The sequence below is a fragment of the Lygodium microphyllum genome, chromosome 1 (assembly GCF_053477565.2).
Source record: "Lygodium microphyllum isolate KBCC chromosome 1, Lygodium_microphyllum_v1.1.10, whole genome shotgun sequence".
Lineage (NCBI taxonomy): Eukaryota > Viridiplantae > Streptophyta > Polypodiopsida > Schizaeales > Lygodiaceae > Lygodium > Lygodium microphyllum.
The window spans coordinates 24,011,852-24,156,030 of record NC_141135.1 but is presented as its reverse complement, the minus strand read 5'-3'; the positions used below and the strand labels follow the sequence as shown (position 1 = coordinate 24,156,030).

The following is a 144,179-nucleotide window of genomic DNA, read 5'->3' as shown; positions in this document are numbered from 1 at the left end:
CTTCATGCAAAGGCATCATCAAGCACTAAAAGACCTGTTTTAGATGGCAATCCTAGTGCCCATGTTTTGCTGACCTGCTAAGCAGCCATTCCAGGAGTTCCTGTTAGTGTGGGGCAGTTAGAGAAGCCTACTACAAATAACCCAAAGGACTATAACCTAAATATCCAATAGAAAATATATGAATATACAAAGGTGTGTAAAAAGGGGTTCTAACCCCTATAAAAATAGAGAAGAAAGAAAAATCTTTAAGCAGTCATTCATTGCCTTGCGAAGGCTTGATAGCTTCCTAGGGACAAGTCTGACGCAGGGCTGATGCCTTGTCTTCCTGGGGGGGGGGGGGGGGCAGTTAGCTATAAAAATAAGAATAAGAATACAAGACGATTGGAGCGAAAATAAAAGTAAGCGTTAGAAAAGGATTAAGTGTCGCCTTGCGAAGGCCTGGTAGGTTCCTAGGGACAAGACAAGACTCAGTGCCAATGCCTTGTCTTCCTGGGGGTGGCAACTAGCTAAAAAAACAACGTAAATAAAAGAAGGTTGGAGTGAAAATAAAAGTGAGCGTTAAAAAAGGATTAAGTGTCACCTTGCAAGGGCTTGGTAGGTTCTTGGGTACCAAGTCAGGACCTGAGGCTGATGCCGTGTTCTCCTTGGGTCACTATGCTCAGCTCCCTCCTTTTTACACCCTCGAGTATGGAAAATGAATGTTTAAAAGGAAAAAAATGAAGGTCTAAAAGAAAAAAAATGTGCTGACAGGAAATATTTCTTGATCAGGCTATAGGAGTCCTCGCCTGTAGGAGTTCCTAGTTGAGTTGCCTTTAGTTAGGTAGGTAGTTGAGACCACCACTTAGGATGACCTCTTTGATAGTTCTTTATTGCTTGGTTGTGTTGGAGCAGTTGGTTAGTGACTAGCTTTGGGTTTTCTGTTAGATTATGCTAGGCCTACTCCTCGTGGATTTCATGCCTTAGTTTTGTCAAGGGGTAGGATGAGAGCTATGATGTGTTTTGTTGTGTATCTATTTTGTATCAGCTTGATGCTCTTTGTGGTTGTGTGTATGTGCAGATTTGTTCGTGGGGTTCAACGAGTTGAGTCACCTTATCCCATGGTCGCCAATAAAAGCTACATTTAAGGAGCCGACTTTGTGCCCTCCTTGAAGCATTCGAAGTTGTTTTTGAAGCAGCAAAGTGGTCGGGAGGCATCAAATAGCAATTTTTTCATGGAAAATTCAACGGTGTCTGATGGCCGAGCAGGAGTTTTTCTGGATGCATTTTGACGTCAGGAATGCAATGCAAATCTCGGCTCGTCAATCCGAGCCCATTTGACCCCCCATTAAATCCCCGTAAGGTTTGGGGTTATGAAGCAGCTACTGGATTTGGAGGCCGAGAAGAGCATAATGGAGGCCAAGTTGATGAAGTTTGATGCCCCGAAGACGCCTGTCAAGATGGATTTTGATTCCGAGACCATTTGCCCCCTCAAAACTGAAAAATCCACTTGCTGAAAGTCTCAAAGCACAAGCCATGAACTAGATAATTTGGGGGGGGGGGGGGGGGGGGGGGGGGGGGGGGGGGGATGATTGGCCATCTTGGATCTGACATAGAGAGAGAGAATCCTCCTTCGGGCCTGCACTACATCTAATCTTCACCATCCATTGCCAAAATCTCATCGAGAAATGATGTGTATGTTGAAAGAATGAAATTCAGTCTTTCTCTCTCCTCCCTCTCTCTCCCCTTAAGGGGCAGTTCATGCACATGGAGAAGAAGGAAGAACGGTTGAAGGATGCTTGCCTGGCATGAGTCGGATTGCTCCAAGATCAAGAGGAGGCTGAGAGGAGATGTTCAGCATTGAAGATTTGCTACTAGTCGATCCATTGGCAACCCAAAAAAATTAATTACAAAACCCGCAACATGCAAATAAGCAGTATGCCTCATTTTTACAAAGGCAATTTGCTTTTTTTTTAATGTTTGATGGTTGAAATGGAATTCATATGGAACAAAAATTTATTTGGAGATTTTTTGTATTATGATTGAGGGTTGTGGATAAAAAAATTGTAGACCCGTAATGATAAATATTCGTAATAATTAAATTATGGCCCGAAAAGCACCTTTTTAGTGTAAAAATGAAGGTTTTATTGGTTTCGGGTGGAAAAAAGAGATGCACATGGGATAAAATTTTGAGAAAAAACATATTTCAGCTATCATAATCAGTCACTAATCATAAATCAAAAAATAATCTATTTTTATGCTCAAATAAATAGAGAAAATTTGCTAAAAATGAAAAAAAAAAGATTTTTGCATTATAAAAATCTAAAAATTTATGATTCATGGTTGTGGTTGTATAACAAAGCTGAGGCATAAAGTTTGGCTTTAGTTCAACTTTGTTTATATGTTATAGTTCATGTTTTTTTCTGTTTCATGCAAAAAATACATACAAAATAATATCCTACACCTATGCAACGCAGCATAAGCTAAACGTTAGAGGAAAAGGGTGAGGTTAAGAGATAAAAAGAGTTGAGAGGGCTTGAATCTTTGAAATATTTGACTGTGTATTCCATGTAGAATTGCGATAATTTAGTTTAAGCGGCTAGTAGCACGAGAAATCGGTGCTAGTCTCCATGCATCGAAGCATACGTTTAGTGGAAATCATGAAAGGGTTGTTTTGTCCACATCACAAAATGTTGATTTGATAAATATTGTTTGTGCACTAGGATCATATGTGCTATGCATGATGCATGGCATGGTATCAGTCCTGGATTTCATAGCAATTGTCTTCCTAGGACATGACTTATATGTTGAGTGGAAAGGAGCCTTTGATGTAGGTCAGTTGTACGCTTTCCTTGGGACTGTTTGGTGAGGATTTATATATTTGTGGATCGTATAAAACAAGAAAAGACAGGAGTTTGTGCATTATGTTTTATGTGTTGGAGCGACGCATCTTAGGGCCAGTCCCCGAGGTGTAGGAGAGTCACAGTGGAGCCGCAACAATCAGCCGAAGGGAGCTTCTTGATGGTTGTGTGACAAGGCACTATGCCTACATGTTATGGGATCTCCCCTTCGGAGAAGAGAAGGTAAACGTTGGACTACATATCAACTACAAACACATAATTAAGTATATCCAATGTACATCATTGTATTACAGATGCTCCTGACCCGTGAGGCCATGTGGTGGGGTTGTTTGTTGTGTGCATGAGGTCTAGCTAGTGCCATAGCCAATGCGGGCCCGTGAGGCCATGTGGTGGGGTTGTTCGTTGTGTGCATGAGGTCCAGCTAGTGCCATAGCCAATGCGGGCCCATTTGAGGTCCCATCATATTGCCATCATGCTCCACGGCTCCAATAATTTTAGCTACATTGCCTCTTTCTTTTAAAAACTTGTTCTTCTTCTTCTGAGCATCAAATTTCTTCCTTCTCTTCAGACTGCAAGATTATTCCCTCTCTCTCTAACATGCTAATTGTCTTGTGTAGAACCCTTCTCCCCCTCTCTTCTTTAACCAAAAAAAAAAAACTCCTCTCATTTTTTCTTTTTTTCCTATTCTACCAAGCTGCCCCCTACTTCTCCTAAGTTACTAGATGGCAAACATGCCCCTTACCACATAAAATGTCACTCAGGGACTCAAAATTGCAAGCAAGAACGCATTCCCTATATGAGGATATCTCTTCCTACATGAGGCATGTGTCTCAAAATTGAAATATCACAACCACATGTCAAACATGCATGGCACCACTTGGGATTTCCACCTATCAACCCGTCTCCCGCTACGGGTAGGTGTTAGAATGACAAAAAATGATATTTTCATGTGTTATCCCACTTGACCCCACACAGCATCATATCCCTGGTTTCTCATTTTCACCCGCCAACAACTAGAACTTCCAATGCATGGTAGAGTCAAGTGAGCCTAGTTAGCAAACTTCAAGGGTTTTCATCAAGATCTCGAACAGCGCTTTCTAGGACATCTCGTGATGGGCTACTAAGAATGTACCGCCACCAAGGAAAGCTCGAGCGGGCACGTTACACAATTGTTCCTTAATTCATGAGAAAAAGATTTTGGGACAACCAAAAGGGCCACTTAATGGCCAAAATTCAAAGAGATGTGACCAAATGTGAAGGGGACCTTGGATAGGAGGGGGCATATGTCTCATCAAATTGTAGAGAGAGAACGAGGGAGAATCATGCAATTTTGGTTGTCAACATGTTGACGCTTTCTCGATCATTTCTCTCACAATTCAAATTGAATGGAGCAAGAAAATGCATAAATAAATCCTAGGATTTGTGATCTTTGAGGTCATACTCCTGTCATGGGTTGACTTATATTCATAAGGGAGGAGGTGGGAGATGGTGTTGAGATATCGAGCTCCACTCGTGATACGCCAGGGTGACCGTTGTGCATTTATGTCACCGACTTGTCAGTTGTAGATGCGGTTGGTACACCGCCCATGAATAATAGCTAGATGACAGCTATCCTTATCTACTCTAGTTCGTGGCTCAGTTAGTATGCCACCTTAGTTAGTTGAGTTTGGTTTGAGACCCATATTTAGGGTTCTTCTATCTCTTTGTACTTGAGTTCATTTTGGCTTACACAACTAAGAAGAGGAAAACTGTTTTCAGCCTCCACCCTTGTGTGTATTCCCCCATTGTGCAAGCAAGAAAGCTACAAGTGAGACTCCTTCCTTCTCTCCCACAATCTTGACATGGTATCAGAGCCTTGTTCGTGGTAAGGAGCTTAAGAAAGCAAGCCAAGCTCGCGGTGTTCTGGTAAGAGGAGCAGTGTTGCTTTCATTTTCTGTTTTGGGAGCAGATCTCTGCAGGTAGCACAGCCGGAAATTGCAAGAGTGCATTGTCTCAGGTTGAGACGCCCTTCGCGGTGAAGCAAGAGGGCACTATATGCTGCGGGAAAGACCTTTAGCTCTTGGCGACCCCGTTTTTTTTATTTGAGGCCATTTCGGGGCCTGTTTTGGAGGCGGAAGTTTTCTGCACGCACTCAGGAAAAGGCTTAGTTTTATGCTGTGCAGCCACTGTTCTACAGGTCGGTGAAAAGTTACTGTAGAAATTGCATCGTATGCTTGTGCGCAGAGACATTGGGAGTTTCAGAATCATCCTTGGTTCCTGTTTATGCAAAATTGTCACTAGGAAGTGACTGTGTGGTCAAATACCACTTTCGCCAGTTTTGCAGATTTGCCCTTGTGAGGGTGAAGCTGTGTTTTTTGCAGTGACAGAATTTTTTGCAGTATTCTGTAATGGCGTCTGATTCTCTTTCACAGATTGTCACTGAAAAGCTTGACAAGAACAACTTCCAGGCATGGAAGTTTAGAATGACGAATTTCCTTATGGGAAAAGGATATTGGGAATTTGTTGCAGGAAATGAAGAAGAACCAGTTCTTCCTGATGTTCCCAATCAACAGCAAATGCAGGCATTCAAAGCATGGCATGAGAGATCCAGGAAAGTTATGTACTGGCTGTCTATCAGTATTTCAGACTCTATGATTGTGCATATTCAGGATGCAAGTACGCCAAAGGAGGCATGGGATACTTTGTCAAAAATGTATAGCACAAATACGCAAGCCAGGAAAATGCAGCTCAAGCAAGAGTTGCATAATGTGCAAAGAGAAAATATGAGCATCAATGACTACCACATGAAGGTGAAGAAGATTGCAGATGCACTTGCTTCCATTGGGTCACCAGTGGAAGATGATGATTTAGTTTCTGTGACCTTGAATGGTCTAGGAAAGGATTATGCACAGTTTTGGACATCCATTTCAGTTCGTGAAAGATTTCCTGATTTTGAGGAGTTGATTGCTCTTTTAATTTCTGAGAAACAGAGAAATGGTGGTGCATCTTCTTCAGGAGGAACTTCAAAAGAAGCTGTCTTCTACTCAAATGCTGGAAGAGGTAGAGGCAGAGGTGGAGGAGGCCGATTTGGAGGCCGTGGTAGAAATCAGAATATGCAGCAAACTCAAGAAAACCAGTCCTATGGAGGAGGACGTGGTAACTCTAGAGGCAGGGGGAGCCAAAGAGGTCGTGGTGGATGGCAGAGAGGCCAAAATGCAAACAGTAATGTTGAATGCTACTACTGTGGTAAAATGGGTCATATGGCTAAAGACTGCTATAAAAAGCAGAATGACATCATGAATGGGAAATTGCAACAAGGGAATTATGCATCTTCTAGTAGACAGGGTGATGACAGAAATGAGCATCTGTTTATGGTGCAGCACATGAACAATTCTGTGACAAGTGCAGAAGAAAGCAATGATGTATGGTATGTTGACTCAGGTGCATCAAACCACATGACAGGTCATGCAGAATGGATGGAAGATGCAAGAAAAATGGAAAAACCAGGATTTGTGGAGACTGGTGATGATACTGCACATCCTATTGTGCAGATTGGAAAAATTCATTTGTCTATGCAGGATGGGAAAAAGAAATACCTGTCCGATGTATTTCATGTCCCGAATATCACCAAGAATCTGGTTTCCGTTGGTCAAATGGTTGAGCAGGGCTTGCAGGTCAGATTTAATCCTCATGGATGCTTTGTTGAGGATATGAAAAATAAAGGTCGCTTGATAGCAAAAGGAAAGAAGAAGGGCAGAATGTTTACGTTGGATGCAGACATGTCTGAATTGAGTGCAGCAATGTTTGCACATGGGACCGGTGTAGTTGCAGATATTGATATCTGGCATAAACGCATTGGTCATGTTAATGTACAGCGACTTAAATCAATGCAGGCCCAAAATATTGTTGCAGGATTGCCCAAATTCAAGGTTGCAGAAATGCATAAGGTATGTGAAGCCTGTCAGTTTGGAAAACAGGCAAGGAAACCATTTCCTAGACATGTTCAAGAGAGTGAGAAGCCATTGGAATTAATCCACTCTGATGTGTGGACTACTACAGCTGCATCTCTTGGAGGCTGTCATTATTTTGTCACTTTTATTGATGACTATAGCAGAAAAGTTTGGGTGTATTTTATGAAAAAGAAAAGTGAAGTTTTTGGGCATTTCAAAACTCTCAAAGCTATGGCTGAAAAAGAAACAGGTCTGCAAATAAAATGCCTAAGATCAGATGGAGGGGGAGAGTACCTCTCAAATGAGTTTACAAGGTTCTTGCAGGAGCATGGCATAAAGCAGCAATATTCATGCAGTTATACCCCTCAACAAAATGGAATTGCAGAAAGGAAAAACAGGCATATTGGAGAGGTATCTCGTGCCATGCTCAATGAAAAAGACCTGCCAGATTTTTATTGGGCTGAAGCAGTTACTACAGCAGTCTATATAATGAACAGGACTCCCACTACAGCAATACATGGGGTGACTCCAGAGGAGAGGTATACTGGTAGGAAACCAGATATTTCTCATTTGAAAATTTTTTGTTGCATTGCCTATGTACACGTGCCAGATGAGTTGAGATCCAAGCTGGATCCAAAAGCTGAGAAGTGCATCTTTATTGGTTACTCACTGCAGCAAAAAGGGTATAGATGCTATAACCCTTCTACTCGTAAGTTTACAGTGAGCAGAGATGTTGTTTTTGATGAGATGAGTAGCTGGTATAAATCAATAAATGTGATTGATGATGTAGATGCACAAAATGGTAATGCTGCACAGAATTCACAACAGCAGTCACAAAATATTAGTGGACCTGGAGCGTCCTCTAGCAGTGGTTCACATTCTTCGCCATGGACAGGCAGATTGAGATCAGGAGAATCTTCTCAAAGCAATGCAGATAGTGGTATGCAGGTATCACGAAAAGGAAAAGAGAAGGTTGATCAGCCCATGTTTGATGTGAATGCAGATCACTCTTATGTGGATGGTGAATCCAGTGGCTCAGAACAGAGCATTGATGATGAGTTGGGTATTCCTTCTATTGTTACACCTGGAGTAAGGAAGACCAGGGATGTTTTGAGAGCACCTGGGAGTGAACCTACTTTGCGCAGGTCTACGAGAGCTAGGTATCCTGTGGATAGGCTGAAATATGATGGATTTACAGCCATTCACTATGCATATATGGTCAAAGTGATACAGGAACCAGAACCCACATCTTTTGAGCAAGCCATGGGAAAAGAAAAATGGGAGAAAGCCATGGATGAAGAAATGGATGCCTTGGAAGCAAATGCTACATGGGAATTGGTACCTTTGCCTAAAGGTAAGAATGCAATTGGCTGTAAGTGGGTTTATAAGGTGAAGCACAATGCAGATGGTTCTGTGAACAGATACAAGGCAAGATTAGTAGTCAAGGGGTATGCACAATCATATGGCATTGACTATGAAGAAACATTCAGTCCAGTTGCAAGGATGGCAACTGTAAGAGCAGTCATTGCTATGGCTGCATCAAAGGGATGGTCTTTACATCAGATGGATGTAAAGAATGCCTTCTTGCATGGTGATTTGCAAGAAGAGGTCTATATGGAGCAGCCACCAGGTTATGTGCATGCTGTTCATCCTGAGTTTGTTTGCAGGTTGAAGAAAGCCTTGTATGGCTTGAAGCAAGCACCTAGAGCATGGTCTGACAAGATAGGACAGTATCTTGTCACTATTGGCTTTCAGATTTCCAAGGCAGATTTCTCACTTTATGTGAGAAAAACAGAGAAAGGTATTATGCTACTTGTCATTTATGTTGATGATTTGATTATGACAGGTGACAGTGATGAAGATATCCTTCATGTGAAAATGCTATTGAAGCAGAAGTTTGAGATGAAGGATTTGGGAGAGCTGTGTTATTTCTTGGGCATTGAGGTGATTAGATCACCAAGTGGGATACAGCTCTTGCAGAGGCAGTATGGATTGGACATGCTGTCCAAATATGGGATGACAGGCTGTAAGCCTATTTCAGTTCCTTTGGAGCAGAATGTGAAGCTGAGCGCAGACGCAGGTGAGCTTCTGGAAGACCCTACTATGTACAGATGCATAGTAGGAAGCTTGATTTATATGACTATTACCAGGCCAGATTTAAGCTATGCTGTTGGATTGGTAAGTCAGTTTATGCAGGCTCCAAGGAAATCGCATTTGGATGCGGCTAGACGCATACTCAGGTATGTGAAGTCCACATTGCAGCAGGGCTATTTTATGAGACTGGGGTTCAGATACAGTTACATGGATACACTGATGCTGATTGGGCTGGTAGCATTTCTGATAGACGATCTACCAGTGGATATGTGTTCTCTTTTGGGAGTGGTGCAGTCACTTGGAGCAGCAAGAAACAGCCTACAGTTGCCTTGTCGAGCACAGAGGCTGAGTACAGGGGTGCAGCAATGGCTGCATGTGAGGTAGCTTGGTTGCATAAGCTACTTTATGATATGCATTAGTCTACAGATGGGCCAGTTGTCATTTATTGTGACAACATGAGTAGTATACACTTGGCAAATAACCCAGTCTATCATGCTAGAACAAAGCACATTGAGGTGCATTATCACTATGTGCGGGAGAGGGTTTTACTAGGTCTTATTGATTTAGTTTATGTCAGCACAGAGGATCAGGTAGCTGACATATTCACGAAGGCATTGGGTGCAGAGAAGCTGCGCAAGTTCAGAGACCTACTTGGTGTGCAGGAATTGGGATTGAGCTCGAGGGGGAGTGTTGAGATATCGAGCTCCACTCGTGATACGCCAGGGTGACCGTTGTGCATTTATGTCACCGACTTGTCAGTTGTAGATGCGGTTGGTACACCGCCCATGAATAATAGCTAGATGACAGCTATCCTTATCTACTCTAGTTCGTGGCTCAGTTAGTATGCCACCTTAGTTAGTTGAGTTTGGTTTGAGACCCATATTTAGGGTTCTTCTATCTCTTTGTACTTGAGTTCATTTTGGCTTACACAACTAAGAAGAGGAAAACTGTTTTCAGCCTCCACCCTTGTGTGTATTCCCCCATTGTACAAGCAAGAAAGCTACAAGTGAGACTCCTTCCTTCTCTCCCACAATCTTGACAGATGGAAGCGAAGGGAGTGCATATGATCAAAGTAGATGCCTATTAAAGTGTAATGGATCCTAAAGGATTTCATTAGTGGCATTTTAGTATGTCAATGGTGTTCTGAAGGCTTGATATGTTCCTGCATAATACGAAACACATAGAAAATTGTCAAATAAATATGCAATTAGTCGTTTTCTTGACATAGTGTGTAAAGACATGGATCTTAAGTATACTTATGGACTGAGTTCTTCTTGTTGGTTTCCATGTCAATCTCTATTTTTTCCCTTAAAAATACTAACCTTTCTCATCAAGAACACATGAAAATTAGGAAAGAATACATTATCATCTGAAAAATATATAAAATTTCTTTTAAAAAGTAGAAAAATAATACGATGCTTCTCAAATCATTCTTCGTAAAAAAATACATTCATGTGATTAGAAAACATCACTTTATAAATAATTAAGTGTTTGTAAGACGAGTAGGTAGCATAAGGATCACCTTGGTACCTCCCATTGTGTAAAGAAAGCAACTATCTAAACAAATATATATCAAAATAGAATGAATGTAAGTCTCTTGCTATTCATTTACCATGGTCAGGTGCATTCTGGTGATAATATCAAAGTCATGGTAGCAAGATACAAGGTCTTGATGTCTCTTCTTAGTGCTCCAATGCCACACTTTTGTGTAGCTACATATATTAAAAAGAAGGAAATAGGATTTTTGCACATTCAACTATTTTCTTTAAACTTAGTTGAGCACTTGTCATTCATGAATGTAGTATGTGTAACATCTTGCATACACAAATGAATAACACATGTTTTACTATAGGTTGAGTGTATGTGAGGTGTCACGTTGGTGTCCTAAGCTATAGGATAGATACACGAGTCTCTAGTGTGGGTTTGGGTAAGAAAGAGAGGAGTTATGGGTTCTAAAATCACATAAAGAATGGAACTCGATAGGCACCAACCCTAACTAAAAAGGATGCTCAAGTAAGAGGCCATGACATTAACTTAGGAAGGTTCCCACATCTATGTAACATGTGGTGTATACACCCTTTCTACATGGAATGCTCCCTTGCCTCGAGTTTTGGGACTAGGTAATTAGAGAAGTGGACTATACAAATGCTAAGTGTTTGAGTACTAGAGAGTGTCTCTAGTCTGTTTCCCATTTGTTCATTGCTGTAGGGCCATGGGGATTGGTTTGTTGAGGCATGATGGTGCTCTTGAGTGTGAGAGAGCTACTATGGGGCCCATTTAAGGTCTCCACAAGGAGAATGTGCATTTTGTGTGATAGAATAGTGAGGAACTAATTTCCCAATTTTTTGCCTCACTCACTTTAAAACACACACTATAAGGATTAGAAGATTGAAATAGCTGTTTAGATGGTTTGAGATTTGAATGGCAATGCATTGGATAGGTTAGAGTAGACTAGGAACCTTTAAAAGGAAGAAAAGAAAATTACAAACATAATATATAATTCTTTAAACTTATCACTCCATGTGGAATGGTTTTTCTTGGATATCTATTTACTAACAAGTTAATTATATAATCAATTAATTGTGTGTACCCTAGGAAAAATATTAATAAAAAGGAAGTCTCTACATACTTTAAATTGACACTAGTTTGTTAAATTGAGACTAGTTAACTTGTCAATGTGAGTAGCACTAATCCAAGCCTCTTTCGTTTATATTTAAGCCAATATTAATCATTTCTAGATTAAAAATCATCTAAGCATTTATACAATGTTGAGTGTATTTCTCACAATTGGTTGAGGCTAGAAATTATCTATTTCTTCTAATTTTTTCAACATTAATACTTCTTGAGCTGAGAGGATCATGTATGCTTCCTCCCTTCCTACACAATGATGATGGTGGCTTCTTCCTCCACCATGATAATGGTGGCACTACTCCTTCACACTTCTAAGTTCTCACCACAATGATGTTTCCAAATAGCCTTTCAAAAAGGTTTGCTTTCTTTTCCAATTATTAGGTGCTCCATGCCTAGACTTTCTTCAATGCTTCACACGAGTGTTCTATTGATGATTCATATCAAGGTTTGAAGGCGCATTTCATGTCACAAAGAGGGTTAGCAACCATTTAAAAATAAAGCATTGGAAAATTCTATCTTTTATGGTACATGCACAACATCATGTTTCACATGCAATGCTATATTTTTCCTCATGTTACCTTGATCCACTTCTACACATAATAAAAGATATCTATGTTTTATGGCTCACACTGTAAATCAATCAAAAGCTATCATATATGTAATATCATATTTTTTTATAATAATTTCACTCTATGAGAAAAAATCATGTATGTAATATCATGCTTTTTACAATAACCTCATTACATCACAATAAATTAGTCAAAAGTTCTTAGAAGAAACTGTGTAATGTCATTCCTTTTATGCCTTTCACACTAATTTCAATCAAGCATCAAGAAGCTTTTGCACCATGTATACAATCCTTCACATAAACATTAAGAAGATAAATATGAATTTAAAGAATGGTTTCATACATAGATTTTAAATCGCATCTTAGAGGATTTATCTTAGAACCTACAATTTGACTTTTAAGCTACATCTCAATATTATTTTTCACCACTATTATTCAATAAAAAACGTATGTTTTGATCTTCAAACTACATCTCAATAATGTTTTTCACCATTGTTATTTAATAAATCACATTATATAGAAATCAAGGCACACACATTGGTACACATATGACGTTTTGGTTTATGCCTAGGCCAAGCTTTTTTGCACCATTACAAAAATCCATTACACTTCTTATCTTTATAGTAAACCATAAATTAAATCTTCAATAGACTATTTCTTTTTCTAAGAAAATTGGGTGTTTTTCAAATATAATTCTAGGTTGTATCTACAAAGAGTCATAAGTCAAAATTTTGAGACCAATTTTAAGCTAGAATTGAGATGGTTTTATGAAAACAAAGTTCACTTCAAACCCTTAGCCACACTTCATAGTAAGAATGCCACTGGCCAAATATAACCCACAAATAGGCACCATATGTTATTGTGGCCCACACACTAAAAGACACTACACACCAGAATCCATACATTTTGGAGAACTTCTATGCACATGTGCCATAGTGTTCAAGGGTAAACATACTATTCAGATATATCTTATATTTATTATATAAATATTCTATTATATTGCCATTTATTTTGAAAGATTTGGAGGTGCTACATGTGTGCACTCAACCTCACTCCCCCCAAAACATTCTTCTTCTTCTCCTCACTCTCACTCCCATATGTTATAAAGGAAAATAATACATTAGCCAATATTTAGCCTTAGGTCCAGGGTTGTATATAAAAGGCTAAGTTGTGATGGGACCTAAAACGGACCGGCATTGGCTCATGCACTAGAGCCGAACCTCTATCATGCACTCAACAACCCCACGGCCTCGCAGCCAGGATCATGGATGACACATACATCATCTTCCTAAACATCTTGCGTTTGTATCACGTCTTGTAGTCCAACTCTAACCCAATTAACACTCCTCAGAGGGAGTCCCAACACACTGCCAAAGCACGAAGTACAAACATAGGAGGTCCTCCCATGGCTGACTGCCGCTACCTCACTGTGACTCTCCTACACCTTGGGGATTGGCCCCTCAATGCGTCGCTAAACGTATATAACACAATATCGCACACATTTCCACTCAAGGTATCAATTGATCGTATCCAGGAAAGTACCATACCTCACTTTCTTTCCCCTTAGACCCAACGTCTAGCCTACAGCTTAGGATATCCTTACTCACTCAACGTTGGTCATATTCCTCTAGAAAGCAATTGCCATGCATCTAGGAGATATTGTCTGATACATTTTATCATTTCATGTTTCATGCAAATTGTGAATGTCCATGTGCTCCAACAATTAAGAAAATCAGCATTGTGCACATGTGGAAAACATTCATTTCAATGATTTTGACTATCGCTCGTATGCAGCATTGCATGAACCTAGCACCGAGAAACCCTCGTGCTACTAGGTTCTTAATTTTTAATTAACAACCAACCTAAATGGTATGCATAAAAACCAGCCAGCTTTTCATCATTTCATTCAACATTTAAACACCTTTTATACACTCTACTCCCTCACCCATTTAGGTTGTGCATTATTGATCGGTTTAGGGTCCATTTTCCACATTTTTATTGTATAAAAAACCATAAAAACTCACTAGAATATAAAGGTAGGGCTGAGCTAAGGCTAAACCTCATACTTCAAACCCCCCATACATCCACAAATATGAATCTTATTTTTCCTTAATTTTCGGCACTCAAAATCCATTTTTTTTCTATTTTTTCCCCATTTTCCCTATTTTTTCTTGTATTTTTTACAATATTAAATAACCCAAAATTAAAAATGAGTTGTGGGTTGTGGCCCTTAGGTTCATTTGCAACAAAAATACAAATTTAGTTGGTGTGTCTTACTATATTTTCCATTAATATATCAAAAACACCCAATTTTTCCATATTTCGTATATTTTACGGGTTTTACACCATTAATTTCATCCAAACACTCATGATTTTCTGATTTTCTGAGCCTAAACAATTGGAAGACATTGCAAACAAGATTGTAATGCATAATCATTCCATGGGAACAAGTATTCATGAAGCAAATTGCATAAAACATCAATTTCCTTTGTAAAAATAAGATTACCGTTATTTACAGCTTGCGGGTTTTTATTTGCCATATCTCAGGACTGATTTCCAACCACCATTAATGCTCATAACAGTCCACAATCAGCAATCTTCCTTCCACCACAGCAATCCGGTCTTCATTGGACAAGCATCCGTCATCCATTCTTCTTCCTCTTCTTCACCACATAAATCCGCCTTTAGGGGAGAGAGAGGGAGGAGAGAGAAATACTAAAAATCAGAATTCTTCATAGAGACCGCCATTGGAGGAGCGAAAAGGCATGACATCCACAAGGAGTAGGCCTAGCATAATCTGATAGAAGATCCGAAGCTAGTCACTAACCAACTGCTCTAACACGGCCAAACTAAAAAGAACTATCAAAGAGGTTGCCCTAAGTGGTGGTCTGAACTACCTACCTAAGGACAACACAACCAGGAGCTCCTATTAGGCGAGGACTCCTATAGCCTGATCAAGAAGTGTTTTCTTTTAACACATTTCTTCTTTGAGGGTTTTATTTTATTGACATACTCGGGTATGTAAAAAGGAGGGAGCTGAGCGTAGTGACCCAAGGAGGAGAGGGCATCGGCCTCAGGACATGTCTCGGTACCCAAGAGCCTACCAAGCCCTCGCAAGGCAACACTTAATCCTTTTTTTACGCTCACTTTTATTTTCGCTCCAACCTTCCTTAGTTTCTTCTTTTCCAGCAAGATGCCACCCCTAGGAAGACAAGGCATCGGCCCTGGGTCTGACTCGTTCCCAGGAACCTACCAGGCCTTCGCAAGGCAATGATCAACTGCTTATAAATTTTCATTTCTATCTTTTCTTCTTTTGATAGGGGTTAGAACCCCTTTTTACACGCCTTTGTATTTATTTATTTTCTTGAAGATATTCAGGGTTTCTTATTATCAGCATTCTTTTCCTTCTGGCAGGCTTCTCTAACTGCCTCACAACTAACAAGAACTCCTAGAACGGCTGCCTAGCAGGCTAGCAAAACAGGGTCACTAGGACTTCCGTCTAAAACAGGTCTTTCAATGCTTAACAATGTCTTTACAGGAGGCAACGACTACTCAGACCTCTCTCAAACATACTGAACCTAATCCTGGGACTTCATGCCTTAGTCTTCGGTCCCCAACAAGAAATGAAAAAACCCCTTAACAAGTACACAAACATATACAGCATAAAAATCACAGTACTCATAAAGGAAAGATATCACCTGGATAGGGCCACGAGAAGCTTCCATGCAACAAAAGGCTCCTTCCAAGCTCTTCTTCCAACCTATCTAGCACAGAACTCAAACAAGAAACCATTAACTGCACCTACACTAAACAAACAACTGGCCCTCTTGGCCTAATGAAATAAAACACTTCACTACAAAACTAAATCGGTCCTCTTAGCCTAATGAAATAAAACCAAATAGCACCTACACATCCCTCCCTAGAAGAATCCAGATATACAATAATAAGCTCCTTTCAAGGAGGAAAAACAGGCTCGTAGCCCTAAACTAAATGCATAAGGTTATGACCCATCCCTCCTGCATATATAGCAAGAGGCGTACGCATAATATGTTGTCTAATCAACCTATGGGTCCTGGATAATAATGGTAGATTGGTCTCGGCTACTCTTTGCATCACCCATATCAACCATCGTCTGCCATATACTGCATGTTCTGATAACATACCCCACAAGCAACCGGGTCCTGTTTCATCATTGATCACAATATCCAAACTAGGACCACAATTAAAGAAGAGGTCTTCTTCATAAGCAAGATTTGCTAATGAATCCGCAAACTAATTCCAGTAATGTGGAATCAGTTGAAAAGACACTCTCTCAAACTCCTCTAGTAGGATCATAGCAGTCCGATGATACATACAAAGAATGGGATGCCGCACTGTGTATGTCCCATCTAGCTGATTCAGTATCAACTGGGAATCCCCTTTTACTAACAATCGACGAATACCACCTTGTTTGGCAATATGGAGTCCCATAATCAAGGCTTTATACTCTGCCATATTGTTAGTGAATCCTACCCCGAGATAAGCAGCTAACTTCATCATAACTCTACGTCGGGGATCTCGGATTACTACTCCAATACTTCCTTTTTTATTAGGACCCCTGGACGCTCTGTCAAAATATAATGTATACGTCCACAATGGTTTTACATAGTCGGCCATCACAACCTCCTCTATTCATAATTATGATAATCAAAGTTTAACATATTGAGAGGATGAACTGACGGCTCCATCCCACCTTCTTCATTGAACTCAATAGGGATACTCGTCAATAGTCGTAAACAGTGATGGCAAAAGACTTTGATCTCCCACACAAAGGTTCTGTCTTCTTGCTCAATCACTTTATATCCTTTGCTCCACCAGATGAGTTTCCCTTGATGGTATCCACCAGCTTTTAAGCTCTTTCCCGCAGGTCTCAAATCATTCCTAGCATGGACCTGCAATGCATTTCTCTATATACTAGCAAACTTAGAAATAGTAAGGTTTAATCTTATTAAGATTAACCTTATTCTTAAACTCTACTCCCTGTAGATCAGGTAATAGGGCTGTAGACCTATTCTTCCCTAACCTGACAATCTTTTAGGGGCCATCCCATTTAGGTTCCAGCTTCCCTAGAAACAACTCCCTACGCGCATCGTAATACAAAACCAGTTGCCCCTTCTTAAAGGTATACTTCTTCGCTTTTAGGTCATGGAACTGTTTCATGTGACGTTTAGCCACCTCTTGGTGTAATAGGCTTTGCAACTTAGTTTCATCGAGGTGTGCTAAGGTCGTGAAATGTTCTAATAGGGTGTCCTCATTACCCAAAGAATGGTTTATTGCAAATCTAATGGTCGGTAACTCAATTTCTAAGGGTAAAACACACTCTTCACCATAAACTAGTTTGAACGGCGTGTGGCCAGTGGCTCGCTTGAACGTGGTATTATATGCCCATACTGCCACATAGAGCATTTTGTCCCAGTCGCGTTTTTTTTCAAATACGACTTTCGATAGGATACCCCCACAAGCTGCTTATTGGTACTTTCAACCTGCCCATTTGTCTGCGGATTATAAGGAGTCGTTTTATTGTGCTTGATTTGCCAAGCCTCAGTCAAGCTTTTGATCACCTTATTCAGGAAATGGGTTCCACGGTCTGACACCAATTCTTTCAGGGGACCGAAACGGCATATTATCTGCTCTAAAAGGAAACTAGCAGTTTCTTTAGCATCATCTTTCCTTGTTGCACGTGCTTCTGACCACTTAGTGAAGTAGTCAATTGCTACAATAATATACCTCTTTTGCGCAGTCGACGACGGAGTAATAGGACCCACAAAGTCTATTCCCTACTTCTCAAATGGAATAATAGGGGTGAGTGGTCTTTTCCTATTCTCTCGACTATCATGTCGTTGACAAATATCGCATCTCTTAATATATGTGAACGCATCCTGGAAGATGGCAGGCCACCAGTAACCTGCTCTTAAAGCCTTTTTTGCTGTAAGCCGTCCAGCAAAATGACCTCCGCAAGCGGAATCATGGCACTCTTCCAAAATGAATGGCACCTCGTCAGGCATCACACATCGGCGATAGATGTCATCAACCCCTTGCCGATATAATGTACCTGCGATCAAAGCAAACTTTAATGTTGCTGCTTAATTTTCCTTCTCTCAGCTTTAGATAGTTTGGATCTAGCCTCTCTTGTTGATAAATAATGCATTATTGCAGCATACCAGGAGGAAATAGATGTCGTATCTATCTTAAATAATGACTATCTTCAGCCACAGATTCTTTCGGCTCCCCAAAGTCCACAAGACATTCCACAATACCCTGTAACCTTGGTGGCTTACTCCTAATCTCATAATCAAACTCCTGCAAAGTGATTAACCTCTTCGCTAGACGATCAGGCGGCTGCAGCTTATTCATCAATAATCGAAGCCCCTCTGCCTTCGTATAAAGCACAACTTTCTCATAGAGGATATAGTGCCTGAATTTCGTGGTCCCAAAGACCATCGCAAGACACAACTTCTCCATGTAGGTATAATTAATCTCGAAAATGCCCAATTTTCGACTAGCAAAGGCTATCGGATGATACCAATTTTCCTCCCAAATTTGGGCTAAACTGTAGTAGCTGATACTATGCATGATGGCTTCTGCTGAAAATATATAGAACACCTCGCCTCTTTTAGGTGCTTTTAAAACGGGAGATTTTACTAGCTCCTGCTTCACATCCTCGAAAGCTACCTTACAGGGGTCACCCCATACAAACAAATAGCTGAAGGACAATAGATTTGTAAGCGGCAATATTCTTTCTGCCAAGGATTTTATGAATCTACGGTAATAACCAACCGAAGACAGAAAGCTATGAACTTCTTTCGGAGTGCATGGTGGACCCATGGCAACTATGACTTTGACCTTCTTGGGATCTATCGCAATTCCTACTGAACTGACCACATGGCCCAGCAATAGCCCATAAGGTACACCAAAAACACACTTCCGTGGGTTAAGAGCAATACAAAATTATCTGCAGTGCTCAAAGCACTTTCTTAAAATGATCAACTGCCTTTCTCTCATGGTGGCGGCCCCTAATTCATCAATAAACACCTTCAACTCTTCAGGGGATATGTCACTGAATGTCTTATCTACTGTTCGTTGCCACGAACCAGGCGCATTGCATAAACCAAAGGCCATCACATGGTACGCAAAAGTACCAAAGACAGTAATAAAAGTTGTTTTCAACTTGTCCTCTTCTGCAATTGCCATCTGGTTATATCCTGCAAAGCAATCCATAAACGAATATATCTCCCTACCCGCTAATTGATCCAAAATCTGGTCAATGAATGGCAATGGGTAGTAATCCTTAACCATCTGCTTATTCAGCTCTCTAAAATCTACACATAATCGGATTTGATTATTTTTCTTCTTCCTGATAACAACTGGTGAACACCATTCTGTGTGTTGAACAGGGAAGATTAAACAAGCTTTTCTCAGCTTCTGTAACTCCTCAAACAGCCCTTACTTTCTAACGCACAGGATGACTGCCCTCTTTTACAGGAATAGTATGAACAGCCAGGCTGGGAGGAATGCCTCTCAGCTCATCATAACTCCAAGCAAAGATGTCGCGGAATTCTTGAATCAAGGACACATAGTCCTCCATTTCTGCTGTGCTGAGCATAGAACCTAATTTAATTGGCCGCAAATCATTTGGCATGCCAAGGTCTAGCTCGATAACATCTGCATCTCTTATACGATCTTGGGCCTCTATCGGCTCGTTCAAAGTGATCTGATAGATGTCTTCCGTGGTGGATCCCTCTTTGGACTCATCACTCGATGATGTCTCACTGGCGGATAAATCCTCTAATGTCTCCAATTCTGTAGAAGATAGAGGAGCTCTCTCACTCTGCGGGGACTCAGGATAGGCATCAATCACCACGCGCTGAGCACCTCTATCGAATATCAGCCGACCGGCGGGTATATCCACTTGACAGTCCACTTGCAAGATCCAAGGTCGTCCAAGTAATACTTGGTAACTTGGACGTCCTGCAAAACGAATCACCCTAAAGTCCAACAAGCATTCTACATTTGCAACAGTGACATGGACCTTAGTAATGCAGCCTTCTGGCTGTCTCAAACTATCATCCGCCATTCTGAGAATTGTGGAGGTATCTTTCTAGATTGCAAGACCCAACCTTTCCATCAATTCAGAACTCATAATGTTAACAGATGATCCCGTGTCGACAATGGCATAATCTACTAATATCCCATCGACATAGGCTGCAATCCTTGGGCAATGCTTCTCAGCATGCTTGAACCAGTCATCACCAACTCGCGCAACACCCAAAGGTTCTACGATATACACGGTACACAGGATCTTTCTAAATTCCTTGCGTACTCCTGGAGAAAGCTTAATAAGCTGTAAAAAATTCACATCTGGCTTGACTTCGCAAAGAGAGCTCGCCAAATCGAATTCATGATAGTTCGGTAGAGTTCGCTTTTCACACCAAACCATCCGCTCTTTAGGTCGCCGAACCGGCTTTATTGCCTCTTTTTTAACTTTCACCTTCTTCCTCGGTGGTTCCTTATCCTTCTTAACATTGGCTTTACTCTCCATGGGCTTCAGAGGTCCCCCTTCCATGGCAAGATCCAGAACTTGTGTTCCTTTGTCGCCCTGTTTAGGGTTTCCATCGACAGGCTTATCCTTGTCGGCCTCTCTACCCTTTTGACCTCTTGTAAGGACAGCTCGCAGATTAGAGGTCTCAGCTTCATTAACGCGCACAACCTCAATCAAACTAACCCCACTACCACTAGGTAGCTCCTCCACTGTAGTCTTTGGTCGTTGGAGTATTTGTTTAGGTCCGTCTTCTCGATGGGAATCATTTCCTTGCGCACGATGATTAACAGGCCCTGGTTGCCGACTACCTCGCTGGAGGGAACTAATCTTACTCTAGCAACAAGTGGCTACTAAATGGCTAGATTTTCCACAGATGTCGCACTTGACATTTGGGCAATTTCTTGGATAATGTTGCCCACCACACCATTTGCAGCTAAACCTTGAAGGTGCACCCTCATCTGGGTATCTACTTCCTATCAAATTTTGTTGTTTTTTAAGAAAGTTGACATCAATGGCTATTTGTCGATACTGCTCCATAATCATGTCAGTATAATGCTTCATCATGTCCTTAACCTCGCCAAGAACATTGGAAGCGCTCGACTCGTAGCCTTGATCATTACCCTGTCGTTCCATCGGCCTAACAATTCGATTAGGCACTGGTTGTTGAACCACAGGCATGGTATTAGGATTAACTGCCTGGCCTCCACCATTTGGAGCCATTTGACTGCCCATAGGCATTGACATACTAGGGGGAGTTGGTAATAAAGGCACATTCTGCATCATGTTCCCTCTCCCATTAGGATTAGCCATTGCTATCCCTTGGCTACTACTACCATTGGCTATTGCCATATTATTTCCCAATGCTAGATCCATATTTGAATTGCCACGAGAGGCATAGGCTGCTTGTAGTCAGGATTCCACTTCTTGTGCTCGTGTAATGGCAGTATCTATATCCCCCAAAGGGACACTACTCAACTGCAATTGGATATTAAAGTCCAAGCCATGCAGAAAATATTGCAATTGGGTAGTTGCGGGGATAGGAATAGAGGTGTCCAACTAACAGAAAACCTCTTTTAGTTTCTTCGCATAAGCACGAATATCCTCATGTGGTTCTTGGCAGGTCACATTGAGTACACGCAACCAATATTGCCCACCCCTTTCAGGGGCAAACTCCCTTCGAAAAGCTCCGTAAAATGAATAAATATTCAATATGGTTCCGGCTTCTAAGCCATGATACCATATGGCAACTCTTCCTTTGAGAGTCATGTTGAAGAACATCATTAAATGTCCTTCTTGGATGCGACAGTTGAACATCAGCTTTTGAAACTCCCTGATGTGGAGTTCCGCATCTTCCTCAACTAGCCCATTAAAAATGGGTAGCGGGTAACCTAGAGCTGGCAAATCCATCATTCCTGCAGGAATTGCAATAGGCTGCGCCATGACGAGAATTGGATTTGCACTAGGTATAGGGGACAGTGAGGTTACACCTCCCGCACTTGATGTAGACTGGCTTATGAAAGAAAGGGGAGCACTAGAGCTTCCACCTTCTCCTAACTTACTGCTTGTGGCACCAAGACCACTAGATCCACTCCCTCGTAAGGGTTCAACACCATTACGCTTAGGGGAATACCTCCTAAGAATTTCAGCACGTCGCCTAGCTCTTTCATCTCTCTCTTACTTTTGGATTTCTGCTAGACAATGCTTATCGATGAATAACGGGTCAATCTCAGTATCCTTTGGCATAAACTGCTAACTGGTCCCTAGACAACCAAGATTCGAGGGCCGGCAGTTCTAAGCGGCTCTCGAAAAATGCACCATTGATGCGACCTAAAACAAGTTGGCACTAGCTCATGCACTAGCCGAACCTCTATCATGCGCTCAACAACCCCATGGCCTCGCGGCCAGAAGCGTGGATGACACATACATCATCTTCCTAAACATCTTGTGTTTGTATCACGTCTCGTAGTCCAACTCTAACCCAATTAACACTCCTTAGAGGGAGTCCCAACACATTGCCAAAGCACGAAGTACAAACATAGGAGGTCCTCCCACGGCTGACTGCCGCTACCTCACTGTGACTCTCCTACACCTTGGGGATTGGCCCCTTAATGCATCGCTAAACGTATATAACACAATATCGCACATATTTCACTCAAGGTACCAATTGATTGTATCGAGAAATGTACCATACCTCACTTTCTTTCCCCTTAGACCCAATGTCTAGCCTACAGCTTAGGATATCCTTACTCACTCAACGTTGGTCATATTCCTCTAGAAAGCAATTGCCATGCATCCAGGAGATATTGTCTGATACATTTTATCATTTCATGCTTCATGCAAATAGTGAATGTCCATGTGCTCAAACAATTAAGAAAATCAGCATTGTGCACATGTGGAAAACATTCCTTTCAATGATTTTGACTATCGCTCGTATGCGGCGTTGCATGAACCTAACACCGAGAAACCCTCGTGCTACTAGGTTCTTAATTTTTAATTAACGACCAACCTAAATGGTATGCATAAAAACCAGCCAACTTTTCATCATTTCATTTAGCATTTAAATACCTTTTATACACCTACCCCCTCACCCGTTTAGGTTGTGCATTATTGATCGGTTTAGGGTTTATTTTCTACATTTTTATTGTATAAAAAACCATAAAAACTCACTAGAACATAAAGGTAGGGCTGAACTGAGGCTAAACCTCATACTTCAAAACCCCCATACATCCACAAACATGAATCTTATTTTTCCTTAATTTTCGGCACTCAAAATCCATTTTTCCCCTATTTTTTTCCCATTTTCTCTTTTTTTCTTGTATTTTTTGCAATATTAAATAACTAAAAATTCAAAATGAGTTGTGGACTGTGACCCTTAGGTTCATTTGTAGCAAAAACACAAATTTAGTTGGTGTGTCTTACTATATTTTCCATTAATATATCAAAAACACCCAATTTTTCCATATTTCGTATATTTTACGTGTTTTACACCATTAATTTCATCCACAACACTCATGATTTTCTGATTTTCTGAGCCTAAACAGTTGGAAGACATTGCAAACAAGATTATAATGCATAATCATCCCATGGAAATAAGTATTCATGAAGCAAATTGCATAAAACATCAATTTCCTTTGTAAAAATGAGATTATTGTTCTTTGTGGCTTGTGGGTCTTTATTTGCCATATCTCGGGACTGATTTCCAGCCACCATTAATGCTCATGATAGTCCACAATCAGAAATCTTCCTTCCTCTTGCACCACAGAGCAATCCGATCTTCATTGGACAAGCATCCGTCATCCATTCTTCTTCCCCTTCTTCACTATATGAATCTGCCTTTAGGGGAGAGAAAGGGAGGAGAGAGAAAGACTGAAATCAGAATTCTTCATAGAGACCGCCATTGGAGGAGCGAAGCACGGCGATAGAGTTAGCATCCAGGGGGAATTGAAGGGCAATGATCATTGGCATGGGTTGTTTGCAGCAGGCGTGTTGCCTCCATCAATATAGGAGCGCAAATTTCGGCTCATCCTGGCGCCTTCTTCTCCCACTTTTTTTGTTTCTTCATGCATGAAAAATTTCATGCTACATTTAAATCTTGGGCTCCCAAGGGTCACTTGCCCATTTTGGCCAAATTTTGTCCACCTCTTCGCATTTTGACCGGTTTCTTGGCCATTTCCCCGTCCGAACTCCGAATTGAGCTCTGAAAAATCCTGGGTGTCCAGCTCGGCATCCCACATTGGGCAATAACTCTTGTCAACCCGCATGATAGTCTGAAAATTTATGAAAAATCAACAAGTGTCGCTCGGGCGCCTTCAAAGCACTTTGACGCTTAAAATCATCCTGGATTGAGCCGCCGCCTTCGATGTTGAATATTTTTCCATTGATATTCATAATTTTTAGCTATTTTTAAGCACTTCCCGGCACCAAAATTCTGCTCTCAAGTTGTAACTTGCCAAGCATCTTTTCCCAATTCTAAATATTTCTTGTTTGAGGTCTCCACCTCCCACCATCCATTGAGGGTGCATACTCTTTGGCCACCATGGCATTGGGTGTCAAGAATTGCGTGGTGGGGGACTTACTTGAGTTGTTGTGCCAAACACACATTGTATACACAAGAGAAAGGTCACTCAAGAACACAAGAAGAGAGATGGAGGCCAAAACATTTTCTTGTTGATTTTTTCTTCTTCTTCCACACACTATACAATATACACAAAGTATAGATAAGATACAACGTAAAGGAAAGTGGCCTTCTAAGTCAAATAGTGCATAACCGACTACACTAATCGACTGGCATTATATCTTTGCCAACTATAGGTATGTGTAACAAACTAAATATAATAAGTGATAAGTCGGTGGCCATGTGTAAGTATCATAATGACCTAAGTGTAGACATGCGGACTCATCTAGCCAGGCGGTCCAATCATCAATGTCCGCACGTGTTAAGCTTGCCATCTTAACACTCCCCCTCAAGCTCAACTCTATCTCTGCAACTCCAAGTAAGCTTCGGAACTTTCGAAGCTTCTCTCACCCAATGCCTTTGTGAAAATGTTAGCTATATGATCATGTGTGCTGACATATACCAAGTCAATCTCTCCTACAAGTACCTTCTCTCTCACAAAGTGGTAAACCACCTCAATGTGTTTTGTCCTAGCATGGAACACTGGATTCCTAGCTAACTGTATGTTTTGCATGTTGTCACAATGAATGACAACTGGACCATCTCCCTGCACATCTAAATCACCTAATAACTTTTGCAGCCATACCACCTCACATGTTGCCATAGTAGCACCTCTATACTTAGTCTCTGTACTCGATAAAGCAACTGTAGGTTGCTTTATCCTACTCCATGTAACAGTTGCACTACTAAGGGAAAACATGAATCTACTAGTAGATCTTTTGTCTGACATGCTACTAGCCCAATCTGCATCTGTGTATCCAAAGACATATACATCCTTACCTACCTCAAAAAAATTCCATAATGTAAAGTGGACTTCACATATCTCAATATACGTCTAACTGTATCCAAATGAGGCTTTCTAGGCATCTACATAAACTGACTGACAAGGCCAATATCATAGCTCAAGTCTGGCCTTGTGATAGTCATGTAAATCAAACTTCCTACTATCCTCCTGAACATAGTAGGGTCTTCTATCTCATCCCAAACGTCAGCACTCAACTTCACACTTTGCTCCAATAGTACTGAAAGAGGCTTACATGCTGTCATACCATACTTGGATAACATATCCAAGCCATAGTGCCTTTGGGATATCCATATACCATCATCACATCTGATCACCTCAATACCAAGAAAGTATCTCAGCTCACCCAAATCTTTCATCTCAAGCTTCTTCTTCAAGAAGTTCTTAACTTCAACAATCCCATTGTCACTGTCACCTATAATAATCAAGTCATCCACATAGATGACTATGATGACCAAACCTACATCTCCCTTTCTCACATAAAGTGAGTAATCAACATCAAAAATACAAAATCCAATCTTGACAAGATACTCTCCAATCTTGTCATGCCATGCTCTAGGTGCTTGCTTTAGCCCATAGAGCGCCTTCTTTAACCTACACATATATGTGAGATGCTCTAAATCTGCATAGCCTATTGGCTACTCCATATACACTTCTTCTTGCAATTCACCATACAAGAAGGCATTCTTAACATCCATTTGCTGCAAGCTCCAACCTTTGGTTGCTGTCAAGGCAAGATCACATACCTAACAGTTGCCATCCTAGCAACTGGATTGAATGTCTCTTCATAATCTATGCCATATGTTTGAGCATAGCCTTTTGCAACCAGCCTAGCCTTATACCTGCTAACTGAACCATCTGCATTATGCTTGACTTTGTAAACCCACTTACAACCAATAGCTTTCTTACCCTTAGGTAAGGGTACCAAATCTCAAGTCTTATTGACTTCTAATGCAGCCATCTCCTCATCCATTGCTGCATCCCAATGAGCATGACCAATGGCATCCTCAAAATAAGTGGGCTCAACATCCTCAACTAGTTTCACCATATAAGCATAATGGTGAGCTGCATAACCTTCAAAGCCAAATCTTTTAACAGGATATTTGACCCTACTAGACCTGCATACCACTGGATCATTCAATGGAGCCTTTACATAACTATGAGCTCTCTGTACACCTGATGTCTTTGACTAAAGGAATACCAAGCTCATCATCCAAAATCTCTAAACCAGTAGAATCTCCATCAAATCCCAAATGACTAGTAGATGGCTCATTACCATCCAACACTTTCTTCTTTCCTTTGTCTTTGCCTGCAATACTTATAGATACACCTGAAGATGTGGGGCTACTCCTTAATCTCCCATACCAAGGGCTCACTGTAAGTATAGTACCAGATGATGTTTCTGGTTCACTAAGACTCCGTGATTCTTGTTTTTCTTTTTATACATACATGTCTTGATCATTATCATCATCTGATACATCACTAGCAAGTGCATACCAGCTACCCATCTCATCAAAGATAACATCCTTGCTCACTCTAAACTCACATGTGACAAGGTTATAACAGCGATGCCCTTTCTGCTCTAAAGAGTATCCAATAAAAATATATTTTTTTACCTTTGGATCAAGAATCTTCCGTAGCTCATCTAGCACATTAACATATGCAACACATCCAAATACCTTCAAGTGTGATACATCAGGCTTCTTGCCAGTAAAGCATCCTTTAAGAGTCATCCCATGAATTGTAGCTGGGCATATTCTTTTCGGCCATTAATGCCCGTGCAACTTCTGCAATATGCCTATTTTTTATTTCTGCAACCCCATTTTGTTGTGGGGTATACCTACAAGTAAATTGCCTCTTTATCCCATGAGTCCTCAAGAAGCCATTAAACTCATTAGAGAGGTACTCTCCCCTTCCATCTGATCTCAAGCACTTCACTTTTAAGCATGTTTCTGTTTCAACAGCTGCCTTAAAAGATTTAAAGTGCTCAAACACATCACTCTTTTCCTTCATGAAATATATCCATAACTTCGTTGAAGAGTCATCAATAAATGTGACAAAGTATTTACTGCCACCAAGAGATATATTTTGTGTAGACCCCCAAACATCTGTATGTACTACATCAAGTATTTTTCTACTCACTTCTCTGTCATGCAAGAAGGGTTGTCTTGCATGCTTACCAAACTGGCATGCTTCACAGAATTTATGAAATTCTGCAACTCTAAAAGAAGGCAACCCTGTAACCAATCCTCTGGACTGGATTAATTTTAGCCTTTGCACATTTGCATGTCCAATAGTTTATGCCATATTTCAATATCTGCAACTACTCCTTTTCTTTTAGCATACATAGCAGCATCCATTGCAAGAATTTGAGCATCTAAAGGGAACATGCAGCCAACTCTACTTCCTTTTGTGACCAACCTACACTTATCATTAAAGTCTTCTATAAAATAACCTTTTGCATTGAATCAGACCTACAACCCCTACTCTACCATTTGGCCAACAGACACTAGATTCTTTGTGATTGATGGCACATGTAATACATCTGTCCGACTCTTTGTCTGGCCATCATACAAGGACAAGGAAATCTTTCCAATGTGTGAAATTGGGTGGCATGAATCATCACCCGTTTGCACATAACCTGAATTTTGTAAGTCTTGCATCTCTCCAAACCATTCAACATGACTGGTCATATGATTAGATGCACCTGAATTGATATACCATATATCATCACATGTCCTCTTTCCTATAACTGTATTCATCATATGCTACATAACAAACAAGCGCTCATTTTTATATTTATTCTATCGTGAAGACGATGCATAGTTTCCTTGTTGCAATTTACCACTGCGAATATCATTCTTCTTAGCATAGCAATGGGCTACAATATGGCCTGTTTTGCTATAATAATGGCAAACAATAGCAGAATTTTCAGAACCTCTATTCTTCCATCCACCTCTTCCTCTAGAGCTCCCCCTATCTCTAAAGTTTTCTCGGCCTCTAGAAACCTGCATTTTATCAAATTGTTGATTTAACCTATTTTGCTGGTTATCACCAACACGTCCCATACCACGGCCTCTTGAAGAGGATCTACCACGTCCCCTTCCTGAACTTTAGTAAAATGCTTGGACCTATTCACCATTTCTTTCAAATGAATCACCCTGCATATTGATCTCTTTGGTAATCATGAGAGAGATCAGCTCATCAAAATTTGGAAATGGCTTCCGTACGTATACTGAAGTAACAAATGATTTCCATGCCTTCTCATTGTTAAGGCCACTCAAACTGGATGAAACCAAATCATCATCATCAGACATTGCATCAATCGCTACTAAAGCATCTGCAATACTCCTCACCTTCAACACATACTCATTGACAGACATTTTTTCTTTCTTCAAGGCATTCAACTCTTGCTTGAGTTGAATCTTTCATGCCTTTGTATTTACTAAAAACATGTTCTGAAAATTTATCCAAGCTACATGTGAAGTTTCTGCATTCCTGATATGTCCCAACATTGTATTATCAATCATTGCAGATAACCAGTATATCACCTTTTTGTCTTTTGCATTCCATTCTTTCCATCCTTTTAATTCATCTATAGTCGGAGGGATATCTAACTCTGGCTCCTTTTCTTCACCTGAAACAAACTCATAAAGGCCCTTTCCAATGAGGAAGTTTGTCACACAGAACTTCCATGAAGGGTAGTTGTTCTTGTCAAGCTTCTCAATAATGGGATTTTCACTGCTCTCTGCCATTATCACAAACAAGGATACAACACAGCAAGCTAGTCTTCTGCAATCTTTCACAACATGTGCATAGCAATACACCAAGAAACTTTTTTCATTGATTGCTCAATAGTACATGTACTCTGCAACATGTTTCAGATGAATCTTATGTTTGCTTTCTGGAAAACACCTCAAAAATTAGAGATTCGAAATATGTAACTTGTGCACCCACTTTTGGTCAATACTATCGAAATCACAGTGTACCCTAAAACTGTTGTCCGCAACCTTGCAACTCTAAAACGAGACCTGAAACGGCCTCAGATGCCCAAAAAAACTACAGAATATACAGTGCTCTGCTCGCACACCAAATCTCACAGCAATTTGAGATTTTCACTCTACCCTGCTTCTAGTACCTCCACAGGCACTATCCAAGAGAGAGAGTAGAAGAATGGGAGAGCTTCTTATCCGTTGCTTACTTGCTCAAACCTTACTTCTTCTCCTTCACTACAGCCTTCAAAATCAGCCTTTCTCAGTGGCACGGCTCTGATACCATGTCAAGAATCTCATGGTGGGGGACTTACTTGAGCTGTTGCGTCAAACACACATTGTATACACAAGAGCAAGCTCACTCAAGAACAGAAGAAGAGAGGTGGAGGCCAAAACGTTTTCTTGCTGATTTTTTCTTCTTCTTCCACACACTATACAAAATACACAAAGTATAGATAAGATACAACATAAAGAAAACTAGCCTTCTAAGTCAAACAGTGCATAACCGACTACACTAATCAACTAGCATTATATCTTTGCCAGTTGTAGGTAGGTATAACAAACTAAATATAATAAGTTATAAGTCAGTGGCCATGTGAGTATCATAATGACCACCAACATGCTAAGTGTAGATGTGTGGACTCGTCTAGCTAGGCGGTCCATCATCAAAGTCTGCATGTGTTGAGCTTGCCATCTCAACATTGGAATGGATACCATGCTCCTCCATAGCATCAGGAGGATATCATGCTGCAATCTCTCATTGATGATTCTCAGCCATTGTATCAATTGGTAACATGATTCATGGTAGCCTAGCTACCTTGGCTATGGCTTTCTTGCATTATTATGTATGTCTTGTATTTCATTATTTTAGTTTGTTATGAGAATTAGCTTCTTTACAATGGTATCAGAGTCTTGAATTCGATTCTTTGCAAGATCATTTTCAAGTCTAGGTCTGGTTACTAGTACCATCCAGGATAACTAATGTTCAAGATTTGGTTATAGAACTTGGTAGAGTTCAAACTATGACTAGTCAGGAGTTTCCTGCTGTTAGTCTTTACCAATTTTTCAACTCTTGGAGAATATTTAAAGAAGAAATTGTTGGTTCTTGGACATTTTAGTGGTTCTTAATTAAGAAGATGGCCATTTTAGAGGTTCTTGGTCTAATAAGGATTAATAGAGTTTAGAAAAAGCTTAAATGGGATTACTTTTTGCTAATCAAGAGTTTCCCTCTTCTCTCTCAACCTTGTCTCCCAAGCTGCATAGCTCAAATTTTACTAAGATCTTTCATCCCTATCAAGATATTCATCAATTGAGTACACCATCTCATTCTTCACTTCATCTAGAGCATTTGGAGCAACCTAGTCATCAGTGGTGGAGCAGTTCAGCCATGGCTTTGGGAGTAGCAAATTCAATGTGAATTCCACCACAACTTTTGGGCTACCTTCTCCTTAACTTTGATAGATGTGATCTCATTCTTTTCCATTAGGTAAATGACATTCTTTGAGGGATTCTTGAAGATTCAAGATCAACCATGGATTCTCTCTCCTCTTTTTGCTGAGCATTCGGGGCAACATTGAATTTCTTTAGTATTCCGTGGGGCTTTCACTTCTTTAAGCTCCTGGAAGCATTCTTTTGCTTAATCCTCTAGATATTGAATCATTTTTTTCTCTTCAAGCTTCTTCCAAACCCTAGCTATGGCATATTTAGGACAATAAGGAAGTCTTGACAATTTCTTGAACATTTGAGTGGATTTTGGTACTCTTTGGCTTCTAAAAGGAGAAGATAAGCATCTACATTCATTATTAACCTGATATTGGAGCTTCTTGGCATTATTTGAAGTAATTTTTTCATTCCAATTTTGGGGGAAAATAGGGCAGCCATGAATTTCTTCAAATTTTTCTTAAATAAGGCTCAAATCACGGAGCTTATGATGTATACAGCTTAAGGAAGGCAGGAATAAAGCCACACCACTAAGATTTGGCCAACATTGAGGCATATCATCAAGGTTGGTGGCATTTTCATTCTCTTGGATACTTGAATGCATGGTAACTTCATAAATTCTTGGTCTCTATCAAGAATTTATACTTTTTCATTGCTCATAGGCTCTCTTCCACCAATGGTGATTGAAGATTTTCACTCAAGCATGGAGTTGTCATAATCCATTGGAGCATTTTTCATTGCTAGAAGCTAAAGTTACATTGGGCCAAACATTATGCGACCAATTTTTGCTTGAAGTTGAACATATGGCACTCAATCTTAATTAGTTTGGGAATGAAATTTGTGAAGGATTGATCAATTGAAGCTCATTCATTATTATTCATCAACAACAAGAGATATTGCTATCACTATTATCCTATTGTTGAGCTAATCCTATTATTAAGAAAGGGAGATTAGGAGTAATCGATCATCAAACTTGATAGTGAAGAGTATATAGATCCTAACATAGGGTTGATTGTGATTGTTTCATATTTCTCTATCCTGTCCACTCATGATTAGTATCAAAATTGATTACAAAACATTGATTCATTGCTTGCATTTGGTATCTAACATGGAATTTGATTTGTTGGTTGATCATTGATGCTACATGACTAAAAATATTATTGAAAATGGTAAGTGGAATCCATGTAATGCAATGAGTCACTGCAAAGGGTAATACCCTATCCTTAGCTCATTTCAATTTAGTCAATTCCTATTTTCCACTTGCATTTCATTAAAGGATTCAAATATGCTTTTTTGTCAATGCATAGCATCACTATTTTCTTAGCCAAGTAGCATGTACTTGCCATGTTCATTCCCGTGAGGACAAAGCGGATGCGAAGAGTGTCATGATGACAATAGAGAGATGGCACTCCCTTCCTAATTATGACCTGTTAGAATATCAAGCTCATGTTACTCTTCAGTCACTCTATCTTTATGTGTGTGACCGACATTAGCTGGATGTAGCTGTACACATGTGTGCCATTCAATAAGTCGGTGTAGTCAGTGACTTAACCACAGTTAGTCTTGGTTAGTCATACCTATGTGTGTAAGTCTCTTTCAGTTAGAATGTTGGAAGAATAATGGAAGAACAACAACAATGAGCTGAGCGGCTCATCTTCCGCTCCACTCTATCTCTCTCCCTCTCTTCCAACATGGTATCAGAGCTTGAATGCCTAAAGCCTGAAGGCTTGGCAGTGGCCATTTGACATCAAGACATCAAATCTGAAGAAAAATTCATCAAAGGAGACTGTGCCTGCAGTCTGTTTTTTTGCAGAAGCTATATCTTGATACAAAAATGGTTTTTGGAGAGTATTGTTGAGATATCGAGCTCCACTCGTGATACGCCAGGGTGACCGTTGTATATTTATGTCACCGACTTGTCAGTTGCAGACGCGGTTGGTACACCGCCCATGAATAATAGCTACATGATAGCTATCCTTATCTACTCTAGTTCGTGGCTCAGTTAGTATGCCACCTTAGTTAGTTGAGTTTGGTTTGAGACCCATATATAGGGTTCTTCTATTTCTTTGTACTAGAGTTCTTTTGGCTTACACAACTAAGAAGAGGAAAACTGTTTTCAGCCTCCACCCTTGTGTGTCTTCCCCCATTGTGCAAGCAAGAAAGCTTCAAGCGAGACTCCTTCCTTCTCTCCCACAATCTTGACATGGTATCAGAGCCTTGTTCGTGGTAAGGAGCTTAAGAAAGCAAGCCAAGCTCGCGGTGGTCTGGTAAGAGGAGCAGTGTTGCTTTCATTTCCTGTTTTGGGAGCAGATCTCTGCAGGTAGCACAGCCGGAAATTGCAGGAGTGCATTGTCTCAGGTTGAGACGCCCTTCGCGGTGAAGCAAGAGGGCAGTATATGCTGCGGGAGAGGGCTTTAGCCCTTGGCGACCTTGTTTTTTTGATTTGAGGCCATTTCGGGGCCTGTTTTGCAGACGGAAGTTTTCTGCACGCACTCAGGAAAAGGCTCGGTTTTATGCTGTGCAGCCACTGTTCTACAGGTCGGTGAATAGTTACAGTAAAAATTGCATCGTATGCTTGTGCGCAGAGACATTGGGAGTTTCAGAATCATCCTTGGTTCCTGTTTATGCAAAATCGTCACTAGGAAGTGACTGTGTGGTCAAATACCACTTTCGCCAGTTTTGCAGATTTGCCCTTGTGAGGGTGAAGCTGTGTTTTTTGCAGTGACAGAATTTCTTGCAGTATTCTGTAATGGCGTCTGATTCTCTTTCACAGATTGTCACTGAAAAGCTTGACAAGAACAACTTCCAGGCATGGAAGTTTAGAATGACGAATTTCCTTATGGGAAAAGGATATTGGGAATTTGTTGCAGGAAATGAAGAAGAACCAGTTCTTCCTGATGTTCCCAATCAACAACAAATGCAGGCATTTAAAACATGGCATGAGAGAGCCAGGAAAGTTATGTATTGGCTGTCTATCAGTATTTCAGACTCTATGATTGTGCATATTCAGGATGCAAGTACGCCAAAGGAGGCATGGGATACTTTGTCAAAAATGTATAGCACAAATACGCAAGCCAGGAAAATGCAGCTCAAGCAAGAGTTGCATAATGTGCAAAGAGAAAGTATGAGCATCAACGACTACCACATGAAGGTGAAGAAGATTGCAGATGCACTTGCTTCCATTGGGTCGCCAGTGGAAGATGATGATTTAGTTTCCGTGACCTTGAATGGTCTAGGAAAGGATTATGCACAGTTTCGGACATCCATTTCAGTTCGTGAAAGATTTCCTGATTTTGAGGAGTTGATTGCTCTTCTAATTTCTGAGGAACAGAGAAATGGTGGTGCATCTTCTTCAGGAGGAACTTCAAAAGAAGCTGTCTTCTACTCAAATGCTGGAAGAGGTAGAGGCAGAGGTAGAGGAGGCCGATTTGGAGGCCGTGGTAGAAATCAGAGTATGCAGCAAACTCAAGAAAACCAGTCCTATGGAGGAGGACGTGGTAACTCTAGAGGCAGGGGGAGCCAAAGAGGTCGTGGTGGATGGCAAAGAGGCCAAAATGCAAACAGTAATGTTGAATGCTACTATTGTGGTAAAATGGGTCATATGGCTAAAGACTGCTATAAAAAGCAGAATGACATCATGAATGGAAAACTGCAACAAGGGAATTATGCATCTTCTAGCAGACAGGGTGATGACAGAAATGAGCATTTGTTCATGGTGCAGCACATGAACAATTCTGTGACAAGTGCAAAAGAAAGAAATGATGTATGGTATGTTGACTCAGGTGCATCAAACCACATGACAGGTCATGCAGAATGGATGGAGGATGCAAGGGAAATGGAAAAACCAGGATTTGTGGAGACTGGTGATGATACTGCACATCCGATTGTGCAGATTGGAAAAATTCCCTTGTCTATGCAAGGTGGGAAAAAGAAATACCTGTCCGATGTATTTCATGTTCCGAATATTACCAAGAATCTGGTTTCAGTTGGTCAAATGGTTGAACAGGGCTTGCAGGTCAGATTTAATCCTCATGGATGCTTTGTTGAGGATATGAAAAATAAAGGTCGCTTGATAGCAAAAGGAAAGAAGAAGGGCAGAATGTTTACATTGGATGCAGACATGTCTGAATTGAGTGCAGCAATGTTTGCACATGGGACCGGTGTAGTTGCAGATATTGATATCTGGCATAAACGCATTGGTCATGTTAATGTACAGCGACTTAAATCAATGCAGGCCCAAAATATTGTTGCAGGATTGCCAAAATTCAAGGTTGCAGAAATGCATAAGGTATGTGAAGCCTGTCAGTTTGGAAAACAGGCAAGGAAACCATTTCCTAGACATGTTCAAGAGAGTGAGAAGCCATTGGAATTAATTCACTCTGATGTGTGGACAACTAAAGCTGCATCTCTTGGAGGCTGTCATTATTTTGTCACTTTTATTGATGACTATAGCAGAAAAGTTTGGGTGTATTTTATGAAAAAGAAAAGTGAAGTTTTTGGGCATTTCAAAACTCTTAAAGCTATGGTTGAAAAAGAAACAGGCTTGCAGATAAAATGCCTAAGGTCAGATGGAGGGGGAGAGTACCTCTCAAATGAGTTTGCAAAGTTCTTGCAGGAGCATGGCATAAAGCAGCAATATTCATGCAGTTATACCCCACAACAAAATGGAATTGCAGAAAGGAAAAACAGACATATTGGAGAGGTATCTCGTGCCATGCTCAATGAAAAAGACTTGCCAGATTTTTATTGGGCTGAAGCAGTTGCTACAGCAGTCTACATAATGAACAGGACTCCCACTGCAGCAATACATGGAATGACTCCAGAGGAGAGGTATACTGGTAGGAAACCAGATATTTCTCATTTGAAAATTTTTGGTTGCATTGCCTATGTACATGTGCCAGATGAGCTGAGATCCAAGTTGGATCCAAAAGCTGAGAAGTGCATCTTTATTGGTTACTCTCTGCAGCAAAAAGGGTATAGATGCTATAACCCTTCTACTCGTAAGTTTACAGTGAGCAGAGATGTTGTTTTTGATGAGATGAGTAGCTGGTATAAACCAGTAAATGTGATTGATGATGTAGATGCACAAAATGGTAATGCTGCACAAAATTCACAGCAGCAGTCACAAAATATTAGTGGACCTGGAGCGTCCTCTAGCAGTGGTTCACATTCTTCGCCATGGACAGGCAGATTGAGATCAGGAGATTCTTCTCAAAGCAATGCAGATAGTGGTATGCAGGTATCACGAAAAGGAAAAGAGAAAGTTGATCAGCCCATGTTTGATGTGAATGCAGGTCACTCTTATGTGGATGGTGAATCCAGTGGCTCAGAGCAGAGCATTGATGATGAGTTGGGTATTCCTTCTATTGTTACACCTGGAGTAAGGAAGACCAGGGATGTTTTGAGAGCACCTGGGAGTGAACCTACTTTGCGCAGGTCTACGAGAGCTAGGTATCCTGTGGATAGGCTGAAATATGATGGATTTACAGCCATTCACTATGCATATATGGTCAAGGTGATACAGGAACCAGAACCCACTTCTTTTGAGCAAGCCATGGGAAAAGAAAAATGGGAGAAAGCCATGGATGAAGAAATGGATGCCTTGGAAGCAAATGCTACATGGGAGTTAGTACCTTTGCCTAAAGGTAAGAATGCAATTGGCTGTAAGTGGGTTTATAAGGTGAAGCACAATGCTGATGGTTCTGTGAACAGATACAAGGCAAGATTAGTAGTCAAGGGGTATGCACAAACATATGGCATTGACTATGAAGAAACATTTAGTCCGGTTGCAAGGATGGCAACCGTAAGAGCAGTCATTGCTATGGCTGCATCAAAGGGATGGTCTTTACATCAGATGGATGTAAAGAATGCCTTCTTGCATGGTGATTTGCAAGAAGAGGTCTATATGGAGCAGCCACCAGGTTATGTGCATGCTGTTCATCCTGAGTTTGTTTGCAGGTTGAAGAAAGCCTTGTATGGCTTGAAGCAAGCACCTAGAGCATGGTCTGACAAGATAGGACAGTATCTTGTCACTATTGGCTTTCAGATTTCCAAGGCCGATTTCTCACTTTATGTGAGAAAAACAGAGAAAGGTATTATGCTGCTTGTCATTTATGTTGATGATTTGATTATGACAGGTGACAGTGATGAAGATATCCTTCATGTGAAAATGCTATTGAAGCAGAAGTTTGAGATGAAGGATTTGGGAGAGCTGCGTTATTTCTTGGGCATTGAGGTGATTAGATCACCAAGTGGGATACAGCTCTTGCAGAGGCAGTATGGATTGGACATGCTGTCCAAATATGGGATGACAGGCTGTAAGCCTATTTCAGTTCCTTTGGAGCAAAATGTGAAGCTGAGCACAGATGCAGGTGAGCTTCTAGAAGACCCTACTATGTACAGACGCATAGTAGGAAGTTTGATTTATATGACTATTACCAGGCCAGATTTGAGCTATGCTGTTGGATTGGTAAGTCAGTTTATGCAGGCTCCAAGGAAACCACATTTGGATGCGGCTAGACGCATACTTAGGTATGTGAAGTCCACATTGCAGTATGGACTATTTTATGAGACTGGGGTTCAGATACAGTTGCATGGATACACTGATGCTGATTGGGCTGGTAGTATTTCTGATAGACGATCTACCAGTGGATATGTATTCTCTTTTGGGAGTGCTGCAGTCACTTGGAGCAGCAAGAAACAGCCTACAGTTGCCTTGTCGAGCACAGAGGCTGAGTACAGGGGTGCAGCAATGGCTGCATGTGAGGTAGCTTGGTTGCATAAGCTACTTTATGATATGCATCAGTCTACAGATGGGCCAGTTGTCATTTATTGTGACAACATGAGTAGTATACACTTGGCAAATAACCCAGTCTATCATGCTAGAACAAAGCACATTGAGGTGCATTATCACTATGTGCGAGAGAGGGTTTTACTAGGTCTTATTGATCTAGTTTATGTCAGCACAGAGGATCAGGTAGCTGACATATTCACGAAGGCATTGGGCGCAGAGAAGCTGCGCAAGTTCAGAGACCTGCTTGGTGTGCAGGAATTGGGATTGAGCTCGAGGGGGAGTGTTGAGATATCGAGCTCCACTCGTGATACGCCAGGGTGACCGTTGTATATTTATGTCACCGACTTGTCAGTTGCAGACGCGGTTGGTACACCGCCCATGAATAATAGCTACATGATAGCTATCCTTATCTACTCTAGTTCGTGGCTCAGTTAGTATGCCACCTTAGTTAGTTGAGTTTGGTTTGAGACCCATATATAGGGTTCTTCTATTTCTTTGTACTAGAGTTCTTTTGGCTTACACAACTAAGAAGAGGAAAACTGTTTTCAGCCTCCACCCTTGTGTGTCTTCCCCCATTGTGCAAGCAAGAAAGCTTCAAGCGAGACTCCTTCCTTCTCTCCCACAATCTTGACAAGTATATAGTTGTTTACTATGCAGACTAGCTATTTACAAAAATGGTATACCTATGCAAACTAGATGTTTACAAAAATGGTATACCTATGCAAGATATAGCTATAACTATGCAGACTAGCTGTTTACTGCAGTAAACAGTAGATAATTCCAGGGCACTGGTGGCTTTCATCCTAACAATGTATATGCCCTTATTATCATGCATTTGAACATGATATTGAAGTGTTAAATGCTCAAATTTGGAGCTTATTTGTAGGCTAGAAATAGTGAACTGGTTGCTATCCTAAATTGGAAAACAATTTACCTACAGGGTTGCAGTATCTGTGATGCTTATTTACTACTGACAAATGCTTGGATCATACCACTTGAGTGATAGATGCTTTTTGGGATATTGTGAGTGTTGAAAGTCCAAAGTTTGGATTGATTTGTTGTTGTTTATACCAGGATATTTACTGGTTATTGTTTATAGGAAGGATACCTATCATCTTCACTTGACATACATGCAATATATTCTAATCAGTTGGACATGTATCAACTCATGCATAGAGTGGAAACTTAATGAGATCTTGTGGAGTTGTTTTGAGGTCTGAATACTCTTGTTTTAACAGAGAAAATACTGCTAGTTGTAGCGGTGGATTGCCTCTATTTAGTATTGCTACTTGCATACAGTACAAACATTGATACTTGTATGGACATAGTTTGGTGCTAGGATGTTTTGCCACTACCATAGAATGATTTGAATTGATTTGAGCTTGGTTTATGCTCAGTTGACTGTGCTTTTTCATTGTTGGAATGCAGTTTACAACAAGCAGGTTGTTAGGAAAACTGTCATGAATTACAGGAAGCTATCCTAAATAGCAATAAATTATTCTTGAACTGTAGAAAAAGGAGTCAGATACTTACAGGTTATATACATCACTAAATACCTAAGTTACAACTATGGAAAATGCTCAATGCATTGACAATATCACTCAAATTGTGGGAGAAAATCTAAACAATAAAAATTTTGCTTTATGGAAGTTCCGTATGAAGAATTTTTTGGTTGGCAGAGGTTATTAGGACTTATGTACACATGATGAGGCTGAACCTGAAATACATGAAAGGAATCCGACAAATGATCAAAAAAGGGCTCACAAGCTATGGATTGAGAGAGCATACAAGGTGTTACATTGGTTTTCCTCATGTATATCAGATGTTATGGTTATATAGATTACTGGATGCAGTTCCCCAAAGGATGCATGGGACATACTCATGAAGAATTATGAAAATGTAACACATGCAAGAAAGATTCAGCTAAAGCAACAGTTCAATAACATGTCTAGGAATGGAATAACCATTCAGGCCTACACTACAAAGATCAAGAACATAGTAGATCAGCTTGCCACCATTGGATCTTCAATGTCTGAAGATGATATGATTGCAGTGACATTGAATGGACTTGGCAAAGAGTATAAAGCATTTGATATGTCTACTTCTATGAGAGCTAAATCCCCTGATTGGGATGAGCTGATTGCTTTGATGCTATATGAGAAAGTTAAGCTTGGGCTGAATATAGATTCTAGTACATCTCAAAGCAGAGACATTGTTCTTTATTCTAGCCAATGTGGCAGAGGCAGTAGAGGCCATGGCTCTTTTCAAGGTGGAGGAGACACTTGAAATGCTTATCGACAGCATTAGCAAAATGCCTGGCATGGTACAAATACACAGGATCAGCATGGATCTGGCGGCCTTAGAGGCAAGGGAAGATCACCCCATGGTAGAGGTGGTGAATCTGCTTCATGGCAGTCCAATGATCATTCAAATAGAGATAATGACTGTCATTACTGCGGTAGATATGGATACATTGCAAAGGATTGTTACAAGAAGTAAGGAGATATGAAGGCAAAGGGCAAACAACATGGAGGCAAAACAGAGATGAGAGATGGTACATTGATTCAGGGGCTTCAAATCATATGACACCCCATGGAGAATGGTTAGATGAGATGGTTGTAAGTTCGCATGGACATGTTTGTACTGGGGATGACACCTAGCATACTATTCAACATAAAGGAGTTGTATCTTTGTTGATGCCTGATGGCAAGAAAAAGAGCCTGCATGATGTACTACATGCATCTACAATAACCAATAATCTTTTGGCAGTTGGACAGATGGCAGAACAGAATCTACAGGTGAGATTTAATAGAGATGGATGCTTTGTTGAAGACTATGGTAATGGTTGCAAATTGATTGCTAGAGGTCGAAGAGATGGTAGAATTTTTACTCTTAATGCATCAATTCCAAAATTAAAAGTAGCCATGTTTGCACATGATGGTGGTACTATACGGGATGTTGAGATATGGCATAAGCGGATTGGCCATATGAATGTACAAAACCTTAAATCTATACAGCAAAAGGAGATTGTGCTTGGACTGCCTAAGTTCAAGTATCATGACTTTGGATATGTATGTGATGCATGTCAGTTTGGAAAGCAAACACGGTTTCCATTTATGAGACATGTACGGAATAGCTCATGACCCTTGCAGTTGGTACATTCAAATGTAAGGGGTCCGTCTCATAATGCTTCGTTTGGTGGTGCTCATTACTATGTATCCTTCATTGATGATTTCATCAAGTACACCGGGCTTTACATACTGAAACATAAGGATGATGTGTTTGATGCATTCAAGGACTTCAAGAATATGTCTCTAACTACTTTGACAAGTACCTTGTTAAATATGGGATCAGACTTGTAGCTATACATCGAAGCAAAATGGTGTAGCAAAAAGGAAAAATAGGGTACTGATGGAATCAACAAGAGCTATGTTGAATGAGAAGAGTTTGCCAAATGGTTATTGGGCTAAAGCAGTAGTGAATGTTGTCTATGTGTTGAATAGAATCCCTATAGCAAGGATTCATGATGTAACTCCATATGAGAGGTTGTATGGTCATAGCCCTGACATTTCACACTTAAAGGTATTTGGTAGCATTTCATATGTGCATGTTCCTGATGAAAAGAGGAAGAAATTGGATCCTAAAGCTATCGAGAGTGTGTTCTTTGGTTATGCACAGGACCGAAAAGCTTACAAGTGTTATGTAACGTCTACATATGAGACATTGATTAGCAGAGATGTTGATTTTGATGAGCTAGCATCATGATATGGTAATCCTATTGCAATGGCTATTGATGGATCAGCCAACAGTAGTAATGCTAAAAATACACCTACATTGAGTAAATCTATGAGTGGTCCTACAGGTGATGGGTCACCTACAGTAAGTCCTTGGTCATGACACTTGCGGAGTCGTACTCCTACATCCACTAACACAGATATGTCAGTGAGGGGGAGATTGGATAAGGTAAAAGAAAATATGCTTGAGGATGTGACGGGTCCACTTACAACAGGCTATGAGTCATCCAACAACAACAGTTTGGATAGTGAGTTGGGCATTCCATCTGTTATGACGCCTGGATCAAGGCAGAGTTGTTATGTACCGCCTCATGAGATGCAATCTCAAAATGAGCCACAGTTACGAACATCTGAGAGAGTCAGAAAACTAGTTGACATGTTTACATACACTGGTTATTCAAACCGCCATTATGCATATATGGCTAGTGTGACAAGTTACAAAGAACCTACAAAGTTTGATGCTATAGTTACATATGATAACTAGTGTGCTAACATGGATGAGGAGTATGCAGCCCTGGCTAAAAATAAGACATGGGAATTGGTTGAGTTGCCTAAAGGCAAAGTCCCAATTGGCTGCAAATGGGTGTACAAGGTGAAGTGCAAGTCAAATGGTTTGTTAGAACGCTATAAGGCCAGGCTAGTTGCAAAAGGTTATGCACAGCAATATGGCCTTGACTATAAGGAGACTTTCAATTCGGTGACTAAAATGACAACAGTCAGAACTGTCATTGATTTGGTAGTATGCAAAGACTAGAAATTATGGCAAATGGACGTCAAGAATTCTTTCTAGAACGATGATTTGGTTGAGGAAGTATATATGGAGCAGCCTAAAGGCTATGTTCACCCGGACTTTCCTACACATGTATGTAAGCTAAAAAAGGCTTTATATGGAGTGAAGCAGGCACCTAGAGCATGAAATGCTCAGATCAACAATTATTTATAGCAACATGGATTTATATTGGGTGATGCAGATCACAATCTGTTCACGAAGAAGATAGATCATGGATATGTGTTTCTAGTGGTTTATGTAGATGATCTTATCATCACTGGAGATGATGAAGAGAGCATTGCTAAAATTAAATTGTGTTTACAGGCTGAATTCAGAGTCAAAGACCTTGGTGAACTAAAGTATTTTCTTGGGATTGAGATAGTCTCTACACCTCAAGGTATATGGTTTGAGCTTTAGGGGGGAGTGTGAGAATATCAAGCTCCCGTTACTCTTCAATTAGTCTATCTTTATGTGTGTGACCTGGATACAGTTGTACACATATGTAACATTCAATAAGTCGGTGTAGTCAGTGACTTAACCACAGTTAGTCTTAGTAAGTTATACCTATGTGCGTAAGTCTCTTTCAGTTAGTATGATGGAAGAATAATGGAAGAAGAATAACAATGAGCTGAGGCTCATCTTCCACTCCACTCTGTCTCTCTCCCTCTCTTTCAACATGACCTTGAAGGGGTGCACCAAAATTGGCTTGAGGAGAGACTTTACATACCCCTCAAGTCTCAGAGTCCACACAAATTTTAAGTTTAGGTGAAAGTAAATCCTCTTTGGAAGTGGTTGAAATTGGTATAGTTGTATCTCAGCCCATTCAGAGAGTTATAGGTGTTTGAAGTTTCATTGGAACAAATAGTGGAAGAGGTGCAAGGTATTTCCTGCTCTCTTGATACCTACAAGTTGTTACAAGTCTCACAAGCTTTCACAAAAAGTTCCCAATATCTTACATGTCTACCTTGAGCCCCACAAGTGCCTAACAACTCTTATTAAGTCTCTACAAGAGTTTCCAGTGTTTGTTGTTACATAAGGAACTCCTACAGGTATAAGCAGGGCATCTACGAGTAGTAGATAGGGTGTAGGAAACTTATGTATAGTAGTAAAGATCTTTTTGCAAAAATTTATGTATTAATCCATACATGGAGATTCATAGCTCAATAAGTAGAGGGGATACTAAGCTTAGTTTTAAATTAAAAATCTCATCAATCCGATATCATCAGCTCAAGACATTTCAGTTTTACTAACAATGGGTACAATTGGATAGCACCTAGATAGCATAACATGATAACATTATTTGTCATTATTGCACCTAAAGCCTTCATTCCAAGTTGAAACCTCTTTAAATCTGGCATATTTTTACCTCATAAGCTTCCTATTGAGTTGTAGAGCACATGGATTAGAGCTATATTTGGGGAGAAACAAAGGATTTATTGATAGGCAGTTCACTATTACTACACTTTTCTTTCAATGTCCAAGAACAAGAAAAAGGATCTTATTTTAGAAGAAATGAACGATGATGTCTTTTACGAGGATCAAAATTACACTATTGAGGCTCAAAATCATGAGCAAGGAGATGAAGAGATTAGTATAGGAGTTTCTTACAGCATGCATCAAAGGATTGAAGATACTTATGAGCCACATGTAGTCAATGACTACTTGTTATTATCCAAAGAGGTGGGCCACATGAATGAATGGATTTCCAAGGACTTGAAGAAATTGAATGAAGTTGAGACTAAAATGAATGAAGGGTTGACACAAGGAGTGGTACAAATGAATAAGGGGATTACTGAACTACAGCAAAGCAACAAATCTTTATTTAAAGAGCTTATTTCAGCCATAAGAAACATAGACAACAAATCACAAAGAGAATCCCAACCTATTGGTGATCCTCATAGGGTCTCTCATGATGCCAATATAGCCCATCTTAATAAGGAAAGTACTCAACTTGTTATGAATACCTTTGAAAGAGGTGAACCATCAAAAGTGAGGGGTAACTTCTTTTCATCACAAGCTTATGGCAATCATACATCAAGACCTTAGTTTAGCAAACCTAAAGATGATCATAGATATGTAGATGAATAAGATGACATTAGGTTGGATAAAGATTATCATGGATGTGATCCCTTTTAGAAATCTTTCTATCATCAACCCACTATTTTTCCTAAAGCGAATACAATCAATAACCAAGCCCATGTTGATGGGAGGAATAATGAAAGAATATCAACCCAAGATCATTCAAGTAAGGAGCACATCTCAAATGGTCAATCCCCATCACTTGGTCTTGGACAACCCTCCCTTAGGTAACATTCTTGGAATAAGGGTTCATGGAAACAACACTCTTATGGACCACCAAATAACAATTTGCAACCATCTTACAATGAGGAGTATAAAGAAAAGATCAATATCACCAACTTCAAGGGGAAATTTTCTTCACATTCAGAATGGGAGTGGATAAACAAACTTGAGATGTATTTCACTCTCTATCCTTGAAATTATGAAGAAAAAAATTATTTTGCGGCTCTTCACCTTGAAGCCTATACTCACAGTTTGTGGCAATATATGTGCAAGGTTGGCCAACATTTTTCCACATGGAAAGAGTTTAAACAAGCCATGCTTGATGTTTTTATTTCTCCTTTAGAAAAGGAAAAACTTCAAAGAAGATTGCATGCATATACCGAAAGAGGGATGTTCATTAGAGATTATTCAAATACCTATTTGAATCTCTCTATGTATGTTGAGGGCCTTTTAGACTTTGCAAAGATGAACAAGTATACATTTGGTCTTTATCCTGTCTTGTCATCAAAGGTGGGAGCTTAACAACCAAAAATGTTGCATAAAGTAATTCACTTGGCTAAAAGATATTCTCAAGATTAGAAGAGAGGTGCATGGAATTTTCAACAAACAAGTTTTCAGCCAAGGAAGAGAGGGTTTCAAGCAAGAAAACAAGGGTTTCATTAGTCGTAATAGTAATTACAAAAAAGTATCAACTTTTCCTTCTATTTATGCCTCAAAACAGGTAGGATTTATGCTCCAAAAGAGGGATAAATTTTCAAAAATATGATTGAGGCAAAAGGGAATTTCTCAAGGGTTGAAACTGGTCCAAAACTCACCCAAAACAATTCCAACAACAACAACTTCCCGATGACAAGCAAAGGATTGTGCTTTAAATATGGAGAGAAGTGATCCCAAGATCACAAGCTGAAGTGCAAGGCCAAAAACTTAGGGAACTGTAGATATATGCATTTGTTATGGTGGCTAGGATAGTGGAGTTGTGAGCTACATAAACTTTAATTATATAAGACATGCATATAGTAGGAAGTCCATCTTTGGCTATGTCTTCACCTTTGTTGGGGTGCTATTTCTTGGATATCCAAGGTGCAAAAATGCGTAGCCCAATTGAGTACAATCATTGAGGCTTGTAAGACGGTCCTATGGTTAGGCCATTTAGTTGCAAATCTTGGTATGACTAGGATCCCTACATTGCATTTGGACTCTATGAGTGCTATCTAGTTGGCACATAATTTGGTCTTTCATGTGAAGAACAAGTATATTGAGGTCCACTGCTACTTTATTAGAGAGGTTTTTGGGGGCAAGTAGATAGAGCTTTGTCAAAGATCTTGACTAACAATAATCCTACAAATCTTCTCACTAAAAGTATCACAGTGGAATACTATGCCTTCCTTAAGAAGATTATCAATGTAGGATGAGATTATGCCTATTTATCATCCAATTGTACTTCTATGTACACATTTTACTTGGTTACTCTTTGTGTTTTCTCCCTACTCAAGAACATTTACCTTTAAGTAGGAGGTTATTGGGGGGTTGAAGGCCACCTATGTCTTGCCACCTACATTTACTTATACTTAATGCTCACAACTCTGTACACTACAAGTAGTGGCTTCCCATCACTACCAATTTATTCTTTATTACCCTCATGGCCTCCCGGCCACACAGGAGCCTCTGGAGGCTATATACTAATCTAGCTAAATCATGCATTTGTATCGATTTGTAATCCAAAAATTTTGTCCCTTCCCAACTCCAACAAAGGAGAATCATTTACATATAGGTGACTAACACCTCGTTGCACACACATACAAAAAATTCCCCAACCGCTCAGTGTGGCTCCTATGGCTCTCCTACACCCTAGGGATTGGTCGCATGATGCATCGTCTCAAATATAAAACACAATTGTAACATTGTCCACTCTTTTTTCAAACTATGCATTCTAGGATATATTTTTGTTTCCTCACTTAATCAGTCCCCAAAGAAAATCATACTATCCCACAGCTTGGGGATCTTCACACCCTCATCGTTAGTCAATAGTCCTAACAACCAATTGCAATGCATCCAAGAGACTTCCTCTTTCTTGATACCATGTTTCTCAATGATGTACTTGACAACAAGAGCATTAAACTTATCAAGGTACATACAGATGATAACCTTGCAAACCTTCTCACAAAGGGTCTTCCAATAGAGCAGTTTGCTCATTGCCTCCACATGATGGGAGTTGGATAGGTATAGGTGTCTTTAGCTTTGTGCATACTTAGACTTAGCCGATTCTTTCTCCTACCTTTAGGCATGCTACCTTTAGGTGGGAGGTTGTTGGGAATAAAGGGCCATCGTGCCTACACCCTACATGGGTGTGAACATACTCTTTGTGGGTATTGTACTCTGTTTGATATATCTATCTGAAAAACCTAAAGAGGTATATGTCATTGTACCCGCATATGTTGTGTCTGCTCTCTTCTCTCTCAACCTATTGTATCTCCATTGAAGCATAGATGAAGCTCTGTCTCGAATCCTTCACTTTAACAATCAAAGCTACATTGCCATTGCTAAAAATCCAGTTTTTAATACACACACCAAACATATTGAAATCCACTCACTATATGTGTGATTTGATCGAGGATGGAATAGTAGAGCTTGCAACAAAGGAGAATAAATCAAATGTCTTCACCAAATTTTTCACAAAGGATCTACTTGAAGTTCATCTTAAAAGACTCTGCATTATTGGACCAAGAATGTAGTTCACTTATGGGGGGACATTGAGAGGGTGGTGTTAGATATTCTCAACATCCCACCCTCATAAGGTGCCATCAATGATCCCTGGAGCTCTAAATTGGCCCCCATTATGAGGAGAAGCCACGTGTTAACTAAATCATGACTTGTATGTCAGATGAGGTCTATGTGACAGAATGGCAAAGAGGTGACATTTGTGGTCTAGCCTTTGGGTTAATAAAGTAGTTAAGCTAATAGCAACTCAAGGCACAACGAATTTAGTTGTGGGGTGTGGGATATCAAGGCCCCCTATTTTAGGGTTCGGAAGTCATGGAAGTGGCCCTTGGCTAAGGGGTCTCAAGGGGGCTAGTAGCCTCCTTAATGGGGGTTCAGGGGTAGTACCTATGGCTCGATGGTAAAGGAAATATTATTTAGAATATTCCCTAACCAATTAGGAAAGATTCTATTCATAATATGGTCGGACAAGCTGACTAGAATAAGTTCCCAACCTTCCCGAGCTATAAAAGGAAGACCCCTCCCAAGCTATCCTCAATCTATTTTTCACCCATTCATGGTCCTTCCAGCTAGCCTTAAGCTCTTTGCATATCACGTCTATGGATCACCATATCTAAGCTTCATAGTAGAAGCACACAAGTAGACAAAGCTATCGTCATATCAGTTTGTTTGTAATTATAGATGTTTCTATTCTTCTTATATTTATTGTGTATTCTCTAGGGCCTTGCTCAAATTCTTCTCGCTACATTGTATAATTTTTACATTCATCAAGTGTGGGACAATATGTCGAGCCTACTTAGATCTCAATCCATCTCCTAGTTGCACATGCATAAGCACAAGCACTACACAATTAAATAGACACGCCCCCAAGGATAGCACCTTGAGTTCAAGTTGTTGAAGATCCATGGTTGATGAAAGATTCATTGAAGATCCTATGACATCAGTGGGGCCAATCATCTTGTGCATCAACACTACATCCATAAGCCTTCTCCTACCTCATCAAGCACCTTCAGTAGAATTGCAACAACACCCACACCACACCCTCATGGATGACTACAACTTTCCAGAAGAATCATGCCACCATGACTATCCCTAGCACTAAGTTATACACCATGGCATGACATGGGAGTGGCACTCATCTAGGAGAGGGACAATGTTAACACTCAACTCACAATGAAGTAAGCATGCCAAGAAGTGGAAGTGTTGGTAAAAGACGTGCAATAATTTTTTTTATTATATGTCATATCGTAATTCTTTTGTTTGAATATGTTTATCAATGGAAAATGAGAGCCGGGCTCACTCCCGTGGAAATTGTAGGTACTATTTTGAGAAACCAAGTGACCTTTGTGAGAACACCTAAGTGCATGCAAGTGTGGGTGGCCAAGAGGCCATAAGTGTGGGTTGGATGCCCAAAAGAGTAGGAAACCCTTTAAAAACTTTTCTATAAAAAGGATAAGAGATAATGGAAAAGGCTATTCATATGTGTGCAAACTTGTGGTCTTCATGCTTGTATTATATTTTCTTGCAAGTGAGAGAGGGAAAGTGAAGGAGAGAAAGTGAGGGAAAGTGAGGGAGAGAGTGAGTGTGGAGTGAGGGACCTTGAGTGAGAAGCTTTTTCACCTTTCTCTTCTTCTTAATGTACTCTCTTGGAGCAACTCAAGTGATAGCAAGAGTGTGCAAGGTAGGGAGTGTGAGGAAGTGAGAGACATAGCAAGTAAAGCCCTCTTCATCTCTCCTCATCTATTTGAGCTATCCTTGGTGGTTCATGCAATTATGGCAATGACACAATCAAGAAGACAAGCAAGTAAATGTATGTGTGGATTGTGGAGCAACACTTGTTAACATGTTGTGACCACAATATGATAAGTGTTAGTAAGCATGCTTAGTACATTGCCTCGACTCCATCTATCATTTATTGGTTAGTTTATTGTATATCATGTGTGTGTGAGTAGGCCAAGTGAGAGGTAGCCATGACTTCATGTGAGTAGGCCAGGTGAGAGGTAGTTGTGACTTCGTGAGTCAACGCCTGAAATAATAAGGATGTGTCTATGGTCACATCATTGGCATGTGAATGCTATATATGCTCCATATGAGACAATGATAGGGAGAGTACGAGAACTAGGAGATGTCTCAAATTTAGTCAGAGTAGCACTATCGCAATGAAATAAGGATACCCCTTCTCATCCACTTTGTTTGAGCTCTATACCAATGATATCTCAAACTATATTGATAGAGGAGGAGTTGGAGCCGCTTTAGCTAGAGTGTCGATGCCAATATTACTTTATGCAAATGGCATTGTGCTTATATCCAACTCACCCAAGCACTACAAAGACATTTGCATGCTCTATTGGTCTTTTGCAGAGATAGACCTTAAGGTGAACCTTGAGAAAACCAAGTTTATGGTATCTAACACCTTAGTCGCCTGGGTGATGAGATTTGAGCATCAATTTACTTTTGATGGAGAACTAGTGGAGTCTATTAGATAATATGTATACTTAGGCGTCACTTACAAAGAGCCACAATTTTCTTGGAGAGAGACATTAGACGCTCAACCAGTACAAGCATATACAGCATTAGGTGCATTTGAGAGACAATTTGTAAACATACACTTCCATGAACCACGCACTGAATTGTGGCTCTTTGTTGATACACTAGTTACACAGCCATTGATCCGACTAAGGTTTATTATTTTATTTTAAGAACCTCTTAAACAAAGCAATTATATAAAAATTTATCTTAAACCTTCTCATAAATTATAATTAGACTTAATCCTTCTTTGTTAATTTATAATTAAAGTTCAATTCATGAGTTATTAAACTATTAGGAAAGGAATATGTTAAAAATTATCTAAAATTACTAATTTAGAGTTAAATTTTTAATTTTAGCTTACATGATTAGCATAAAATTATAAATAATCAATTACAATTTAAAAATTATTAGACAAATAAAATAAATCATGATAAAATTTAAAACTAAATTAATCTTAAAATATTAGCTAAAATAACAAGAAAAACTCAAGAAAATTTGGATTTTAATTTTACATTAATTAAGTAGAAATAAATTATTAAAAGTGATAATAACTCAAGAAAAAAATTGGACAAATCATTAAACTTGGAATAAAAGCAAAAAAAAATTAGAATAAATCTATATCAAATTAAGATAAAATCAAGTTAATTTTAAAAATCAAAATTATATTATATTATATTATTTTAAATCAATTCAATTGGAACTAGAGTTAAAAATTTTAGTTTGATGCTAACGCATCAGTATTCAAACAAAGTATACATATAAATTTGATATTTTATATGAGAGGCAAAGAAAATTTGACGAGATTGTGTGCATTTATTAGGAAAATTTGTGTATGCTACAATCATTGGAAAATAGTAAAGTTTTAGTTTTAGTTGATATATATTATTCCAAGTATTAATGCCTTTTGAGGTATTTCAATGCTAAGATGCCTAAAGCTCAAATTTTACTTTGTATCTATGTTAGGTAAATATTATTTATTTTAATATGTCTATATTTCATATATATTGGATAGCTACTAGTTTCTTATTTTCTTTAGATTTTATCTTCATTAAATAATAAACCTTCTTAATATTCTTACTTGCACATTCTCAACTAGTTCTATCAAAATCCTTAAGAGTAGTTTTTCTCAATATGCAAGAAGTTGTGTGTATTTTAATCCAATTTTAAAACATAAGTGTTAAAAGTGTAGCAATACTGCACAACTTTTAGTATGATGTAGTATGGCTATGTATTGAAAAGAGGAGAGTAAAACATTGAAAAGCATCCAAACATATATTCGCTTGAAGTTATACTCAAGTTGCCCCTCATTGTTAATTTCATTTTAAATTAGTCTATGGTAACATTGAGGTACACCCAACTTTTGTACATTAGTAAATTCTTAATACAATAATACCATCTTTTCATAATTAAACATCTAATATATGCCATATAAGCCTTCTAAAACCTTATATTTTCTAGTGCTAATATTGAAAAACTCTGTATGGACACACGCTAGCTTGCTAGCTCTGTCACTATTTTTGTCTTGCTCCTTAGATGAAAGAAAAAAAAAAAGTAAAATGGCCTATGAGACAAAGAAATGAGTATATCTAGCCATGTCGTCTTGACTCAAATAACAATTGAAATAAAAATGAAGATGAAAAATAACTAACTATGATGATTGCAAGTATAGGCTACCATCATGTACAAAATTCTCTCAATGATCCTTTAGTTGATATTTGGGATCCCACCTTGAACATTAATATAACTCTTTAAAACCAATGTACTCTCCTCAAGGGACGAATATCTGTCATCGGGTGGTCCAAGACATCATCCACAAAGAGAATGTACTTGTTTCTGATGGCAAGTGACGATGGCTTGAATTTCCAAAGGTAAGGATGTTGAGCACAATGACACGGTGGTGACTATTATGCTCCATGGAGTATGGATGCTTAGTTTGTTGTGACCCTCTCGTGGATGGTGTAGTGGTGCCACTATATGGTAGCATCTAGTGAGCAAGCTCTAGAGCGAGTGCTGAAAAATTTGTGGCTTTGCCTCTATCTCTATCTTGCTCCTCAAAAGCTTCCCTCGGTATGCTTGTATCTCCAATAAGAAGAATCCTAGGCATCTACGTCACCCTTCTAATAGGTCCAAACCCCTCCCAAAAAGACAATGAAATCTCCCTCTAATCTCATGACATAAAGTACATCTATGAATCATGTGCTCCCTAAACTCAATCTTCTTGTAGCATAACTGGAAAATGCATGCCCTCTAACACGTGTATATTGTCATGTCTCAATACACGTCTTGTCTCAATCTTGAGCTAGTGCAATGGTGTCTGTATCTTTCCAACAGCACTACATATCCTATGGCAGAGGTGAATGTCCATGTATGATGGCCTAACAATGAATCCCTCTATCTACACATGTAAGAAATAGCGATTATATTGTCTCGTCTTCATACCAAGGGTCCTAGTGAATGCAATCCATGTTCGCCTTCATCAATCTTCACAATATCTAGTCTAATAACTTGATTCCACTCTATATGAGTGAGATCTAAGTATGGGCAATCCAAATTGTATTGTAGTGGTGGGATTGTATCCATCTATAACCCATGTGTCCTAAACCGTGATTGCATCTATGCATATCAACAATGTGTATCCCCACTCTCTACTAATTGTTTGGAGAAAGTCAATGCCAATCTATATCTATGGATCTCTCATACTCTCTATAAGCAAGTTACAACAATAATACCTTCCTGACTACATGTGTTGCTCCAATGTCTACACTAATAATCTCATGGAATATAGATAATTTGATGTGTATCATGTGAGCAATCATCATTACTAGTGGCCTCTCAACACTCTTCCAAGTCTTTTGTAAAAGCATGCTCCACCACCACCCCTCCCCCCATCTTGGGGATCCATATAGCAAGCCTAGGTAACCATTGTATCAAACAGCCACAATTTAGTTCAGTGTTCATAGAATTGAGCATATGCACATTTTCCCTTAGGTAATGCAAGTGCTACATAACCTCTATCCAACTTAGTAGCTATTGCATCTCATAATAATGAAAATGTAGGTCTTATAGATGTGACTCCCAAATATACATAGGATCTAGTATACTAAACCATGTCCCCTCCAAGAGTAAATAGATGTCCTACTCGGGTCATCTAAGCTTGTGTGGTGTTAAGCACCATCAAGTTCACTGTCAGTCCTCTATCCATACAAAACACTTGCAATGCATCCATGTGTCTTTGCAAGCCCTCAAGAGAGTCCACAATCAAGACCACATCATCCACATACAAGGAGATGGGTATCAATATGCCATCCAAGAAACCCCCCCCCCCCCCCCAATCTATCCATAGAATCTAAGAGCTTATCAATTTAAATAGCAAAGAGAGTCGATGCTCCACATCACTAACGGATACAAGGCATAAATTCTCCACTATAGATCCTTCTTTGCATGAGCTTGGCTCAAGGCACAATGTCAAATGCTTTGTGGAAATCCACTAAGCAACAATAAATCCCCTTCCCATGTGCCCTAGCTTGCTCTATAATAGCTCTAAGGGTCAATATATGATCAAGTGTAGTGAACTCTCTCAAGAAGCGTACCTACCCCAGTGCTCTATATCCATGTCTGTCTCTACCCTTCTTCTAAGATCATGCTCCAAAATGTAGTTATATATCTTGTCCAAGTAGTGACTAATCATGATCATCCTATAGTTCTCTAGTGGCATAGGTGGGGACATCCAACTCACTAGAAAGACCTCACACATGATTGAATTAAATATGTGCCTCAACAAAGGAGTTAGAATTTGACATGCAAGTATAAAATGTCCCCCAACCAAGCCACCATGATCTTGTGCCTTTCCATGTTGCAATCTATGAACTGTCTCTATCACAATTCCTATAGTTTAAGTATGAACTACAAGATGGATGGGACCCTTATGGGGGTAGCATAGGGGCTGGCCTTCTACATCATATAAGTTCATTACATAGCTATACCATGTCTTTGATGCTATATTTGGGGCACTTGGCTACCTTTCCTAAAACATCTCCCATGCCCTCTTATTGTCTTGCCCCAAAAAAATAGTTGGTATATCTATGCCTCTAGTTGAGCCAAATATGTTCTTTTCTTTATTTGTACTAGATGTTGAAATATCAATTGAGCTTGCATATGTGTGGTATCCTAATAGCTAGGTCATACTTTAACTTTGCCCATAAGTCACAATACTACTCATCATACCAATTGTTTTTTAAGGGCAGAACATTGTGACAAGGTGGAAGAAGCCACATTATGAGGGAAGGCATGTCTCATCAATACATGCAAAACTTTTCCCAAACTTGGCGTGATCTCATCTAAGGAGCAATACAGGTCCATAGTAAATAATACATCATATACTGCAGTTCTATATACATGAGTCGTCTCCTACCAAGACTAATATCTAGGGTGTATAAATATTAGAGTGAGAAGGATGCAACCCCCTACCATTGTAAAACTTAAATATGCATGATCTACTGCTAAACCAATAATTCTACTTGATATCTAGCAGCAAAGAGAATGACCCCATCCAATAGTTTAATGTACTCAATCCCCCCTCAAGGTTCCAACATGTGAGCCCTCTTGAATCTAACCATCATGGCATGTGATTAAAGATGACCATTTTGTGTTCACTTCCTAATGTGGTGAAATGTCTATCACACTATTTTATCTCCTTAGATGTCACATGATGAACTTTACATGTTTGATTCCTCTAGGAAAACCTCTTGATACACGAATTGTGTATAGACCCACTCTTTCATTTGTGTCTTTAACATTTTGATAGCATTTGTGCCATGGCACTCTTCATGGCCACTTGCATGGTGCCTAATGTTTCATCTATACATATTCTCAACTTCCTCTAAACAGTGTTTAACTCCACTGGCATTTTGCAAATCTCACAACTCTACGCATTTGAGTCAATTGTATGTTCGAATTGGCACCATATTCTATTGTATCTTATCTTTTTCACCCTTAGGGTGATGGGTTTCGAGAGATGGCCTTGCTATTCTAATTAACAAAAGACTTGCTATTGTTGCAAAAAAATATAAGTGAACAACCCCTCCTTTTCTATTGTATACCTCCTGCCCTTTTTTGCAAACTCTATCTTACAACAATATATGTGATGATCTGACTTGCAGGGGCGAAATGACAATGGTGGAGGTGGCGTGCATGGGATCAAAATAGTATCTCAACCTGATCTCTTGGTGGCATCATGGACTAACTTGGGCCACTACCTAGGTAAATGTCAATCATTTAATTAATTAATTACTTATTTACTTAATGAGTTTGGACTGGCTATCTTATTGGGTCAATTAAATTAGTTAAGCTTACGAGTCGTCAATGCTCATCGCATATTTGACATCAAACCCAAGGCTTTATTATTGATTGTCAAATAGGTTCCGTGTGACTCCAAGTATCCAATAAGTAGACAAACACAATTCAATTAGATATAGATCTAAGTGTCTCTATATGAATCAAACTACCAACATATTAGATTAGACACAGACCAAACAAAGAGAGAGAGAGAGAGAGAGAGAGAGAGAGAGAGAGAGAGAGAGAGAGAGAGAGAGAGAACCCAAACAAATCCACCTCCTACTGCAACTAGCTTAGTGGTTGAGAATGTGCATGCGCACGTGCGCATGATCTTCGATCGATCACATTTATCATCTCGTAATCAGATCACTCATTGTTGACCACCGAAGTCAATCCACTTTAGGGATTGCAAAAATCTAAAGCTTGGTAGAATTTGATACTCATGGAGGTATGGATCCATTCTGTGAACTGGGCACTTGATATGCCTACCAAATGGTCTCGAATAGGATAGAGTGTAGAATTAATGACCTAAGCGAAGGGGGGAGAGATGTCTCAGGCATACTAGAATGGAACAAGACACCATTCAAATGTAAAGTATTCATTTGGAGAATGCTAGTGGGTGATTTCCCCTTGCATCTACTCTTCAAGGCATGAATATTTCCAACAGGAATAGTTTCTTCTATACCACTACAATTTGAGTCTTCCCTCGTATATTCATCTCATGTCCCTTTGCTCGAAAGATTTGGGCTCTCTTTCTAACATTTGGCATGTTATGGTAAAAAATAGGATGTGTTCTTTTGATTGGGTCTTTGACAAGGCTAAAAACCATGGTCCAACACCTCATATGAAGATTCTATTTCACTCTCAAGTTTTGGGGTGGGTGGCATATTTGAATCGCAATGCATTCATTTTTTATGTTGCTTTGGATATCTAACGCCATATTGCAAAGCTCAAGGGACTTCTTCAGTGGTAGCTTGATCTCTATTCAGTATATTGATATCTTGACTTGATTTAGTTTCTTGGCATTGAGTAATCTCAATTCCCTACCCTAACTTCTGTACTTCTTTTGTGATGAATATACTTACACTTTACAAGGGGAGAGAGAGAGAGAGAGTGTGTGTGTGTGTGTGTGTGTGTGTGTGTGTGTGTTATTAGGGCCAATACTTTCTGTTAATACCATGCCAAACTTCTTTGCCCTAATAATCACAGTGCGATAAATGTAACGTAACTACAAATTACGATTATCCTACTTGATTGTAAAGCTCGTATCTCCAACGTAACAACTCGCATACACATGTTAAACGATTGTATCATGAAGGCCGACAGTAGTGGTTATTTACTTGGTTAATTTGGTAGTTTGGATTCATGTAAGGTTTAATTTTGGACCGGCAATTCTATAGATAGATCTATTGGGCATCTCGAGCACTATGTAAAAACATTTAATCCGTTAAGAAGTTTAGTGACCTTCGAGCTTCATGAAGTTCTCCATGCAGCAAAAGCATCAAGCAGAAAAAGAAGATAACAAGCTGCCTCACTAGTTAGCGCTTTCATTCTCCATACAACCCAAGGCTCCTCGCTTCAGATGACTCTGGTGCTTTCATTATCTCAGCAAACCTCTCGGGATTGCTACTCTGTGCTTGTGTGTCTCTGCGCGCACGTGTTCCTTGCTTATCGTGTCTGCAGCTCTCGATCAAGGCTTCATTGCAAAGATCAAGAGTTTGTTCGTGTTCCTTTGAGGGGGAAAAGTGATTTTCAGGCTGCACACAGGAAGATACACGAGTAAGAAGTAAAATTGGTTGCTTGATATTAAGATTGTGAAATGGTCATGTATACTTGCATTAGGGATTTCTTACAGAGAGGATATACAGAGTTGTCTGCTCATTCAGTTGATAGACTGCAGCAAAGCTCTCATACTCTGCGTGTCCGTCTCCCAACCTCTAAAGCTAGCTCCGTGTCAATATTCAATGAGATGTCAAGTGCCTTCACCGAATGAGTCAATGCCCCACTGCAGACCGCATAAAAGGATCCGATCAAGTATAACATGTCAGTATGTGTCTGTTTCACAATTTCGGTGCTAAACTCTAGAAACTGAACCTTCGGTGCAGTAACTTGCCTTGAGATGAAAGTCACACCAGTGGCACCAATTTTACCTATTGTATCTAAAGTAACATTGCCCGACGCCTGAAGCAAATGAAGGCATAAGGTGATATACTTGTCAGTAAAGCACATGCAACACACGAGCAATGTTTAGGATCAAAACCTGCTATGTAATGGACATACAGTAGAAGTAATAAACTTGCATGAAACATGGTAGATTGCACCTTTGAAAAAAGGCAGAAGAAATTACTACTGAAAAGATGGTAAGCAAAAACAAAGATTAAACAGTCCATGCTCACCACCTCAAAAAGAAACTTGGCATCCAAGAACTATCAGTTAGAAGCCAATCAAGACAATGATGGGAAAATGGCGTGAAACACCAAAAAAGAGAACCCTCTATCTCTTATTAAGATCATGCAGTTGGCCATTGAGGAGCTCACTGTCACCCTTGCTATTCTAATAGCAGAAATTTGTAGAAGGAACTAACCTACCTGGCTGCTGCCATCTCAGTGTGACCAGCCTAGCTGGCCAGCCCTCATAGCCATTGGCCACACCCTGCTACCTCCTGACATGCGTAAATGCCCTGTCCATCCCTCTCCCCATGTTGCCAAGTATCCTGCAAGTCTCCAGATTTCCTGCACGCATCTGCTGGCACCATGGAGTGACCCTCTCCCTCTTTGTGCATTGCATGCACTGGTGGATAAGGATCCTTCAATCCAGCTAGAATGGTGAGCAGCTCAACACCTCCAAACACCATCACATGAGGAAAAAGAGACAGGAAATGCATCCTTATATGGAGGTACACATTTGATGTGTTGATCTCATTGTTGTTGCAAGAAGAGCATTCACGAGTGAATCCAACATGACTATGAAAGATCAAACATTTCAAGCCAGTCGTAGGAATAAAGAAAAATCACGGTAGTCATCAAACTCAAAGAATACAAGCAAATCAGCCGCTTCTATGGACTCTTCAAACACCGAGCAAAAGAATGCAAAAAGAAGAGACGCAATTATTAAAAGAAAAAGGAGCATATCATTGACGAATGTAGAAAGAGGATTGCTAGTGAAATGAAGAAGGAATCGAGAATGACTGTTCATGAAAATCCAGCAAGTATGAAGGTGCAAAAGCATATTTAGCGAGTTCCGACATTGGCCAGTCTTTTACTTTTGTTGTGTGGTGTTCAGCCAACTCAAGAACTTCCCAAAAGTGGGTGTAAGCAAGTGCATGGATGCACATCCAAGAAATATGTAAGATGGAGGATGCCAACTTGGAATGTGACAAAAAGAAATGGAAGAATTTACAAGCAATACACAGGATGCAGTAAAAGCACATATAATGTAAATCATTAAAAAGAAATGGCCAAGGAGAGGAAAGGAAAAAAGAGACCTATGAAGAGATGCATGCTCCCTTTTTGTCATGGAAAGCTGTAGCATAAAAGGAAATGTATGCTCAACTTACATCATGGAAGGTAGGCATTGAGGGAGGACTATATGAAAGAATGTAGTCATGGCTGAATTTCAGCACGACATTGAGACATGCAAAAATTACCTAGCAATGCTATATCAGGACATAGAGGAATGCAAAACTCAACTAGCGGATTCCAAGAGGGAACAAGGCCCCAAGAGCTGAAATCAGAAATGCATGAGATTAGGACATAAGAAGTGAACGTGAGTGGAGGTGGCTAAATGCACACAAGTGAAAGTGGAGGAGAGATCAAAATGGACTGAGGTACATAAGATACACAAAAGACCACCGGCAAGCAAGGACAAGTTTGTGAATGCTGCCATGGAGCAGAAGAGAAAAGTATGAGCCCTATATGTTTGGGTGGTGGGATGGAAGGAGGAAAAGAACCCTCTTGAAGAAGCTTAAGCTAAAATACATGAAAAACTAGGGATAGAAGACGACTCTAGGGTTGTGGGACCACAGTGTGTTGGAAAGCGTGGAAGAGAACACTACGTGGATTGATGTAGATTGTATTGAAAAAGCAAAAGAATACACCGGGCAGTAAAATAGAGGCTATGAATGCCAATCTTGAAGAACGGCCCAAGAAACGTACGGTCACTTAATGGGATAACCAAGGAACCCCCCAAGAAGATACCCTAGCACTTAGAACAAAAATGGGGGTACTGGACATTCCCATCATGCATCTTGAAGACCGTAAAAATAGATAAATTACCTGCCCTTTCATAACTAGACTGGGAAAGGATGGAGCTAAAGCTCAGACTCTCATTCTGAAATTCCAATACATGGAGAAGAAAAGGAATTTCCTATCAAAAAGAACAACTCTTCAAGGGGAGAAAGTAAACCTACATGAGGATTTGGCACCGGTACAAGTGGCACACTGAAAGAATCAGGTGCCACGAGTGGTAGAGGCACAGGAGGGGAAATGGGTAGCATACAGAGATGGAAAGGTGATAATCACAGAAAGAATCAGGTGCCACGAGTGGTAGAGGCACAGGAGGGGAAATGGGTAACATATAGAGATGGAAAGGTGATAATCACAGAATGTTGGCCCATACTACGATGCACAAGCTCTGAGACCTTGAAGATGACAAGCTGGAATTGCAATGGATATCTGCGATTAGATGCAAGATACTTTGAGGATGCATTTGGAGCTGTATCACCCTTAGTCATGCACAACCGGCGAGAGTAGGCGTTAAAAGGGGGTGGCAATGTTGTACAGAGAGAAACTATAGGATATGATCCAAGTGCTACAGAGGGATGTAGATGCACGATACATATGGATCAGGGTGAGCACAAATAGGTCTAAGCTAGACATGCAATGCCTAACGAAGTGCCGATAAGCCTGAGCCAAAGCCACTGGTCATGCCTTAATCATCAGCATTCCTCTTTGCGCCTTCTGTATCCTGACCTCCCTCTTCATCACATGCAATGGATTTGGCTGGTTTGATTTACCGTAATTGGGCCAGACATGTTCAATATATGGCATGCTAGGAGCAGAGAGAGCATCCTCTTCTTGAGTCAACTAGTGCACTTTCAACAGTTGAGCCTTGGCTTGAGATTGGAGATCTTCATTTCCATGTTCTTTTATTTCTTAATTACAACCTTAATGAAACTGCTGTGAGCTGGAATGTAAGACAAAAAGATGACAAAATGGGTTGCTGCTTTTTGGTCTATAATGAGACCCCCATATAGACTACTTTCCTCCAACCTTGCAGACACCTTCAGCTTCATCATTTAACATGTTACAAAGCAAAGAGAAGGGAATATAAGAACATCTTGAAGGAATAGCTTCAATTCAAACATATGTGAGTTTTAACAAAAGAAATCCACACTAGTAATACTAGTGTCTAGAAAAGACATCACCAGCAGTCCGCTAAATTGTTAAGCTAGGGACAAGATTGCAACAGCAAAATGGTGGTTCTTGAATATAAAGTTCTTAAACATTTATCATACTATTCTCTCCATGGTAAATGGTGGTTGTTGAACATAAACATTTATCATGCAATTCTCTCCATGGCAATAGAGGCTAGCAAAACAAATGCAAAGAGGTAAGTATAAGATTCATAACCTCAGTTTCAAGCCGCCCATCAACCAGTTCAACAGCTTGCTTCAACATAGACACATCCACATCGCCGCTAGGAAGAGGCACAACCATGTTGTCCAGCATTATGCGTGTTACTCGGCCTATTCCTTCTCCTTTGTGACATAAAACCTCCTTGACTTCTTCAAGTGTTCTTGTCTCTATCTAGGTGTAGATGGTACAAGATTGAGTTAATTGTGCACAAGTGAGATCAGAGTGTTGAAGACATGAAGTTGGTATGTATGATGGCTTGCAAAAAATTCCACACAAGAAGTGCACCAACCTCAACACCAATATCCAGGTTATGATCCTTCAGATACTTGCCTACAGCAGCAATGCTGTTAGCAATACCTCCAGCTACAGCAATATGATTGTCTTTCACTAAGATCATATCAAAAAGTCCAATGCGATGATTTTCCCCACCTCCTATCAAAACCTGTCAACAATCAGGTGGGTGTCCAGATTAAAGTACGAAAAAATGCCAAATATTGTGGCCTCCTCAGGAAAAGTTAACATCTTTGAGAAATAGAACAGAACCAAAAATATCCTTACTGCCCATTTGTCGATTAGCCTAAGACCTGGAACAGTTTTTCTTGTTTCCAGAATTCGTGCTGGCTTGGCAGCTTTGGCCATTGCCTGAAACCAGACAGCAATTAAACATAGATGAATCACAGTAAATTGCAACTCTAAGTTACACTGGCTTGGGAAAGCAAATCAACATACATAAACTAAATCTTCTGAATGCATCCTTTGAAAACAAAAGCCTACAGATCAAAATCATATAAATTCCTGTATGGATGAGCTGGGCCAACTCTCTCTGAAATTGAGCTTGGTCAACTCCCTTTGAGTTTGAGCTTGGCCAGCAGCTCAATTAAACTCTCTTATAGGTGAGTTTGGCCCTAAAAGCCCACCCAAGTGCTGTAGATGAAGTCGCCCAGGTCTGTAATAGGCTGCCCAACACAAGAAACTGCTTGAAAGCCAGAAACACAGAGTTGAGGGAGGAAACCTACACAAAACGCAAATCTGCTGGAACAAACGCAAACAAGGACTGAATCGCAGCCAATTCTGGAAGGATTTCCCAGGCACAGCAATCAACAGCAAAACCTTCACAACACGCAGATCTGTAGACCACCAATCAGGTGAAAAAACAGGCCACCCAGTACTAATACACTGCCGCCCAGTTACCAACAAGACTCCCAACTGTAAAATGCAGGTCTATCGGCACTAATACCTAAAAAATAGGCTGCCTGCACCTGAGATGAGTGTTGGACACTGGGGCTGCCACGAACACAGTGCTCCTCTTCAAGATCTCCAGCTCCCACACATGGCTTTGATACAATGGGAGGGTGCGTAACGGAAAGAGGAAAGTGAGCATAAAGAGAAGAAGGAGACAAAGAGAGAACACAAGAGAGAGAAGGAACAATGTGACTACAATGGCTAAAGGTACAAGGCTGCAACAGTCAACCCCAACACGCAAGTGACACGTCACTGTAGGCACCAAGAGGTAGCAAGGGGATGAGAGAATGACGAGGGCTGGCTAATCACGAAGGATCAATACTGGATGATAAGAGTGGGAGGGTACATTGCCTATACATAGGCAAAAAAAAGCAAAAACCTTAAATCTGGTCAAGCCCCTAAAAAATAGCCAAAAGTGCAGAAAAAGAAATGCACTAATGTCCCCTCCATTTAAAGTGCATCATGGACCTATAGATAAAGCCACATAAGGACGGCCATGTGCACAAGCTCTGCAAAAATCTAGCTCACTCCAACACATCCTAGTCAAGCACCAATGGGACTAGCTCCTCCCAAGTGAGAGTCTCCCAGCTACGAGAAGTGAGAAGACTAGTGTAGGACACATCATATGTTGATGATGGAAGATTTGAGAGAAGTGTCAAAGCTAGGTCTTTCGAAGAAATGTTCGAACCGAGGAATGAAAGCTCATCCCAAATCTCCTTCATCCATTGGATATGATCCCTCATCATAAGGAAATGTGGGACTGAGACCTATCGTAGCTTCAACTCAAGAGATAAGCAATGCCTAAATATATGGATTCAAAAGAGAGATGCTAATGTGAATATATCTCACATCCACGAGCATAGATTTTGTACCACTCAATGAGAGGAAAGAGTGGCCTCTTGCATTCAATCAATCCCATAAAGCTGCCGAATCTGCGGTCCCACCATCATGAGGATCCACAGTAGGTTCAGATATAGGGATAGAAACAAAATCCCAAAGGTCACAATCGCCAAGGAGACACTCCATGTGGCACGACCATAGGGGTAGTTCGTCCCATCCAGCTTGTTGGATGTAGAGAGAGAGGGTAGGACCTACACCCACTCAAGAGATGCCATCAACGCCAATCGTGGACTACAAGCCCTGGAAGAATATAATGGAAAACAGTAAGAAGATGGTTGTTGATTTGAAAGATCCTAAACCACACGATCCCCCATAGCATACACATCGGCCATAGATGTCCTTCAAGAAATACCTACAAGAAAGAAATATAAAGATGCTGCAACTGGAATGTCCTCCACCTGTACAGGTCTGTCAACCTATAAATTAGAAAAGATTGATGGAGACGGAGTATTCGAGGTGGGAGTGACAACTCGATGCTGAGCTGAAGAGGCAGATGTGTAAAACACAGTTATGGCTGCCATAAAAGCAAAAAAAACAGGTCAAAAACCCAACTCCCAGCCAAGAAAGAGGCTACCTGACAAACAGAAAGTTTGTCCAGTACAAAACAAAGCAACAAAAGTAAATCTGTCAACCAAATAGAGGCCATGGAGCTTGTAAAGGTGCGGCCGAGCAAAGAGGAAATAGCCAAAATGCAAAATGCAGACTTTGATTGCCTGTAAATAGGCCAGGCAGCACACAATAGACGGCACCCAGTTAACAAGGGGACTATCTGCCTGGAAAAGCCTGCCCGAGTCCTGTAGTAGATGAAGTCGCCCAACCCTATAATAGGCTGCCCAGTGCAACAAACTGCCTGAAATCCAGAAACACAGAGCTGAGGGAGGAAACCTACATAAAACGCAGATCTGCTGGAAAAAATGCAGACATGAAGGGACAGAATCACAGCTGGTTCTGGAAGGGTTTCCCATGCACAGCAATCAAGAGCCAAACCTGCACAAAATGCAGATCTGTTGACCACCAATCAAGTGAAAAAACAGGCCACCCAGCAGTAATACACTGCTGCCCAGTTACAAACAAGACTCCCAGCTGTAAAATGCAGGTGGGGGGGGGGGTTTGTGCCATGTCGTTTTGGGGGGGGGGGGGGGGGGGATTGTGCCATGTCGTGGGGGGAGGGGGGGTTGGGTGGGAGCGGGGTTTTCTTAGGGAGGGAAGGTGCGCTGTGTTGTGGGGGGGTGAGGTGAGGTGAGGTGGGGTGGGGTTGGGCGGTGTGAGGTGAAGTGAGGTGGGGGGGGGAAACTTGGGTGGAGTGGGTTTTTTCTTTTTTTGGGAGGTTGGCACTCATGCCTGGAAAACAGGCTACCTGCACCTAAGATGAGTGTTGGAAAATAGGGCTGCCATGAACACAATGCTCCTCTTCAAGATCTCCGGCTCCCATAAGAAGACAAAGATAGAACGCAGGAGAGAGAAGGAATAATGTGACTACACTAGCTGAAGGTACAAGGCTGAAACAATCAGCCCCAACACACTGCTCTACGTGTCAGTGTGGGCACCAGGTGGTAGCACGGGGATGAGAGAATGACGAGGGCTGGCCGATCACGGAGGATCAATGATGGATGATAAGAGTGGGAGGGTAGACAAAAAAGAGGGAAAACCTTAAATCTAGTCAAGCCCCTAAAAAATAGCCAAAAGTGTAGAAAAAGAAATGCACTAATGTCCCCTCCATCTAATGTGTGTCATGTACCTGTAGATAAAGCCGCATAAGCACGGCCATGTGCACAACCTCTGCAAAAATACGGCTCACTCTAACACGCATCCTACTCAAGCACCAATGGGACTAGCTCCTCCCAAGTGAAACTCCCAACTACGAGAAGTGAGAAGACTAGTGTAGAACACATCATATGTCGATAACGGAAAATATGAGAGAAGAGTCAAAGCTAGGTTCTCCGAAAAAATTCTAAACCAAGGAATGAAAGCTCATCCCGAATCTCCTCCATCCATTGGATGTGATCCCTCATCATAGGAAAATGTGTGACTGACACCTATCATAGCGTCAACTCAAGATAAGTGATGCCCAAATATCTGGATCCGAAAGAGAAATGCCAATCTCCTTGAAATCCCTACAACACTGTGAATATGTCTTACATGCACGAGCACAAAATTTGTACAACTCAATAAGAGGAAAGAGCGGCCTATAGCATTCAATCAATACCATAAAGCTGCCAAATCCGCGGTCACACACGGGGTTCGTCAACCTATAAATCTGAAAAGACTGATGGAGACAGGGAGTAACCATGGTAGGAGTAATGATTCCATGCCGAGCTGAAGGGGCAGATCTGCAAAACGCAAATATGGCTGCAATAAAAGCAATCAAAACATGTCAAAAACCTGACTCCCAGCCAAGAAAGGGGCAGATCTGCGAAACGCAAATGTGGCTGCAATGAAAGCAATCAAAATAGGTCAAACACCCGACTCCCAGCCAAAAGAAAGAGGCCACTTGATGACAAAGAGAAAGTTCGTCCAGCAGAAAACACAGCAACAAAAGTAAATCTGTCCACCAAATAGAGGCTGCCGAGCTTGAAAACGTGTTGCCGAGCAAAGAGAAAATAGCCCAAATGCAAAACGCAGACTCTGATTGCCTCTAAACAGGCCACCAAGCACACAATAGGTTGCGCCTAGCTGACAAAGGGACTATCTGCTTGGAAAAGCCCGCCCAAGTGCTGTAGATGAAGTCGCCCACGCCTGTAATAGGCTGCCCAATGCAAGAAATTGACTAAAAGCCAAAAACACAAAGCTGAGGGAGGAAAGTTAAGGAAGGAAACCTACACAAAAAGCAGATCTGCTGGAAAAAACACAGACATGAAGGGACTGAATTGCAACCAATTCTGGAAGGGTTTCCCAGGCACAGCAATCAAGAGCAAAGCCTGCACAAAAAGCAGATCTTTTGACCACCAATCAGGTGAAAAAACAGGCCACCTAGCAGTCAACAAGACCCCCAGCTGTAAAATGCAAGTCTACGGGCACTAATGCCTGAAAAACAAGCTGCCTACACCTGAGATGAGAATTGGACACTAGGTGTAGTGTGGTACGATGGGCGATTCAGTGTGATGACTGATACGATGGGGCGGAGATGAATACAAACTCAGTTCGATTCGAGACAGAGGCACGAGATCCTTTTCTCCTCCCAACCTTGCCTAGATAGTTGCTACCCCCGGACGGTCGTCCCTCGCGCCTGTTTCCGTAATTTACCTTATTAATGTAACATTTCCTTCCCCTTAAGAATCGGTTTCGTCCTTGAAAACGATACTTGGAAGGTCTAACTGTAAATTGGGAAACCTTTTCCTTAAGGTACTTACTCGCTCCCATGTTGAGCTTTCTTCTGAACAATCTTTCCATTTGACCAAACATTCTTGATAAATAGTATTCCTTGTTCTTCTGTTACGAACATTTAATATTCTTTCTGGTTCATGTGGATTAGATTGGTCGTCTAATAGCTCCTCAATGTTATCATTTAAGATTAGATTATCCAAATCACCCAGCTTCTTCCTTAGCTTACTTACATGAAAAACTGGATGTATTTTACTACCAGCAGGTAGTTGGAGCTTGTAAGCCTGTTCTCCCACCTTTTTAAGTATTGTGAAAGGACCACAATACCTGGGTGAAAGCTTTGGACATTGTCCCGTTTTCATGGTTTTAGTTTGTTCAGGCACTTTAAGATAGACCGACTCTCCTTCTTCAAAGGAGATGTCTCTTCGGTGAGGATCTGCATAAGCTCTAGCTTAATTTTGAGCTTTCTTAATATTTTCTTGAGCAAATTTTAGCATACTATTTATATCCTCCAAAAAATCCTTGGCTGCCTGAACCTTTTCCTTATCTAGACGTTAATATATCATTTCATTTCATTTCTCTCTCTCTCTGTGTGGATTCGGCGATCAGTACCCCATTTCGCATATGGGAAGGAGATAGTGGAGGTGGTCTAGAGATATGTTTACTTGGGGATTACACTTTCAAGACCGAGATTCACTTTGAGGAGAGCAACAAAGGATAGATTGACACAAGCCTATGCGGTTCTGGGGATGATGGAGAGCCAATGAACATGCATATAGTTTCAAGAGCCTTGAACAAAGCTATGGCTCTTTGATACTTTGGTCACACCAGCACTTCTATATGGGGCCCTCATATGGGGATTGAGCATCTACCACACAAGGAGAGCCATGCAAGATAAGCCACTACCCAAGAGAGAAGATATATGAGGGGTGGGAGCACATGGAGAGACCCCTGGTACTCATGATTTCACGAATGGTTTGAAGTAAGCCCTCTATACTACATGAGATTATCACAGCAGAGATGGGAGCACCACCTCTAGCGAGAGAGGCCCTCTTCCAAATAGTAACTTTTCTGCATAGGTTTTGGACCTTGTAGAGAAAGATACTCCCAGCTCACACTAGTTGTCTAGACAGCTAGCATTACAAGGGGATACTAAGTGTTGGTATACCCAAACAAAGGCATGGCTACAATTATATGGATTACACATGGATCACTCCCACCACTACAATACAGCTTGGATTGGCCCTAGTCGAGAGGAGCTGAACTGCATCATCAGGATGGACATTATTCAAATACGCATAGCTAGGACATAGGTGACACCTACTAAGGATTTAGGGACAAAGATGGCTTTCTATCAAAAGCATCTTCTACACATATCCCTTGATGACTTTATTGTCCGCCCGAGATACATAAATGGACTTTTGTCTCATAGTGTATGATGTGCCATTGAATAGCTTCATATATCCTCACACCAACTCCGAATTGAGACACGTAGATACAACGCAGACTCCCTCCCCCCGAAGGGATAAGATTTGCTAGCGTTGTCAACTCAAGCCAAAGAGAGAGCAGAACTACTTATACAGATGCCCAATGTACTGCAAGTTCACCACTTCAGCCTCTCTATGCTAACCATACCCATGAGAGATATTGTGAGATGAGAGTGCTTCCTGAGTAGTTCCACACTATGTCTGGCTTAGCCATCATTTTATACTCATCAACTATGCATTGTTCACTATTTATTTTTCATTTAGGTAGTCATAGCATTAGATGTCAGTATTTTGGAACATGGAAAATTCCCTAAATTTTTAAATGTAACATTTCAGTCCCATAAGCCGATTTGACCTTTTATAAAGGTTAAAATAGCTTTATTTCTTCCTCTCTCTCTCACGCGTGCACATATTGCCATTTGCATGGCTTGCCAAGATTATGATAGCCATTCTATTGCATGCAGATGACATCATGCTCATCCTTGACTCCTCTAAGGGCTTACAAAACATAGAGAGAGAGAGAGAGAGAGTGACCTAGTGGATATTGAATAATTGGCTCGTTTATCCCTTCCTTTCGCTCAAAAATTCGATGCTCAATCATTGGATGATAATGTTTTCATGATCCTAAAAGCGAAAAGAAACGATCTCCTTAAGGCATTGGATGTTTGGAACCTTCTGCAAACATTGGGATGGCAAGGTATGGTAATACCTGGAGGCACTATTGCTGGCCAAAGCACTTGCTAGAATGGATTTCGCAAAAATTGAAGGCTAAGTTTGTTTATTGAAAATCTCAGGCCTAGCCATCTCAAAGTCGCATAGACTATCATGTTACCTATGGTTATTTTTTGCCACTTGTGCCTTGGACTACCACTACCTTGAATGATCTTACCAAGCACATATGTTTTATACCGTGGAAAAAGGACTCCCTACATGCAAGAGCCACGTTTGCACCCTGAAAAGCGTGGGAGGAGGAGCTATTCTGGCTAGAGACTCATATGGTGGCTCTTCATTGGTCACTTTTTTTAGCTATGTGCATTGATCATCACCCTTGGGTCTTTGTTCCCCATTTCTTTCTAGGAGACCGAGGACTTATGCGAGGTAATACCAGGCTCGTGGTAGCACATCCTTAATACAACTGGTCAATTCTCCACAGCTTCCCAATAAATCATTCGTTATGCTTGTGAAAGACAGTTCTACAGAAACTGCAATGGCACCCGACGAAGCACCATTTGAGTGCTAAATCTTTCCAAATGGAATTATTGGTTGTGTCAAGGTTTCCCTTTCGAAGGTACTTGTAGTTGAGGTGAGCAAACCAAGGATGTCAAAGCTCAATCTAAGACTGAGAAGAAAGAAGATAGGAGGAGGGAGCGGCTACGTCTGTTAGCTTATAGACACCATGCTCCTCCCATCCATGGCACACCACCTTTCCTACCTCTCCATTGGGAATCCGGAAAATTTGAGCATCAAATTCCACGATAAGTCTTAGTCCACAAATCTTGCTCTTCTTTAAAACATTCCCTCTCTCTTTCCAATTCTTGTGCAACTAGCACCAGCTTATATGTATTCAGTTTTTCCTTAAATGTTGTTATTTCTTTCTTGCAAGCATCTAGCTGAGATTTCAACTCAGTAATTTCCTTTTCTTTGTTTGCTATACATGCATTAGTGTACTTTCTCAAAGTTTTCATTTTATTCTTCCAAAAAGTATCCAATTTCACCAAGTTATCTGCCGTTTCGGTCTGTAATTCTACCTTTATTTCATTGTATTTATCATTCTCCCACTCACTAATGCATGCATTCATATGTGTCTTCATCTCCAGCAGCATGTATTGATGTATACCTTTATTTAATCTCAGTTCTTATGAGAGATCTCATGTTATCCATACCCCCCTGCATGTTTTCTTTAGTATTTTTGTGACCTTAGAGAACCTTTTGATGCTCATGGGTGTGAGTGCATCATGTCCACATCTCTGATAGAGCTTTGGTGGGGTTTGGAAGGATTGCTTTTCCACCAGCATATTACCTTGTTTTCTTGGTGATACTGGTTTATCCATGTTTGAAAAATGTATGATCCTCTATGATCGGTGCATCTAAGTGGTCACAGAGAGAGAGAGAGAGAGAGAGAGATGAGAAAATTCTGAATGCTGAAGACTGAATTCTGAAGCAAAATAAGTACATGTGGTGTGTTTAAAAATGCACTCAACAGTCACGCTCTCACTAACAAATAGAAAACAAAGCACATGACCACCAGTGCTTGGGGCCAATAAATAGGCTGCAAGTGGGAGAAAAGAACAGCAAATCGGATAGGCTGAAACAAGCCGACTGTTGCTTCCACGTGGCATCCTGCTAGACAGATTGTAGCCAACTGTCCGCCTAAAGCCACCTGACTGCCTACAGATACCCACACTGCCTTCTCCCTGCCTATGATGCATAATACAATTTTCCATACAGGAGGCAGCAGAGACCAGGCTAGCATGAGGTTTTGCAGCACTAGGAGCATTTGAGAGACAATGCAAACATGTGTAGTTCCAAAAGGTACACACCAAGATACAATGGCCATGATAACACTTCTCTATAAAGCAAAGATTTGGGGACCTAGCCTCTACCACACAATGAGAGGCCAAGCTAGCATGAGGTTTTGCAGCACTAGGAGCAGTTGAGAGACATCGCAAACATGTATAATTCCAAGAGCTACGCACCAAAATGTGGCTTTTAGATACATTGGTCACCACAACACTTCTCTGCAAAAGAAGGATTTGGCAGCAAGATAGAACGGAGAGAGACTTCTCTGATGGATGGTAACCCATCAAGAGATCATTCGCGATGATGATATTGTGTACAATCAAGAGTAAGTCGTTAAAACCCCATGACATCATCAAAACACATCCAACTATTGTACCTATAGTCACAAAAGCCCTGTTCAAGGCAGTGACATTTCTTTGAAGACTGTGGGAGCTCCCAAAAGTGAGATACCCCTGGTTAGCACTCACATCCTTCAAGCAATTAGCATTAGAGGGAGATAAGCGCTATTGGCAAACACAAATGTGCACCTCTCACATAGCCTTCAATGCACCATTGGTCAAGCTTCATGCAAAGGAGAAGTGTTGGCAAAGCTACCCCCATTTGAAGCCAAAGGAAGGTTCCAACGATTCAAAGGCTACCCCTACTACTATCCAATTAGTCTCTATTCATTTGTTTGAGGTTGAAGATACAGTACTTGCTTCTTCCACTGAGGAGAAGCCATGGCTCATTGACAATGGAGACTCTTCACATATGTCCAACCGACAAGATTGGCTTCGGAATATTTGTTCTAGAGAGGGGTGTCAAAAGAAGTGCAGCAATGGAAGCATAAACATGTGCTGAAATAAACTGCTGAAGACAAGACAAAAGAAAAGAAAGAGAGAACACAATACAGATGAGAACTCAGATGTATGCTCGGGAAATGGAATCCATATACCAAGACATGAGACAGTACAAAAACAATGTGAGTCACTGGCTATGGGGGCACTAGCACATGCTCCCTCTCCCCAAGAACTGTCATGTGATGAATGACTGTGGAGAAGGGAGCCTAAGAATATATAGGCCAAATAAATGCCATAAAATATGATTGTTCAGCCAACATTAAATGCTGGCAGATTGGTTGCAAATAATGTCAAATCCCAATAAAGAATGACAAATAAAATGCCTAAAATATCTTTGGTGCCCAGCCTACTGTACCACATACACAAACTCAGCCATGAGCTGACTAATTTGCTAACACCTCTCGTAGATCATGGGTGATCTAATACAATACAATATATAACGATAATGTCTCATCATAGTACAAACAGCAATGTACATCAAAGTAGAACCATGGATACCCAAGTAGTGGGTGCGCAAGCCACCACCAAGGTCCCTTGGAGAGAACTTGATGTCAATGACAATCATACCAGCTCCTGAAAATAGAGAAGAATCATAGCAACTCTCATGTCCGTCAATGATGCCTCTGATGATGTAGCACACGTGACCATCCTGTCACCAATGTCGTAGCGCATAAATGACCATGAATTTTCCTCCTTTGGCCAAACCGCCAAAGTGTCCCCTCATGTGAGCTCCAGACAAAAGCCACCCACTCTGTTGTCAAATAACCAGTCCATCGTAACTCAGCCATGAACTAACTAATCTGCTAATAGGGCTCACCATTGGTAGCAACTCTTCCATAACCATTGTGGAGTGGAAACTAATCCCCTTTTTCCAAATAGACCAACCAAAGTTCTTTATGTACCCAATTTAGGTTTTTACGTTCTTTTTGTGCATGGTTTGACACAGGTATGTACCTGGTCTTCACCCAATATGCTGTTGTGATCGTTGAGGATTCTTCTATAGGTTCTATTCTTTGGACAAGTACAAAGAAGAGTGGGATTTACAAAATCTACGGAACAAGATCATTGCCCTTGTTGTGTGGATTTCACATGAGATTGGGCTACTTTGGGATGCCCATAATTGACATCTGAACTTTGACCCCATCAGACATGCTCCTTGAAAAGGTTAAGTGGAGAAACTTCCAAATTCTCCCTCCATTCACACGTCATGCCCTAGTTGCTTATGAGGCAAGTAGCATTAGGTAACCTCATCCACAAGTTACTTCTTGCAAAGCTACTACTCTGCTAGAGCTGGTGTATACCAACTTATGCAAACCTATAAGCACAACCTCCATCGAGAAGGCCAAATATCTAATGTTCATTGTTGATATTCTCAACAAATACATGTGGCTATATTTTCTAGAGTACAAAAGTGACGCGCATGCCAACTTTTGTGATTGGAAGGTGTTTGTTGAAACACAAACTTCTTTCAAGATTGGCAATGTAAGAACTAATCATGGTGGAGAGTTTTGCTCCAAGGCCTTGGCAAGTTTTGCAAGGAGCATGGCATTTAGATGGAGTATTCTCATCCAAACACACCATCTCAAAATGGTGTAGTAGAGCACGCCACAACAGAACCATACTTGAGATGGCTCGTTTGATATTGGAGCATTGTGGACTTTCTCATTCCCTTTGGGATGAGGCGGTTGCTGTAGTGGTGCATATCCAAAACAGGTGGCCAACTTTGACATTACAACATGTGACTCCCTATGAGGCTTTCTTTGGGAGGAAGCCTTCCATGTCTCATTTTCACATCTTTGGGTACAATGCATGTGTCCATGTGGACAAGAAGAAACAAAGCAATCTCAAGCCAAAGTCGAGGAAACTTCTCTTCATCAGTTATAGCACAACTAGGAAGGGCTACAACATCTATGATCCAAAAGAAAGATAGAGATGAGAAAGGATGTGGTATTTCATGAGGTTGCAGCCTCAGTTATTCTGATTGATGGTGCTTCTACTGTAGGTGATTCTTTGACATTGACTAGCCCCGCTTTCCGCCCATCCTCTTCTTTCCAAGTTACCCATCAACACCTCTTCGTTGTCTGTGACTCCTCCTACTCCTACTTCCCCTTCTGCTCCCCTTTCACCCTTGATGGCTCTTGCTACAAGCAGCTTATGCACGATATAAGAGCAACCCATTTTTCTACTACACCATTAAGCACACCTAGATCAGCTAGGATACATATCAGGTAGGATAGTTCACTTTGTGTAACTATACCCTTATATCTCAAATTTTACAAGACCATGAGCCTACTACTATTGATGAGGCTCTTACAAAGGATACTTGGACTTGTGCTATATAGGAGGAGCTCAATGCTATGGAGCATTAGTCAAACTTAGGAGTTGGTCCCATATCCAAGGAAGTAAAAGATAAATGGTGTGAAGTGGATCTATAAGACCAAATACTTGAGTGATAACACCTTAGACGAGCACAAAGCTAGGCTTGTTGCCAAGGATTTTGCACAAAGGGTAGGCTTATACTATTCAAAGACCTTTAAACCTACTGCATGTATGTCTACTATTTGGGTTGTTTTAGCTCTTGCCACTCATCAATATGGCTGGTTTACCAGATGGATGTAAAGTCTGCCTTCCTAAAAGGCATTTTAGAGTAGGAGATGTATGTTAATCAACCTCATGGTTTCATATGCAAGGGAAGAAGGATCGTGTCTATGGGCTGTGAAAGGACCTATATGGCTTGAAGCAAGCTCCAAAAGCTTGGTACTAGCAGATTGATCAGTTCTTTCTACAGAGTAGCTTCCATTGTTCCAATCATGACCCCAACCTTTATTATAAGGTTGAGGGCGGCAGATATATATTAATCATCTTGTATGTGGATGACTTGACTATCACAACGAGTGACTCATAGCAAGTGGATTCGACTCCAAAGATTTTGCAACAGAAGTTTCGACATTACGAACCTTGGGATCCTTTAGTTCTTCCTTGGTCTTAAGATCTATCAAATGACACATGCCATTTTTATTTCCCAATATGAGTATATCTCCGAGCTTCTTTTAGAGTTTGGTATGGCTGAGTGTAAGCCCATTTCATGCCCCATGGACCCTAATTCCAAGTTGGTGACTACCCAAGACCCGCTAGCAAATGCTACTTGAGACATGTGGCTTGTTGGCTCCTTAACCTCGCTTATTCATACTCGGCCCAACATATCTTTTGTGGTGGTTTTTTTGTCTTCTTTTAAGAAGACTCTGTACGAGTGCACAACGGAAGCCCACGAGCACATGCGCACACACACACACACAGAAGGAAGAAATCTACACTGCTGAATACAACGGAGTGAACTGATCAATCCCTACAAGCAGCCTAAGACGTCAATGACGACACTAGATCAAGCTAAATGATGAGTGGCACTGATGGTGATGGAGATGAGGACAATAACGGAGACATAGAATATCTAGCTTGCTGTCCACACCGGGGATAGAGAAGTCTACAATAACCAACGGAGCACCTACCAAGGAATAGAAGAAGATGAATATGCCAAGTAAGAAGGATCAACTATAAATAGTTGGATGAGTCCAAATTTGGCTGACCTAGCAAAATGGCCTCTGGCTGACCTACTGAAAATAGCCTACAACTGCAAAAATACAATCCAAATGCACAAAAAATACGGAAAGTAATGACATGGCATCCTAGGCAGTCCAAAGGCAAGGGTTGGAAACTAACTAGAAATGCAAGAAACGCATACAAAACTCAACTAAAAGGAGAAATGCATCCTCTTAAATGAGCTACTTGTTAGCAATCATGTGTGTCTTGTGTAGTTATCTCTTGCCTGTGAGTTTCAATCTAAGTTAGACGAGAACATTAGAAGCTCTGACATTGTATTTGTCTGTCATTTTATGTGTTTTAAACACTTAGATGGAGAGCAAATTAGTGCATTCCTTTTTGGACACTTGGCCAAGGATTTCGCCAATATTTACCTATATATGGGTGGCCTGCCCTCCCACTTTCATTATCCATCATTGATCCTTCATGATCACCAAGCCATCCTCATTTACTCTATAGAAATTACATGGTGCACTGGATAGAATTTGAGCAACAAGTAGAGAACACACAATAAATATAAGAAAAACAAAAACTACTTCAATTTCAAAAGAACTGATACAAAGATGGCTTTATCCACCCATGCGCTCCCACTATGAAGCTTAGATGGCGATCTAGACACATGATAGGCAAAGAGCTTAAGGATAGTTGAAAGAACTTTGATTGGGTGAAAGATAGATTGACAATGGCTTTGATGGGATTTTCCTTTTATAGCCCGAGAAGGTAATCTACTCAGCCTATCTAATCATATTATGAACCGAGTCAGCCAAGGAATATTCCCTTTACTGTCAGGGGCCAAGGGCAGCCTTGCAACTCAATGTATTGTGCCTTAAGTTGCTACTGGCATAACCACTCTATCTATCTAGCCCAAAGGCTAGATCTACAAAGAGTCACCTTTTTACCATCCAATCACATACACCTCATCTGACATACAAGTCAGGACCCAACCAATGTTCGTGCTTATACATGGCTTCTCCTTATAATAAGAACCTTACAACTTAGAGCACTATGAATCATTGGTGGCATCTTATGAGGGTGGAGCATTGAGCATATCTAACACCCCCCCTCAATATCCACCTGCAAGTGAACTAAATTCTCAGCCCAACGTCGAGTCTTTGAAGATAAACTCGAAGCAAATCCTTCATAACAACTTTGGTGAAGATATCTATTTCATTCTCCTCCATGAACAGTATACAAGCTCTACTATCTCATCCTCGATCAAATCACACACATAGTGAAACTAGATCTCAATGTATTTGGTACATATATGAAAAAGTAGATTTTTGGCAATGGCAATGCAACTCTAATTGTCATATCTTAGTACAATTGGATCTCCATCCTATACTCCCATCTACCATAGGATCCTCCCTAACCATACTACTTCATATACAACAAAACAAGTTGCCTTGTACTCTGCTTTAGTAGAAGACAATGCCACAGTTGGTTGCTTCTTATTGATCCAAGAGAACATTCTCAAACCTAAAGAGAAATGATATCTAGAACCTAATTTCTTGGAATCATTGTCACCTACCTAATCTCAGTCATAGTTTCCCATAAGAGCATTTCCGAAACTGTATGTGATACCATAGTCGAGAGTTTTCTTCAAGTACCTAAGCACCAACATCCCAGCTTTCCAATGACTTTCTCATAGTTTGTTTGAGAACTTGCTCAAAAAACCAACAATAAAATTGATATCTGGCTTGGTGTCGCACAAATAGATGAGGCTGCAAACCATCCTCCTATATCTCCCAATGTCTACTAGAGCTGAGGTATTCTTAATGGATAACTTCACATTGACCTCCATAGGTGTAGCTATCTCCTTACACTCAATCAAGCCAAATGCTTTTAAGATCTCCCATGCATACTTCCTTTAAGAGATGAAGATTTTTCCCAAACTTCAATCTCCAAACAATAATGCAACAAGCCTAAACCTGTCATTTTAAACTCAAAGCTCAAAGCCTTTCGACTCTAATGGATTATATCTTCATGGTCACCTATAATTAAAAGGTCGTCCACATATAAGATAATCACTGCAAACTTTTTAGGCTGTGTTTACTAAGGCAATTTTGCATTTTGACCTAGTCGGCCATCATTCAAGCTAGGGAGCATTGTTCTTTCATCCAAATGGCTTTCTACAAGCTGGGCAACACCATTTTTGCAAATGCAAATGTGTTTGAAAGCAAGGAAATGTCTCTTTTTGCGTTTTGGATTTGCACAGCCTTCTTTCAGCTGGGCGGTAGCTCTTCAATCTAGGCAGCACCCTTTCTTGCTGTGGACAGCACCTTTCCATGCATGTTGTGTTGAGCTAAAACACGCTTTTCAGCTGATTAGCATTCTTAAGCATCCCCAAAACACACTCAATTAATGAAAAACCCTAAAAAGGAGAGCGGTCCAAGAGAGTTTCAATGGTCCCCCAAAAACCCTAATTCTTTGGGGCACCCTTCAACATCTATAAATAGATAGGCTGCCCCCATTCAGCCTTATTCCGTATGTGCAAGTTTCACACCCTTGAGTGCAGATTTCAATCATCAGTCTACCTCTACACAGCTGTCCAACCTTCGAGACTGCTGCCACCTCTCCATCAGCCCTTGCAGTGCCCTGGCGCATTCCTTCAAGCTATTGCCCACTATTTGGCGCCTTCTTCCAAGCTGTGTTTAGCATCTTCCAGCCATCGCAAGCATCTTCATCACCTTCTGCAACTTGCGTTTGGTGTCTCTTCCTCCAAGCGACAAGTACTAGTGCTCCTCCTCATCCAGGCAACATCCACAGTTTGTGTTTACACTCATCTGGGGGCCGCCTTCCATCTCCACACCTTCTCCTACTTGCGTTTGGTGCTCCAGCCCTACTGACATCATCGTTTTACAGACTATACACTCCGACTGGTGGTCACAGACTTGGGATCCATCATTCACTTCAAAGTTGCGTTCTTCTTTCCCTTCTTCTGTTTGTGTTTGAGTTTTGAGTTTTGAGTTTTGAGTTCTACGTTTAGGGTTTGAGTTTTGCTTTCTGTGTTTGTATCTATCTCTTTGTGTTTCTGTCCTGGTCGTACACTCTGTGTTTCCTCAGTGCAAACCCTAGCAGTTTTCTTCACAAGCCGCCCCTATATCTCTGCATTTTGTGCAGGCAAGTTGTTAGTCCTCCTAGGTAGCATCTTTGCAAGCTAGACGGTCTATTTTAAGGCAAACAGACTTGTCTATTTGTTGTGTTTCATCTTGGGTGGTCTTTTGTGACTTGGGTGACTTGTTCTATGTGTTGGGCAGCCTCTCTATCAAGTTGAAGCAGGGCAAATCTGTGTGTATTGCAGGCATAGTACTTCCAAGCAATCCTGGTCTCTGACCAGCCCTTGGATAGGCTACATGTACAAGTTGCAAACTTGTATTCATCTACGGTTACTACTCCCTCTCTCTGCTCCATCGAGTTGTCTCTCTCACCTCAGATACTCTTGTATACACTATTATGGATATACCTTTAGCTGACCTGCAAATCCATTGGACCCGGCACAAGTGGAGAACATCCTAGTGGCAGCATCTTCTTCGTTTTCTTGCAGGTATTTCTTAAACGACAGATATGGCCAACATTTATGCTATGGGGGATCATGTGGTTTGGGATCATTCAGCCTAACTACCATCCTATCACTCTTTTCTTTTATATTCTTATGGGGTTTCTAGTCTTTGATTGGCATTGATGGCATCTATTGTGCAGGTGCCAATCCTAAACTCTCTACCCATATCCCGACAAGCCAGATGGGATGAACTACCCTCTATGATCGTACCATGTAGAGTGTCTCCTTGACAACTGTGACCTTTGGGATTTTGTTACTATTCCTATCGCTGACCTACCATGGATCCTCATGATGATGTGACCGCAGACTCAGCAGCTTTATGGAATCGGTTGAAAGCCAAAGCTTGCTCTTTTCTCATTTTAAGTTGTCCAAATTATGTGCTCATGCATAATAAACGTATTCACACCGCCACGGAAATTTGGAGGACGTTGCATCTCTCTTCTGAATCCAAACATTTGGGCATCAATTATCTCTTGAGTTGAAGCTACAATAACTTTCTGTCGCAAACTCCCCTACAATCAAGAATCACATCCACATGATGGAGGAGCTTAGAGATGAGCTTTCATTCCTTGGTACGGATATTTATTCACATGACCTAGCTATGACACTTCTCTCACATCTTCCATCGCCAACCTATGATCTGTTCTACACCAGCCTTCTCACTTCTCGTAGCCGGAAGACCTTCACTTGGTAGGAGCTAGTCCCATTGGTGCTTGAAAATGATGCATGTCACAGTGAGGTAAATTCTTGCAAAGCCATGCATATAGTCATGCTTATGCCGCTTTATCTATAGCTACAAGACAAGCCAAGTAGAAGAAAGGGAAGAGGAAGAAGTTGGAGTCATCTTCCGACTCTACTACAAATTTTGTGAGGAAGCATTAAGGATATCCCATGTGTCCTCATTGTGGAAAGACCTCGCACCCTGAGGAGAAGTGTTGGAGAAAATACCCTCACCTTCATCCAGGAGCGAAGGGTGAAGCAACATCGAAGCCTTTGTTTCCTCTACTTCGTCACTTGCTATTACCATCGAGTCTGTGTTTTTACACATTTATCATGTGAAGAAGCCTTATTTAATTGTCTAGTCTTCTAAGCAACCTTGGCTCTTTCACAGTGGTGCATCGAGTCCTATGACTTCCCGAGGTGATTTATTGCAAAATCTCCCCTTGTCAAAAATTGTCGTCACTACTGGTGATCTCTCTTCAGTGCTTATTAGTGGTGTTAGCACCTCATCTCTATTGTCTCCTTACCGTCCATCGAGCTCCATTTTTGAGGCCCTACATGTTCTCAACTTGGGCCTCTCTCTCCCCTCAATTTCCGACCTTTCTAGCCATGAGACCCACGTTGTCTTCACTAAGCCGGCTATCTTTGTTGAGGATTTTTCTTCAAGAGCCACTTTTGTGACAAGTTGGCAAGAGGGGGACTATCTCTACTCCATTCCCCTTCCATTGAGCAGGACCCTCCATTGCAACTTTCTATTGCCACAACCGTTCCTGATTGTGCACCCTTTATCCCACATGTTCTATCCCATCCCCCACCATCTCCTTTGGTGGTTCCCTTGTACCTCCCATCCCTATCAAAGAGGGGAGATATTGGTGATGGGACTATAGATTTACTAGCCCTTCGTATTTCAAAGGGGACTTTCCATGATCGTGAGGGGTTTCTTCAAGGTTTCCAATCTACTGGGCATTTCCTTGATGGAACAACCTCTTTTCTTTCTCATCAAGCCACCATCCCCTATTGCTTAACCCTTGGTCCCTATTATTTCTACACAACTTATGGTACCTTCAATAGTTCCTCACTATTGTCTCACAATTGGATTAGAGGCTTGGCTCACCCACCCATAAATACTAGAGTTTTTCAAGAGTGATCTCTTTGAGGCCTCTCCGTTTCCCTTGCCCTTTGATGGCCTTCCGTTTAATTAGATTTTTCTATGGAGAGGGAATCTTGCTCCTTGGTTGGCATTCTTCGTCGATGGACTTCATCAACGCTGGTACTCTCCCTACCATCCTCGGATCCGCATCTTTGTCATTCTGCCACATCCAGAATCTAAGAAAAGGAGTTAGCAATCATCTGTATCTTGTGTGGTCATCTCTAGCTGGTGAGCCTTAGCTTGAATCAGAAGACCACATTAGGATCTCTGACGTTGTATTTGTTTGTCATTTTATGTATTTAAGACACTTTAGATTGAGGGCCTAATATATAGACGTCATGCCCTCCCACTTTCATTATCCATCATTGATCCTTTGTAATCAACCAACTCTCCTCATTCGCTTATCCCCCTGCTACCGTTTAGCGCCCACACTAACATGTAGACTTGCGTGTTGGGGCTGACTTTTGCAATCTTGTACTGTTAGCCATTGCAATCACATTATTCCTTCTCTCTCCTTTCGGTTGCACACTCTTACATTGCCTCCTCCATCAAAGCATATGACAAACATGTCAGAGCTCCTAAAGTCCCTATCTGACTCGGACTCAGACTCACAAATAGAAGATAACACTACATGATAAACATGGCTGCTAAGACCCTCTCTTAGATCCTAGATATGGCTGAATACCAAAGAAGATGTAGATCCGAGTGTAACAAGAAGAGTGTCAATTTCAATGAAGTCTGTCGATGTAGACCATCGATAAAATAGCTCCTCAAGAACCCAGGAATCCCCCTTTGAAAAACTAGGGGCCAAAGAATCCACAACCCCATCGTCGAGATTGTCCCCCTCTGAATGAGATTGGGGGCATGAGGGAACCACCGAAGGAGAGGGTGGGGGATGGAAAGGAACCCGTCAAATAGAGGGTGCACAAGCGGAATGGGTGTAGCAATAGACAACTGCCTTAAAGGACCTTGCATAAGAGAAGAAGAATGGAGCCTATAGAGCCCACTCTCCTGTCAACCTATCACCCAAGTAGCTCCTGAAAAAGAATCCTCAAGAAACATGGCTAACTCAGTTAAGATAACCCAAGTACCAAGTCTAGTCGCGCAATAGACAAAGAGGAGTGGAAAGCCAAAGTTTGGAACATGTAGGAGCTCCAAAATGGAGCTAAAAAAACGATCTAGCAATAACAGGTCAACACCACTAATAGGCACTCAACAAATGTCACACACAACAACTAGACCCTTTGATGGACGAAGATCCTATAGCATATCACCTCGAGGAGTCATATGACTCGAAGCATCACTGTCAATGAGCCAAGGGCTCTCTAAAGGGAAGTCAACTACTGAAGAAGGTTCCTCGAACACATGGATATGAACGAACACAGACTCGTGGATAACAACTTGTATAGAGGTAGAGAAAGGCCCGGATGATGTAATTCCACCCTTCACTCCTGAACCAAGGTGAGGATACTTCTTCCAATACTTCTCTTCAGAATATGTCACCTTCCCACAATGTGACCATCAAGACTTCTCTAAATCTATGTCAGAGCTTAAAGAATAGTCTCATGCCTCCTTGGGCTTGGCCTAGGTTTTCTTTTTCTTCCCCCCTCCAGTACCTGCAATAAAAGCTTTCATAGAGCCGGATCCACTGGCTACCTCTTTCAAACGCTCGCTCCAAGACAAGCAAAGCAAGATCCTCCACATAGAAAAGTCTCACAGGTTCTCAATGTGAGAAGACTAGTATAGAAAACATCGTATTTTAAAGAGGACAGCTGAGTCAAAAGAATCATAGCCATATTCTCCAAAGAGATGATCCTGCTGACAAAAGAAAGCTTATCCCTCATATCCTCCAACTTGTTGATGTGATCCTCCATGGAAGGAGAGCCATCAATAGCAAGCATCCACAATTTCTTCTCAAGAGTCATCCGGTGGGCAAATGTCTTCTCATGGTACAAAGAAGCACGCTTTGTCCACACTTCCGCTACCTGCCGCAACCTACGCACATGCACTAGGAATGAATAATGTAAGCTCATAAAGCAAAAAAGATCCAGCCCTTGAATTAAGACAATCCCATAGGGCCACACAATCCATTGTCGATTCCACTTTGATATCCTCCATGAGACAATGAATAGGATGGATAACAAACTCCCAAAGATCAATAGTTTCTAGGATATATTCCACCTTAGATGATCCAAGCAAATAATTGAATCCATCCAAACATTCTTCTTTGGGAGGAGAAGGAAGAATAATCACCTGTGCTAACAGTGCCACCATAGGCATCTGAGGGCCAAAAGAACAAGCCCTATGGGAGACATGGGGAGAGAGAGAGAAGGAGAGGGCTACTCGGATCTGTGTGTGACCTATTAAAAGAGGATTCCCATTCAGAACGGGGCTGGGACCTCCAATCTTCACAATGATTAGATAGCCTTTCAAAGGAGTGATGAGAAATCCTCTCATCAAAGTCATCAAAGCCATTGAACCGGTGATAAGATATCTTCAACACCTGCAAATATCCACAAAAATCTGTGTTTTGCTGTAAATGGTCCCAAACGGTGGAAATTAGCTACACTTCATGATAGGACTATAGATGGTCTGTCTATGTCATATGGAGCAGTAAAATGCAAAAAATCTATGTTTTTGGCAGGGGACAGATAGCTGAAAATCTGCATTTTCAGCCCACGGGGTCTCCTCTTGAGGGGGTAACTGTGTATACTAACTTCAATCATGATACCATGTTAAAGTGCGCAATGGAAGAGAACCACAAACACGCAAAGAAGGGGAGAGAGAGAAGCAACAAGAAAAGAAAGGAAGAAATTTGCACTGACAAAAAAGAATGTTGAATACAAAGGAGTGGACTAATCAATCCCTACATGCAGCCTGAAGTGTCAGTGAGGGCCCCGGATCAAGCTAACATGATGACAATAGCACCGATAGTACTAATAATAGAGAATATCCAACTTGCTATCCATGCCAAAGATAGAGAAGACTACAGCAACCAACAAAGCACCTGCCAAGGAACAAAAGAAGATGAATATGCAAAGCGAGGAGTGTCAAGAAATGATTGAGCAATGAGAGAGAGTAGGGTTTGCAAGGAGGAACATGGCGTATGTACAAAAAACACTGAGAAAAAAAGAGAAGAGAAACTCAAATGAACAAGATGTAATGATGAAGTGAATCTGATACAAGGGTGTCGGGGCATGAAAGATGCCTGGGAGTAGAGCCGAAGAAGCCTCTAAATTTATAAACGCAAAGATGAAGAGGCGTCACCTAGAATAGGGAGACTACCGAAGAAACCACTAAATCTGCAAATACAAGGATGAAGAGTGCCTGATGAAGGTGACTTTCCAGACATGCCAAATGCAAAGGCTAGATGCTGCCAAGGTTGGTACACTATCGCCAAATGATGGAGGGTTAGAAGCTGCAAACGCAAGGATGAAGAGCCTCTGAGGATGGAAACACCAACTGTGATGTGACACCAGATGGTGGAGCAGCCGCCAAATGTTGCAAATGCAAACTCCAGCAACTAAGAAAGATGACTCCTGATGATGGAGGAAGGCGCTAGGTGGAGAAGGAGCACCCAGTGCAAGATGGAGAAGCTTCAGGAGATGCTGACACCAAGGTGGAGGAGCACCAGCTAAGAAGGGAGCCACTGCCACCTAAACACAGCCGATGAGTGATGGAGGCCAGCGCTTGTAGCAACAAGTGCAGATGGTGGAAGGAGAGGAGAGAGAGAGATGATGGTGACTGACTGAATGAGCCAGTGATGGATGAGTGACAAAAGAAACCTATAAATAGGCAAGATCTATCTGGGGTCTCTCCCTTACCAGTCTAAGGTGGAACCCAAAAATAGGTAGCCAACCCCTGTTCGGGGCTGCCCACTCTGAAACCCTAAATGCAAATTCGCAAAATGCAAAATGCAGACTATGAGTAAAGGGTTTCTCAACAAGGAGGATCGGCTATAAATAGTTGAATGTCTCCAAATCTGGCCAATCTATCAAAATGGCCTCTAAATCTGGCCAACCTGCTGAAAATAGTCTGGGACTGCAATAAATGCAGTCCAACTGCACAAAAAAATACAGAAAATAATGAGGTGGCTCCTAGGCAATCCAAAGGTAGGGGCTGGAAACTAACAGAAATGCAAGAAATGCATACAAAATTTGATTGAAAGAAGAAATGTGTACTCTAGAATAAGCTGCCTCCTCCATCAAACCACATGACAAACATGTCAAAGCTCCTAATATCCCCGCTTGACTCAAACTAAGGCTCATAAGCAGGAGGTAGCAATGCATGAGAAGCATGACTGCTAACAGACTCTTACTCATGCTCACTAGAGATCTGCCTTGCACTTATTGCATTGTCTACACAAGACTCAATCCAATTTTCTGCCATATTAACAAACTACTTGAAGCACAAAAACACTTCAAACTTAGCTTTTAAATCATATACCTATATATGCCTAGAGTAGTCAACAATCGAAGTTACAAAGTACAAATAGTTACCAAAAGATGTTGTTCGCATTGGACCAACCATTGTTTGGAAATAAAGTATATTGAATTTACCCAATATGGAACCTTCACAAATGTGTTCTCCAAGTGCCTCAAGGTAGGCAATGAAGACACCATATGAGATTTCTATAGATGCAACAAACTAGCAATACGCATGCCAAAATTTTGCATCTAAAACTGCTTGTAAATCTGCAATAACACATGTCGTTTCTTCCACACATTTCCCATAGTTATTGAGCTTATACAGTCCACCACATAGTGAACCAAATACAATAATTGTATCACCACAAGAGAGATCATGAACTATATGCCTGTCATCAACAAACTTCACAATCAGGAAAATATTGGCAAGTGTAGAAATTGATAACAAATTCTTTTTAATCTCTACTATATACAAAGCATCCATAATGTGAAAGTACTACCATTAATAGCAATTAATACTATTTTTTCTACTCATTTAATAGAATAAAAGGAGTTACTAGCACATGCCACGATACTGGCCTTAGACATAGGCTTAAGAGAAGTGAACAAAACTTCATAGACAAGTAATATACTTTGTGGCGCCAATATCAATGTACCATACATCTGAATCCACAACAAACATGGAAAAATCATGTAAAGAAGGGTCACTCCTCAACTCCTTGAAGTAAAGGCCACTTTTAGTGCATTGGGTGATGGCACCACATACTTTGGGTATAAGTTACAACGTACATGTAGAGCAGAAAATATCACTAGATTATATATGAGAAGGGGTCAGTTGGCGATATCAACACTCGACAATTCACCACAACCTTTGGCCTACCTTGGGTTATACTACCATTTGATGGCATGGCAACAAGAACTTAACACTGCTCTATTTGCAGCAGCTCAAGAGGCCATATAAATGAGGAGATTACTGGCACAGACTCATCTTTTCCAACAGCCACCATAGGCTCTTGCATGCAACAATAAAAAGCTGCTTGCCACAACCAAGAATTGGGTATTTCAAGCTCACATAAACCACATCCAGGGCCATCCAATATCACTTAGTTAGGGAACAGATCCTTGGAATTCCTTAGGCACTTGATTGCCCCCAAGATCTCAAAGGGGTTTAGAATATAGTCAGCTCCTACTCGAGTCCCATTACCACATCAATGAGGGACATTAATAGCTATGTTCACAAAACCTTTTAGGTAGTGCTAGCTTTTTAGTCCACCCATCCATTACTAGTTTGCATTCTACTCTACAATATTCTCCAAGCACATCCAAATTCATGCCACTTGAGACTTCAAGCAACCACCTCTTCACATCTTCATCCTCAATGCCCTTAGTGCTAGTGTATGTGCAGCTAGTGTAGGGCATATACCCAAGCTCTTCACAATTGCATGCAGATTTTCTTCAATGAACTTGCCATCCTTTTCATCTTCATTGTTCTCTACACTTGCACTTTGTTTCTGCAGATCATTTCAACTAGAGCACCATTATGGACCTTAAGTGCTACCCATGTTACCCTAATCATTTTGTCAGACAGGCCCAAGATTGAGGACAGGTGGTCACCACAAGGTGAATATGGCAGCCAATGGGTCTCCTTCTGCGCAGTAGGGTGGCTGGTGGCAATCAGCCAAGCAATTGAAATTGCCAGCTAGTAGCAAAATCATAGGTGTCAAAGCATCCTAGTAAATCATGCAGTTGGCAAAGGAACCTGGCAATTGGAGGCTGCTCAGTGTGGGGAATAGGATGGTGTGGCAAGACATTCAGCTGATGGCAGCTTGTCCATGAACATGGCAAATTGGCAATCACTTGGACCCTATGGGCCATATGATGAAGGTTATTTAAAAATATTGCCTCCCTCCTCCCTGTCTCTGGAACAATAAGATAGCATATTTTGCATTTCTCTTTGTCAAAGTTCCCTTCATTCCTTCAAGCCTTAAATTTCCAGCTTGAAGTTTTACCTCCATGCAGGCTCGCACACCCACACACTCCACCAACTACCCAAAAGTGCTAGATGGTACAAGGTTTGTGGTTCAAGATTTGAAGTTTATGAATGTGCTGGAAAAATACATTAAGGCAAGGATAAAAAGGTTTAAATAACAGCTTAAATAAAAGCAGCACTCCTTACAAATAAAGCCACCTGGCAGACCAGCCTTGTGATCGTAGCTTGTTGCATGCATGATCGTTTACCCATCTTGATCCACCACCTGCTCTCCTTTCATCTCACTACGTAGCCAGTATGCTCATTTCCCTTCGCTTCCATTTCACTATGTCTCTCTTTCCTCACTATCTTTCTAGGATGAGTTTGAGCACTAACAAAGATTCAGGAGAAGAACCTTGAAGAAGGGGACCTTGGAAACAAAGAATAGCAAGTACGCATGGATGAAGTTTTACTTCTTGGCTGTTTAAGAGCCACTATGTGATGCAAATCTAATGTTTCTGCAACTCATTTCACAGCCTTTCCTAGCAAAAATGAATGATGGAAAAGTGAGAGTTTGCTGCATACAATCTCATTGAGCAAGCTAAAGGTCAAATACGCCCTTCAAATTATTAGCTGAACCATATATAAATGGAAGTATAGCGAAAAGAAGTTTTAGAAGAGGAAAAGGAGCATTACATGTGTTAAAGTGGCAATGCCACTCATACGTTGCATGAAATTGAGGATGACTCTCTCTGCCAATAAAATGCTCCTTGCACTTCCTACAAAGGTTCAAATACTCAAAACTTCACAATGGTACAAACAATTTCACCTATTTCCACACTTCCAATACTCCATAAAAGCCAATGTTTTAAAAGTGCATCAACTGTACAATGTCATCATTTTCACAAGAAAAACAAGAAAGAACCTCTCACACAACCGAAATGCATGCCCTTAGTCACTGAACTCCCATCATCAACACTCCATTCAACCTGCACCAAACCAAGAAGTTTCCAACCAAAAAAGTCCTTAGTGAACTTTTCTAAAAAATTCAAACTGCAAGATCTTTGTTTTCAAGTAAACAAACACTACCGTACAGAGTTGTGGTTCCGCATCGCACAATGCAACTTCAAATAGCACAGTTTTGGAAGCTTTATCTTCATCATACATGCTTCATCATGGGTGCATATGTGATTCATACAGCTCAAAGATTTAATGTGGGTGCTAGCTATTTGTTGCCGGGAGAAAGGAGATCATTTCATAGAGTTGATCCTCGAGTCCATATAGAATGCAGGTAAATCTCAAACAAATGCTTTAAAAAGTAAGTAGTGAAAACAGACAAGAGGGAAGAGAAGTGAAGAGACCAGCAGCACACACACAAAAGCAATGGAGACTTGAGCACACACAAAGATAGGGCTGAAATCTTCTTTTTATTTCTTCTTCTTCCATACAAAAGAACTAACTTTACAACATAATAAAAGACTAATATGAAGATGCCACCACGTGTGTGCATGCGATCACTAAGCATAATCCTGCTAAGGAAAGAAGAGGTGACACAATGAATGTGCCATAACCAAGGATGGACCACGTGGGTGTAGTCCATCTATAGAATCATTAATGTATCTTCATGTCGTAACATCTAACACCCAAGTGAATAATATCTTGCCACATCATCAAGGCACATAGTGAATGCCAACTCATGTAGAGCTTGACATCTCAAGTAGTAGTACAAACACCATACATCTCATTTAGAAATATTAAACAACATTATATAATACCACTCACAAAAGGCAAAGGATACTAAGTGGTAGCTGTCAATCCCACTTGGTAACACGAGATACAATGTATAAATGTACTTGAGTAGATGGCATTTAGATCATTATTGAAATCATTTGCCTCCATAATCAAATAACGCAACGAGTGAAAATATGACTAACTACTTCTCCGATAGAAACTTGTGCCCCAACAAGCGAATTGGCCTATCATTTGTGAGCTTTCATACAAGATCTCCTCAAAATAAAGAATACCTTTTAAACCCCACCTCATAATTGGGAAAAACCCCCTACGTCATATTGATAGATCATGACTACACCAAATATGTCAGGGCTTTCTACTCTGAATCCAAATCTGAGACCTTCTGAGATTTTATAGGCCAAGGGTTATGGAGGAGAGAGTCTATGCACATCCCAAGGTAACATTGTGAACTAAGTTAGTGAAATGCTCATATAGATCCACCTGCAAGATAGCATGACACAAGCCATGTCAAGCTACCTCAAGTTTAGCGTAAGAATTAATCTCAAAAAATCGGCTAACATCTTTTGGCTCTCATACAAACCCAAAACTTTTTAATAAATCATATAAAATTAAATATGAAACTCAAGAGTCTTTAATAGGAGAAATGGCTCAAAAATATCTCAAACCGGGGTATGTTATTTAGATAATTATTAAAATTAGTTGGCCTAGGTCAAATACAACAATGTGTGACAATAACCTAGAACCTATGCTTCTCTAATAGTCTCTTGACAAGTAAATTTGCATCATTTCTCAACTTTCCACTAAAATCTCGTCAAGATAAGAACAGTCTCACACCTTTTAACCCCTATCTAATAACATGCCAATACCTATCCATGATCTTAACCACAAATAGCAAAACAACAATGCAGAAGGACAAACCTTATGTCACGAATGGAAATGTGTTGAATCCTCTCCTTTCTCAACTCCTCAATGAGAACATGGTTGTGTAGAAAGTGGATGCAGTGATGGAAGCGTGGAAAAGTACTATAATAGACTATTCATCGCAAGAGACAAAGGAAAGAGAAAGAGAAACATTGTAAAAGAAAAGAACACTGCACAAAGAACTCAAAAGCAAAGCGAGAAATGGAATCCATAAACCAAGATATGAGACAATACAAAACCAATGTGAGTCACCAACTTTGAAGGCATTGGCACCTGTTGAGCTAAAAATGCATTAGCTTTACTTAAACAGCCCCAAAACATGCTTAATTAATGAAGAAACCTTGTTTATTTAAAAGAAACACATTCTTAGAGACTTTCTGTGTCCCACATGCACAAATCCTTTTGGGAGGGCCCAAACTTTCTATAAATAGGTATGCTTCCCTCCATTCAGCCCTAATCTCGTTTTTGCAGATTTCAGGTATTTCAACTTGCTGCCCACACCCCGTTCGCAGAGGACATCTCAGTCGAAGCTATCCATTGCTATCTCCATCAGTTGGTGCTTAATTTCTATCCCTCTTCACGTAGTTTGGAGTTGATTCCAGCTAAGCGACTCCTGTTCCACTGCAGACCTGCCACCGTATAGCCTGCCACATCATCACAGCCTACGCTTTTAATCTTTCTCTCTCCTGCAGGTTGTCCTGCCTGCGTTTATAGTCTTTCTCTCTCCTCACTGCTATTGGCATCAAATCCTACTTCTCACTGCTGCGTTTGCTGGTATTCAACATCCGGAGGCTACCTTGCTGCAATTCGAGATCCGTTCAAAGTACGACACACTCTCCAACTCATTACCCTTGCCCTGATCCTGGAGATACAGGAGTTCGAGGTCCAATATTCATTCACTACATAGTGTGTTTGTTGCAAAAGCATCATATATTCAGTAGTCATATCACTTCATTCATTCACTCTATTCATTGTCTCTGAGTTACCCTAACCCTAACTGTGTTCTTTTATCAGTCTGTGCTTTGTCGTACGGTTTCTGTTTATGTTTCTGAGTATTTCTTTACATGGTATCAGAGCTTGGTTCTCTCTAAGAAACCTAGGCCTTTGATCTGAAAGCTCTACACAAGAAGCAAGAACAACAATAGGTTTAAATGACTTCGAACACAACAACCCCGATTCAGTCTCCAAAACCAACTATGCCAAGAACCGAGCGAGAGTGGGCCAATCAACTTGCTCCACAAAGTTTCGACATGGTGGAAGACACTTCTGATTACATGAAAGAAAAGCTAGACAACCTGACCTCTAAAGAATACAAACTGATCATAGCTTATAGACAAAAGAAGATTGAGGAGCTCGACCGAAGAATTGCCCTTCAAGAAAAGCTTTTAAATGAAGATATGCATGGATTTCTCTCTTCAGATGTTGCGCATAAATCTGATGATGTTGCAGGGCCGTCAAGATCTCCATCAGGGATGGGACCCCCTCTTGGAGAACAAGACCTTGAGTATATTCCTCTCTTCTATCCTCTTCCGTCCACTCTGGTGCAAGGTACTTTAGATTTATCTTTTGTTCCTTCTTCTTTTACCTCTTCTGCTTTTGCAATATTCTGGTAGAGATCATATGGAAGAAAGAGTCCAATCTGTCGACTACGGAGAACAGGTCCTCTTGAGGACCAATTCTTGTATGTTAACACACGTCGTGGGAATTATAAGAAAAAGCCAGGTACCTCTTCTTCTAACCTTTCTTCTTTTCAATCTACTTCACAAAATCAGAATAAATTTGGTGTTCCTTTTTCTTCATTGTATAGTGCATCATCATCTTCACACTTTCATTTCCAATCATTAAATCTTAAAAATGAACAAAATGCATCTGCACCTCACACACCACATTTTCAAAATCCACCCATCCCACCACATTCTTCCATTGCTTCTCCACTTCCATTCACACCATTTACATTTTCCTTTCACACACCTCATGTCGCACCACAAATCACACCAGGGGGTTACAGAAACATAGGCACATCCTTTAGGACGTCATTCTTCCCTCAGTCCGGTGGTGTTCCACCTACTTCACACACATTTTCGGGATCATTGCAGCCTAGGTACCCCCCCAGTCTCTCCCAAGTGTGGATCACTTGACTCCACAGTTTGCCTCCATGGGTTTACCTAGTGGACCTTCTGGTCATTCTGTTGTACCCCAGCCTCACTTTGGATAGGGTTTCAATGTCCCAATGCCTCCACCTACACCCGCACCTTATGGAAACATTCATGTTCCAATGACTCCGCCTCAATCGGCACTCATTGGACACTCACAGCCTACTTTTGCCTACCCACCTCTACCCGCTCTTTCTACCTATCAGACACATCTATCTCCACCATCTTATCCCCCACATCCATCTTACCCCACCTACCTAACACCTCATGGTTCTAGCTCACAAGCATGCATTTAATGACAAGACTCGTTTAACGGGTCAAACTTTACCACTTGGTCGAACTTGATGAGACATGTCCTTAACTCCCAAAACCTATGGGATCTTGTGTAGGGGTTGGACCCCAACCCAATCTCGTACTTGTCCCATACGAGGTTATCCATTCATGGAAAGCTAGGAATGCCTCCGCTATTGTTGAGCTGATACAGGGCTTATTGCCTGAGTTTCATTCTCAGCTTCAGCATTTTGACTTAGTATATGCGCGATGGGCACACTTGACTGACCGCTATGCTGCTCGGGATCGGACCCGTCGTATCAATCTTGACCATAAGCTCCAACTTTTCAAAATCATTGACGGGGATGACTTGAAAGTCAAGTTGCTGAGTATCGGCATCTTCTCATTGAATTTTCCACTACGGAGACTCCCAAGTCCTCTGATGATCAGGTCACATTGTTCCTAAATAAACTCCCCAATAAATACTTCAATTTTGTGGAAGGTATAATTTCAAAGCCTACCATGCCTACATTCTATGAATTTGAGTGTCAGATGTTGCGTTACGCACAGTTGTTCGATCAGTTTCATATGAATTCCTCTTCAAACGGGGTTCTGTTGCTCATTCTCAGAAAGGGCAACAAGAAAAGGGAACACTAAACCAAACCTCCACTCAAAATCAAAATCAATCCAAGGAATCACAAGGAACATCCCAATCTCTTAAACCTAGGTGGTAAAATGTACCTAAAAAGAATAGATATTGTCAACATTGTCAAAAGGCTAGTCATTTTAATGACGAGTGTCGATCAAAGGCAAGAGGCACAGCACCAAAACCTAAGTCACAGACCCCTGCCCCTCAATCAGGTGACCCCCAGCAAGGGAAACAGGATGATGGCAAGGGGCAATTTAAAGGTCAGACTCATAGTGCCACCGCTCAGCCATCTCAGTCAACAACGTTCTCAACTCCAAAGGGCTTATCTGACTAGTCTGCAAAGGCCAACATCATCTCCATAGAGACATCAGATGCAAGTCTTGTCCACATTTGTGAGTTGCCTCCTAACGAGGCTACCGCAGAGGCCCATTCATCATAGCCGAGCACTTCAGCTCCTATTTGGATTGTGGACAGTGGAGCTACACATCATATGACTCCTATAGCCGACATTTTTCATTCCCGAGCCCCTACAACCGGGCATGTCTGCGTAGGAAACAATTCCTCGGTCAAGATTCAGGCTTAAGATTGCGTCAGTTTTGCCTCTGACAAGGGTCCGGATCTGGCTTCGCTGGACAATGAATACCATGTCCCTCATCTTGGGGTGAACTTGTTATCTGTTTAGCAGCTTTGCCGGTTGGGACGAGCAGTCTTCTTTACAATGACCACAGTCGAGGTCCTTGACTCTCAGACAGGTTTAGTGATTGCTCACGATGAGGCACAGCCTAATGGCCTATACAACATGACACATTTTCTGACTAAGCTGACAGCTGAGGACTCCATGTTCCATAGCTTCCAGACCTTAGCCACATCTCGGGAGCCTACGAACAATGAGCGCCTTTGGCATTTTCGCTTAGGGCATCTTGGTTATGACTCTCTTTATGAGTTGATACGTCGTGAGCTGATTGAGGGCCTTCCATGCTTGAAGCTAGCTCGAGATATCTATAAAGCATATCAGCTCGGAAAGCAACAATGTACCCCATTCCCTCAACAAACTGCACATCGTGCTGAGGCGCCTCTTAGATTGATTCATGTTGATCTTTGTGGACCGGCATCCACTGCCGCCTTGAATGACGGCGTTGTACTTCTTTTTGATAGTGGATGATCATTCCAGATACATGTGGGTGTACTTTCTCAAGCATAAGTTAGATGCTTTTACATATTTTTATGCTTGGGTGCTGCTGGTTCATAACCAAAATCGTCATCATGTCAGTTGCATGAGGAGTGCTAGCGATGGTGAATTCATCTCCCACGAGTTTTTCAAGTTTCTAAGAAGCATGGCATCTCACGCCAACTCACCTCTGCTAACTCCCCTTCTCAGAATGAAGTTGTAGAGCATAGGAACTGGACAGTCATGGAAATGGCACATTCTATGATATTCACAGCAGAGCTCCCTGAGCACCTTTTGGTTGAGGCTTTTGACACTTCGGTGTATATCCTCAACCGATGCCCAACTGCGGCTCTTCCTTAGAAGACCCCGTATGAGGCATTTTTTGGTTCTCGATCTGTTATTTCCCACTTCAAAGTATTCGGGTATCGTGCGTACACACACACACCTGATGACAAGATAGAAAAGTTTACTCCCCGAGCTGATCTTATTTTTGTGGGATATTCCTCTGAAGCAAAAGCCTATCGTTTGTTTGATCCTCCGACAGACAAGGTGATCGTTAGGCGAGATGTCGTCTTTGACGAGAGGGATATCGTGCAGTCCTTTGCACTGGATTCCAATCCGATTTCTTCTTCCACATCATCAGAGATCGTGCCTACTGAGCCTAGTCTACTTCCTGCTCCTGACATTTCCACAGATTCTTCCTGAAGAGACCTTTGCCCCTACTGTGCGGTTGACTTCCTTTCGGTTGCTACTCACGCTAGCCGCTCACCACGATTGGCCGATACATCAAATGGATATCAAGAGTGCCTTCCTGAACGGTTTCTTGGAGGAGGAAATCTATGTGGAGCAAACACAGGACTTTCCTTCAGGAAACCCTAGGGATAAGGTATTCTGCTTGCATAAAGCTCTTTATGGACTGAAGCAAGCGCCGCAGTCTTGGTTCCATAGGATGGATGAGTTCTTGTAGACTCATGGATACCATTCTACGCCTTATGACCCGAACTTATATGTTCGATCTACTGCAGAGGGGGTTAGCTATATCCCGCTATATGTTGATGACTTATTCATTACAGGCTCAAATTCTGCTGCCATAGCGGAAATCAAGTCTAAGCTTAATGCTACATTTGAGATGATTGTTATCCTATTTCTTGGGGATGGAGATAGTTCGTTCTAGGGGTAGTATTTTTGTGTCACAGCAGAAGTACGCACTTCAGCTCGTGGAACAATACACTCAAGATCAGACACGGCTAGTGGCCACGCCTCTAGATCCTACTGTCCACTTATCGAAGGATACCCTAGGACAGCCCTTCGATGAACATGCCTATCATTCTGTTGTAGCAAAACTTCTTTGGTTAATTCACACTGGGCCAAATTTAGCTTACTCAATTAGCATACTCAGTTAGTATTTCACAGCACCTAGGATGTTACATTGGATTGCATATCTTCGTGTGTTGCGTTATTTGCGGTGTACTTATTCTTACTACCTGACATATCATTCTAGTTTATGTTGGCAAGGGTACACTAATTCTGATTGGGCAAGAAATCCTGACACCCAACATTTCCATGGCGGCTATCTCTTACCTTGCACGGCTCTCGTTTCTTGGTCCAGCCATAAGCAGGAGACGGTGGCGACTTCCACGGCGGAGGTTGAGTACCGCACTCTTTTGGATGACACCACTAAGCCCATCTATCTAAGGATTTTACAATGGCACTTCACTTACCATGTGTCTCTCCCACAGTTATCTACTGCAACAACCAAAGTGCCATTTGTTGAGCTAAAAGATACATTACTTGCTGAATTAGCCTCTTAAACAGCCCCAAAACACACTAAAAATGCTCTTTTAGAGTAAAACCCTAAAACGGGGAGCAGTTCAAGAGAGTTCAATGGAAACCCTAAAACGGGGAGCAATTCGAGAGAGTTTAGCGGAAACCCTCATTTTCAGGGCGCCCTTCCACGTCTATAAATAGACAGGGTGCATTATCCTTGTTTGCAAGTTACACCAGCCCACACACCCTCTATTGCTGTTGGCGCCCAGTTTCCAGCCTGCAGCCTGCCTTCATCTGTTGTCCAGCCGTCATCGACTGCAGCCACATTATCTTCAACATGTCCATTGCTGTAAGCAACAACTCTCAGCTACTGGTGACTGCTCGAGACTATCCTAGCCTGCTGTTCAACCTACTGTCCATCATCTCCACGGTCAGCCAGCCTGCATTTTCAACATTGCAGGCCTTGACACTCTCCGACACTATTTCAGCCTGCTGTTTACTACAGACTGTGCACAATTACTAGCCTCCAATCGATGGTACATTGCTGTGTTTACCAGTTTCCACCCTCCAGACTGCTACGTTTTGGTGACCAGCCTGCTGCCATTCACTATTCAGCACTCCTACACTCCGACTGGTGGTCACAGACTTGGGATCCGTCTTCGGTGGACGTCACACTCCGACATTGCTCTGCCCTTGAGCACACTCTACACTCTTACATTCATTTACAGCATCCATTCACTTCAGAGTTGTGCTCTCTCTCCCTTCTTCTATTTGTGTTTGAGTTTTGAGTTTTGCGTTTAGGGTTTGAGTTTTGCCCTCTATGTTTGTGTCTATCTCTTTGTGTTTCTGTCGTGGTCGTACACTCTATGTCCTCAATAAAACCCTAGCAGTTTCCTTCACATGGTATCAGAGCCGGTGCTCTTGTAAAGAGTATCCTGCGGATATTGTGGAGAGCTAGTCTTTGTGCGAGGCACACAATACGACTCGTAACCAAATCACAATGTCCCAGACACCTTCTCCAGTTCCTATGATGTCTTATCAAACTTCTCCATCTTTGGAGGCCTTGAGACAGCATTATGGACTCAGTGAGGAGGACGACACTCCACCTTTACCAAACTTCACTAACATAACAGAGGACGACTTTGAGAAGTACTATTGCAACAAGTATGGTGATGTTTACACCCCTCCTACCAGTTTTTCTACCACATCCGGACCGGTTGGTGAGGCTGGCCACCTCTCCGATCATGGAGGACATACATGATACGGCATTCAGAATGTCTAGAGATCCATCTTCATCATCTCAGTCAGGTCCAACGTTAGGTTTGTACAATTCTTTTGTGTTGCATGAATCAAAACCCTCGCTTATTTCTTCTTTTGAGGTACAAGATCCGGATGGCTTTGCATATGTGAACTTCAATAGAGGAGGCTCACGAAGCAGACGAAATTCAGGTACATCTACAACTTCTATTTCATTTGAGCATATCACTCACACTTCTCACTTCCCTCCCATCCCACCCTCTTCTATAACCTCTCATCATCTTTCCAAAACCTTGGATTACACTCCACATCTGCATCACATACCCTAAGGGTTGGATCTTCCATCTCCGCTCCTAGCACCTTTTTCTTCTCTACCTCTTTGCACCATGGTACTTCGTTAGGGGGAATGCCACCCTTTAACACAATGCCTCTCACCTTTCAGCACATGAGCACACCCATAACTCCTAGGACGACTATGATGGGTATCCCCCTCACTATCCCCAGCTTCGCATCTCCCATGACCATCATACGCAGGGGTTTCCATCCTCAGCTTATGGTGCGTCTTCACACTCTCCTTGGGTTACACCTACAAAGGGATTCCCATCTTCTACTCACCGTGTTCCTGTCCCACCTCCTTGGGTTTCTCATGTGGCTACCATGCCCGTGCCTAGTCAACCCATCCCTACCTATGGATCCACCTTGCACACTACACGCATGCCTGGTGGGCACTCTTGGGCCCATTCCCAAGTGTACTTCACTCCCCCATTCTACCCACCCTACACTTTTTCACACTATCCATCTCTCAGTACTACCACTCCTATTGCAACGGCCAAGAATGCCTTCACGGATAAGACACATTTTAATGGGTCACATTTCACCACTTGGACTAATTTCATGTAACAAGTGCTTGAGTCTCAGGATCTTTGGGACCTCGTCATTGGTCTAGAGCCTATGTCAGACCTAGCTCACCCTGATTACATCCGTCAATGGAGAGCCCGCAATGCCACAGCCAATGTTTAGCTAATGCAGGGATTGCTTCCTGAGTTTCACTCTCAATTGCAGCACTTCTACTCCCGTCAGAGCGTTGGAGTCGCCTTCTCGACAGCTATGCAACTCGTGATCGTATTCGGTGCATTAATCTCGACTTTGAGCTTCAAGAGTTCTCTATTAAGGAAGGCAATGATCTAAAAGTCAAGCTGGCTGAATGTAGGCGGTTACTTGTCGAGTTCACCACTACTAGCTCTCCAAAGTCAGATGACGATCAGGTTACATTCTTCTTGAATAAGTTGCCCGACAAGTACTTCAATTTTATTCAACATATCATCTCCCAACATAGATTGCCAACCTTCTACAAGTTTGAATGCCAGTTCTTGCATTACGCGAGGCTGTATGCTCAAGTCCATAAAAAATCCTTATCACAGTCTTATTTAGAGCAGAGAGGGTTGGTTGCCTCTTCTTCAAGAGGGACAACCACTAGTGGCAAGAACTCGCTAGATGCGAAGGCAAGCCAATCAAAGGGTGACTCCTCTTCCTCAGATGGAATCAAAGAATCTAAACTTATCTGGCAGCAACTTGTTCGAGATCATAGCCAGGCAGGCAGGCAGTCTGCACAGTCGGACTGTGCAGTCGGACTGCCACGTGGCAGTTCGACTGCCTGCAGCCCAGTCGGCTGCATTTAATGCAGCCGACCAGTCCTGTTTGCGCCCTATTTTCTGGCGCCCTCTTTTTGCCCCGGTTGTCGGCTATTTATACCCGACATTCTCAGCAGTCTGACACACACACTTCTCTGCTCGTAGATTACAGACCGGTGACGCGCAGATTCTGTCTCTGTTCACAGATTTCAGACAGCAGACAGTGCAGACTGCAGCGGACTTCGAGGTGGACAGCAGGTTGCATCGTCGAGGTGGAGACACGCAGTCCAGCGCACTGCGCCCGTGTATATATCTGCATATCTTTGTATTCAGCATTCTTTATACAGCAGATCTTCATCGCCCACTGTCTCTTTCTCTCTCTTCTCTCTCTGCGTTCTCTCTCTCTCAGTCCTACGCTTCCGCACCGCTGCACTCTGACATGGTATCAGAGCAGTGTTTGAGGGCTGACTGAGCGCAGAATCAACCTGAAGAGGAGTTTCCCTCGCGACACAAATTTACGTTTTTTGCATTTAAGGGTAGACAGGAGGGCTGCCCCTTGGAACAAGGCTGAAACGAGTGTGGGCGCACAGGAAAGGAGTACAGGTGGTGGATTTGCTGCTGTTTACTGCTGTTTGACGCGGAGGAAGTTTGAGTTTTCAGCCTACAAGTGCAGGTTTTGCTTTTTCATCGCCTCCGGCGGTGAGGAAGCTTCAGGACGCGGAAGAGCCTTAGCAGGCTGAGTTTTCCCAGTCAGAGGGGGCTGCTTTTGCGTTTGTGAAGGCATTGCAGGTGAAGATGTCTACAGAGATGGACTTGGAGTTCCAGGCGATTATGGACCGGAAGGTGCCTATCTTACCGGCTCTTCCTACAGATCAGAAGCTCGACGGCGACAACTACCGCATTTGGCGCGTCATGATGTTGGCCACCCTTGAGTCCTATGATTTGGCGGAGTTGGTACAAGAGGAGATTGACCGGCCCTCGGTAAGAGATGAGTCCAAACTCTCTTCCGATGCTCGTGTGGAGTTGGCCAAGGCCCAGTCTCATTGGGACAAACTGAATGCCAGGATTCGATCCTTTCTCTTTCATCGAGCACTTGACGGTGGCTCGGGAGATATGGCTGGAGCTTGATCAAATGTACAATCGGATGACCCTGATGAAGAGGGTTTCTTTGGAGGTTCAGATGCGGACCTTGTCCGTAAATAAGTCTTCTTCACTATGGGAACACATTAACAAGCTAAGGCAGCTACAGATGCAGGTTCAGAATGCGGGGAAGCCGATTTCCTCCGAAGACATGGCGATCACACTATTGTCCCAGTTGCCGCCACGATTCGGTACATTTTACTCTGCCCTTATTGCTTCGGGGCGAGAGTCTACTCTTCGATGGGAAGAGTTGGTTCCTATGGTTTTGGACCAAGAGGAACAGTTAAAGGGACAGAATGCTTCCAAGTCGGAGGCCCTGACAGGTCAAGCCTCTCAGAAGAAGGGGAAGGACCAAAAGAAGAAGAAGGGGGATAACAAGTCCAAGAATGACAAGGAGAAGGACAAGGACAAAGACTCCACATGTCATATTTGTGGAAAGACTAGCCATTGGAAGAAGGATTGCCCTGACAAAGACACGAAGGACACCAAGGATTCTGGAGCGGTGGCTGCACCCTCATCAGTTGCATTTCTTCATCTAGCTGTCATTGAGGACGCTTCACCAAATGCTTCTGATGCTGCGATGACGGCTCCCCAGGCTCGAGAGTGGATTGTTGATAGTGGTGCCTCATGGCACATGACTCCTTCATCAGATGGTGTTGCCCAACTGCGACCCTCGCGTGGGCAGATTCTCATTGGAGACAGCTCTTCAATTTCTGTTGCAGGTCGGGGTAAGATGCAGCTTATTCCGGATGGACGAGGTGGTACCCATACCTCAGAGGTTTTGCATGTACCAGGATTAGGGTACCATCTCCTTTCAGTTCATAAGATTTGCTCCCTTGGTCTTTTGGTGGAGTTTGACAGTTCTACGGTGCGCGTCCTTGATCGTGGATCGAGGAAGGTTCTCTCATCCGGATATGAGGAGAACGGCATTTACAAACTGAAGTCTTCCACTGCCCTCTCTACTCTCCTTCTTACCTCACAGTCACAGTCAGAGTTATGGCATGCTCGGTTTGGTCACCTGAACTATGACTATCTTCCAAGGGCGCCACGTGGACAGCTTGTTCGAGGGTTGCCGGATATAGTGGTGAGCCAGCAGCCATGTGTCTCCTGCATTCGGGGGAAGCAGCATAGGGATGCCAATACCCACACAGCTTCGCGGCGGTCTACTTCACCAATGGAGCTAGTATCTACGGATCTATGTGGCCCTATGAGGAATGAGTCCTTGCGTCAGAGCTCGTACTTCATGCTAATCGTGGATGACTATAGCAGGATGACATAGGCCTACTTTTTGGCATTAAAGTCAGAAGCTTTCTCGCACTTCAAGGATTGGCTTCTCTTTGAGGAGAACCGATCAGGCCAGAAGATGAAGACCTTGCGATCCGACAAGGGAGGTGAATTTGTGTCTAATGAGTTTGCTTAGTTTTGTGCAGATAGAGGAATTCACCAGGAGTTTGCCAATACCAATACTCCTCAAGAAAATGGTATTCTTGAACGGAAGAACCGCAGTGTGATCGAGATGGCGCACACCATGATGGAGCACCGACAGACCCCTCAGGTTCTGTGGGCCAAGGCTGTGGCTACTGCAATCCACATCCTTAATCGATCCCCTACTTCGGCCGTGGAAGGGATGACCCCATTTGAGGCTTATTTTGGGACGAAGCCAGATGTTTCTTACTTTCGTGTCTTTGGGTGTGATGCCTATGTTCACATTCCCAAGGCTCACCGTGATAAATTTGAAGCAGCTTCCCGAAAACAGGTATTTGTTGGCTACAGCTCCCAGTCCCAAGGCTACCGACTGTATGATCCCGTCAAGCAGAATGTGTATACTAGCTGTGATGTGCGGTTTGTGGAGGTTCCGGCTACTTCAACGGGTGAGGAGCATCCCGTTCTTGGAGATCCAGGGGAGAGTTGGGCTCCTTCTCCAGTTCCACTGGAGCCCGTACCTTTTGATTATGATCACACAGAGTCTATTGTTCCACCGGACACCTCTGAGGCGTTACCACTGGTGGATATTCCAGAGTCTTCTACTGATGGAGAAAGACGAGGGGAGGTTCGGCCTCCTCCTCACTGGGCCCGTGACACACTCCGTGATTCAGGGATCGAGGGGGTCCCTGAGGAGTGGGGACCGCAGGATGGTCCGCGGCGGTCACGGAGGCACCAGGCACATTCTACGGAGCTTGTTTGCTCCAACTATTGTTTGATGACCCGTGTTATGCAGGATCGAGAGCCCACCTCCGTGAAGGAGGCTTTACAGTCCGCCCCATGGAAGAAAGCTATGGAAGCTGAGTTGGAGGCTATTGAGAGGAATGGCACTTGGTCACTCGTACCACGCCCCCCGAAGAAGAAGGTGATTGGAGTCAAGTGGGTCTTCAAGACCAAATACCTCAGTGATGGTACTTTGGATAAGCACAAGGCTCGCCTTGTTGCTAAAGGTTTTGCACAGTGCCCAGGTATTGACTGTCATGATACTTTTGCCCCCACAGCTCGTATGGCGACCATTAGAGATGTTCTTGCTTTGGCTGGCTATAGGAGATGGCCTGTTTATCAGTTGGATGTGAAGTCGGCCTTCCTGAATGGTGATTTGAAGGAGGAGATCTATGTTGAGCAACCTCTTGGCTTTGGTTCTTCAGATGGGAAAGTCTACAGGTTGAAGAAGGCCTTGTATGGTCTCAAGCAGGCCCCGCGTGCATGGAACGAGAAGATTGATTCGTTCCTCCAGTCTCAGTTGGGATATCGGCGGTCCAAGGCCAATCCGCAGCTGTATGTTCACACTTCCGAGGATGGTTGTGTGTTGTTTGTCTTATATGTTGATGATTTGATTGACACCGGTGATGCTGCACAATAGGTCCAGGAGACGAAGTCAGCTTTACATCGGACGTTCAAGATGACGGATTTGGATCTACTCCATTTTTTTTTGGGCCATGAGATTTATCAGTCTCAGAGGGGGATCTTTATCTCTCAACAGAGATATGTACAGGAGCTCTTGGTGTCTTTTGAGATGGAAGATTATCGAGCCCTCTCTACTCCTATGAATCCGAACTGGAAGGCCACTTCCCATTCAGCTTCTCCTTTGGCAGATGCGTCCGGCTATCGACAGTTGATTGGGTCTTTGATTTGGCTTCTCAACACAAGGGTTGATCTATGTTTTGCTGTTGGGCTCTTGGCAGGATTCATGAGTGAACCTCAGACGGTGCATTGGCAGGCTGCTCAAAGGATACTTCGGTACCTGAGGGGGACGTCTGATTTAGGGATTCATTACCCCGCAGGGACAGATGGGTCAAATCTTGTACTTGCAGGTTGAAGCGACTCAGATTGGGCCGGTGACGTGGACCACAGGCGGTCTACTACAGGTTACTGTTTTACTTTGGGTGTAGGTGTTATTTCATGGAGTAGCAAGAAGCAGCCCACGGTAGCCCTTTCGTCTACTGAGGCGGAGTATCGGGCCGCGTCTTCCACCACATGCGAGGTTGTGTGGCTTCGGAGATTATTGGAGGAGCTTGGGTGCCCCCAGCCTCGTCCTACATTGCTGCGATGTGACAATGAGAGTTGCATTGCCTTGGCAAGAAACCCTGTTTTTCATGCCCGGACGAAGCACATTGAGATCCAATACCACTTCATCCGAGAAAAGCTTCTGGATGAGACCATCACTGTGGAGTATTGCAAGACGGAGGACAATCTTGCGGATTTGTTTACGAAGGCACTTCCTCAGGCTCTACTTCAGAGACATTCCAAATCCCTCAGGCTTCTGCCCTGCCCAAGCTCTGAGAGGGGGTGTTCGAGATCATAGCCAGGCAAGCAGGCAGTCTGCACAGTCGGACTATGCAGTCGGACTGCCAGCAGCCCAGTCGGCTGCATTTAATGCAGCCGACCTGTCCTGTTTGCGCCCTATTTTCTGGCGCCCTCTTTTTGCCCCGGTTGTCGGCTATTTATACCCGACATTCTCAACAGTCTGACACACATACTTCTCTGCTCGCAGATTACAGACCGGTGACGCGCAGATTCTGTCTCTGTTCACAGATTTCAGACAGCAGATAGTGCAGACTGCAGCGGACTTCGAGGTGGACAGCAGGTTGCATTGTCGAGGTGGAGACACGCAGTCTAGCGCACTGCGCCCGTGTATATATCTGCATATCTTTGTATTCAGCATTCTTTATACAGCAGATCTTCATCGTCCACTGTCTCTTTCTCTCTCTTCTCTCTCTGCGTTCTCTCTCTCTCAGTCCTACGCTTCCGCACCGCTGCACTCTGATACAACTCCCTAAGAAAAACCGGTTTTGCACACATTACCAGAGAGCAGGCCATGTGGACGAGGAGTGTCGCTCCAAGGCCCAAGGTATTCTACCTAAAAAGCCTCAGCAAACCGCTGCAACCACACAGTCCAATGGGGCTACGCCCTCCGCTCCTGCTTCATTTGCTCCTTCAACACCCGTTGTTGTTGTTGTTGGACATGTGGCTCTCTTCTCTCTCTGCGTTCTCTCTCTCTCAGTCCTACGCTTCCGCACCGCTGCACTCTGACACAACTCCCTAAGAAAAACCGGTTTTGCACACATTACCAGAGAGCAGGCCATGTGGACGAGGAGTGTCGCTCCAAGGCCCAAGGTATTCTACCTAAAAAGCCTCAGCAAACCGCTGCAACCACACAGTCCAATGGGGCTACGCCCTCCGCTCCTGCTTCATTTGCTCCTTCAACACCCGTTGTTGTTGTTGTTGGACATGTGGCTCGAGTACAGCCTCAATAGCCCATCACTTTCACTATCCCTAAGGGATTGGCTGATTAGTCTGCAGGTTCTGATCCCGTTGCACTTCATGCATCTATCTCACCTTCCTCCCCACCTCATTAGGCATACCCTTCGCAGAGCCCTGCTATTGGACGTACGCGATGGTGGCCACCTTCTTAGATTCGCATGTCTCTAGGTCCTTTTGGATACCCTAGGTCACTCTAGGATTCATTTTTCTCACTCTTAGTGTCGGACCCATAGGATTCATTGTCCTTAGCTTTTTCATTCTTTTGTCTTCCGCTACATTTCCTCACACACATACACATGTCAAAAGATGACATACCAGTGAGACAACAGGGTTTGCGGGGAGGAACATGGAGTAAACTCGGCAAACATGAAGAAGAGAAGAGAAGAGAGAAGAAACTTTGATGAATGGAATGATGAAGTTCCGAATCATGGAGTGAATGTGATACAAGGGACCAAGGGTACCGTAGCACAAGATGATGAAGACAGCCACGAACCACAAACCGCAATGTCCTTCTGAAGGGGTGTGAGGGGGGAAAGGCTGGAGAGAAGATTTGACGGATTGAATGAATCAACCATTAGGAATGAATAAGAGAGTGGCCTATAAATAGACACAGTCAGTCTAGGATGGAGCCCCTTTTTGGAGCTACAAACCCTAAACACAAAACGCAAAAACACAAAAACGCAAATTGCGGGTAAAGGGTGAAGGGTTTCTCAACACCCCCTCTCAGGCCCAAAATGGGGAACAAGAGAAGAGTGAGGTGGAGATGCAATGCTTATGCAACAAGTACCACTTGGACAGTGTTCCTCGTAGAGAAATTGTTCACTTGTCAAAGCGCCCTAATACAAAGATAATGAAAACATGCAATGCACAGGAGGAATATTGGACTTTGTGTGGTGCCGAATACCATAAGGATATGCCCATACTCGATCTCGAGAGGTTGCTCCATGCTGACCAAGTGACCAAGGCAAGAAGAGAAGAGGAGGAAGAAGATGTAGAGGATCCCTTAGATCCAAGATTTCCACCGGAAAGGGAACCTGAAGCAAAGACTAGTAGACAGAGTGAACTGGAGAACCCGAAACTCAACCTCGGGAGAGAAGCCAATAGCTCTGTGCATCCATGTTGGAAGGAATACGAACGCCTCGTCACCAAGTCGCGGGTGAACCTCCGAGGTCCCATTCTAGGTGGTACCTGAAGATCCTGGGTATCAATAGAAGAGATGACTGGTCGAAGACAGCCACCCCAAGAAAATAGAGGATGGGTGATGAACTTCATGTGGAGTAGGTTCCTCCTCTACGATGGGAGGTGGAGGGACCTTGCTAAAGTCAAAGAAGTAGATGCCCCCTATGAGGGCAAAGAAATAACATCCCCCTCTGAAGTAGATAGGGAATCCAAAAACTCATGGATCACGGACTCCGAAATGACTAATGACAAAGGAAGTATCAAAGAGCTCCCAGAGATAGCCTCTCGAACCTGAGTAGTCGAGGGTGGGGAAGGGTGGGGCTCAAAATGAGCAAGAGGTGGGCAATAGTCGCGGTCTCTCAGTTGAGCAGACTGGGTAGCCGAAGAAGAGGAAGGAGTCGAGCAGTCACTGTCTCTCAAAGGAGCGGACTGACGAGGAGACGGTATCAAACAATCATTGTCTCTCGATGGAGCGGACTGCAGAGCCGTAGGTCTAGAAGCCACTGTACCTAAAAATAAGTGGGAGAAGATTGCCGTTGGCATTGCGATGATCTCCAGGAGGTCGTAGTGCCAATCGATTCTCCATGTGCTCAAAAGGACTGAGTATGCATCGGATGCATCTTATTGCCTTGAACATAGTACTTTGATAGCCAATGCAAAACGTTCTCTGTGGCCCGAAAAGGAGAGGTGGCACAAGGAGTGCCTGGTGGAAGACGCATATACTCCAAGGAGGTGGGGAGCAAGGGTCGAAGTCGGCAAGCATCGGTGGTGTGTTCAGTGATGCCACAGTAGGAGCACCCAGTAGTCTTGTCATCTATTGGTAAAGAAGCCATGAATATCAGTGTGCCTTGCTGAAGAAGGAAGAGGTCAGCCACCATGAACCGCGAACCGCAATGTCCGCCTCAAGGGGTGTGAGGGCAGTGTGAAGCACAAACCACAATGTCCGCCTCAAGGGGTGGAAGGGTAGTGAAAGGGTTGGAAGTGAGCTACTAGTGGGAGGAGGATGCGCCCAGCAGTAAGATTGCAACCAGTAGAAAAAAGCAGAGGAGAGAGAAACACTAAAAACGCAGGCAACATAGCCTACGGGAGAGAGAGACTTAAAACGCAAGCAACAGAAGAGAGACTAAAAATGCATGCAAGACAGCTTATAGAAGAGAGAAAGACTAAAACGCAAGCAACAGGACTGTGATGACGTGGCAGGCTATACGGCAACAAGTCTGCACAAGAACAGTAGTCGCCTAGCTAGAATCAACTCCAAACTCCGGGTAAAGGATGAAGGGTTTCTCAACATTCATTACATTTATTTTGAGTTAGATTTTCTTTCTGTTCTGTTTTGCTTTAGAGCATCTCACCACTAACCTATGTGTTTGCAGATTCTCATCTCTTTTACATGGTTTTGTCTTTCAATGTAGGACTAACTTGCAGATTGCTTTGGTCCTCTCTAGGCTAGAGACGTGGGGATGTGCACCGTTCCTTTCATAGTTTCATCATCCTAGGAGTGCTTGCTCTTTTTCCAGCATGGCGGTTTCCCCTCCCGAGGCGGATCGTGTAGCATCTCTCTCGATGCTATCATGGCGGTGACTTCTACCTTGCTCTTCTAGCGGGGTGCTTCATCCACTTCATCTTCTTTCATTCCTTATGGTTCTCGGCACCATATGAATACCGACATCAAGCTTCTCTTCCTTCTTCAGCATCTACATCCAAGTTGAGAGGGGGTTCCTACCCTTCTTGGTATTCTACAGGCTTCAGCACTTTTGTCTTCGACATCGGCTTTTTCCCCTGTTGTACCTTACCCTTTGCATTGCATGATTACATCATCCTTGTACTAGGGCGCTTGGGCAAGTGAACAATTTCCCCACGAGGGACACTGTCCAAGTGGCACCTGTTGCATGAGCATTCTTTAGCATGTGGCATACTTTGCATCTCATTGTGCAGAGCACCACTTGCACAGATCCTAAGCTATTTTCATCAGCGGTGGTTGTTACCCCACCACCCTCCATCCCATGGATACCTCATCACCTATTTTTCCTCGTCAAGGACACCCTGAGTGGATGGGTTCGCTTGTTCAATTTTGTGATGTGTTGGGTGTATCCTCCCTACTCACGTCTTCTAAGTCATTTTTACTCAATCGGCCGCATCCCATCAAATTTACTTCACTTATTCAAAAAATAAAATAAAAAATAAAAAATAAAAAATCCATGTAATTCCATCCGTCTTTGTAGTGCTTGGTAGGCCACTAGGCAGTTGACGTGCACCCTTTGTCCGATGCCATGTCCTCTCTGGGGTGACTACTTGGATTCCCTTGATAGGATAACCATTGCCTCTGTAGTCTTGGTAGGCCACTGGGCAGCCGACGTGCACCCTTTGTCCGATGCCTTGGCTGCTTTGGGGTGGGACACCTTGGGGTACATAAACATTACAATGGCTGGCCTAACCTTTCAGCTCAGTTTTAGGCCTAAGAGAGGATGTTGAGCTAAAATATGCATTACTTGTTGATTAGCCTCTTAAACAGCCCCAAAACACACTAAAAATGCTATTTTAGAGTAAATCCCTAAAACGGGGAGCGGTTCAAGAGAGTTCAGTGGAAACCCTAAAGCGGGGAGCGGTTCAAGAGAGTTTAGTGGAAACTCTAATTTTTGGGACGCCCTTCCACATCTATAAATAGACAGGCTTACCCCATTCAACCATTATCCTTGTTTGCAGGTTACACCAACCCACACATCCTCTACTGCTGTTGGCGCCCAGTTTCCAGCTTGCAGCTCGCCTCCATCTGATGTCTAGCCATCATCGACTACAGCCACATTATCTTCAGTCTGTCCATTGCTGTAGGCGACAGCTCTCAGTTGCTGGTGACTGCTCCAAACTGTCCCAGACTACTGTTCAGCTTACTGTCCATCATCTCCAAGGTCAACCAACCTACGTTTTCAGCATTGCAAGCCTTGACACTCTCACACATTGTTTCAACCTACTGTTTACAGCAGATTGTGCACAATTTCTAGTATCCGATCAGTGGTACGCTACTGTGTTTACTAGTTTCCAGTCTCCAAACTGCTGCATTTTGGTGACCAGCCTGCTACCATTCACTATTCAGCACTCCTACACTCCGATTGGTGGTCATAGACTTGGGATCCATCTTCGATGGACGTCACACTCCGACATTGCTATGCCCTTGAGCACACTGTACACTCTTACATTCATTTACAGCATTCATTCACTTCAAAGTTGTGTTCTCTCTCTCCCTTCTTCTGTTTGTATTTGAGTTTTGAGTTTTGAGTTGAGTTTTGCGTTCAGGGTTTGAGTTTTGCCCTTTGTGTCTGTGTCTGTCTCTTTGTGTTTCTGTCATGGTCGTACACTCTATGTGTCCTCAATGTAAACCCTAGCAGTTTCCTTCACACCATTGCCCTTGCGGGCAATCCAATCATCACACCACAGACGAGGCATGTGGGAGTCCACTTCCACTTTTCCGGAGAGCAAGTTGAGCTAGGCACTATTCTCCTAGAGTTTGTGCCATCATCAAATAATTTTGTAGATATCTTGACCAAAGCAATCAACTGGCCGGTTCTTCAGTACTTTTTGTAACTTCATCCGCACTATCAAGATGACATGATTATGAAAGGGCACTTGGACAAGTGAACAATTCCCCTACGAGGGACTGTCCAAGTGGCACCATTGCATAGCATATTGCATGAGCATGACATCTTGTATCTCCCTTTGCATTACCCCATACATTGGTATTTTGTTCATGTAAACATGCATCTGTGCGCATTTATCCCTTTTCGATCTTTTGAAGTGGTTAACTCTAGGATCCACCATATTCGTGGCATTGCACATGGCAGTCTTTTCTAGCTTGCTTGCTTACTTTGCTTGTCTTGCTTACTTAACATATTTGCTATACACACACCTTAGCCATTTTCTTCATCACCGACACCCAGTAATGATAGGAATAGTATACTTGTTCTATGAGCACCATCCCTTATCACTCTCCCGTTTTGAACATAGATACTCAATAGGACGAAAACTGATTTGAAACCCTCACTTAATGCTTAATCTATCAAAACTAAAAAGCTCTCAAAAAAAAAAAAAAAAAACCATAGTTGATTCCATCTACCTTTGTAGGGCTTGGTAGGCCACTGGACAGCCGCCGTGCACCCTTTGTCCAATGCCCTGTCCTCTCTGGGGTGATCACTTGGGCTCCCTTGGTAGGATAACCATCGCCTCTGTAGTCTTAGTAGGCCACTAGGCAGCCGACGCCCACCCTTTCTTCGATGCTTTGGCTGCTTTAGGGTGGGCCGCCTGGGGGTAAAAGATAAACTAAGAAAGGGCTTGGCTGGCCTCTATTCTCGTAGCACCGTTGTTGGGCCTAAGAGGGGGTGTTGAGCTAAAAATGCATTAGCTTTACTTAAACAGCCCCAAAACATGCTTAATTAATGAAGAAACCTTGTTTATTTAAAAGAAACGCAATCCTAGAGAGTTTCTGTGTCCCACATGCACTAACCCTTTTGGGGTCCAAAATTTCTATAAATAAGTATGCTACCCTCTATTCAGCCCTAATCTCGTTTTTGCAGATTTCAAGCGTTTCAGCTTGCAGCCCACACCCGTTCGTAGAGGACATCTTAGCTGAAGCTAACCATTGTTGTCTCCATTAGTTGGCACTTGTTTTCCAGCCCTCTTCACACAAATTGAAGCTAATTCCAGCCAGGCGACTGCTATTCTAGTGAAGGCCTGCTGCCGTACAGCCTACCACATCATCACAGCCTGCGTTTTTAGTCTTTCTCTCTCCTCACTGTTGTCTACATCAAATCCAGCTTCTCAGTGTTGCCTTTCCCGGTATTCGATATCCGAAGGCTGTCTTGCTGCAATTCGGGATCTGTTCAAAGTACAACACACTCTCCAACTCATTACCCCTACCCTAATCTTGGAGATACAGGAGTTCGAGATTCAGTATTCATTCACTACATAGTGTGTTTGTTGCATGAGCATCGTATATTCAGTAATCATATCACTTCATTCATTCACTGTGTTCATTGTCTCTGAGTTACCCTAACCCTAACTGTGTTCTTTTATCAGTCTGTGCTTTGTCGTACGGTTTCCATTTATGTTTCTGTGTTAAAGTATTTCTTTACAACACCTGCTCCTCTTCCTCCACCACACGTCAAATGATGAATGATAGATGATGCATAATACATAATGACTATGGAGAAGAAGCCTAAATAAATAGGCTTTAAAAATGCCATAAATGATGTCAGGTCGGCCAACAATAAATGCTAAAATAGCCATCATAAAATGCCGGATAAAATGCCTAAATAATCTAGGAAATATACTAGTGCCCTAGCCTTCTGAATCACATGCACAGACTCAGCCATGAATTGACATATCTACTAGCAGATTGCTACGCTTCTTTCCCTCGAGCTTGCCCACATTATATCCCATGTGCAATACATCATCGTGAGTATTTGTTAGCAGTCGTGTGTCCGCCCTGTCGTCTCCTACTTATGAGCCTCAATCTAAGTCGAATGGGGACATTAGGAACTCTAACAATGTATTTGTTCATCTATTCATTTATCCAAGACACTTGAGGTGGAGGTCCGCTCGGACATTTCACTTCTAGCAACCTATTTCCCGTGTTTTGGACACGCAACAATTTCCATGTGGCAAGACGAACAATCTAAGTATAGGCAGGCAAACCTAGGCGACCGCATTTTGGCCTGGCATCATTGAGGCATCATTTTTATCAGGTCCAATCTACATTAATACAGGTCAACCAACAGATCAGCCATCTCTTTCATATTCAGTTGTACATAGCCTACCCACTCCTCAATATCATCCATCCAATCATTCTCACGCAAGCCTATTAAATTAAAACAGGAGCATTACACATTCAACCTTAGTTAGCTCATAAAACTGCCCCAATACTCAAAAATTACCAATACCCCAACACTCAAAAATTACCAATACCCCAACACTCCAAAATTACCAAAGTTTCTGTGTCACATACGCAAACACCCAAAGTTTGGGAGGATCCACATCTATAAATAGGAGGCTGCTGAGCCACTTGCTCCATCCCTTGTTTGGAGTTATCCCAATCTATCCCCACTTTATCATCACGCAGCTGCCACCTCCTCCTCCTCCTGCCCACTCATTCCTCATCATCTCCAACTATTGTTATGATCAACAGAAGGCTGCCCACAGCTGCATTTGGTTCTAGCAACTGTCACCGTCACTCTAGCTCTCTATTTATCTGCTGAAGCCCCTATTGGAGTGTTCCTAGCAGCTGCCCTAATAACTAGGACTTCGTAAACTCCTGCTTTTTTATCCCTATAGGTGGCCTTCCTGCTATTTGTCATCCAAAGCACTTTTCGGCATCAGCATGAGCTATGTTTGCATCTGCAAACACGTCATTTTTGCATTTTCAACACTTTTCTTTATCAATCTTTGCTCCAACTGGTTGTTACTACACTCGAGATCCGCCTTGCTAGATGACACACATCGACCCCTCCTTAAGCCCACTTCCATGAGAGATCAGCTGTTGTGAACAGCTCTCCACTTAAGCATACTAACATGATCGTACACTCTAAGCTTTCTTTGCAAACCCTAACAAGGTTGATTTGCCTACAAAGTGGTCAAAGAAAGCAGATGGCCATTTGTTGTGTGTCACCAAGGTCCACGAGCGAGAAATAGAATTCCAAATCTGTCTCGCAACAGGGCAAGAGATGAAAAGATGAATCAAGATCTCACCACATGTAGTGCAAAAGATACAACAGCCATGGGAGATCTTGAGAGCACATAGCATATCCCCAATGTGAAAACCTCCATATGAAAACTTTTCCTTGATAAGGAATCGTGCTTCCACAATTGAAGAAATCTATCCTGCCACTTCCTCTACTATCCTAAACATGCCAAACTTTGTTGGATTTCTTAGAGACCCGTCTCTTATCCTAGATCAACTTATGGAAAATCTGATTAACTCACCTTTTTAGGAAATTGTATGGTTTCCAATCCTACCAAGGGAGATTGGAACTCAAGCCATGGAGTATGCTGCTAAAGTTGCTTCTACAAGGTCAATCAAATCCGGTTGTACCCTCTATCCACCCAAAAGTACTGGTGAATGTGACAAAAAGAATAAAGACGAGGTTGACCAAGAAGGACAACATCATGTACAGTTTACAACCCCAATCTAGCCACCCGATTAATTTCTCTCATTGCATGTCTTTACCAAGCCAATCCAACAACTTGGAAGTGACAGTGTAATGGACGCTCAAGCAAGGACAACCCTTGGTTCTTATGCAAGCTAGGATAGCCCCTGGTTTCTGAAGTTTCTAGAATATTCTAGAACATTCTAGAAGATATCTACATCATCGCTTATGTCATTGCTTTGCTAATGTCACCATGCCATGTGTCAATATGCAAGTCGTGCCATGTGTCAATATGCATGTCATGCCATGTGGCATCCTCTTGTAACAACATGTGTTACCCTTAACTTCCCTAGGCTATAATATAGGGGTCATGGGCTACAAGCCCTTCAGTCTTGCCAATACCAATTGTGAGGCTCCTACAAGATAAGTCCTCTTCCAGTTCTTGTCTTGTATCAAGTCTTGTCTTGTAATCAAGCCACGCTCTTATGAGTATTCTCTTGTAATCAAGCTATCTCACAATCAAGTTCTAGTTCCATTTCTCTTTCAAGTTCTTCTCTTGTAAGTTGCGAGAGCAATCTCCTTGCTCTCCAAGAGCACTTGTCATGCCCATAACAGTTTGGCAAGATACTCTCCTACCTCGATCTTACCTAGTTGTGATGGAGTCCATGATGGAAGCTATTGTTACTTCTTTATAAAGCATCCGATAGCAAATCCAAGAGCTTTAAGAAAATAATGCAAGGCTACATGGTAGAAAACTCTTGTTCAAAGGCCTCAAAATAATAGAGCAATGTGGATTCCTTCTCAAGCAAGGGGGCAAACCAAGAGAACCATACTTCAGAGAAGAATTCCTATGAGGCAGATCTAAGAAGCATCATTTGAATAACAATTTGGTTGCATACATATAAACAATCGTATCTACTAGAGGAAACCTCTGAATTTTGACCTTGTGCCATCAAATTTCTTTGGAAGACTGATCTTTGGTTCTTTCTTATGTTGATCATGCAAGTTGCCAGTAGTAGCTAATGGACCTCCAGCTTGATGTAGGCTTGTCTCTTGAATTTCTTGAAGTTGTTGTAGAGCTTGCACAATTAAGCCCAAAGCTTGTGGTGCTCTGTTTGGAGAAGTAGACAGAGCAAGAATAGCTAAACAAAGATTAGAAATCTACACTAAGGGTCAAAACCTACCTCGGTATATGCATCAGAATTTCAGCAACTCACATGCGATTTTACATGGTAGGAGGATTATTTTATTAGTGAATTCTGTTGGGGATTGAAAGATGATGATAAAGATTTTTTGCTCACTATGCCAAAGATGCATACACTTAGTGAATTTCTCTCTCAAGCAATTGAATGTGACAACTGCCTATTTGAGAGAAAACAAGAAATATGTCAGGGAGCCACCTTGAATGCAGAGCCTATGAAAATTTATATGACCCGATTCAAGCCATTGACAGCTCGAGAAAAACAAAGGCGGTGCATTAATGGATTATGTATGTATTACAGCTAATTGAGACATAGCTAAATATTGTCCTAACAAAGGAAGAATGAGAATTCATGGCGCCAATACTCCATCACTATCGGGAAGCGTCAACGTCTAGCCTCAGTAGAGACTATAAAATATTGAGCTAAGACGCGCTTTACAACCGATTAGAATTTTTAAACATCCCCAAAACACGCTTAATTAATGAAAAACACAAATTTAGTACACAGTTTGAGAGAGTTTCAATGATCCCCCAAAACCATAATTTTTTGGGGCACCCTTCAACATCTATAAATAGACGAGCTGCCCACCATTCAGCCTCATCCTTTTGTGTAGGTTTCTCACTCTACCGTGCAAATTTCAGCCATTAGCCACCTATCATCTGCTGTCCAATCATCACCAGCTGCAGCCCATCACCATCCAATCCTACGCAACCTTTTTTCAGCCATCGCCTTGCTGTTTGGAGGTTTCCATCTGCTATGTCGTCATAGCACCTAATCAATCGGCGTTTTCAGCATCTAGTGCCAAGCGACAAGTTACTACCGACATTGTTGCTATCCAACAAGCCGTCTACATCGACAAACACCTCTCCTGTTGTCTCCTTAGTTCCTTGACACTCTAGTGATTAGCTTTTGGTGTTTCGTGCACTCCGACACTCTAACAAGTGGTCGCAGCGCTTGGGATCTGTCTCTAGTGGATCACTCTCCAACACTACATTCCTTTGCCCTTGGGCATTCTATACACTCTTACATTCATTGACTTCAGAGTTTCTTGTCTCTGTGTTTGTCTATATATTTGAGTTTTGAGTTTTTGTGTTTTGTGTTTTGCATTTTGCGTTTAGGGTTTGAGTTTTGCTTATCTATGTCTGAGTCTTTGTGTTTCAATCTTAGACGTATATACTATGTTTCCTCAGTGCAAACCCTAGCATATCTTCATATAAGACTGGACAAAGCTTCAATAAATCCAAAAGAATGTCTCTTTCTATCCACAAATTCAACGTTTAGCTTTATGTTACCAATAAAGATTCGCCTAGAGGAAAGACTAATAGACAAACAAGCTTTGTTAGACTCTGGAGCCACAACATGCTCCATGGACCAAAAATTTACAGAGCAACATAATATACAGCTTCTAAGAAAAGCAAAGCCACTATGTGCAGAAGCAATTGATGGTCGACCGCTTGCTTTGAGAAACATCAAGTATGAGACTCAATCCATAAAAGTTACCCCAAGGAGTCTTGTATCAGATATAGCCTTCAACATCATCCATTGCCCAAATAGTCCCATTGTTATTGGGCTATCCTAGTTAGAATTACATAACCCCGACATCAATTGGAGGTCTAGAAACATCGATACAAAATAATAAAAGAAAGAATTCTTGACCAATATACATTGGGGCAAAGGTGTCCATGTGTCAAGCAAAGAAGAATCCATCTTTTTTTATTTATGCAATTCCAATGGAGAAGCCAAAGCACAAAAGCATAGAGACACTCCTAACTCAATATGCAAAATTAAAAAATGTGTTTGAAAAGAAGAATACGGATATGCTACCGGAATACCAACCTTATGATTGTGCAATAGATTCATAAGAAAGAGTTCAACCTCCTTTCAGTCTCATCTGTAAGCTATCCTAAGATGAATTAGAAGAGCTCAAGAAATATATTGATGAGAATCTTGCCAAGGGATTCATATACCATTCAAAATCTCCAACAGGTGCTTCAATTCTATTTGTCAACAAAAAAGATGGATCCCTCCGTATGTATGTGTATTATAGAGGGCTCAATCAGATTACTATCAAGAATCGCTACCCTTTCCCTTGATTCTAGAACTCCTTGAATGACTTAGAAAGCCAAAGTATTCACCAAGATAGATCTTTGTGGCACTTACAATCTTGTCAAGATAAAGGAAGGTGATGAATGGAAGACAACTTTTCACACAAAGTATGAGCATTTTAAATATGGTGTCATACCATCTGGCCTCACGAATGCTCCAACAATTTTCCGAAGTATGATGAATGAAATCTTTCGAGAATACTTAGAAACTTTATTGTAATCTAATTGGATGACATCTTGAGCTTTTCTAAGAACCAAGAAGAGCATAAGTATCATGTCAAAATAGTATTAAATAAATTGCGAGAAGTAGACTTATATGCAAAGCTGGAAACGTGTCCTTTCCATCAAACTAAAGTTGAGTTTTTGGGGCATGTTATTCCTAAGAAGGGAATTTCTATGGGCCCTAAGAAGGTATAAACCATTCTAGAATGAGAGACTACTTCATTTATGCGAGATGTTCAATGCTTTTTGGGATTTGCAATTTTTTATCGAATCTTTATCAAGGATTACTCTAATATTGTTACCACTCTAACCAACCTAACTAGAAAGGGCAAGTTTATACGGGATTAAAAGGCTAAACAAGCTTTTCAAAGATTTAAGTAAGACTTCACCTCAACACCCATTCTCATCCATGCAAATCCATCAAAGCTCTTTATTATGGAGACAACAAGGCTCTTCCTGGAACAGGTATATTGGTACCACAAGCTATTTGATGATATTATCTATGATTACGACCCCCAGTTTATATCTAGGTTTTGAAGAAACCTCTTTAAACTTTTGAGAGTACAAGTGAATCTTTCTTTAGCTAATCACCCATAAAGTAATGGACAAACAAAAAGAGTGAATCAAGTCTTGAAGTACGATCAACTATCATCAAGACAATTGTGTGCATCTATTACCCCTTGCTGATTTTGCATACAATAATTCCTTCCATGTCTCCACTCAATTCACCCCATTCTTTGCTAATTATAGCCAACACCCAAGGATAGATAATTACGTAAGATCACACGAGAAAAATCCAACTGCTACAGACTTAGCTCAACACCTCTTTAATATTCTAAGAGTTCCAAGCACAGATTAAACAAGCTCAAGAGAAATATAAGATAAATATAGATAAGCTTCCCATGCAACATCCATTATACAAAATTAGAGATCAAATTTGGTTTCTTCGACATGATCTACGTTCTTCTTGCCCCTCCCATGTAGATTATCAATGAGTTGGGCCCTTCAAGATTCTTGGCCAAGTAAATCTAATCACCTATCATCTCCAACTTTCCCAATCCATAAAAATCCATCTTGTATTCTATATTTCAATATTGGAGCCATGTCATGTGTCCAGTATATCTGGAAGAATACCAAAACCATCGCCTCCAATCATAATTAAAGATCATAAGAATATGAAGAAGATAAAATCCTAGATTCGAAAATTTTAAGAGGCAAATCACAGTATCTTATCCATTGAAAGGGCTATGATGCAAGTAAACAAACATTGGGACCAGCTTTACATCTTAAAAGAGTTTCTATTAAGATTAACAGAGTTCATCTTCAACACCCAACCAAGCCAAGGCCTATTCAAAAGCACATCACCGCTCCTTGTGGAACTTGCTACCAAAAGGGAAGGTAATGTAATGAAAGCTCAAGCAAGGACAACCCTTGGTTCGTATACAAGCTAGGACAAACCCCGGTTCCATGAAATTTCTAGAAGATTCTAAAACATTTCAAAACATATATACATCATTGCTAATGTCAACATGCTTATGTCATCGTTAAAGTTAGCATACCATGTGTCGATATGCATGTCATGCCATATGTCGACGTGCATGTCATATGGCATCCTCTTGTAACGTGTTATTCTTAACCTCCCTAGACTGTAGTATAAATAGAGAGTCATGGGCTACAAGCCCTTTGATCTAGCCAATACAAATCGTGAGGCTCCTACAAGGTAAGTCTTCTTGCAGTTCTTGTCTTATTCCAATCTTGTCTTGTAATCAAGCCACGCTCTTGTGAGTATTCTCTTGCTCTTATAATCAAGTTATCTCATAATCGAGTTCTAGTTCAATTTATCTTTCAAGCTGTGAGAGCAATCTCCTCGTTCTTGAAGAGCACTTACTGCGCCCGTAACAACCACTATTTTTGCTTGTAATAAATTAGCCTTCTTTCGGAGATTAAGAGGATATCAAACTGTAAAGCAAAAAATCTCCTATCAAGAGCCAATCCAATGAATAAGAAGAAAGGATTGTGAAATTTTAAAAGGCCATGTCGAATTTAAAACATGCCACTAAGAAACTTAGATAACAATATCACCATGGAAAATACCAGTTTCCTAAATATAAACTTTTGCAATATCAGCCCAAGGATAACTCTATACACATAGAGCTAATAAAAAAGCCAATCTTAAAGATGTCATATGGAGATTGACATCCAATGAAGCAACCCCACCCAACTATTTTAAATTACTAACACACTGCCAAGGTATCCACACCTAACCCACACAATTCTTTTTCTTTTTCCATAACATAGAGCAAATGGGCTGCACCCATTCTAAGAAAGACTTCTTGGTCCAAGTAAGGGCAAAATATATAAGACCATACTAATTAAGATGGATTGTGCTACTTCCAACCGCCCATGAGGAGGCTAGCCCCAAAATTATTAATATATAAACCTCTCATGAACTCCGGAAGATACATTCATAGGTGCATTTCACAACCTTTTATTTTTCTATATAAACCTCCTCTTAGAATTAAGCAAGGTATACATAGCTTTTGGTGCATAGTTTAAGCCTTATATAGGAACCAATGTTTATAAAAGCTTGCACATTTCTATTAAATAAGAGTGATCTACTTTTTCCTTAAGAAATTATTTTCTAAAAAGTAATTCTCTTTGGGAATATTTATCTACAATAATTCTAACATTAGGCTTGGATGAATTTGGAGCTGAGTCACATGACATAGCAAACACTAATTACATTAGTAATTAGGTCTGAAACAACAAATAAGTCTAAGATTCTGCAGATTTATTGAGAAAGAAAAGAAGAGCAGCAGAGATTGAAGATTTATTTAGTTTGGAGCAAAAATGAGTCCCAAATAGCAATCATCTACTGTCTATAGCACAAGAAACAAGTTGCCTGACGCCCGAATGTTGTTGTCTACAATGAAAGGGTCATGATGTGGTTGCCAGCTGTCAACTTCCTCTATTGTCAGAAAACCTACAGCAACAGTCACTCAGCTAACATACACATTCTCTCACATCCAGTCAGCCTTGAATGCTCTCCAACAGTTGTCCCAGCCTTGCATGGCATATTTCCTCTCCTTGTGCCAAGTAGCCAACCTGCCCATGCATTCTCACCTCCTAGAAGCTGAATTTTCAGCTAATAATAGTTTGTGCAAACTAAAAATTCCTTAGTGCTACCCAAGAATTGGCCACTACCTACCCACAATTGAAAACCCTTAGCCCTTTCAACCTGAAAACGTACAAACTTTCACTAACCCTAGTCCTAAATGTTTTAGACTTGACTTTCACGTCACTTTCCATACACCCTCTATTCTTCAACTGGGTCAGATTTTGGCTCATGGACCATCTCGGCTCAAAGAAACCATGCATTCTTGGGTGTTCAAGCATTCAATCATTCTAGACTTGATGATAATGCAAGTGATTTAGACATTGCTTATATGGATGTTTTACCATTGCCTCTCTTTTTGTTTAGGGGAAGGAAAAAACTTTGTCACGAAGCCTTTTCTCTTTGTACATTAATAAGATAATGACACCGGCTTCCCAACAAAACTACTTTCCCAAAAACTTAAGAATGCAAAACATCACAAATAAAAAGCTATAATTACGCAACAAGATATGCACTTAGGCTTTGCGCCAACGGATCAGAAAGCCCTAACCTTTAAGGAAGGGTCCACCTCCTCAAAGACAAGATTCGCCATTGCTATGCCCGCAATTATACCAGAATCCTTGGCTAGAAACTGTGCTTCCGCTTGGATGTGAGGTGGAATAGTGGCCATAGATGTTACGTCTCCTAAACATTTTCCAGGAATGAACTTAGAGAAGCGAGTGCCATAGATGTTAGATTCTGCCTAATTAGGTGAACTAAGCAGCATTACCAACGTCCCCCGTGTCTTCATACAGTGCTAGCTTTACGATGCCCTTCAGATCATAAGTAGGGTGATCAGGAGGTGGAATCCGATGCACTATTCTCTCTGCAAACGCTGCTTTCATTGCAAGGGGTAGCAATCTGCTTCCACATCAAGACCACATTTGATCGATGGTAGGAAACCATTGCTGAAAGCATATTGAGCTTACGCAAAATGAAATGGAAAAGGGATTACCGCCTTCCCTGGGGCACGTTAAGTGAAGGAAGCCCCTTTGAACCTGGACAGTTGGAATGAGGCACGCAAAGGTAAGGGCTAATGGCTCTTATGGCAGACATCTCTCTCTCTCTCTCTCTCTCTCTCTCTCTCTCCCACTGAAACAAAAAATGTCAAGGCTTCGAAAGCCACCAATCAAGGCTTGATACACCGCTTGTTATATACACTAGGCGCTCCGCGCCTAGACTCGCCTTCGTGCCAGGGTGGGCGCAATTTTTGCGGGCGGGGGCGGGTGCTGGGACGCGTGGTGGGGGAGGTGGGAGGCTGCCACGTGGCACCGGTCCCCCACTAATAGTATAGATAGTTGAGGAAATACCCTTTTCTCGAGGGGTACTACATTTACCCACTTTTGCTCTATAAAATACAAAGTGGACGTCAAAAACATCATCCACATATATTGCTTCTAACGACTTAGGACACTTGTGCAAACCTCACATACATTCGCCCATGTTATGCTCTAATTGATTTTGTTGTTGAGGCTAAGTCCCATAGGTTTTAGATGCTAATTGATTGTGTAGTTTGGATCGGTAAAATATAGAGTTGAAGTCAAACAAAGCGTCCATGTGTTTCTTTTGACTACCAAGGGAACTTATGCAAGTCAAATTTGTATGTGCATGTCATGGCTCCACTTGATCGTGCTATCAAGGCTACAATCCGAAGGTTCTAGATGAAGAAAGCCTTAAACCACAAAAGGAGGGAAGCTCTTGAGTGAATGAAGCTAAGTTCAAAGTCCCATCCATTGTACATAAGCCCAAGAGGAATGTAGCTGATTTAGTTTGATATAAACTATTCGAACATGATGCAACTCTGGAAGGAAGACAATGTATCTATACGATTTGAAAATTATTAGATTCACTTACGGAAGGAAAAAAATGAATGTATAATCAAATATGACTAGCTCATGCATAGCCTTGATATGTAGGATTGATAGAATGGGTACACATAAATAGTCTTGATGGTGATGGCTACATGCATAATGAAAAAGGGTGCAAGCATAGCCTTTGAATGCATACATCGTTTATACTAGAAATAATTGTAAACCATGTTAAGGAATGCTGACATAAGTATAAATTGATGGAAGTCTCTATGGTAAAGAGAGTATTGGTAGGTTGGGTTCAAGTTTCCAATTCTTTTGACTTTGTAGAATTAGCACAAGTGAGAAAAGTGAATTTAATGCTTGAAAGAATTGTTTGAGGCAACGATCCTAATGGATGGTGAATGTAGAGATAATAAGAAATAACTTTCCCTATAGTTGAATATTGACCCTCACAAGACAAAGGCTCTAAAAATCAAGCTAGAGTGGAAGCAAAAATGGCTGAAGGTTCTTTAAAAAGATTTAGTGATGCCAGGAGGCATATTTCACGGTGGATTCTGTGCCACGGTGGATTCCGTAAACTTTAATGACCGGGGCTCATACACAAAGTAGATTCTTTGTGCGAGAAGTTGATGGGGACGCCTATCCTTTTCGGGCGTTTCATTAATTTAGTGTGTACATGGGTGATTCCATAGCGGGTGATTCCGCAAAATGCATATTAAATTAATAAACGTTTATGAGTTTAGAGTGCGCACTCGTAATAAATTAAGGTTAGGATTTATTTCTAACCAGTTGATTTATTTATGTAGCTGAAGACTGCTAGGTATTCACTTTTGTCGGTTTAATTGTATTATTTTACTAACGATTGTGAATGCTTCAGTTGATGTGTAGAGATAGCAGCAGTGGCGGAGGAAAGCATTGGTGGATAGCGAGTATTCGATCTATGGATTATATTTTGATAGGCGCCACGCCTATATTTTGTCATGTCTATTGAGGCATCGATTATTTATTATTATTTTGTATGCGCCCATGCGCACAGTTATGTTATTTCTATTTGGACATTGTATTGGGCGTGCCAGACTCTATGGGCACCGTCCATTAGCTTTATTCCTATTTTTGTAAAAGCAAACTCAAAAGCTAAAAGCTTGATATATTTTTGTAAATTGGGCTATTATTGAGTATGAAGATGAAATATACATAAAATACATGCTTTGTGAAGCACTCACACAAGGCATGGGGGGAGATTGCACCCAATTAGTCTCTTGCTCTTGTCGTTCATGCTTTTTACCTTGTAACTTGTGCAAAAAGTAGAGTTCATTGTTCTTGGGGACCTTCCGGGATTCACTACATGAGCATACAGCGACCGATCTGCGCATCAGTGATATCAGAGCAGAGCCGAGATCAAGAGCTTCCAATCGCTACCCATCTCGTGCGAAGGCAGAGCTCCTGGAACGATCGGGCTCTACGGTCAATCTCGTCGTGAACCGTCGATACAGGCAGACTTCTGGCGATCAAGAACCCCTGTTTCTGTCATTAGATCGTGAAGGACCGGGCTATATAGGCGGAGGACCACTTCTACATCTCCTTCAACAAGTCATGGACAGCCAAAGATAAGCTCATAATCTCCATATCTAATTCTTTTCAAAAAGCTTAGTATTGAAGCTTAAAAGCTTCAAAATTTGTCATCGACCTGTCAGAGTCTGTCCGATTTTTCCGCCGCGTTGAAAAAACGGGCCCCCCTCCACGAAATCCGCCAATTCACTGATTATTAAGCTTAAGCTTAATCATTAAGCTTAGCCACCTAAGTCTCAAACCCTGCAAGTTACAATTACTTCAGGCCACACACCACAGAAGTCAAGTTCTGCAAGTAATCTCTAATCAAGTTTTGCAAGTTCCTTAAGTCGACTAAGTTCTGCAAGTCTGCAACTCTGCAAGTCACATAAGTCTGCAACTCTGCAAGTCAGACTAGTCAACTGGAGTCAGAACTGACTTGTGCTCAAAACTCCTAGAAGGGCTGTTCCTGCGCAGAAACTCCGAACTGCAAAGTTGTTTGTTGGAAGGTACTCTACCCATACGCAGGTTTGCTGAAGCATTTTTAGCATACGAAGAAGGATAAATCGCAGATTTTCTGAAGATTTGAGAAAGCTATACCCAAAAACACATAAGCCTTGTATTCCCGAACTTGAGCTACGCTCATCCCGCTAACTTGATTTTGAGTGAGAAAGGTCTTTTGAGTTTTACAGGATGACGGAACCACATATGGATGATCTTATGGTTGAATGCGACCTACCTGAACCTACGATGGAGCAAAAGTTGGACTTAATCATGATGCAATTGGAAGAAGAATGAAGGGCTAGGCAAGCATTGCAAGCGCAATTGGGAAATTTACAAAGAGCGTCTACTGACAAAGAAGAACCTAAAGCTGAAGATCTGATTCGACGTACCATCGACGCCACTCTTGAAGCTCAAACCATTCGCAAGGAATCAAAGATAAGTAAAAGAAGTTTCAAATTCCGTACTTTCAATGGCATATGAGAAGGAAAAACTGTTCTAGCATTCATTAGTCAGTTTGACGACTATTTCCATGAGGAAACCTATGCAGAAAAAGATAAAATCAAGTGTGTTACTAATCATTTAGTAGAGAGAGTATCACTTTGGTGGACTGTAGTATGCAAGAGCATAGATTGTCTTGCTACTTGGGAGGATTTCAAGAAGAAGTTCATGCAGAATTTCCTTCCACCGCAATTTCATGAGAAAGCTATCAAGCAATGGGATCTTCTCCAACAACGGGATCGTGAGACTATTCCTCAGTATACAGAGCGTTTTTGGAATGCACTACTCCAGCTACGCATGCTTGAAGACGTACCAGAGGCGACACATAAGCGCAAGTATATGTCTGGACTTCTTGGACATTACTACGCTGAAATTAACATGTTCAAGCCTGCTACTCTTGAAGACGCCATTTCACTAGCTCACGACACTGAAGATAAGCTATGAGGTAGAGACAGACGACCACAGCAATTCCAAGCCAATGGTAATTATGGTTCTAAACAATTCAATTCCAATTTTAGAAGATTTAATCCATGTCGTTTCTCTTCATCATCTTTTCACAAAAATTGGGCAAAACCACCTGCATTACCATCCAATGTCAATCAAAACCCTAAGCCTATTCCACAGCCAAATCCAAATGTACCTAGACTTCCCACCATTGCAAACAATGTAACCAAAGCCAAGCCAATAGTATGCTATAAATGCCACCAGCCTGGACATCTAGCAGCAAATTGTCATTCAAAGAAGCCACCAGCTCATATCAACTACCTTGGAGCCATGGATGAAGACGAACATGAAGATATGCCTGATTTCACTGAAGATGAGGACGACACTACTACTACTTCCGATACTTTACCAGGTATGCCTACTCCACATTCTTTATTGACTATGAAATGTTTGATGCATGGAAAGGAAAATACTATTTTGCATGATGACGGTAGTACTCATGATTTTATTTCAGCAAAATTAGTAAAAGAATTGAAATTACAGACTGTACCTACGCATTATCGCAAAAAAGTTGCATTTTTAGGCACTAGGTATAATGGTACACATGAAGTGCAAGACTTAGAGATTCAAATTGGTCAATACACTGAAAGAAGAAATTTTCTAGTTGTTCCATTACAGTCGAGTGACATTATTTTAGGTATATCTTTGCGTCACCAGCATAACCCAGATATAGACTATTCCACACACACAATGAATATTAATTTTCAAGGAAAATCTATTATATTATATGGTATGCATGCATCTAATGTCTTTCCACTGCTTTCGCATACTCAAGCTAAACGTGCATTACGCAAGAGTAGTAAATCCTATCTCATTTGGGTGAATGAATTACAAGTAAAGGAAAATCATATGCACCCTAGGCATAAATAATTTCTTGCATATTTTAAGGACTGTTTTGCAGAAGACCTACCACCTGGTTTACCTCCTTCACGTCCAGAAGGCCATAAGATAGATTTGATCCCTGGCACACAACCACCTTGCAAAGCACCATATAGGCATAACCAGATAGAGCAAAAAGAAATTCAGAGTCAAGTTGAGGAATTACTAAATAGAGGATTGATTAGACCTAGTAGTTCTCCATTTGGTGCACCTATTCTGTTAGTCAAGAAAAAGAATAATACCTATCGTATGTGCATTGACTATCGAGCTTTAAATAAGATCATTGTAAAGAATAGTATCCTATTCCTAGAGTTGATGACCTTATGGACAAACTGCAAGGATCTGCTATATTTAGTAAAATTGACCTTAAGTCTGGTTATCATCAGGTGAGACTAGATAAGTCTGACATATTCAAGACTGCATTCAGAACACAGTTTGGTCATTACGAATTTTTAGTCATGCCATTTGGATTGACTAATGCACCTGCTACCTTTAGTAGAATGATGAACCGTATCTTTTTGAAATATCAGTATTGTGTAATTGTTTTCTTTGATGATATTTTGGTGTTTAGTCAAAATGAGAAAGAACATTATGAGCATTTGTCATTGGTTTTTCAGTTATTGAAAGAAAATCAACTGTATGCAAATCCCGAAAAGAGTGAATTCTTTAAAACAGAAATTGAGTATTTAGGTCATATTGTATCATCTGATGGAATTAAAGTTGATCCTAAGAAAATTGATGCAATATTGAATTGGCCTATACCTAAAAACGTGCATGAGTTACGCTCATTCCTTGGTCTTGCTAGTTTCTATAGGAAGTTTGTACGTAATTTTTCATTACTTGCTTTACCATTAACCAAACTTCTGAAGAAAGGTATTGTTTATCAATGGACCGAAAATCAACAGAAATCCTTTGACTTACTGAAACATGCATTAACCCATGCCCCTGTTCTACAGTTGCCTGACTTTAATAGACCATTCTTTCTAGTAGTGACCAATGCTAGTGGATCAAGAATAGGAGCTGTACTTATGCAAGACAATCATCCTATAGCCTATTCTAGTTGTAAGCTGAAACCCTCTGAGCTGAAATATTCCACATATGACAAAGAACTATTAGCAGTTGTACAAGCATTAAGACAGTGGAAACACTACTTAATGGGTTCAGAATTTATGATTAAGACTGATCAGCAAAGTATTAGACATTTACTTAGCCAACCCCAAATCTTTGACCGACATATCAAATGGGCCTCCTTTATTCAAAGTTTTCATCCTATCATTCAATACCAACCTGGAAAAGAAAATGTAGTGGCTGATGCATTGAGTAGAAGACCTGCCATTCATAATATTTCTGTCATATCTTTTGATTCTTTAATTGCTATGAAATATACATATCATCAGGATATTACTTTTCATGCTGAATGGAATAAATTAGTTCAAAATAATTTCATTCCTATTGATTCATTGTCATATAATGATGGATTTATGTTTTATGAAAAGAGATTGTGTGTTACAATTCCATTCCGATCTTTTGTTTTGAATGAAATTCATTGTCCCCCATATCAAGGTCATAGAGGTATCAGATCTACCTTACGTATGTTAACTGAAGATTTTTATTGGCCGCATATGGATGCTGATGTATCTAACTTCGTTTTTGAATGTTTGATTTGTCAAAGAGTTAAGAGACATCATGGTAAACATTATGGATTACTTATGCCTTTGTCTATTCCATCTAAACCTTGGGAACAAATTTCTATGGATTTCATTACTGGTTTACCAAATACTAAATCTAACCATGATATGATTTGGACAGTTGTAGATAGATTTAGTAAACAAGCATATTTCATTCCATGTAAGAAAACTTTAACAGCATCACAAGTAGCACAATTATTTTTGAAAACTGTTTTATACTAACCATGGATTGCCAAAAGTTATTATTTCAGATCGTGATTCTAGATTTTGTAACAACTTTTGGATTACTCTGTTTGCTAACCTAGGCACAAAGATTGATTTCTCATGTGCATTTCATCCAGAAACTAATGGACAAACAGAAGCCACTAACAGCACAATTCTAGATCTTTTATGTGCATATACTATTTCTAAACCTCAGATATGGGACAGCCATTTACATTTATTACAGTTTGCATATAACAATACACCACATACATCTACAAAGAAAGCACCGTTTGAAGTGATTTATGGATATAGATTATCTACACCTGTTGCATCTTTGTCTAATAGAATTCAAAGTGCTGATGATATTGCTAGTATGTATAATACTATTTTTGATGAGGTTAAAGATATGATTGCTAAAGCCCAGCAATCATATACCAAACAAGCCAACAAGAAAAGACAAGCAATGAATTTCAAAGTTGATGATTATGTTTGGCTGAGAATAGAAAAACGTAGACTACAAAGTGTAGATAGACATCCAGTTGTTAAATTAGCCCCTAGATTCTATGGACCATTTAGGATCATTCATAAAATTAATGACAATGCATTCAAGTTAGAATTACCATCTCATTGGAAAATTCACAACACATTTCACATTAGTTTATTGAGACCATTTAGAGGCCAATTACCTGTACACCTTGTTTATGAAAACCCACCTTTATTAGAGGAAGAGACTGAAATGCTTGAACCAGAAGCTATCATAGACACTGACTTTATGACCACTAGAACTGGCCGAAGGTATTCTAGATATCTAGTTAAATTTAAGAACCATCCTGTAGAGGAAGCACAATGGATGCACGCTAGATACTTAAATGCTTTCCCCACTCTGTTAGCTCCACATTGAGCTAATAGCAATTGAGGTCAATTGCTATCCTACCCCGGGGGTATGATGCCAGGAGGCATATTTCACGGTGGATTCCATGCCACGGTGGATTCCGTGAGGTTTTACGGTGGATTCCGTAAACTTTAATGACCGGGGCTCATACACAAAGTGGATTCTTTGTGCAAGAAGTTGATGGGGACGCCTATCCTTTTCGGGCGTTTCATTAATTTAGTGTGTACATGGGTGATTCCGCAAAATGCATATTAAATTAATAAACGTTTATGAGTTTAGAGTGCACACTCGTAATAAACTAAGGTTAGGATTTATTTCTAACCAGTTGATTTATTTATGTAGCTGAAGACTACTAGGTATTCACTTTTGTCGGTTTAATTGTATTATTTTACTAACGATTGTGAATGCTTCAGTTGATGTGTAGAGATAGCAGCAGTGGCGGAGGAAAGCATTGGTGGATAGCGAGTATTCGATCTATGGATTATATTTTGATAGGCGCCACGCCTATATTTTGTCATGTCTATTGAGGCATCTATTATTTATTATTATTTTGTATGCGCCCATGTGCACGGTTATGTTATTTCTATTTGGACATTGCATTGGGCGTGTCAGACTCTATGGGCACCGTCCATTAGCTTTATTCCTATTTTTGTAAAAGCAAACTCAAAAGCTAAAAGCTTGATATATTTTTGTAAATTGGGCTATTATTGAGCATGAAGATGAAATATACATAAAATACATGCTTTGTGAAGTGCTCACACAAGGCATGGGGGGAGATTGCACCCAATTAGTCTCTTGCTCTTGTCATTCATGCTTTTTACCTTGTAACTTGTGCAAAAAGTAGAGTTCATTGTTCTTGGGGACCTTCCGGGATTCACTACGTGAGCATACAATGACCGATCTGCGCACCATTTAGACCACAATCAATTTAAAGGAGCTTAATGTGTAAATCCAGGTATATCTCATCCATAAGAATGCTCTTGCAAGGTTTATAATTTATGAATTATGGTTGAAGTCATAATTTATGATCGTAAATACTCACTCTCATGCACATTGTAACTATCCCCAAAGCTACATTTTCAAAACTCTCAACAAATGTGAGGGTTGCAAGTGATCTCTATTCTCTTTTACTTGGACTAGGTTGTATGCACAATTTAAGAGAAGGACTAGTCAAGAGCCACAAAAAGAGCCTACCTAACTTTAAGTGAAAAACCTTAACCCTAAACCTATTGTACAAAAAGGCGTAAATTTGAATGGAGAGTTCATTCTTACAAATGCAAACTTTGGAGCTTCCACTGTTTTATCTTTTTGTCTAAACTTATTGTGAACCATTACTAGAGAGAGAGTGTGTTTGTATGTGTGTCTAAGTGTCACTTGAGTAGACATTGTGAGAGAGCGAGGGATCAGTCGAGGAGAAGCTCTTCTCCTCTCTTTTCCAATTACAATAGACAATTTAAGAATTGTGATAGGAGACCCAAATCAAAAAACTTGATTCCATCAACATCACCATCAAGCTCCAAAGCAACAAAAACCTTTAGCTTTGTAGGACTTTGGCTCTCTCCAAGCTACGAGATCTCAAAGAACTCTCTCTCTCTCTTCATTTTTTTCTCTCTTTTTTCACATACATGGCTTTCCATTAGTTCCCCTTGGTAAGATTATCGACGTGCTTAGCTAGCTCAACAACGACAAAGCACATGATGATCTCATACCCAATGTGCTCCATAGTAGCCTCAACCCTTGCAAGGGTTTTTCCACTACTATCCTCTGCCCCATTCCAAGGGTCACGAAGATCGATTCCAAAGAAGTCTATTATGATTATTGTGCGCTCGCTCAATAGAAGCCCTTAAGCAATGCAGCTTGACAGGGAGGATGTAATGGGCTCAGTATGCATGAGTCATAAGCTCCATGTGCATGATGCAATGGGGGATTTTGGTGGAAGGAAGGGCATACAAAACCTTTGGTCTAGTTGGTTGAGGAAAGGAGACCAAAGGCCATTGGCCTGTCAATATGTATGCTCTAATCCTTATGCTAAGGATCAGGAGGAAAAGAGAGGGTTGATGTATAGGAAGAGAAGGAGGTCATGACACACAACTACTCTATTATAATAGAAGGGATGCTGCCAATAGGGATAGATAATCATACCTCAATGATGATGGTGAAGACAATGGTCGCAATGTATGCTAAGGATTGGAGGAAAAGAGAGGGTTGATGGATAGGAAGAGAAGGAGGTCATGACACTCAACCACTCTATTATAATAGACTGGATGTTGCCACTAGGGATAGATAATCATACCTCAACAATGATGGCAAAGACAATGGTTGCAAGTGTCCCGATCTCTTTGCTCTCTCTCTTTCTCCTCTTGCTTCTCCTCTCCTCTCTCTAGCCCTGTAAAGAAGTATAGCTACTCTCCTTCTACCACCAAAAGCAAAAGAAGGGCCTTTCCCTCAAGGCCAAAGCACATAACACAAAAGCTACAAGGCTTTTCAAAATTCTTCATTGCACCATGTGATCAGGCTCCCTTAGACAACCAAACAACCATGATCACTTAGACAAACAAGAAGACCAACTTTTAATTCCTCTACTCCATTATGAGCAAGTCCTATGCACGTGTCATCTTGTGTGGTGGAGTCTTATGACAATGAAGATCAACTTTTAATTCCTCTACTCCACTGTGAGTGAGTCCTATGCCTGTGTCATCTTGTGTGGTAGAGTCTTGTGGTTGTCATAGTGAGTCATCTAGTGGTAGTGTACCTTGATGATTTGTTCCAATAATGGAGTCCAAATATTGAGATTTTCACTCAATGGTGGGACTTGACATAACTCTTATTGATTAAAGAGCTTCAACTATATTAACTATAGTATATCTCACCTAGATACAAACACTATTTTTCTATTCAACCATCCACTCATCAATCCTCAAAGAGGACAGATGCTTGACTAAGTTTAAGTTATAAAGTGCTCACCCACTCATCTCTCTCATTGTAGTTCTTATTGGGTGATGGACTTGCAAATAGCTCCATGATCTAAGTGTTATACCTCCTAATATGCTAGTCCATATCTCCAACTTGATCCATGTATTCTCTAAGTGATTGTGAATGAAGAGAAGGAGAAGAGAATAGCACAAGGGTTAGAGAAGAGCTTCTCCAATAGTCCTTCACACACATACACATACACACACTCCCTCTCTCACTCATTCACATACTCACTCTGTTAAGGTTCTCCAATGGTAATGCAAAAACAAGAAGAAGATCTCTCAAAGTTGGTGTACACAAGAATAACGTCTTCTATTTAATTTTAAACCATTTATATATGGGCTAAAATTTTAGGATTTCCTTCCAAAAGTTGAAAGTCCTTTCCATTTTTTGGGCTCTTGATTATTCATGAAAGGTTGAGTGAAAGATGAAAGTATGTGCGAAAGCAAGAAGAGAGCAAGAGCTATCGAGGTTCAAGCAAGAAGAGAGAGATTGGCGTGTGGGTACTCCAATAGTTACAATGTGTGACTTCCCTTCCTTATTCTATTGTTACTAAAATATTAAAGAATAAAGTGACAGTGATATGTGCCCACCACTTGTAGTGTAAATGTGTCTGGATACTATATATAAGTAAATATCGGTGACTAGGCACATGCAACCTTTAATCCCAACAACCTCCCACTTAAAGGTGAATATATCTTAGTAAGGAGTGAAAGAGAAAAGAAAAAAGTACAACATGTACACAGAGTACAAAAGGATGAGGAAAGATATCATCTCATCATATGCCCATCAATTTTCTAAGGGAGGCATATCATTCAACTAGAAGATTTTTAGTGAGTAGATTTGTAGGATTTGTATCCATAGGAATCATGACAAGCTAAGTGGACTTGTCCTCTACCACCTCTTTGATAAAGTGATAGGGTGCTTCAAAGTGCTTTGTCTTTGCATAGAAGATTAGGTAGCCAACTAAATGACACTCATCGAATCCAAATACAATGTAGGAATCATATTTATACCAAGATCTGTAAACAATTAGACGATTGACCATAGGGCCTCCTTACGAGCCTCATTGGACTACAATGTACTTAGCCTCAATAGTAGATAAGGTTGTGCATTTTTGCACCATGGATATTGAAGTGATAACATCTCCAATATATATAAATACATACCCACAAGTGGATTTCCTACTGTTTGCATATCCTATACAATCTGAGTCAGTGTTACCTATGACTCCTGTATCTTGGCCACCATATCAAATGCACACATTTCTACAATGGCTATAAGGTACATTATGATACCCTTCACAGTATCTCAATGTCGCTTGCCAAGTGTAGCCACATAATGCGCCATAACTCCCACTACATATGCTATTTTAGAATGAGTAGCTATCATGGCATACTTCAAACTATCCACTGTGGATATATATGGAACCTTGGCCATCTCGATCCTCTTATCATCTAACTATGGACCTAACCTTCACATGAAAAGGTAAACGATAGCCAATAGGCTTACCATCTTGTATATGGAATCACTCGAGTACTCTACGTGTGTACTCCCTTTAGGGCAAGTAGAGAAGTCTCTTAAAGAGATTATGCATAATTTGCATATTAAGTATGTGTGAGGCATATCCCACATCCCTCATCTCAAATCTCTTCTTGATTTGAGTCTTTAAAGCATCTAGCTATGCATGATTACTCCTAGCTATAAGTGTATTATTAATATAAAGAACCACAATAATAAAGCTACCATCACAAGTCTTTTTCTGTATAGACACGGATCCATATCACTACAAGAATACCCCTCTGAATGCACGAAAGTATCATAAACTTATGATACCATTCCCTAGGTGCCTACTTAAGCCCATAAAGGCTCTTTTTCAATTTGCATACTAGGTGTTCCCTGTCTCTTTCCACAAATCCCTTAAGCTACTATATATAAATATCCTCGTGCATGTCCACATGTACAAAAGTCATCTTGATATCCAATTGATAAAGATCCAAATCCAACTGAGCAATTGAGGCCAAGACTAGGTGTAGAGTGGTAATCTTGACTATAGGAGAGAAAATCTCATCAAAATCAATTCCCTTCTTAGAATCACCTTTGTGTATATCCTTCTCATAGATAAGTGACTCAGTAGAGTTTGCCATCATGACATAATCCATAAAAGGGACATTGCAATCGAGAGGATGTGAAGTCGAGTATCTCAAAAGTGGCTTTAGGGCTTGTACACCCTATCCTCTTTATGCAATATCATAATCATGCAAAATAGGTGGATCTTGGGCCACTACATCATCAAAAACCACAATCGGCTATCTCACTAGGGCTAGCTATACTATAACAATAGGCTCCTTCTAAAAAATCACCCTATGAACCTCAATTACATGCTCTAGTCTCATATTCATCTTATCCTTATTATAGAAAATAGCAGTAGATAACCCTCTCAGTCTCCTATGGATCCCAAAGATGATAGCCCATTTCACGTGCATCCCCATATCCAAGAATAATGCATTTGACAGACTTCAAATATAACTTATTGTGCATGTATTTGGTAACATGGTTAAAAGGCTCACATCTAAAGACTCGCAAGTGTGAATACAAGGAAGGCTTACACAACCATACCTCCTCTATAACTCTACCATCAAGAGTAGTGTATGGGGATCCATTAATGGGATGCATAGAAGTAATAACTATCTTAATCCAAAAGTGTTGCTATAAGCTTGGTTGACAAATCATACTACATACTCTTTCTTGAATAGTCATGTTCGTGTGCTTTGTAATACCATTTTGAGGTGGGATCTATGGAAGGATCAATTGACAATTAATACCCCTCTTATCACGTAGCTACTCAAAAGCCTCACATACATATTTGCCCCCATTTTCAGATCATAGGCATTTCAAGTCTATACCTAGATTGGTTCTCAATCATGGCAAGAAAGTGTTAAAACATTACAAAACATACGATTTTCTCATAATAGGATAAGCCCAAACCTTATGTAAATCATCTATGAATGTCGAAAAATGTTTCACACCACCCGAGGATTGACAAGGCATAGGGCCACAAACACAAGCATAAAATTAGACTTCTTATGCGAGTTGTATGTCTATCTACCATATAAACAATGATCACATGAAAAAAAACAAGAATGATCCAAGGATGGAAGATACTACAAATGCGTCAATACTTTCATTCCTTTTAAAGACATGTGTCTAAGGTGATGATGCCATAAAGATAAATGGGAAAGATTTGTCATAGCCAAAACATGATCAAAAGACTTGGAAACAAGTAAAGGGTAGAGGTTGCCAACCTTGGCACCTCTAGTAAAAACAATATATTTTATGTGCCATATCATAGACATGCACAATAGGTGGATCTTGGACCACTACATCATCAACAACCGCAATCGGCTATCTCACCAGGGCTAGCTATACTATAACAAGAGGCTCCTTATAAAAAATCACGCTATGAACCTCAATCACCTGCTATAGTCTCATATTCATCTTATCCTTATTCTAGAAAATAACATCATAGTTGAAGATAACCTTCTCAACCTCCTATGGATCCCAAAGACGATAGCCCATTTCATGTGTATCCCCATATCCAAGAAGGATGGATTTGACAGACTTCGAATCCAACTTATTGTGCTTGTCTTTGGTAACATTGTAAAAATCCTCACATCTAAAGACTTGCAACTGTGCATACAAGGAAGGCCTACCGGACCATACCTCCTTTATAACTCTACCATGAAGAGCAGTGTATGGGGGATCCATTAATGGGATACATAGTAGTAGTAACTATCTCAATCCAAAAGTGCTTCTATAAGCTTGGTTGACAAAGCATACTACATACTCTTTCTTGAATAGTCATGTTCGTGTACTTTGTAATATCTTTCTTGAATAGTCATGTTTGTGTACTTTCTTGAATAGTCATGCACAATAGGTGGATCTTGGGCCACTACATCATCAACACCCACAATTGACATCTCACTAGGGCTACCTATACCATAACAAGAGGCTCCTTCTAAAAATATCACCCTATCGACCTCAATTGCCTGCTCTAGTCTCATATTCATCTTATCCTTATTATAGAAAGTAACATCATAGCTACACATAACCTTCTAAGCCTCCTGTGGATCCCAAAGATGATAGCCGATTTCATGTGCATCTTCATATCCAATAAAGATGCATTTTACAAATTGCAAATCCAGCTTATTGTGCTTGTCTTTGGTAACATGGTTAAAAGCCTCACATGTAAAGACTTGCAAGTGTGCATACAAGGAAGGCTTATCAAACCATAACTTCTCTATAAATCTACCATCAAGAGCACTATATGGGGATCCATTAATGAAATGCATAGCAGTAGTAACTATCTCAATCCAAAAGTGGTTCTATAAGCTTGGTTGACAAAGCATACTACATACTCTTTCTTGAATAGTCATGTTCGTGTACTTTGTAATACCATTTTGGGGTGGGATAAATGGAAGGATCAATTGACAATTGATATCCCTCTTATGACGTAGCTACTCAAAAGTCTTACATACATATTCACCCCCATTGTCAGACTGTAAGCATTTCAGTCTATACCTAGTTTGGTTCTCAATCATGGCGAGAAAGTGTTAAAACATTACAAAACATACACTTTTTTTTGAATAAGATATTCCCAAACCTTATGTGAATCATGTATGAATATTAAAAAAATACTTCATACCTCCCAAGGATTAACAAGGCATAGGGCCACGAACACATGTATAGAATTAGACTTCTTATGTGAGTTATAAGTCTACGTGCCATATAAACAATGATCACATGAAACAAAACAATAGTAATCCAAGGATGAGAGATACTACAATAAGGTCAATACTTTCATTTCTTTTAAAGACATGTGTCCAAGGTGATGATATCATAAAGATACATGGGAGAGATTGGTCATAGCCAAAATATGATCAATAGTTTTGGAAACAAGTAAAGGGTAGAGGTTGCCAACCTTGGCACCTCGAGTAAAAACAATATCTTCTTTGTGCCATATCATAATCATGCACAATAGGTGGATCTTGGACTGCTACATCATCAACAACTGTGATCGACATCTCACTAGGGCTACCTATACCATAAAAAGAGGCTCCTTCTAAAAATATCACGCTATGAACCTCAATCGCTTGCTCTAGTCTCATATTCATCTTATCCTTATTATAGAAAATAACATCATAGCTACAGATAACCTTCAGTGCTGCAATAAGGTTGGTTGACAAATCATACTACGTACTCTTTCTTGAATAGTCCTGTTCGTGTGCTTTGTAATACCACTTTGGGGTGGGATAAATGGAATGATCAATTGACAATTAATACCCCTCTTATCACATACCTACTCAAAAGCCTTACATACATATTCACCACCTTTTTTAGATTGTAGGCATTTCAATCTATACCTAGATTGGTTCTCAATCATGGCAAGAAAGTGTGAAAACATTACAAAGCATACGCTTTTTTCTTAATAGGATAATCTCAAACCTTATGTGAATCATGTATGAATATAAAGAAATACTTCATACCACCCAAGGATTGACAAGGCATAGGGCCACAAACACATGTATAGAATTAGACTTCTTATGCGAGTTATAAGCCCGGGGGGTCTACTAGGGTTTACCATATGGTACCACATGAGTGTAAGGGAGGGGGGTTATTTAAGGGAAGGAAGGTACATTTTATAAGGTAAGGTCCCATAAATAGGGGGTAGATAAGGGGTATTTTCATATATTTCTTGCACATAGGTGACGTCTCCTTATTACTACTAGTGAATCCCCCGTGGTTATAAGTCTACCTGCCATATAAACAATGATCACATGAAACAAAACAATAATAATCCAAGGATGAGAGATACTATAATTAGGTCAATGCTTTCATTTCTTTTAAAGACATGTGTCCAAGGTGATGATGCCATAAAGATACACGGGAAAGATTGGTCATAGCTAAAATATGATCAACAGACTTGGAAACAAGTAAAGGGTAGAGGTTGCTAACCTTGGCACCTCTAGTAAAAACAATATCTTCTTTGTGCCATATCATAGTCATGCACAATAGGTGGATCTTGGGCTGCTACATCATCAACAACCGCAATCCACATCTCACTAGGGCTACCTATACCATAACAAGAGGCTCCCTCTAAAAATATCACCCTATGGACCTCAATTGCCTGCTCTAGTCTCATATTCATCTTATCCTTATTATAGAAAATAACATCATAGCTACATGTAACCTTCAGTGCTGCAATAAGATTGGTTGACAAATCATACTACATACTCTTTCTTGAATAGTCATGTTCGCGTGCTTTGTAACACCATTTTGGGGTGGGATTTATGGAAGGATCAGTTGACAATTAATACCTCTCTTATCACGTAGCTACTCAAAAGCCTTACATACATATTCACCTCCATTTTCAGATCATAGGCATTTCAGTCTATACCTAGATTGGTTCTCAATCATGGCAAGAAAGTGTCAAAACATTACAAAACATACGATTTTCTCATAATAGGATAAGCCCAAACCTTATGTAAATCATCTATGAATGTCGAAAAAAATTTCACACCACCCAAGGATTGATAAGGCATAGGGCCACAAACACAGGAGTAGAATTAGACTTCTTATGCGAGTTATATGTCTATCTGCCATATAAACAATGATCACATGAAACAAAACAAGAATAATCCAAGGATGGGAGATACTAAAAATAGGTCAATACTTTTATTTCTTTTAAAGAAATGCGTCCAAGGTGATGATGCCATAAAGATAAATGGGAAAGATTGGTCATAGCCAAAACATGATCAAAAGACTTGGAAACAAGTAAAGGGTAGAGCTTGCCAACCTTGGCACCTCTAGTAAAAACAATATATTCTCTCCTCCATATCATAGAGATGCACAATAGGTGGATCTTGGGCCACTACATCATCAATAACCACAATCGGCTATCTCACTAGGGCTAGCTATACTATAACAAGAGGCTCCTTATAAAAAATCACCCTATGAACCTTAATCACCTACTCTAGTCTCATATTCAACTTATCCTTATTATAGAAAATAACATCATAGTTGAAGATAACCTTCTCAACCTCCTATGGATCCCAAAGACGATAGCCCATTTCAGGTGTATCCCCCATATCTAAGAAAGATGCATTTGACAGACTTCAAATCCAACTTATTGTGCTTGCTTTTGGTAACATGGTAAAAATCCTAACATTTAAAGACTTGCAAGTGTGCATACAAGGAAGGCTTATCTGACCATACCTCCTTACCATCAAGAGCATTGTATGGGGATCCATTAATGAAATGCATAGCACTAGTAACTATCTCAATCCAAAAGTGGTTCTATAAGCTTTGTTGTCAAAGCATACTACATACTCTTTCTTGAATAGTCATATTCATGTACTTTGTAATACCTTTTTGGGGTGGGATATATGGAATGATCAATTGATGATTAATACCCCTCTTATCACATAGCTACTTAAAAGCCTTACATACATATTCACCCCCATTGCCACATCGTAAGCATTTCAATCTATACCTAGATTGGTTCTCAATCATGCGAAGAAAGTTTTAAAACATTACAAAACATACAATTTTTTTTCAATAGGATAATCCTAAACAATATGTGAATCATCTATGAATATCAAAAAATTCTTCATGCTACCCAAGGATTGACAAGGCATAGGGACACAAACACATGCATAGAATTAGAATTCTGATGTGAGTTATAAGTCTACCTGCCATATAAACAATGATCACATGAAACAAAACAAGAATAATCCAAGGATGGGAGATACTACAAATAGGTCAATACTTTCATTCCTTTTAAAGACATATGTCCAAGGTGATGATGCCATAAAGATACATGGGAAAGATTGGTCATAGCCAAAATATGATAAAACAGATTTGGAAACAAGTAAAGGGTAGAGGTTGCCAACCTTGGCACCTCTAGTAAACACAATATCTTCTTTATGCCATATCATAGTCATGCACAATAGGTGGATCTCGGGACACTACATCATCAACAACCGCAATCCACATCTCACTAGGGCTACCTATACCATAACAAGAGGCTCCTTCTAAAAATATCACCCTATGAACCTCAATCGCCGCTCTAGTCTCATATTCATATTATCCTTATTATAGAAAATAATATCGTAGCTCGAGATAACCTTGTCAGCCTCCTGTGGATCCCAAAGTCCATAGCCCATTTCACGTGCATCCCCATATCCAAGAAAGATGCATTTGACAAACTTCAAATCCAACTTATTGTGCTTGTCTTTGGTAACATGGTAAAAGGCCTCACAACTAAAGACTCACAAGTGTGCATACAAGGAAGCCTTATCAGACCGTAACTTCTCTATAACTCTACCATCAAGGGCAGTGTATGGGGATCCATTAATGGGATGCATAGCAGTAGTAACTATCTCAATCCAAAAGTGTTGCAATAAGCTTGGTTGACAAAGGATACTACATACTCTTTCTTGAATAGTCATGTTCGTGTACTTTGTAATACCATTTTGGGGTGGGATATGTGAAACGATCAATTGACGATTAATACCCCTCGTCACATAGCTACTCAAAAGCCTTACATACATATTCACCCCCATTGTCACATCGCAAGCATTTCAATCTTGCGTTAAAACATTACAAAACATACAATTTTTTTCGAATAGGATAATCCCAGACCTTACGTGAATCATGTACGAATATAAAAAAATACTTCGTACCAACCAAGGATTGACAAGGCATAGGGCTAGAAACACATGTATAGAAGTAGACTTCCTATGCGAGTTATAAGTCTACCTGCCATATAAACAATGATCACATGAAACAAAACAAGAATAATCAAAGGATGAGAGATACTACAATTAGATCAATACTTTCATTTCTTTTAAGGACATGTGTCCAAGGTGATGATGCCATGAAGATACATGGGAAAATTTGGTCATAGCCAAAACATGATCAACAGACTTGGAAACAAATAAAGGGTAGAGGTTGCCAAACTTGGCACCTCTAGTAAAAACAATATCTTCTCTGTGCCATATCATAGTCATGCACATTAGGTGGATCTTGGGTCACTACATCATCAACAACTGCAATCGGCTATCTCACTAGGGCTAGCTATACCATAACAAGAGGCTCCTTCTAAAAATATCACCCTATGGACCTCAATCACCTGCTCTACTCTCATATTCATCCTATCCTTATTATAGAAAACAACATCATAGCTGTAGATAACCTTGTCAGCCTCTTGTGGATCCCGAAGATGATAGCCCATTTCACATGCATCCCCATATCCAAGAAAGATGCATTTGACAAACTTCAAATCCAACTTATTGTGCTTGTCTTTGGTAACATGGTAAAAGGCCTCACAACTAAAGACTCACAAGTGTGCGTACAAGGAAGGCTTATCAGACCGTAACTTCTCTATAACTCTACCATCAAGGGCAGTGTATGGGGATCCATTAATGGGATGCATAGCAGTAGTAACTATCTCAATCCAAAAGTGTTGCAATAAGCTTGGTTGACAAAGCATACTACATACTCTTTCTTGAATAGTCATGTTTGTGTACTTTGTAATACCATTTTGGGGTGTGATATATGGAATGATTAATTGACGATTAATACATCTCTTATCACATAGCTACTTAAAAGGCTTACATACATATTCACCCCCATGGTCAGAGTGTAAGCATTTTAGTCTATACCTAGATTGGTTCTCAATCATGGCGAGAAAGTGTTAAAACATTACAAAACTTACGCTTTTTTCTGAATAAGATATTCCCAAACCTTATGTGAATCATGTATGAATATAAAAAAATACTTCATACCACCCAAGGATTGACAAGGCATAGGGCCATGAACACATGTATAGAATTAGACTTCTTCTTCGAGTTATAAGTCTACCTGCCATGTAAACAATGATCACATGAAACAAAACCATAATAATCCAAGGATGAGAGATACTACAATTCAGTCAATACTTTCATTTATTTTAAAGACATGTGTCCAAGGTGATGATGCCATAAAGATACATGGGAAAGATTGGTCATAGCCAAAATATGATCAACAGACTTGGAAACAAGTAAAGGGTGGAGGTTGCCAACCTTGGCACCTCGAGTAAAAACAATATCTTCTTTGTGCCATATCATAGTCATGCACAATAGGTGGATCTTGGGCCACTACATCATCAACCCTGCAATCGACATCTCACTAGGGCTTCCTATACCATAACAAGAGGTTGCTTCTAAAAATATCATCCTATGGACCTCAATCACCTGCTCTAGTCTCATATTCATCTTATCCTTATTATAGAAAGTAACATCATAGCTATAGATAACCTTCTAAGCCTCCTATGGATCCCAAAGACGATAGGCCATTTCATGTGCATCACCATTTTAAAGAAAGATGCATTTGACAAACTTCAAATCCAACTTATTGTGGTTGTCTTTGGTAACATGGTAAAAAGCCTCACATCTAAAGAATCGCAAGTGTGCATGGAAGGCTTATCGGACCATACCTCCACTATAACTCTGCCATCAAGAGCAGTGTATGGGGATCTATTAATGGGAAGCATAGCAGTAGTAACTATCTCAATCCAAAAGTGCTGCTACAAGCTTGGTTGAGAAAGCATACTACATACTCTTTCTTGAATAGTCATGTTCGTGTACGTTTTGTAATACCATTTTGGGTTGGGATAAATGGAATGATCAATTGGCGATTAAATTCCCTCTTATGATGTAGCTACTCAGAAGCCTTACATACATATTCACCCCCATTGTTAGATTGTAAGCATTTCAATCTATACCTAGATTGGTTCTCAAGCATGGTGAGAAAGTGATGAAACATTACAAAACATATACTTTTTTCTGAATAGGATAATCCCAAACCTTATGTGAATCATGTATGAATATAAAAAAATACTTCATACCACCCAAGGATCGACAAGGCATAGGGCCACGAACACTTGTATAGAATTAGACTTCTTATGCGAGTTATAAGTCTACTTGCCATATAAACAATGATGTATTTGTCCAACTAAATATAGGGTAAAAAGGACACTTAGATTTGCTATCCTCATTGACCAAGAACCTATTCTTAGTTGGAGCCATGATTGAAAAAGTCTTTAAAGTGGAGTTTAAAGGCTAACAATACCTCATTTAAGACACAAAAAATCATTACAAAGTAGTAGCCAAAGGAAAGAAGCATGGGAATGTCTACAAACTTGATGGATCACTTTTAGCATTTGTAGCCATACAAGATGAAAGAACAAACCCTCTTTCTCTTATTGAATAGTGGTATAAGAGGTATGGAGACTTAAACTTCAAATGCATGTGTATGTTGAAGTCTCAAGGTATGATTTTGGGCATACCATCATTATGAAGAACTGCCAAAGTTTGTAAAGCATGTTGCATTGGAAAGCAAGCAAGAATTAGATTCATAAGAAGTACAAATATTTGAAAACGATTCCTTGAATTTTTCAAGTATACTTGGCTATTTTTTGTGAAATCCAAGGTTGAAATATTTGATATTTTCAAGCACTTTCATATTATGGTTGAGACTATGATAGGTAGAAGAATCAACTTATTCAAGTCAAACACTGGGAAAGAATTTTTATCCAAAGAATCCAACCAACACCTCCTAAAATGTGGGATAAGAAGATAGCTTAGTTGTAGCTACACATTTTAGCAAAATGATGTAATAGAGAGGAAGAACAAGATCTTATTTGAGGTAGCTAGATGTATGCTAAAAGATAAGCAACTTGTCAATTGCTATTAGCTGAAGCAATCAATACCACTTGGAAGCAATCAGTACCACTTGATGAACTAGTCACGTATTCTAGTACTAAGAGGTATTGCATCATATGAAGCCTTCTATGGATCCAAGCCTCAAGTATCTTATCTCAAACTCTTTGGATACTTAGCTTTTGCTCATATTTCTAATGAGAAAAGAAAGAAGCTTGATGACAACTTTAAAAAATGTGTGTTTGTTAGATATTGATGTGAGTAAAATTTACAAGCTTTATGATTTAATAAAAAACAAATGTCTTGTATCAAAGAATGTCACGTTTGATGAAAATGTAAGCTAGAAGTTAGGGCAATCTCAGATTTGGATGCACGCTCTTCCACACCTCTCAAAGCACAGACATCAATAGCCATGGAAGAAAAGACTGTTGAAGAATTGGAGGAGAAAGATAAGCATCAAGCAGCCTTAAGGTCTACAATTCAACAAGGGAGAACAAATTGAAAGATGTGAAGCTAGGCTAGTTGTAAAAGAATTTGCTTAAGGATATGGTACTATTTATGAAGAGACTTATGCTTCTATAGCCAATATGAGTGTTACATCTTTGGAAGTCCAAGACAGAATAGAAAAGCCCCAAAAAGGTGAAAATGGAAGACAGGCCAAGGTGAGAAAAAAACGGAAGAGAAAGGTAAGCTTAGAAAAATGCAAGAAAAGCCTCAATATAAAAGAAAGCACACAATAACAAGTGCGTTGAATATTCTAGCAAGGAAAGCCTTGGGTGCATTGTAACTCATTTTGTAAAAGAGCGCCAGGCTCCCTCCTGTGCAATTTGTGAATGTTGATGAGGCATGGGTGAAGGAACTGTGAAAATAGAAAGGAATAAGGAAAGAGGGCCTGGGCCAAAATGGCGAGTCATGTAAAAAGGGATGGGCGCCCAAGGAGGAGGAGGGCATGTAGAAAAAGGGGAAAAAGTGAATGAAGGGGATCATTCTTGTGTATGGCCAAAACTAGCTCTCTTCTTCTCTTCTTCTTCTTGTTCTTGCTTTCTTGAGCTTGTGCTTGAGAGAGGGAGTGTGTGAGGGAGTGAGTGTGTAAGGGTGTGGGATGGTGGTGGAGAAGCTCTTCATCTTCTCCTCTCTTCTGCTGTCTTCTCTTTTCTCATGCATGCGACAATGGAGCATGGAGTTTGGAGCTTGAGGATTGAGCTTGCTTGAGCTCACACCTTGGATTGTGGAGCTACTAGAGAGCTTGGGGGAGGAGGCAACTCGATTGAGCATGAAGATAAGCTCACTACAATCATAGGTGTGAGAGTGTTCGAGTATCGGATGGCCAACCTCGGACAACACAATGCACATCAAGATGCACTGCTATTATATAAGTGTTGCACATTCATAAACTATTGGAATAACAAGAAACACACTAAGGGGAGTTAACCTTAAAAAAAATCCACCAATAGGAGAATAATCCCAAAGAATCGGACAAGGGACCTAGAAAACCAAGAACAAGACACAAAGGGAACCAAACCATCACATTGCCAAGCAAAGGAAAGGCTTGCCAAGATTAGGGGTATGTCTCTAGCGAGAGTCTCTAGCCAACTTAATTGACCTCATAAATGTACTAGTGGGTCATGAGGCAACTACTATGGTAGGTATCAACTTGAATGAGATAGTCTAGACCTTGACCTTGACCTTAGCATGGCTGAGCACTGTGATGACATCCGACGACTTGTCACATAATATGATTAGTAGATGAGGATAGTGCACCATGGAAGATCAATGGAAGATATCATAGTCGACCTTGAAGAAGAGAGGAGATTGGC

At 41.0% G+C, this 144,179-nt stretch overlaps 1 protein-coding gene across 1 annotated transcript; it reads right to left on the bottom strand.

Annotated features, from left to right (window-relative positions):
- Window positions 1–56,997: 56,997 nt before the first annotated feature.
- Window positions 56,998–120,215, bottom strand: QPT (quinolinate phoshoribosyltransferase). Its single transcript, XM_087674588.1, has 11 exons — window positions 120,055–120,215; window positions 119,830–119,960; window positions 119,611–119,744; window positions 87,576–87,639; window positions 87,347–87,429; window positions 61,478–61,561; window positions 61,209–61,361; window positions 60,914–61,090; window positions 57,397–57,464; window positions 57,137–57,288; window positions 56,998–57,040 (listed from the first exon to the last, which is right to left on the bottom strand). Exons 1-10 carry the CDS (start codon window positions 120,153–120,155, stop codon window positions 57,192–57,194), a joined length of 1,092 nt encoding a protein of 363 aa, XP_087530714.1. The 5' UTR covers window positions 120,156–120,215; the 3' UTR covers window positions 56,998–57,040; window positions 57,137–57,191.
- Between the last annotated feature and the right edge of the window lie 23,964 nt (window positions 120,216–144,179).

Excerpts from the sequence above, each read along its gene's own strand:
- QPT (XM_087674588.1), bottom strand. The coding sequence starts at position 120,155 with ATGTCTGCCATAAGAGCCATTAGCCCTTACCTTTGCGTGCCTCATTCC. Across the intron at positions 119,961-120,054 it reads AACGTGCCCCAGGGAAGGCG|ATTGCTACCCCTTGCAATGA; the intron begins GTAATCCCTTTT and ends ATGTGGAAGCAG. Across the intron at positions 119,745-119,829 it reads TGAAGACACGGGGGACGTTG|GAGACGTAACATCTATGGCC; the intron begins GTAATGCTGCTT and ends GAAAATGTTTAG.